The 144179-nt window shown below is 43.8% G+C and overlaps 1 protein-coding gene across 1 annotated transcript; it reads right to left on the reverse strand.

Moving 5' to 3' along the window:
• Positions 1-12399: 12399 nt before the first annotated feature.
• LOC124770386 lies at positions 12400-114872 on the reverse strand. The gene is made up of 7 exons (XM_047249212.1): positions 114708-114872; positions 82728-82965; positions 60196-60368; positions 50062-50189; positions 43919-44094; positions 35321-35571; positions 12400-13998 (listed from the first exon to the last, which is right to left on the reverse strand). Exons 1-7 carry the CDS (start codon positions 114856-114858, stop codon positions 12512-12514), a joined length of 2604 nt encoding a protein of 867 aa, XP_047105168.1. The 5' UTR covers positions 114859-114872; the 3' UTR covers positions 12400-12511.
• Between the last annotated feature and the right edge of the window lie 29307 nt (positions 114873-144179).

Consider the following 144179-nt stretch of genomic DNA (forward strand, 5'->3'; position numbering starts at 1 on the left):
CTTAGAACTACTTAACCCTAACTAACCTAAGGACATCACACACATCCATGCCCGAGGCAGGATTCGAGCCTGCGACCGTAGCGGTCGCGCGGTTCCGGACAGTAGCGCCTAGAACCGCTCAGACACTTCGGGCGGCTGTCGTACTTTGTTACTATCCTGAAACTTTCTATGCTGATAGCGAAAAGCCCACGGCCGGTTATCAGTTTACCGAAATGTCAAATTATATTTGCTTGTACAGATCTTCATCTTATGACTCCCAATCTGTTAGCCATCTAGCATACATTCAGGGTTTTAAAGATATGTATGAAATTACAATTGGTACCAAAGAGCATCAATACCACTGAGAATCTTATTGAATTACAAAAGTTGTGAAAGTATGAATATACGAACTAAGTCTGGTTTATTGATCGGCCGTCGTTCACGCTTTTCAGTTATTTACTTTCTGATAGTGTCCTCTCTGTCGTAAAATTACTGCAGTCTAAAAGCATGTGGTCAATATTTTGGTTGTTTCCTCCATTACAGGCGCACAGTACGTCATCAATTATTTTGCACCATTTACAAGAGAGTTTTAGTTTTCCATTACCCGGTAAGGTGACTGCAAAGTTCGCTGGCACGAAGTCGGTGAACCAAAACATCCCAAAGGTGTTCGGTAGATTCAGGACTCTGTGCAGGCCAGTCAATTCCAGAGATGTTATTGTCGCGTAACCACTAAGCCACAGGCTGCGCATTATGAGCAGATGCTTGATTCAAAATTGTTAAGGCTTTCGTGGCCACTTGTTGACAAACTGCCTATAGGCTTCTGTCTCGGGTTCTTCGGCCGACGTTCATCTAATGATTTTACTGTCGTTTCGCCAGCACGAGTGCCTGTATGCAGTATGCCAGTATGCAGTTCACCACCGGCAATGGGGGGTGACGCTTTGACAATGCCAGCCACTCGTGCTGGCGAAACGACAGTAAAATCATTAGAAGAACGTCGGCCGAAGAACCCGAGGCAGAAGCCAATCAGCAGTTTGTCAGGTGCTTCATTTGTTGAAAGATACAATCGCCATCCCCGAATTTCTCTTCAACAGTGGGAAGCAAGATGGTGCTTAAAACATCAGTGTAGGCCTGTGCTGTGATGGTGCCACGCCAAACAACAAGGGGTGCAAGCCCCCTCCATGAACAACACGACCACACCACAACACGACCGCCTCCGAATTTTACTGTTGGCACTACGCACGCTGGCATATGACGTTCACCAGGTATTCGCGATGTTCACACCCTGCCCTCGGATCGCCACATTGTGTACCGTTATTCGTCACTCCACACAACGTTTTTCCACTAATCTTCTTACACCAAGCGTAAGGTGTTATGTGTGGCTTATCAGCATCCGCTCGACCATGAAACTCAGGTTTTCTCATCTCCCGCCTAATTGTGGATCTGATGCAGTTTGGAATTCTTGTGTGACGGTCTGGATAGATGTCTGCCTATTCTTCATTACGACCCTCTTCAACCGTCGGCGGTCTCTGTCAGTCAACAGACGAGGTCGACCTCTACGCTTTTGTGCTGTACGTGTCCCTTCACGTTACCACTTCACTATCACATCGGAAACAGTGGACCTAGGGACGTTTAGGACTGTGGAGATCTCGCGTACAGATCTATGACACAAGTGATACCCAGTTACCTGACCACGTTCGAAGTCCGTGAGATCCGCGGAGCGCCCTATTCTGCTCTCTGACGATGTCTAATGACTACTGAGGTCGCAGATATGGAGTACGTGGCAGTAGGTGGCAGCAAAATGCACCTAATATGAAAAACGTATGTTTTTGAGGGTGTTCGGACACTTTTTATCACATAGTGTATGTGATGTAACAGACCAAGGAATACTCATTGAACTAAACTATACCACACCAGGCATACCACCAGAGCCAAGTGCGTTTCACGTTTATAAATACTCCGAGTAATAAGTTCGTTTATTCACATGTGCGCGTTGCGCGTTGCGCATACAGCGCAAGCTGTGGCTGCTCTACATCGCTGGCAACGGGTTCTACACAACGCTGGTGACTACTTTCAAGGACACTAACAGGTACAAACATGTAACTCTTTTGCATCCGTTGTGAAAAAATAGTTGCCACTATTTATGTTCCAGCCCTCGTATTTTGCTTTAACATGGTGATGCATGCGGTAACTTCTTACGATTTTTTTGTAATATGGTGATGTATGGAGCAAATTGTAACAATTTTTCCCGGACATGGTGACGTATGAGATGATTTGTTATGGTTTGGCCGTAACATTTCGATGTATGGAGCACTTTTTTTAGAATTTTGCTGTGACATGGCGACGTACATGTAGTCTACACTGCATTATCAGCAGAAGATGAAACATTGTGTACTGCAAGATAATGTCAGTACCCCAAGATATGGTCACCATAAAGTATAGGGGAATATGGCATCAGTTATAGGCATCCTAAGACGAGTTTTTGACCAATAATGCATACAGTTTGGACCTGAGAATAACATTGTTTACTTCGGCACAAAGATAAACCTTTTCCTGTTGACAAGCGTAAGTATAAGTTAGATTAACAATAGTGCTACATGTATTTTGCAGTGGTATAGAACAAATAATTACATATTTTGATGAATAAGACAGACAACTTTGGTTTCTTTAATGTGTGGTATGAAGATCAAACTAGCTCATGGATATGTTCAAGTGCTACTTAAGCATTTATTGAGATTAACAGTGCCACTATCCTTGCCATATGGATTTTTAGTGCTACAGAACAGTAACTTACAGCAGTAGTGAATGTGTAGCATGTGTGTTTTACATTCTAAATCTTTGTATATTTTGATAACTAATTTCTGATAAGTAATCTCATTTTGGTGTAAAGACAGAAGTGTAATTTGTAACAAGAGCTCTGTAATTATACCTACGTACTACAATACACAAACTGTATGTGTTTTGTACTTATCTTTATGTATTTTGATAAATAATTCTATTTTGGTGCAAAGATAACATTTTCAAGATATCCAACGTTCCTATCTGTGAGGAAGCTTGTTCCATTATCGTCTTTGGCCATGTTGTACTGTGTTTACAATCATGTTTCATGTATTATGAAGTTATCCTTGCATATTATGAAACTATGTACTCGAAGTGCCACAATACATTAAACATTTCAACAAAACAGTTCTTTTAGTGTGGGTTATTGTTATAAACAGTTTGAAAATGTGGCATCGGTGTATAGATCACATGTGGTACCTAAGCACTATTGTGTTCAAGATCAGAACGTAATTAAAGAACCTATATTATCTAGTTAGTAGGTTTTTCTAGAGTAAAACATGATATGTTTTCTTCTTCCCCCATAAAATAGTACTTGGTGAGGTGAAACATTACTGAAAAACTTCTAAGAACATCAGGTGACGATAGTTCTATCAATGTACATGCAGTAAAATATAGTCTCAAGTAAGTCAATGATCGAAATGCCAGCACATTTTACATACCGGGTCAAATATTTTAGAGACTAACTCAAGCCTCTCTACAAAAAATGGGAGACCACAGATGTCAGTAACTACTGGCCAGTCTCCTTGCTTACAGCATTTTCCAAAATTGTTCAGAAAGTAATGTACTCAAGAGTGGTTAGCCATTTCAACAGAAATGGGATACTTAGTAAATCACAGTTCAGATTTCAAAAATGCTGTTCTACTGAGACAGAAACATACAATTTCACTGCCCACATAGTAGAGTCTTTAAATAATAAAATGTCACCAATAGCAATTTTCTGTGCCTTATCCAAATATTTTGATTATGCAAACCATGAGATTATGTTACAGAAATTACAATTCTATGGTATAAATGGAACAGCAAATGAGTGTTTTAAGTCATATCCAAAGAGCAGGAACCAAAACGTTTCTTTACATGGCTTAAGTGATTTAAGGAAGTTTCCCACTTCATCTAACTGGAGTGAAATTATATTAGATGTGCCACACAGTTCGATCATGGGTCCCCATCTGTTCTTGATATACGTGAATCACCTCCCTTCTTGTCTGAAACAAGAAACTAAACTGTCATTGTTTGCTGATGATTCATGCATCATTATGAATCCAGTAAAAGAAACTGCAAAAGGAAATGATACAAATAATGTCTTTGGAAAAGTTATTAATTGGTTTTTTGTGAATGGGCTTGGTCTGAACATCGAAAAAGGTAGCACATCCAATTTTCTTCTGCAAGGAGTACAGTTTCTTCAATAAATATATCAACAGAAGTCAGTAGCCAGGGTAGAGCATACTAAGTTTTTTGGTGTACATATAGATGAGAGCCTTGAATGGAAAATTCATATTTTGGGTCTCCTAAAACGACTAGGTTCAGCAACTTTTGCAATCAGAATAATTGCAAATTAGTAAGCTAACATATTTTGCATACTTTCACTCTGTGATGTCATATGGAATAATATTTTGGAGAAACTCAACATGTAGGCAAAAAGTATTGACTGCTCAGTAGAAAATGCTTTGAATAATATATGGGGCTCATAGTTGCACATCTTCTAGGCATCTGTTTAAAAGATTAGGAATTCTTACAATAGTCTCACAATACATTTAATCAGTAATGAAACTCGTTCTGAACAACTTGGACCAGTTTCAAAACAACAGTGACATTCATGATTACAATACCATAAGAAAGAAAGATTTACACTGTCCTCTACTTAATCTACCTTTGACACAGAAAAACGTAAATATATGCTGCTGCAAAACTTTTTGATAAATTACCAAATGAGATAAAGTGTCTGACAGACAGCAGTAACAGTTTCTAAAATAAACTGAAATCTTGTCTATTTCACCACTCCTCCTATACCATAGATGAATTCTTGAACATGAATAAATAAATCTATAGTTATAATATGCTCACTTTGTTCCATTTATGGGAATGAGCTAGGTAATAAATATTTTAAGCTTAAAGGAAAGAAACTTCTTTCTTGTGTGCATTTCTTATGCACTTGACACATTATGCATTGTAACAGCGACTGTGAAATTGATCACTGGAACACTTAACATACTAATATGACAAACAGATTGCAAACTTGCCATAAATACTGTGTGCGTTATTGATGTAGTTTTTAATACATATTTTAGGTATGCCAATACTCTTAGTTTCACTCTAAACATTTTTGATGGACGTTTTAAATGTGAAAATATCATTTTGACTCTTGACATAGGCACAGTGTGTGTTTTTATCTTCTTTACTGCTAAAATTATTCTTGGTCATGTTTATTTTTGTGCATAGTGCCATTTAAGCATAAGACGAAACGTCAGCAGCTTGCTTAGCATCTTATTTAAGTAGAGCACATGTGTTTTGTAGAGTTATACATACATGTACAGGTGGAAATTATGTAAGTTGGAGACTACATGTTTTCAGAGATATTTTAGACATAAAAGTTACACATTGTGTCTATGACATAAATATTGTGTTGCTGATGGATTCTTCACATATGTGTTAGATGTGGAATTACTGTAAGTTACGCCCTTTGTGTATTTTAGATGTGGAAAAAACATTGTGAGACCTGACTGACGCATTCACTGTGTGTGTGTGTGTGTGTGTATGTGTGTGTGTGTGTGTGTGTGTGTGTGTGTGTGTGTTGCTGTCATATATTTTGACATACATTTTAGATGTGGAATGAAAATTGTAACACTTGACATAAAAACTGTGTGCATTTGTGTGTGTGTGTGTGTGTGTGTGTGTGTGTGTGTGTGTGTGTGTGTGCATGCTCGTGTGTGCTTACATATTTTTGATAAATAATAGGTACAATTTGATATGAATATATTTAATTTGAGGGCTCCATAACGCCTTACATCAAGTGTGGTACAACAGATTGAACTAGGTTTGTTGACAGATGGTGAGTAACCTTAAAGTTAGATCACTAGCGCCAAGATGAAGATGTATTGTCAATATCTTTGTATTCTTTCTGGTAATTAATCGAATGCTTTTGATCATGAGACAAAATTCAACTTGTTTGGATACTTCTGAGCATTGCATTAAAGCTGTTCCAATAAATTTTCAGCATGGTCCCATTGTACATAATTCAGATGAAATTTACACATTTTAGATACATAATTTGGATGTCGAAATACTTACTATTAAGTAACACCCTTTACACGTTTTCAGTAAATAAGTCTTATCGTTTGGGCACTTTTGAACAGGGTGCAAAATTCAGATCGTTTGTATACTTTTGAACATGGAATCATAATGACTGGCAGAGAAGTTGTTGTTTTCATCGCCTTAGATTTTCTTGTAATTTCCCACAAGCACAATTGAGCTAGTTCTGCATATTGCAATTTTTTGAAATTCCCGTCTCGCCTTTTTGTGTTTTTTAATTACCTGCCATGCCATATTGCAGTTTTATTGAATTTCCCATAATGCCACTAAGTATTTTTGAATTTCCTACTACTGCTATCTCATATTTTTTGGCGATTTCAGTACCGGCTATTGGTGGTTGCTTGAGCTGTTGAACAACTTTGCCACAGCCATTCAACTGTCAGTGCTTGGTTAAATGGTTAAATGATATGAAGATTGGCTATGAATTATAATGGGTGATTCATGTTAATGAACATCATGGAACCAATGTTTGCTCACACAGATCCCGTGAAGTTCTTATGTTTACTCATCATAATTCAATTCTCCAGGCTGTAGTGGCTAATTACTTGTAAACTGTTTACAAGTGAGCTCTCTGATACTAAGTTTCCCTCCAGGTGACTGCTGTTACAGAGTTATTTTCTTCTTATGGTTGTAGTAGATGAAGTGGGGGACTTGTCAGAGGAAAGGTTGACCAACATTTAAATTTATTCTGATTAGTAAGGCATTCTTCTTATTTCTTTGGTGTTTTGTCCATATGTGACATTTTAATAACGCAGTAGCGCTGTTGACTCGAAATAACTTTCATGTCATGTACCTTATATTAGAGATGACCACTGACGACGGTGCTGTGCGCAAATATGCATAGCATGCGATTTTTGATGCAGCAATGATGACGTATCCGTGCTTGTAACTTAGCCAACTACTGTGTTTGCTTAACACTGCATCTGATGTCGTTGTAGTACGTTCATGTAGCTCTCTTACCTTAGTATGGTGTGTTGTTGTATTTTTAGATGCACTTGACAATGGGCAGTCCCAGAACTAGTGGTTGAAATAACATCCTTCTTCAAATAGTATGGGGTTGTTTGATGTGAGGTAGCATCATGTTACCTGAGGACTTGTTTGTATGGAAGACAATGAAATGAAGTCATTGGCGATGGTCATGAGGATATTGCGATTTTCCAGCTGCTAGAAGAAGAGCACTGAGCCATTAGATGAGTGATTGTGATTTGATGATGGGTGAGAGTAGGCCCATATTTGGTTAATTGAGATCAGTAAAAGGAAAGACACTGATAGCCTAATAATGATAAAACCTAATACTGATCATGATGAAATGTAACCCAGTATGAGTGGAAACATTATTTTACTTTCAAAATGTTAGGAGCTGCACTATGAATTGATTGTTTTGAAGTTGTAAGGCACATGAATTAGTTGAGATGAAGCGAGGCTAGAGAGAATATTAGTGATCAGTATTGTTTTTGAAGACAAGGAAAAGGCAGAAGCTGGAGCACTGAGAAAATGTATAAATTGTAAAGGTTCCTTGCTCTGTCACTTAGATAAATGATCACCCACTGTGAGCCACCACTTAAAAATACCAACATGTAGATAGAAGACAAGTGAAGGTTTTCAATGTTTTAATGACTGCAGTATTGTGGTAAATTGCTCGGACCAAGTTTGCTTCTTCGTTGAATATGAGATAGATTACTGAAATTTCAAGTGTTTAATTAATGATTTGAAATGAAAGGTGATGATAGATATTTTCCAGACCTTGATTATTTTCCTGGTACTTATTTTCACAGTGATCTGAATTTTTATAAAAGCTGTACCAACCAGCAGTCGCACATGTCAAATTGCGTTCCTCCATTTACCAGCTGTATAAGAATTGGGTGTATTGAAATGATAATGCTATAATTTTGTATGTTTATGTGTAAGTAATATTTTTTTTCTTTTTAGCTGTGTAGCTTGATTTCTATGGCTTTCAAAATATAGATGATACATGCATCACCTATGTGTGGTGTTATGATATAAATTATTTTGTTACTAAGAACACATTTTGTTGACATACCCAGCGAGTACTATGGTACTCTTCTATCGCTTGACACTCTCTTACAGGTGGTGACTTTTTTATGTATGCTCTGAGCTCAATGATTGTTTTCTTCCTGACAGATCGAGGAATGACATCTGATTACAGCTATTTTTAGACATAATCACCATTTCTGTCGATGCATTTTTGTAGATGCTGTGGCAGTTTTTGTATGCCCATGTCATACCAGCTCGCCGCCATCCTATTCAGAAAGTTATGAACCTGTTCTTTCACCTTGTCGTCGGAGTTGAATGGCTTTCCGGCCAAATATTCGTTTAACCTAGGGAACAGGTGATAGTCACTGGGCGCCAAGTCAGGACTATAGGGTGGGTGGGTGATTATATTTCACTGAAACTGTTGCAGGAGAGCACCGGTTTGCCAAGTGATGTGTGGGAGGACGTAGTCATGGAGAATGTGTACACCCTTGCTGAACATTCCTCTTCTCTGGTTCTGAATTGCCCGTTTGAGTTTTTTTCAGAGTCTCACAGTACCTTTCAGCATAAGTATGGTCCCAGTGATTCAGCTCCGACGACGAGGTGAAAGAAGAGGTCCATAACTTTCTGAACAGCGTCTACAAGAAAGCATCGACAGAAATGGTGACTATGTCGAAAAATAGCTAAATGTTCAAGCCGTAAACAGATGTAAACCATTGTAGAAATAAACAGGTCTACGTAAAAAATAGGAGACCTTACTTTTGGGATTACTCTCGTAACCTTTAATCGTTGGCTGATGGACTGCCATGCGATTCGGTTTAGCATGGTCTTTGCATGCTACTGACTTATCATCTGCTGCACATCATTCAATGGCCCACCCAACGCCATTCTCCACATCCATAATTGGGGGCATCTTCTGTCATAATAACCCCAACAGTCCCTGTGATGTGTCAGTGTGTACGATCAAGTGTGTGTTGAGTGTGCAAGGTAAGTATCCCTCTCTTTCTTAGAAAAACGTTTTGATGCTAGGATGCTATATATTCGATATACGACTTTAAACTGAATTATAGCAAACAGTTTTTCCATCAAGTTATCGTATCTCAAACACTGACTTAAAATTATCAACGTAGTTTCCGTTTTATTTAAAATTCCAGTTTGTCATTCTTATCTTAAGGTTGTTCCTAGGCTATTTCAAGCACTGCCTTGAAATTAGCAGCAGATTTTTCTTTCTTTAGTATTTCCGACGTATCTTGATTCTTCAAAAGATAAGAATGGCGCTTGCCAAGTTGCTGGAATGTCGTACACAACATAAAAACGTAAAAGGTTTCACACAATTTATTTTTAAATGAGAGAGGAAGGGACGAAGTGCGTCTACTTTTCGAATCGAACCACTAACCAGCTCAAGCAGGTCAGGCTTTTACACCTTCCTCAACACACTACTGACTAATTGTCTCCGCTTCCCTGTACCTCTCATTCTGCAATGATATTAATTTCTCCGGACTCAGCAGTTAAAATGAAAAACATCCACAGGTACAACTTCTTCAGACATGTGTAAAATGCACCTCTTTCAGATTAAAAAAAAAATAAACACTCCGTCTTCAGGCCACGGGTGGCCTACCGGGACCATCCGACCGCCGTGTCATCCGCCAAGGAGGATGCGGATAGGAGGGGCGTGGGGTCAGAACACCGCTCTCCCGGTCGTTATGATGGTATTCTTGACCGAAGCCGCTACTATTCGGTCGAGTAGTTCCTCAATTAGCATCACGAGGCTGAGTGCACCCCGATAAATGGCAACAGCGCATGGTGGCCAGATGGTCACCCATCCAAGTGCCGTCCACGCCCAACAGCGCTTAACTTCGGTGATCTCACGGGAACCAGTGTATCCATTGCGGCAAGGCCATTGCTCCTTTCAGATAACATCAGTAAATTAAGATAAAAAAATACTTACATACACTAAGGTGACAAACGTCATGCGGTAGAAATATGCACATATACATTTGGCTGTAGTATAGCGTTCACGAGGTATAAAAGGACAGTGTACTGGCGGAGCTGTCATTTGTACTCAGGCGATTCGTATGGTTTCCGACGTGATTAGGGGGCGCGACGGTTATTAACAGACTCTGAAAGCCGAATGACTTCACTTAACGACCTAGAGCAGCGGCGATTGTGTAGAGTTGTCACTACTAACACACAACCAGGGCTGCGTGACATAACCTCAGAAATCAATGCGAGATCTACGACGAATGGACCAGTTACGATAGCGTGGCTAAAAGTGTTAATGGGCTATGGCAGCAGGCGGCCGACCCACGTGCCTTTGGTAAAAGCACGCTTCTCCTGGGCTTTTGGGTATATCAGTTGGATCCTAGACGACTAGAAAACTGTAGCCTTGTCAGATGAGTCCCGGTTTCAGTTGGTAAGAGCTGATGGTGGGATTACAGTGTGGCCCAATTCGCACGAACCCATGGACACACGTTGTCAACAAGGCACTAGACAAGGTGGTGGTGCCCCAAAATGGTGTGGGCTATGTTTACAAGGAATGAACTGGGTCCTCTAGTCTAACTGAACTCATCATTAACTGGAAATGGTCATGTTCGGCTACTTGGAGGCCACTTACAACCGTACTTGGCCCTCATGTCCCCAAACAATGATGCACAGTGTCACCGGGCCACAACTGTTCGCGATTGGTTTGAAGAACATTCTGGACAATTCGAGCCTATGATTTGGCCACCTAGATCGCCCGACACGAATCCCATTGAACATTTGTTGGACATAATTGAAAGGTCAGTGCGTACACAAAATCCTGCAGCGGTAATACACTTGCAAATATGGACTGTTATAGAGACAGTTGTTGTTGTTTTGGTCTTCAGTCCAGAAACAAGTATGATTCAGCTCTCCATGCTACTCTATTCTGTGCAACCATCTTCCATCATCCTTATGAATCTGCTTAGCGTTTTCATCTCTTGGTCTCCCTCCACGCTGCCGTCCAATACTAACTGGTGATCCCTTGATGCCTCAGAGCATGTCCTACCTACCGATCCTTTCATCTAGTCAAATTGTGCCACAAATTCCTCTCCCCAATTCCGTTCAGCACTTCCTCATTAATTACGTGATCCACCCCTTTAATCTTCAACATTCTTCTATAGCACCACATTTGGAAAGCTTCTATTCTCTTCTTGTCTAAACTATTTATCATCCATGTCTCATTTTCATGGCTGCACTCCATACAAATACTACCAGAAAAGACTTCCTCACACTTAAAACTGTACTCGATGTTAAGAAACTTCTTTTCTTCAGAAACGCATTCCTTGTCATTGCCAGTCTACATTTTATATTCTCTCAACGTCGACCATCATCAGTGGTTATTTTGCTTCCCAAATAGCAAAACTCATGTACTCGTATAAGTGTCTCATTTCCTAATGTAATTCCCTCATCATCACCTGATTTAATTCAACTACATTCCATTATCCTCGATTTGCTTTTGTTGATGTTCATCTTATATCCTCCTTTCAAGACACTGTTCAGTTCAACTGCTCTTCCAGGTCCTTTGCTCTCTCCAACAGAATTACAATGTCATCGGTAGACCTATGGCGGTATGGCTCAGTATTCCTGCGGGGACTTCAAACGACTTGTTGAGTCCATGCCAGGTCGTGTGGCTGCATTATATCGAGAAAAAGGAGGCCCGATACGGTGTTAGAAGGTATCCCATGATTTTTTTCATATCAGTGCAACCAGGCACGCAAAGAATAATTTCGTTTCAAGTTGGATTTTCATGTCACACAACATTTATAAGAAACTGCCAGAAAAGGGTAATTTCTAGACAGTCGAAGACAGAATCTCAGGTTTCTCCATATACAGTGAGAGAAATCAGATGAGCCATGACCGGGCAATCAGTTATTTACAAAGCCTCAATGAAATTTTAAACGTAAGATAAACATAGGCGTGCGTTAAAAGCTTCGCAAGAATCTGCAGAGAGGACTAAGTTCTTGTAAGTGTATACTAAGAGTAGATTCTGTTGCCTTCACTTTATAGGACGGCACTTAAAGTAATTCGTGGTTAACATTAAGTTCTTGTACTATCTTCGTCTTTGACATAGTCTAATATCAGAAAATTTTTCTTGTTTAATTTGTGGAGTGCACGTTAATAAAGTATATAGTCTTAATCCTTCACCTGTTGGGTAGAAGAAATAGAGACTTACATCTTATTTTCATATAGATTTAATTTTATTTATTAATTATTTAATGTCATTGCAGAAATGAAGATCATATTAGAAAATAGGGAAGCAGTTTTACATGAATCACAGTAATTTTGTCAAACCAGCTAGCTTCTACATTGATAACTTATGACAGGGTTTAGCACAACGAAGACAATCCTTGGAAAAAAAAAACACTCTTGGAGATTACAATGTGGATTCCGCAGCCGCAGCCTGTACATTGACTCTCTTTGCCAGATTTCTCTCGGCAGATGAACACAATTCTTGCCCTGGACCGATGACATCGGGGTTCCACCGTGCTAGTAGTCTCTCCCTGAGCAGAGGGAGAGTTGCACTGTTGCAAACGAATAAAACGAAAAGCAGTGGACCCTGTACCATCGTAGCTATATGGACATAGTACACGTACTGCGCTATGCCTTGTGCCTGGTGGAAGCCAATTCTAATAATCGTGCCTATGCCACTTAAAGTGACAGTCTTAGCTGACATGTAAAGAATTAGTGTCTTTGAGCCAAACGTCTCTTTACTATAAATTTTGAGCTGCCGCATGGAATTACGAGTACGTCGGTACATGTATCCCACCAGTCCAAGACAAACAATATTGTAAGCTACTGACAGAGAAATTGCGACGATGAATATTATACGACTGTGAAACAGGTAATATTCGCTCGTTCTTTCCAAAGCAATGGTTGCCACCAGTACTATGCTCCAGGGTATTAGCGAACACAACAGCTGACGGCGGAATATCTTCCTTACTTCAGCACGTTCTAGGTCGCTAGGAAGCCTAAGGTGACGAACGCATGCGTACATTTGGTAGCAGAATGAGTTGAGCCAGATACAGTTCAGAAGAGTTAGTGCGCTATCAATCTGCACCGTCGTAGATAAGTCAGGGACACCTGCCATACGATACAAGACCTCAGAAAACAAGATCTGGACCATACCTGTTATCTGGAAGGACAAGAATATCTTTCCGGGCAAGTTACGTAAATTGGGAAGGTACACGTACACTGCAGCAGTCAAAAATCGGAAGAGAATATTCACTGCTACAAATGTTATTTCTAAAGGTTCTAAGCCCTCGATTTTAAAATCCTTGTACTTCAAGGTGCCACTGTTTAGACTGTCTTTGTAGCTCAGTATTCTGTTTGTCGGCTTGTCTTTGCCCTGTATATAATATCCACAGTATGGTGAGTACCAACCACGGTGGTCCATGGGGGCGCGACATGCCTCGAGATAACTTGTGGAAGCAAAATCGCGACACTTGAGCAGGAGAATAGCCCTGCAAACAGAGCAGACGGCGTCGGTTTCGTTGAGTTGCGGACAGGGTTGGTCGTCAGGACCACCGAAAACGCAGCGGGCATCGCGCACAGACTGAATCGTACTGAAGGGGACATCCTGACAAATGCTGATCGAGTTGACAGTCATCCAGGCGAAGAGGCAGAGGTTGACGTTGGCCCTCTGCGTGTAGGCCAGGTAGCTGGTGACGGGTATGTGGGGCGACCCCTGCGACAGGTCGTGCCACAGCTGCACACGGCACTGCTTGCGCCGCTTAATGGTTTCCGGAGGCAGGTCTTCCAGTGGGCACATGGGGTGGTCCAGGGCGTTGGCCAACAGCTGCATGCAGCCAGTGTCCACGGACAGCGTAGCGTTGCTTTTGTCCTCCAGCTGCCACTCCTCGCCTGCAAGATCAATGACAGCAGTTGGGTGGTGGTTCTCGTCGTACGCTGAATGTGCCACAAATGCGGACAACTTTCCACCATAAACGGTTATCGTATTATGCATGTCGCTACCAAACAATCCCATGTATGAGTATCTCAACAAAGCACGTCATTCTTACACTGCCTGCTGGTGTGAATTGAATAAGTGTTCTTCAGTATTCTCAGATACTTACGATGATTATATGAAGCTGGTATCTGTTCCCGAAAGAACAGTTACCACTGATGACCGTGCAGCTTCTCTAGAATAAAATGATAATTAAATCGAAACCCTTAGCTGTCGATAGGTGTTGTTGATATACATCAATGGGGACACCTGAAGATATGTGCTCTGACCAGGAGTCAAACCCGGGATGTCCAGCTTACATTGCAGATGCTCTATCCGTTTGAGCCACCGAGGGCACAGAGGATAGTGCGAATGCAGGGACGTATCCCTTGGACGCTTCCCGTGAGACCCATATTCCCAACTGTCCACAACCTACATTCATAGTGTTCCTAATATGAGGGTCACTCCAAATGAAATGCACACTACTTTTTTTAAAATCCATCTTTTATTCTACATGTCTGAAAGTTTCACAGTGTGTAGATACATTCTTTAGGAACAATATTTTCATTTCTCTACATAATTTACATCCCTCTCAACTGTCTTACGTCATCTTGGAACCAGCGCCTATATACCCGCACGGTAAAATTCTGGACCAACCTGTTGGAGCCACTGCTTGACAGCGTGCACAAGGGAGTCATCATCTTCAAACCTTGTTCTACGAAGAGAGTCTTTCAGTTTCCCAAAGAGGTGATAGTCACATGGAGCCAGGTCAGGACTGTAGGGCGGGTGTTTCAGTGTTGTCCATCTGAGGTTTGTGATCGCTTCCATGGTTTTTTGACTGATATGTGGCCGTGCATTGTCGTGTAACAGCAAAACATACTGCTTTTTCAGATGTGGTCGAACACGACTCAGTCGAGCTTGAATTTTCTACTGTGTCGTCACATGCATCAGAATTTATGGTGGTTCCTCTTTGCATGATGTGCACAAGCAAGAGTCCTTCGGAATCGAAAAACACCGTAGCGAAAATTTTCTACAAGAAGGTGTGGTTTTAAATTTATTTTTCTTGGGCGAATTTACATCATGCCACTCCAATGATTGCCTCTTGGTCTCTGGTGAAAAATGAGGGAGCCATTTTTCATCACCTGTCACAATTCTTCCAAGAAATTCATCTCCACCACTCTCGTACTGTTCCAAAAGTTCGCTGCATAGTGTTTTTCTTGTTTCATTGTGAGCCACTGTCAACATCCTGGGAACCCACGTGGCACAAATCTTTTTTAACGGCAACACTCAGTATTGTGCAAACACTTCCTTCCCTTATCCCAACGTAGCGTGACAATTCGTTCACTGTGATGGGTCTGTCAGCAGTCACCAATTCGTTAACTCTCTGCACATTGTCTGGAGTGTGTGCAGTAATAGGCCTGCCGCTGCGAGGACAATCCTCAATGTTGCCGTGCCGGCTTTCATCACCTAACCTGTTTGCCCACCGACTAACTGTACTGCGATCGACAGCAGCATCTCCATACACCTTTTTCAACCTCTTGTGGATGTTTCCCACTGTCTCGTTTTCACAGCACAGGAATTCTATGGCAGTACGTCGCTTCTGACGAACGGCAAATGTAGCAGCCATCTTGAAGACATGCTGTGACGGCGCCACTCACGGGAACAGGTTGAACTAAGTTTGAAAACAAGAGGGAAGGATGTATCTACACACTGTAAAACTTTCACACATGCAGAATGATAACTGTATTTTTACAAAAATAGTGTGCATTTCTTTTGGAGTGACCCTCGTAGATATTTGCCCATTCAGTGGTATCTGTTCTTTCGGGAACAAATACCATCTTCATACAGTTAAAGGCTACCCGGCCATTGACCTCCTTCTGTGCGAATGCGCACACTTTGGCCGAACTCTTTCGGGACTTGTCAGCTTAGGCTGGCGCGAGTAATGAGTGAATGGGCAAATACCTATTAGGAACACTACGAATGTAGGTTGTGGACTGTTGGGACTGTGGGTCTCACAGGAAGCGTGCAAGGGATAAGTCCCTGCAGTCGCACTCTCCCCTGTGCCCTCGGTGGCTCAGATGGACAGAGCGTCTGCCATGTAATCAGGAGGTCACGGGTTCGAATGCTGGTCAGGCCACACATTTTCAGCTGTCCCCATTGATGTATATCAACAACACCTGTCGGCAGCTAAGGGTTTCGATTTAATTGTCAATTCACTTGGGTTGAAGTTGTTGTTTGTTGTATTTTGTTACTATCCTGTAACTTTCTATGCTGACAGTGAAAAGGTGACCATTTTTAAATTAAATTTAATTACAGTGTGGTTATATATATGTAGACTAAAGAATCAACTTGCTTAAAATAATGAAGGGTAATCATTCAATCACTAAAAAGAAGGAAACTAATCGTCCACATACTTTGAGCTATAATTTTGTACCGCCATTTTTGCTCCATTCTTCACAGCTGCAACTGCTAGTTTCAACAATCAATTCTAATTACGCTGCAGTCCTCTTCTAAACTTTACAGCACTTATTAATTCGTACTCTTTCAATATTAATATTTGTTAACATGTCATTTAATGTTTGGAATAAATCATAAATTATTCATGTTTTGTAGTAATAAGCAACATCCTTTGTTTCGTAAATGGCCTCAAAAGCTGTAGCTGGTAAGAAAATTACAAGCACAATTGGTGCACGTTCATATTCAAATACTATCACAGAAAAGCTTGCAGAAACTCTTGAACTGATAAGGGCTGTCGAAATCACGTGTTGTTGTTGTTGTTGTGGTCTTCAGTCAAGAGACTGGTTTGATGCAGCTCTCCATGCTACTCTATCCTGTGCAAGCTTCTTCATCTCCCAGTACCTACTGCAACTTACATCCTTCTGAATCTGTTTAGTATACTCATCTCTTGGTCTCCCTCTACGATTTTTACCCTCCACGCTTCCCTCCAATACTAAATTGGTCATCCCTTGATGTCTCAGATCATGACCTACCAACCGATCCCTTCTTCTAGTCATGTTGTGCCACAATCTCCTCTTCTCTCCAATTCTATTCAGTACCTCCTCATTAGTTATGTGATGTACCCATCGAACCTTCAGCATTCTTCGGTAGCACCACATTTCAAAAGCTTCTATTCTCTTATTGTCTAAACTATTTATCGTCCACGTTTCACTTCCATACATGGCTACACTAAATACAAATATTTTCAGAAAAGACTTCCTGACAAATCTATACTCGGTGTTAACAAATTTCTCTTCTTCAGAAACGCTTTCCTTGCCATTGCCAGTCTACATTTTATATTCTCTCTATTTCGACCACCATCAGTTATTTTGCTTCCCAAATAGCAAAACTCATTTACTCCTTTAAGTGTCTCATTTCCTAATGTAATTCCCTCAGCATCACCCGATTTAATTTGACTACATTCCATTATCCTCGTTTTCCTTTTGTTGATGTTCATCTTATATCCTCCTTTCAAGACACTGTTCAGTTCAACTGCTCTTCCCGCTCCTTTGCTGTCTCTGACAGAATTACAATGTCATCGGCCAACCTCAATGTTTTTATTTCTTCTCCATGGATTTTAATTCCTACTCCGAATTTTTCTTTTGTTTCCTTTTCTGCTTGCTCAATAAACAGATTGAATAAAGTCGGGGATAGGCTACAACCCTCTCTCACTCCCTTCCCAACCACTGCTTCCTTTTCATGCCCCTCGACCCTTTTAACTGCCATCTGATTTCTGTACAAATTGTAAATAGCCTTTCGCTCAATGTATTTGACCCCTGACATATTCAGATTTTGAAAGAGAGTATTCCAGTCAACATTGTCAAAAGCTTTCTCTAAGTCTACAAATGCTAGAAACGTAGGTTTGCCTTTTCTTAATCTATTTTCTAAGATAAGTCGTATGGTCAGTATTGCCTCACGTGTTCCAAAATTTCTACGGAATCCAAACTGATCTTCCCCGAGGTCGACTTCTACCAGTTTTTCCATTCATCTGTAAAGAATTCGTGTTAGTATTTTGCAGCTGTGACTTATTAAACTGATAGTTCGGTAATTTTCACATCTGTCAACACCTGCTTTCTTTGGGATTGGAATTATTATATTCTTCGTGAAGTCTGAGGGTGTTTCGCCTGTCTCATACATCTTCTTCACTAGATGGTAGAGTTCTGTTACTTTAGAAGCCCATAGGGAGTTGTAAATGCCCAGAGTGGTCTAATAGGGCACAGGTTAAATTATAAATTATTCGTAAAAGCGCTGCACACGAAAAAGTATGGTCGCCCTACAGCGTCCTCAGTACAAGATGAGCTTGCGTTTTTACACCACACTGAAGCTGTCAGCCATTTCGCATTTCCTATCGATATATGATTTGAGGTCCATTCTTAAGAACTACGAGGGTTGGAACTTTAATAGAAGCAAATATTTATTTACAACTTACACAAAGCAGACACATGTTTCCAAGTTCTCCTGTCCTTGTGTATAACCCCTTGCCAGCAATGTGGAAGTCGTAGGGCACATGCAGCAGCGCCAGATGTGTTGATACACCGAGTGGAGCTGTCTACTTCCTGACGAATCTCTGTGACAGTTCTGAAACGAATGCCATAAAGAGGTTCCTTCATCTCAGGAATCAAGCCCCATCGATCGACCAAATCAGTCGCAAGCTGTGCCACACGAGACCGGACATTCTCCTGCAAAATGATGGGCGGACCTGTGCAGAAAGTGTAGCCGCTTCTTTGTCTAAGCTGTTCATTTTTGAAACACAGCCTGCAATCCACCACAGTCCCAGCCTTAAGCCCTTGTGATTTCCACTTGATTCCTAACATGAAGGAAGCACTACTTGGCAATCGTTTCAGACCTGTTACAGAGATTCGGGAAGTAGACCGCTCCTCTCGAACTATCAACACAACTGGCGCTGCTAAAACTATCCACCAAATTTCCACATCACTGACAACTGGTTACACACAATTCTGGCGACTACTCTGAAGGACCGTAAAGCTTTGAAACATTTAACAAGTTTGTTTGTGTGTACATCCTCCGCAGCAAGCACATAACCACTTATTTTGTAAATAAAACTGCCTTGTCCTGCTGCTAGTTACTTTATTTATCCCAGACGCGTCTCGCCTTCTCCTGTTCTAAGGCGTCTTCTGTGGGATCTGTGACGACACAGTTTTGTTAGTTTCAGATTATTAAGCAGATAACTTCGTAATTTATTGTAAAAAAAAGTAATTACCTGCGATTTACTGATCTGCATTTCCTCACATCTAGTATGGAGATCGCACTACCACTTTTATCACTGCCGTATAATCACATCTTTGTGTTCTCGCCTTCCACAAACTGTTCACCATGTTTCTCACTCTTTTTCGTGGTGGAATATTGTTCTTTTGCCACTCGATACAACTATTTCGTCGTACACTGTTTTTCACAACGTAAATATTGCGATTCCATTACGTGTTTCATCTTCTTTGGTATGATTACCTATTTGTAGCCAACCTAACGAAGTATGTGTTCGAGACTAACTTCTATTTACGATGTTTATACCGTGTGTGTGTGTATGAGTGAGAGAGACTTTATAACTCACATACAGTCGCTGAGTGCATCCACTTTCCGAATGGAAGGTAATCTGAGAATTGAGGTAATTACTTCTACTGCAAGGGATCGTGGCAGAAAGACAAAACTCTCAATTAAAGCCGGAAAATTTCGACTGAGAAAATAAATGACCATCAAGAGAGACGGCAGAAACAGAAGTAACAAATGAAACTGGCAAAAGAGATCAGAGCGGTTCTAAGCGCTTGTCTGGAACCGCGCTACCGCTACGGTCGCAGGTTCGAATTTTGCCTCGGGCATGAATGTGTGTGGTGTCCTTAGGTTAGTTAGGTTTAAGTAGTTCTAAATTCAAGGGGCCTGATGACCTCAGATGTTAAGTCCCATAGTGCTCGGAGCCATTTATACCATTTCAAAAGAGGTCAGAGCAATTAACAATCCAGAAGTGACATCACCTAGCGATGTCGATATTAAAATAGTACTAGGTGACGAAACCAAAGTCATTATTGTGTCGTCAGGGACTGGAAGTCGATCAGGCTGGCACAGAAACAAAAGTTCATGATCTAAACAAATGTTAATAGAGGTGATTATTTGTCAACTACGATGAATTATACCTTAGCGATTTCGGTTTAAAAATGGTACTCGATGACGAAACCAGGGTCACTATTGTGTCGTCAGCAACTCGCTATCGACCAGGTTGGCTAAAGAAACAAAGGTGTGTGATCTAAAAATTGCTTGTAGGGGGCCGACCGAAGTGGCCGTGCGGTTAAAGGCGCTGCAGTCTGGAACCGCAAGACCGCTACAGTCGCAGGTTCGAATCCTGCCTCGGGCATGGATGTTTGTGATGTCCTTAGGTTAGTTAGGTTTAACTAGTTCTAAGTTCTAGGGGACTAATGACCTCAGCAGTTGAGTCCCATAGTGCTTAGAGCCATTTGAACCATTTTGTTAATAGGGATGATTATTTATCAACTACGGTGAACTATACCTCGGTGCGGTTGCATGTATCGAGAAAAACAGATCGTAAGTTAATGTATTGGGTAAGTGCTATATGAGCTGGAAGTGACCTGATGCAGAAGATGAACTTTGATATGACGTTGGAAGGGATTTCTGAGTCCAAGGATCAACACATGGACTTTGATTCTGTATTACCAAAATAATTTTTAAAAGCCATATAAGGCAACTGCATCAATACATTAAACGATTGCACGTATGAGAAAAAAAAAACACGCACCACGAAGGAATTATCCGAATGGGACAGAAATCGGTAGATGTGATATACATGTAAAGATCAGGAAAATTGGGCTATTTATTCAAGAGCAATAGCTTCACAAATTGAGCAAATCAATAACAATCTTTGCTCCTTATGTAAGCATTTATTCGTCTTGGCACTGCACTGGCTGTTAGAGTTGTTGGACTGCTCCTGAGGGATATCGTGGCAAATTTTGTCTGATTGGCGCGTTAGATCGTCAAAATTCCGAGATGGTTGGAGGGGCCTGTTGTTGTGGCCGTTTTGTTGATGGAGAATTCGTGTTTTGGGTCTTGAACGTAGTAACCCAAGAGTGTTACTTTATTGTGTTAGATCCTAGTGTATATCCACGGAAGATTCGCTTGTTCCTACAGCGATAATACGCCCTAGCGTTTTTTAGATATAGATCACGAACACTGAATGTACCACATAGCTCTCACGTATTGTTGTTCGTCGTGTCGAGTGACCACTCAACCTAGGGACTGTAATGGGACGGCTAATGTCAAAACCTGCAGAACGTGTGAACTTTGAACAAATGTAAAATTGTGTGGTTAAAGTTGATGGTGGCACCTAGCTCCTTTTTTCCTTCTTTTTTGTTTTGTTTTTTAATGCTGTCCGTCAGTGGTATTGTAAATTTTTTGCTTGTACTCGTACGCTACTCCGATTTCGGTTCTACGGCTTATATTTGAAACAAATAGGAAAGGCGTTAAGTATATAGTAGTTGGAAAAAGTCGTCCTAAGGAAGGCAAAGATAGTCAACATTTTCCATATAATTGTAACTGCGATGAAGTTGTCATAAAGAGATTAATGAAGTTACGACTGTCTAGTTGTCAAGAGGAAAACTGTTATTCTTAATTGAAACTAAATGAGAAACATACTTCGGATGTTCTATTCGAATAATTCGTTTATTACAAAAAGTTCTCTTAAACGGGAAGATACACAAAAGTGTAAAAAGTTACTTTTTTTGATCGCAACAGAAAAATAGAAGAAAGCCAGTAAAGGTGGTAAATTACATCGGTGGTCTTAGTTGTAACGTAATCGTGATACAGTATCAAACAGATACAACAGAAGATAGTAGTTTTCGCTGGATCTAACTTTCTTTACGAAACAAGTTTCCTTAAGTAAATTTACTATTGGAACTGACACACGACCGTAGAGCGAAAAGTTTTATTTTCGGTATAGAATCCATTATTAAATTTAAAGGAAATTAGCCTATGTAGACAGCACGACTTATTTATGAAAGTATACGATAGATAATTCACAGTGCAATCAGCTTTAAATGGTTATAAGTTTTGTATATCGGTGCAAATAATTCCATCCAGCTAGAGTTCATGTTACCCACGCGTTTCTCTAACGCGAGCGCTTCGGTATACATTTTCCCATACTTTGAAATTCACGCATACATATGAGAATTACTTAAGAATTAGGGAATCCCTTATGATAGCAATACAGTCAGATGCGTCAGCTTTAACAGTGGTTATACGTATATTATTTCAGTTAGAAGCTACACTGAAGAGCCAAATAAACTGGTGCACCTGCCTAATATTTGGTAGCACACCCACGTGAATGCAGAAGTGCAGCAGCACGACGCGGAATGGACTCGACTAATGTCTGCAGTAGTGCTCGAAGGAACTGACACCATGAATCCTGCAGAGCTGTCCCTAAATCCGTAAGAGTACGAGGGGGTAGAGATCTCTTCTTATCAGCTTCCCAGAAATGCTGAATAATGTTCACGTGTGGGGAATTTGGTGGCCAGCGGAAGTGTTTAAACTCAGAAGTGTTCTTGGAGTCACTGTGTAGCAATTCGGGTTATGTGGGGTGTCGCAGTGCCCTGCTGGAATTGCCCAAGTCTGTCGGAATGCACAATGGACATGAATGGATGCAGGTGATCAGACAGGATGCTTATGTACATGTCACCTGTCACAGTCGAATCTAAACGTATCAGGGGTCCCATATCACTCCAACTGCACACGCCCCACACCATTACAAAGCCTACACCAGCTTGAATTCATGAGGTTGTCTCCATGCCTGTACACGTGCATCCGCTCGATACAATTTGAAACGAGACTCGCCCGACCAGGCAACATGTTTACACTCATCAACAGTCCAATATCGTTTTTGACGGTCCCAGGCTAGGAGTAAAGCTTTGTTTCGTGTATCTATCAAGGGTACACGAGTGGACCTTCGGCTCCTAAAGTCCATATCGATGATGATTCGTTGAATGGTTCACACATTGACACTTGTTGATGGTGCAGCATCGAAATTTGCAGCAATTTGCGAAAGGGTTGCACTTCTGTCACGTTGAACGATTCTCTTCAGTCGTCGTTGGTCCCGTCCTTGGAGGATCTTTTTCCGGCCGCAGCGAAGTCAGAGATTTGATGTTTTACCGGATTCCAGATATTCAAGTTGTTCTGCTGGCAGAAGAGCCAACACCATGTTAGTAGTGGAGGCCGAAATGCACGCGTTTTAGCTCACGCAGGCTGGCGTGAGGAGGGAAGAACTATACTGACGTGAGGTCTGGAACATGACGAGGAATTAGAATTCAGAAAGCGGACGTAATTAGTTTGATACTTAACCTTAATCCGTTAATGATGAACGTCGCTCTTGACGGTACATGAGTCACAATATTATCTGTTCAGAAGACATAGTAACTGAATATGGCGCCTTGCTAGGTCGTAGCAAATGACGTAGCTGAAGGCTATGCTAAACTGTCGTCTCTGCAAATGAGAGCGTCTGTATACAGTGAACCATCGCTAGCAAAGTCGGCTGTACAACTGGGGCGAGTGCTAGGGACTAGGGAGTCTCTCTAGACTGGACCTGCCGTGTGGCGGTGCTCGGTCTGCAATCACTGATAGTGGCGACACGCGGGTCCGTCGTATACTAACGGACCGCGGCCGATTTAAAGGCTACCACCTAGCAAGTGTGGTGTCTGCCGGTGACATCACACAAGTCACACTCGTGAAATGGTCATACTAGAAAATCCACAGTTCGTCGCTACCTCGGAGATGACGTGTGCTGTCGCTCGTGCGCCGACTGTAACACTACGTTCAGACTCACTTAAATTTTGATAACCTACCACCGCTCTAACAACTGCGCCAGACACTTGTTGTCTTTTATAGGCGTTGCCGACCGCAGCACCGTACTCTGCCTGTTTACATATCTCTGTAATTGAATACACATGCCCAGACCAGTACTTTAGCTCTTCTATGTATTTTCAAGTACCTGGTTGCACAGGGCTAAATGTAGTATATCATAAATCGTGACTGATTGCTGAGGCAGCCTAGTACACTGTATTTCGGTGGACAGAGCCCTCTTTCTCAACTCCATGCAGTCACATGAGAGTCGTTGAGAACGATCCGCACTTGTTAACACACATCCACACAGATGTTTCTCAGATTTACTGTAGTTCAGAGTAATGACATTTATATCAAAAATATTGGCAAGTTGTCTTGTGCAATTAGCTGTCTACATCTACATGCTTACTCCGCAAGCCACAGTACGGTGCGATGCGTAAGGACGCTTTACCGCAGCTAGTCAGCTAGTCGTTCTACTCGCAAATAGAACGAGGAAAAAACGACTATGTATGTGCCTCCGTATCAGGCCTAATTTCTCATATCTAGTCTCCGTGGTCCCTACGCGAAATGTATGCTGACGGCAGTGGGATCGTTGCGCAGTCAGTTGCAAGCGTCGGTTCTACAAACTATTCAATTAGGGGCCGAAATGTGAAACATTATTAATTAACTGTTAAATTAGAGATCGAAATTTTATTCATTAAATAATAATGGAATCTATGGGATATATTATATACAGTTCCTGTATGAGATATTTACAAAACAACACTAATTAGAAGAAGCCGTTTGTATATAGGGCACAAAAAAAACTATCTACACAAAATTTTAGTGCGCTTAGAAGAGATAGAAACACTTCCTTGTATGACATAAATGTCACAGGTGGACCATTTGCTTGATAGCTGTCCATGAAGATTTATTCCAGGGGTAGTCAACATTTTCACCTACTGGCCACTTTCGTATCTCTGTTACCAGTAACATTTTCTAGCCACCCACCTGTTCCATAGTAACGATTACATATGAATTAGGAAAATAACTCTACTTCGTAAAATTTATAAAGCATAGTTACAGGAACTTAAAGCATATAAAATAACATTACCAAATACACAATGCGATCAAAAGTATCCGGACACCAGGTAGAAAATGACTTACAAGTTAGTGGTGCCCTCCTTCGGTAATGCTGGAATTCAATATGGTGTTGGCCCACCCTTAGTCTTAATGATAGCTTCCGCTCTCGCAGGCATACGTTCAATCAGGTGATGCAAGGTTTCTCGGGGAATGACAACCATTCTTCACGGAATGCTACACTGAGGAGGGGTATCGATGTCCGTCAGTGAGGCCTGGCAGCAAGTCGGCGCCGGCCGGTGCGGCCGAGCTGTTCTAGGCGCTTCAGTCTGGAACCGCCGGTCGCAGGTTCGAATCCTGCCTCGGGCATAGATATGTGTGATGTCCTTAGGTTAGTTAGGTTTAAGTAGTTCGAAGTTCTAGGGGACTGATGACCTCATATGTTCAGTCCCATAGTGCTCAGAGCCATTTGAACCATTTTGAACGAAGTCGGCGTTCTAAAACATTCCGAAGGTGTTCTATAGCAATCAGGTCAGGACTCTGTGCAGGCCAGTCTATTACAGGGATGTTATTGCCTTGTAACCACTCCGACACAGTTCATGCATTATGAACAGGTATTCGATCGTGTTGAAAGATGTAATCGCCATCCTCGAATTGCTCTTCAACAATGGGAACGAAGAAGATGCTCGAAACATAAGTGTAGGCCTTTGCTGTAATGGTGCCACGCAAAACAAAAAGGGGTGCAAGCCCTTTCATCAAAAACTCGACCACACCATAACACCACCGCTTCCGACTTTTTCTGTTGGCACTACACATGCTGCCAGATGACGTTCACCGGGCGTTCGCCATACCCACACCCTGCCACCGGATCGCTGCATTGTGTACCGTGATTCGTCACTCCACACGCTTTTCCACTGTTCAATCGTCAGTGTTTACGCTCCTTACACCAAGCGAGGCGTCGTTTGGCATTTACCAACGTGATGTGTGGCTTATGAGCAGCCGCCCGACCATGAAATCCAAGTTTTCTCACCTCCCACTCGCTTCCCAGCCCGGGTTCCCGGGTTCGATTCCCGGCGAATCAGAGATTTTCTCTGCCTCGTGATGACTGGGTGTTGTGTGATGTCCTTAGGTTAGTTAGGTTTAAGTAGTTATAAGTTCTAGGGGACTGATGTCCTCAGATGTTTAGTCCTATAGTGCTCAGAGCCGTTTGAACCATTTCACCTCCCACCTAACGGTCATAGTACTTGCAGTGGACCCTGATGCAGTTTGGAATTTGTATGTGATGGTCTGGATAGATGTCTGCCTATTACACGTTACGACCCTCTTCAACTGTCGGCAGTCTCTGTCAGTCAACAGACGAGGTCGGCCTATACGCTTTCCACTTCACTATCATATCGGAAACAGCGGACCTAGGGATGTTTAGGAGTGTGGAAATCTCGCGTACAGACGTATGACACAAGTGACACCCAATCACCTGACCACGTTCAAAGTCCGTGAGTTCCGTGGAGCACACCATTCTGCTCTCTCACGATGTCTAATGATTACAGAAGTCGCTGATATGGAGTACCTGACAGTAGCTGGCAGAACAATGCACCTAATATGATAAACTTATGTTTTTGGGGATGTCCGGATTCTTTTGATCACACAGTGTACTTCATGTCAAAGTTTTATGAAAAGTTAATTTTTTTTTTTCCTTTTTTTTTTTTTAAAGTTGTGTTAAGGTCTTATGGGACCAAACTGCTAAGATCATCGGTCCCTAAGCTTACACATTACTTAATCGAACTTAAACTAACTTATGCTGAGGTCGACACACACACGCATGCCCGAGGGAGGACTCGAACCTCCGACGGGGGGAGCCTCGCGGATCATGACAAGACACCCTAGACCACGCGGCTACCGGTTGCACCAAAAGTTAATTAAAATATTTTTAAAATCCTTCCTGCCTACCGTCCATAATGAAACCTGGAACACTTGGTCGTGGGCAGTGGAGATCAGGTTGACAACCACTGTAACACTAATGATGTTCACAGATGGTGTTCATACTGCTGTGTGATGAAAATAGTTTTATAGATGCTGCCGAACTCCTATGGATTTGTCTTGGTAGGAGTAGATAAAGCATTTGGAATACAAGACTGGAATAAGCATTCCAGAAGAGCTGGTTACTGGTTTGGCTGAGGCTACAACCATTATGCATGGAGCATGTGGTTGTTCTGAGTATGTTAGACAGCCGTTAGTAAAACCTTCATGGACCCCTAGCCGTCAAACGGTGCAACTGCGACATTTTTGTCACATAGAAAAATTTTGTGAGTTGTGAATATGCTCCTATTAATACCTCTGCTTGCAGAACGCCTTTGGGTTTCCTTATACAGTAGGTACTGGGAGATGAAGAAACTTACGCAGGATAGAGTAGCATAGAGAGCTGCATCAAACCAGTCTCTGGACTGAAGACCACAACAACAACAACAACAACAACGACGACACAAAGCTACAATTTTTTTTCCTGGCCTGTCGGTAGGTGACACGCTCAGTTTGCCACGACCGGGGATTTATCTGCGTGTGCAGCTGACGCATGTGTTTTTCTGGGGGTTGTCTGTCTGGGACGCAGAGTCTCTGGATCTGAGCCTGAGCTCGCTATGGTGGAGTCGGCATGAACCGATCCCTGATAGCATCAGTGGGCTGTGTGCGACAACTTTGCTGGCTGGCCTCAGCCAATAACGTAATGCAATTTTGTAAACGTCTCTATGGGAACGCCTCAGCTGTGTAGACGTCTTCTGTTTTCTCAAGCATCCAATGGCGCTTCGCAGCTGAAAGCTGGCAACGGGCGCTAGAGCTGCCAGCTATTCCCTTACACTGTCTCAGCTACAGCTGTGGAGGTCTGCTCGCCACATGTGGATGGCGGATGTTTACTTTGGAAAGCATGTCTGCAGTTACTGGAGAGTCGCCACTTCCCAAACACTATGGAGTTTGGCTAGGCCTGTTTCCTGCTACCTCGGTTGGTGGTCGTGGCAAAAATAAACGGGGCGTTATTTCTTGAGAGCGTTACCAAAGTGTCCACCACGGTTCGTGAAAACCCCTGTGTTTTGCTATCGAGCTGGCCGTTGTGGCCGAGCGGCTCTAGGCGCTTCAGTCTGGAACCGCGCTGCTGCTACGGTCGCAGGTTCGAATCCCGCCTCGGGCATGACGTGTAAGATGTCCTTAGGTTAGTTAGGTTTACGTAGTTCTAAGTCTAGGGGACTGACGACCTCAGATGTTAAGTCCCATAGTGCTTAGAGCCGTTTGAAACATTTCAGTTTTGCTATTGAGTTCCCTTAGCGCTCTTTCCATAAGATAGCCTAGTTTATACTGCTGCTTGCTATTCGTCGAAACCCTTTAAGTTGATCAGCATCGCAGTAATACGAAGTTAGCCAGGCAGTATAGTGGTTGGCACATTGTACTATATATATGGATCTGAGCACTATGGGACTTAACATCTGAGGTCATCAGTCCCCTAGAACTTGGAACTACTTAAACCTAACTAACCTAAGGACATCACACACATCCATGTCCGAGGCAGGATTCGATCCTGCGACCGTAGCGGTCGCGCGGTTCCAGACTGAAGCGCCTAGAACCACTCGCCCTCACCGGTCGGCGCAAATTGTACTCTCATTCAAATCCACATACGAACATCCCGGCTCAGGTTCTCCAAATCACTCCAGGTAACTGCCGGGTTGGCTACCTTGAAAGGGCACGGCCGATATGTCTCCACATCTTGACACTGCCGAACCTCGTACTCTGGTTCTAATGATCTCGATGTCGACGAGGCATTAAAACCTAATTTTCTTTTTTCCAGTAATAAGAACATTGTTGAGTTAGAAATAAAATCAGTAATAATTGGGACAGAATTTTGTGTATTTCCGTTTGTGAGAGATTTGTGTAAATGGTGTGTGTATTTTCTACGTTTGCGCATCTTTAATATTTGTCATTATCAGTTAACACTGAGTGCTAAGGATATGCTTTACACTTAGTTAACAAACAGTCCCGAAATAGTGATATGCAGACATACAGATTTAGTGAATTCAGTGTTCCTGGATACACAGTACCAAAAGTGTGCCAAGAATACCGAATTTCAGACATTGCCCTTCACCACAGACAACGCAGTGGTCGACTACCTTCACTTAACGACCGAGAGCAGCGGCGTTTGCGTAGAGTTGTCAGTGCTAACAGACAAGCAACACACAGAAATCATTGTGGGACTTACGACGAACGGTCCGTTAGAGCAGTGCGGGGAAATGTGGCGGTAATGGGCTATGGCAGCAGACGACCGTCGCGAGTACTTTTTCTAAGGGCAGGACATCGCTTTCAGCTCCTCTCCTGGTCTTTTGATCATATAGGTTCGATCCTGGTCGACTGTAAAATCGTGACCTGGTCAGATGAGTGCCGATTTCGGTAGATAAGAGCTGGAGTTCGAGTCTGGCGCTGACCCAACAATGCCGTGGACACATGTTGCCAATTAACCAAAAAAAACTAAAGTAAACTCCGTCAGAACAGGCCTTGGAAGATCCAACGGTACCGACCGGCTGCCGTGTCGTCCTCAGCTCACAGGCGTCACTGGATGCGGATATGGAGGGGCATCTGGTCAGCACACCGCTCCCCCGGCCGTATGTCAGTTTACGAGACCGGAGCCGCTACTTCTCAATCAAGTAGCACCTCAGTTTGCCTCACAAGGGCTGAGTGCACCCCACTCGCAGACCGGTTGGTCACCCGTCCACGTGGTAGCCCAGCCCGACAGCGCTTAACTTTGGTGATCTGACGGGAACCGGTGTTGCCGCTGCGGCAATCCGATATGTTACTTACAAAGCTACCGGTGTGGGATCCGTACCAGATAGCGTTGATAGAAGAGATAGAGAAGATCCAACGGAGAGCAGCGCGCTTTGTTACAGGATCATTTAGAAATCGCGAAAGTGTTACGGAGATGATAGATAAACTCCAGTGGAAGAGTCTTCAGGAGAGACGCTCAGTAGCTCGGTACGGGCTTTTGTTGAAGTTTCGAGAACATACCTTCACCGAGGAGTCAAGCAGTATATTGCTCCCTCCTACGTATATCTCGCGAAGAGACCATGAGGATAAAATCGGAGAGATTACAGCCCACACAGAGGCATACCGACAATCCTTCTTTCCACGAACAATACAAGACTGGAATAGAAGGGAGAACCGATAGAGGTACTCAGGGTACCCTCCGCTACACACCGTCAGGTGGCTTGCGGAGTATGGATGTAGATGTAGATGAAATAGATGAAAGCACTGTGAAATCTGGTGGTGGCTACATAATTGTATGGGCTGTGTTTACATGGAATGCACTGGGTCCTGGTTATGCTCAGCTAGTTGGAGACCATTTGCAGCTACGTATGGACATCATGTTCCCAAACAAAGTTGCAGTTTTTATGGAGACAATGTGCCATGTCGCCAGACTACAACTGTTGGCCCTTGGTTTAAAGAACTCTCAAGACAATTCGAGTGCATATATGGGCACCCAGATTACCCAGCATGAATCACATCGCACATTTGTGGGGCGTAACCTTGAGATCAGTTCTTTCACAAAATTCTGCAAATTCTGCACATAATTTAGCAATTATGGACGGCTACAGAGGCATAATGGCTCAATATTTCTGCAGGGGACTCCCAACGAATAGTTGTGTTCATGGCGCATCGAGTTGCTGCACTAAGAGATTAGGAGGCACCCCATGACTTTCATCGCCTCAGTGCGTATAGAGAGACTTTTGACGCTTCAAGTGCTATTCTTATTGTAATACCGATTTCTGGGTAGACAAAACTACTGTCGACTCCAGTAAGTGCCTCTGGGGTGATTTATAATGCTTATAGAGTTCAAAGAATTCGTTTGGTTTTAATTAAAAGACAAATGGAATTTTGTGTCCTGTTACAGAATCTGTAATTTAAATTTTTGCTAATTTATTTGATGCACAGGGTGTCCTACTCAAACCTCCCTGACTTCAAGGCCCCAGGGGAGATAAACCACAGTAGATACGACAGTGAAAAATGCACCACATTGTACAGCATCTCAAAGAATTTTTATTCCCGCGTCAGAAGTGCAAAGTATCGTCGCCAGAGTGAAGCATGGTCGCATGAAGTGAAAATGACGACGCCACAGCAGCGCGCGGAAGCAGTAGTGTGGTTTGCAGAAACAAAGTCGCCGATTACTGTGTAAAGAAATTATCGTCGTGCGTATGAATGTGATACACCTGATGTGAAAACAGTTAAGGAATGGTATAGGAAGTTTCTGGAAACAGGAGGTATTTGGAAACATCCTGGCGGTGCACGTTACGGAGTTTCAGGACATCAGACAAACGTTTCTCAGAAGCCCACATAAGTCAATTCGTCAAGCATCTAGGCAACTTGATGTACCTCGATCAACATTGCATCGTGTAGTTCACCAGCGTCTTCGTATGTGTGCTTACTGAGTGCAAATTCTGCAACATCTGACCCCGAACGACAAATCATGCCGATAACAATTTGCTGTGGATATACTGCAGCTTATTGATATGGATGCCAGCTTCCTGGAAAAATGTTTATTCTCAGATGAGGCAACCTTTCATCTATCAAGAAGGGTTAATAGGCATAATGTTCGGATTTGGGGTTTGCAAATTCGCACATTGTCATTGAACATGTTCGTGATAGCCCTAAACTAAACGTCTGGTGCTGGCCAATGCACCACAGCATTGTTGGACCGTTGTTCTTTGCGGAACAAACACTGAATGAGTCACTGTATATGGACATGCTAGAGCAGTTTGTGTACCCTCTGATACAAGACTTGCAACACAACATCATTTTTCAACAAGATGGAGCTCTGCCGCATTGGTCAACGGATGTCCACAACTTCCTGGATAATAAATTTCCCAATCGTTGGATCGGACATGGAGGACCCATTGCCTGGCCACCACGTCCACCCGACATTACGCCACTTGGTTTGTTCATGTGAGGGTTCGTGAAGGTCCGAGTGTATGCGACCAAAGCGGACGACATTCCTGCGTTGCGACATCGTATCACTAATGCGATTGCAACAGTAACAGAGGAAATGTTACAAAGAACTCGGCAAGAAATTGAATGTAGACTCGAGATTCTTCGTGCTGCAAGTAGTTCACATGTTGAGGTGTATTCATGATAAACAAATAAATTATTTGAGATGCTCTACAATGTGGTGCATTTTTCATTGTATCTAATGTGTCTTCTCTTCCTGGGTCTTTGAAATCAGAGAGATTTGAGTGGGACACCCTGTATTTCTACATCTACGTGATTACTCTGCTATTCACAATAAAGTGCCTGGCAGAGGGTTCAATGAAACACCTTCAAGCTGTCTCTCTACCGTTCCACTCTCCAACGGCACGCGGGAAAAACGAGCATTAAATTTTTTCTGTGCGAGCCCTCATTTCTCTTATTTTACCGTGATGACCATTTCTCCCTATATAGGTGGGTGCAAACACAATGTTTTCGCAATCGGAGGAGAAAACTGGTGATTGAAATTTCATGAGAAGATCCCGTCGCAACGAGAAGCGCCTTTGTTTTAATGATTGCCACTCCCATTCACGTATCATGTCTGTTGCACTATCTCCCCTATTCCACGATAATACAAAACGAGCTGCCCTTCTTTGTACTTTTTCGGTGTCATCCGTCAGTCCCACCTGATGCAAATCCCACACCGCACAGCAGTACTCCAGAATAGAGCGGACAAGCCTAGTGTAAGCAGGCTCTTTAGTAGACCTGTTGCACCTTCTAAGTGTTCTGCCAATGAATCGCAGTCTTTGGTTTGTTCTACCACAATATTATCTATGTGATCGTTCCAATTTAGGTTATTTGTAATTATAATCCCTAAGTATTTAGCTGAATTTACAGCCCTCAGATTTGTGTGACTTATCGCGTTATCGAAATTTAGCTGATTTCTTTTAGTACTCGTGTGAATAACTTCGCACTTTTCTTTAGTCAGGGTCAATTGCCACTTTTCGCACCATACAGATATCTTATCTAAATCATTTTGCAAGTCGTTTTGATCATAAGATGACTTTACAAGACGGCAAATGACAGCATCATCTGCAAACAATCTAAGACGGCTACTCAGATTGTCTCCTATGTCGTCAATAGAGATCAGGAACAATAGATGGCCTGTAACACTTCCTTGGGGAACGCCGGATATTACTTCTGTTTTACTCCATGACTTTCCGTCCATTACTACGAACTGTGACCTTTCTGATAGGAAATCACGAATCCAGTCGCACAACTGGGGTGATACTCCATAGGCACGCAGTTTGATTAGAAGACGCTTGTGAGAAACGGTGTCGAAAGCCTTCTGGAAATCTAAAAATATGGAATCAATTTGACATCCCCTGTCGATAGCACTTATTACTTCATGAGTACAAAGAGCTAGTTGTGTTTCACAAGAACGATATTTTCTGAATCCGTGTTGACTATATGTCAATAAATCGTTTTCTTCGAGGTACTTCATAATGTTCGTATACAGTATATGTTCCAAAACCCTGCTGAAAATCGACGTTAGTGATATAGGCCTGTAATTGAGCGGATTCCTCCTACTTCCCTTTTTGGGTATTGGTGTGACTTGAGCAATTTTCCCGTCTCTAGGTACGGATCTTTCTGTGAGCGAGTGGTTGCACATAATTGTTAAATATGGAGCTATTTTATCAGCATACTCTGAGAAGAACCTGACTGGTATACAATCTGGACCGGAGGCCTTGCCTTTATTGAGTGATTTAAGCTGCTTTGTTACACCGAGGATATCTACTTCTATGTTTCTCATCTTGGCAGTTGTTCTTGATTGGAATTCAGGAATATTTACTTCGCCTTCTTTGGTGATAGAGTTTCGGAAAACCGTGTTTAATAACTCTGCTTTGGTGGCACTGTCATCAATGACTTCACCGTTGTTATCGAGCAGTGAAGGTATTGATTGTGTCTTGCCACTGGTGTGCTTTACATATGACCAGAATCTCTTTGGGTTTTCTGCAAGATTTCGAGACAGAATTTCGTTGTGGAAATTATTAAAAGCATCTCGCATTGAAATACGCGATGTATTTCGAACTTCTGTAGAACTTGGCCAATCTTGGGGATTTTGCGTTCTTTTAAATTTGGCATGCTTTATTCGTTGCTACTGCAACAACGATCTGACCCGTTTTGTGTACCGTGAGGGGTCGGTACCATCACTTATTAATTTATGTGGTATATATCTCTCAAATGCTGTCGATACTATCTCTTTGAAAACATTCCACAACTTTTTTACACTTACATGATATTTTGCGAAAGAATAATGGATTTCTACTGCTAATGTTAAACCTCTGGTTTAGTCAGTTAATCCAGGACCCATCTCCTTAAATTCCCACCTTTTTGCAGTTTCTTCAGTTTTAATCTACAGTTCATAACCAATAGATTGTGATCAAAGTCCACATCTGCCACTGGAAATGTCTTACAGTTGAAAACCTGGTTCCTAAATCTCTGTCTTACCATTATATAATCTATCTGATACCTTATAGTATCTCTAGGATTGTTCCATGTATACAACCCTCTTTTATGATTCTTGAACCAAGTGTTAACTATGATTAAGTTATGCTCTGTGCAAAATTCTACCAGGCGGCTTCCTCTTTCATTTCTTACCCCCAATCCATATTCACCTACTATGTTTCCTTCTCTCCCTTTTCCTACTCTCGAATTACAGTCACCCATGACTATTAAATTTTCGTCTCCCTTCACTACCTGAATAATTTCTTTTATCTCATCATACATTTCATCAATTTCTTCATCATCTGCAGAGCTACTTGGCATATAAACTTGTACTACTGCAGTAGGCGTGAGCTTCGTGTCTATCTTGGCCACAATAATGCGTTCACTGTGCTGTTTGTAGTAGCTTACCCGCACTCCTATTTTTTTTAATTCATTATTAAACCTGCTCCTGCATTACCCCTATTTCATTCTGTATTTATAAACCTGTATTCACCTGACCAAAAGTCTTGTTCCTCCTGCCACCGAACTTCACTAATTCCCACTATATCCAACTTTAACCTATCCATTTCCCTTTTTAAATTTTCTAACCTACGTCACGTCGAAATGAAGTGTAAGCTAGAGACAAATAGAGATGGAGAGCTGCCAGTCAGTCGAAAGATCGAAGATGGAAAGTACACGAGCAACTATCGCAATTATCTTACGTGGTGTAGAAAATCACGGAAGATCTAAAAGTGAATATCTACAGGTGTTTTTTGTACCTGATTCCTCGAATGACAGTAGAGTCAACAGCCTTCGGTGCGTAAACGTGAAGCGCGTGTATCCCAGAATCAAACTTACCTTTGATGTAGATAGGACGTTCGTCTGGTACTCCAGGCCTGGCGGTCATACGGTAATGAACTTCGTAAAGCGGCAGGAAACTTCGAGCTTCGTTGAACCAGACGTGGTAGTAGAAGCCGTAGAGCACGTCGGCGAGAGCGAACATTGACGACGCCTCTGGCTGTTGCTTCTCACACTGCGCGCTGAAGTCGTCGCGAAAGGCGAGGTGCTGCCCGTGGTACGACAGCAGGCGATCATTCAACAGCGGCAGCCTGTTGACGCACGAGCGGCGAGGTTGAACGTTAAAAGCAAATAAAACAAACACGCCAAATCATGTACAGTGCAAGCAAGAACGTAAAAATGTGCATGATGGAATTTCCGCTCTGCAGCGGAATGTGTACGCTTATTTCAAACTCCCTGGCAGATTAAAACTGCTTACTGGACTGCGATTAGAACCGTCGTGTATTTTTTTTTAAGTAAAGGTATTTCCTTGTGATGAGCTACAGTGATAAACATAGTGGTCCATTCATCGTGACCGGACCGAATATCTCACAAAATAAGCGTCAAACGAAAAAAACTACAAAGAACGAAATTTGTCTAGATTGAAGGGGGAAACTAGATGGCGCTATGGTTGGCCCGCTAGATCGCGCTGCCATAGGTCAAACGGGTATCAACTGCGTTTTTTAAAGTAGCAATCCCCACTTTTTATTACATATTCGCGTAGTACGTAAAGAAATATGAATGTTTTAGATGGACCACTCTTTTCGATTTGTGATAGATGGCGCTGTAATAGTCACAAGCATATGGCTCACAATTTTAGACGAACAGTTGGTAACAGTCCGGTTTTTTAAATTAAAATACAGAACGTAGGTACGTTTGAACATTTTATTTCGGTTGTTCCAATGTGATACATGTACGTTTGTGAACTTATCATTTCTGAGAACGCATGCTGTTACAACGTGATTACCTGTAAATACCACATTAATGCAATCAATGCTCAAAATTATGTCCGTCAACCTCAATGCATTTGGCAATACGTGTAACGACATTCCTCTCAACAACGAGTAGTTCGCCTTCCGTAATGTTCGCACATGCATTGTCAATGCGCTGAGGCATGTTGTCAGGCGTTGTCGGTGGATCACGATAGCAAATATCCTTCAACTTTCCCCACACAAAGAAATCCGGGGACGTCCGATCCGGTGAACGTGCGGGCCATGCTATGGTGCTTCGACGACCAATCCACCTGTTATGAAATATGCTATTCAATACCACTTCAACCGCACGCGAGCTATGTGCCGGACATCCATCATGTTGGAAGTACATCGGGATTCTGTCATGAAGTGAAACATTCTGTAGCAACATCGGTAGAACATTACGTAGGAAATCAGCATACATTGCACCATTTAGATTGCCATCGATTAAATGGGGGCCAATTATCCTTGCTCTAATAATGCTGCACCATACATTAACCCACCAAGGTCCCTGATATTTCACTTGTCGGGGCCATCGTGGATTTTCCGGTTGCCCAATAGTGCATATTATGCCTGTTTATGTTACCGCTGTTGGTGAATGATGCTTCGTCGCTAAATAGAACGCGTGCAAAAAATCTGTAATGGTCCCGTAATTTCTCTTGTTCCCAGTGGCAGAATTGTACGCGACGTTCAAAGTCGTCGCCATGCAAATCCTGGTGCATAGAAATATGGTACGGGTGCAATCGAAGCTGATGTTGCATTCTCAACATCGACGTTTTGATTCCCGATTCGCGCGCAATTTGACTGCTACTGATGTGCGGATTAGCCGCGACTGCAGCTTTAACACCTACTTGGGCATCATCATTTGTTACAGGTCGTGGTTGACGTTTCACATGTGACTGAACGCTTCCTGTTTCCTTAAATAACGTAACTATACGGACACTTAGATGATGTCGTCCAGGGTACCGAGCAGCATACATAGCACACGCCCGTTGGGCATTTTGATTACAATAGCCATACATCAACACGGTATCGACCTTTTCCGCAGTTGGTAAACGGTCCATTTTAACACGGGTAATGTATCACGAAGCAAATGCCTTCCGCACTGGCGGAATGTTACGTGATACCACGTACTTATACGTTTGTGACTATTACAGCGCCATCTATCACAAAGCGAAAAAAGTGGTCCAACTAAAACATTCATATTTCTTTACATACTACACGAATATGTAATAATAAATGGGGGTTCCTGTTTTAAGAAATGCAGTTGATATCCGATGGACCTATGGCAGCGCCATCTAGCGGGCCAACCATAGCGCCATCTGGTTTCCCCCTTCAAAAAAAATGGTTCAAATGGCTCTGAGCACTATGGGACTTAACTTCTCAGGTCATCAGTCCCCTAGAACTTAGAAATAGTTAAACCTAACTAACCTAAAGACATCACACACATCCACGCTCGAGGCAGGATTCGAACCTGCGACCGTAGAGGTCGCGCGGTTCCAGACTATAGCGCCTAGAACCGCTCACCCACTCTGGCCGGCTTTCCCCCTTCATGCGACGAGTTTCGTTCTTTGTAGTTTTTTCGTTTGACGCTTATTTCGTGAGATATTTGGCCCAGTCATTATCAATGGGGCACCCTGTGTAACGTTAAACAAATGTTGATGTAATTTTTTATCTTTGCCAACAGGTTCTGCTATTTATCTACATAAAGCACGGAACTTTAACGAACGCCAATAGCAGCATACATTTTTCATCCACAGAAGACGTACACGAATGTCTATGTTCTGTGTTATTCCCCCCATCTCCGGACAATCCAAGCCAAGGCACGCTCCCGACTCCGTCTCCTCAAGCTCCTTTCCGGCAGTACGTGGGGTCTGGACCCCTCCACCATACTCCACGCCTATAAATCCCTCATCCACCCTATCCTCTGTTACGCCCATCCGGCCTGGATCTCCGCCCCCCCTACCTTCAGATCTTTGAACGCCATACCCTCTGCCTCGCCTATCGCATTCGTCTCCCCTCCACCACGCGGATCCTGTACGACCTAATTCCGTTCCCCCACCTCCTACTTTTCCTCGAACAGATACGGATCCTCTACACCTCCCGTAAACTCGATCCTCCTCACCTGCTTGTCTCACCTATTCTCTCCCACCCCTGTCCGTTGCCGCGCCTGTATTCCCACGTCCCACCTGCTCTCCATCTCTCCACCCTCCTTACCCTCTCCCAAGGTGGCTTCCACCAGCTCCTCCTCCTACCAAATTTGATCCTCCCCCCTCTTCGTGTGTTTGTTCCTTTGGGCACCCTCCTTCCCTTCTCCTTCCCTCCCTCCTCCCTTTCTCCCCACTCCTCCCCCAGGCATCCCCTACCCCCATCCCTCTACTCCTCGTCCCATCTCCTCTGCCATTGGCATCCTTCCTCTCCCATCTCCCTCCTCCTCACCCTTCTCACCCTCTTGGCAGGTCCCTGGACTCGCACACGTTACGTGAACATTCGCGCGCCTGAGATCGTCGCCATCCGTTTCTCGTGTGTGCCGTCGTGTTTTGTGTTTAGTGTTCACCGTAACACTCCATCGTTCACATGTGCCATCGACATCATCAGTGTTAGTGCGTCGTGACAACAGTTTGTAGTGTGGATTATCGTCGAGTGTGAACGGCTCCATGGTTTTGTATTTATGTGGCTACTGTTTTATTACCTGCCATTATGTAAATTACGTCTATTCCTTCTGTGTTATTGCACAGGGTGGTCAGAAATAGTCTGAAAAGTTTGTGATGGTGCTGCAAGGTATATTGTCGTGAGAAATAATTCTTAAAAAAAAATTCGATACCTAGCGCTGTTTCCGAGATAATAGCACTGAATTTAAACAGTCAGTTACATGATGAAATTTCAAGCTCGCCGCCAGATACAATTATCGTCAGTTGGTGTCAGCGTCGATGGTAGCACACGAAACTGCTCAACCTTTGAGTCGGTTCGATGCTTACCACCATCACATGTCCCATTTTTATATAATTTTTTTGGTTTTCGGGAAAGCAAACCAAGAAAACGATCGCCAACCCCGTTTCTTGAAGCTGCACACTCAGTAACTTGACTGGATAACTTCAGTGTTAATTAACTCAGAAACAGCGCAATGAGTCTAATTTTCTTTGTGACATTTATTTCTGAGTGTAACCTGCCCTGTAACACCCTTAGACGCTTTTCAGACTTTTCCTGACCACCCTGTGTACAGGGTGAGTCACTAAGTGCTGCCAGCTAGAATAAAACCGAATGTATGATAGTAGCTGAAAAGTTTGTGGGACATATGTTGCATGGGAAAACAGGGGTCACAATACGACGTTGGTTTTTTGTTGCTCGGTGGGGTCGCTTTAGAGATATGAAGCTCACCTTCGTTTTTTAAATGGGATGCTATAGTTTGGCACTTGTTTTGACGGCGGCTATCGAGACGAATCCAGTGATGTGTAAACGTAAGGTCTTTGAAGGTCAACGAAGATCAAAAATGTGGTTGTTGTTGTTGTGGTCTTCAGTCCTGAGACTGGATTGATGCAGCTCTCCATGCTACTCTATCTTGCGCAAGCTTCTTCATCTCCCAGTACCTACATAATTCTGAATCTGCTTAGTGTATTCATCTCTTGGTCTCCCTCTAAGACTTTTACCCTCCGCGCTGCCCTCCAGTACTAAATTGGTGATCCCTTGATGCCTTAGAACATGTCCTACCAACCGGTCCCTTCTTCTTGTCACGTTGTGCCACAAACTCCTCTTCTCCCCAATTCTATTCAATACCTCCTCATTAGTTATGTGATCTACCCATCTAATCTTCAGCATTCTTCTGTAGCACCACATTTCGAAAGCTTCTATTCTCTGCATGCCTTAACTATTTATCGTCCATGTTTCACCTCCATACATGGCAACACTCCAAACAAATACTTTCAGAAACGACTTCCTGACACTTAAATCTACACTCGATGTTAACAAATTTCTCTTCTTCAGAAACGCTTTCCTTGCCATTGTTATCTACATTTTATATTCTCTCTACTTCGACCATCATCAGTTATTTTCCTCCCCAAATAGCAAAATTCCTTTCCTAATCTAATTACGTCAGCATCACCCGATTTAATTCGACTACATTCCATGATCCTCGTTTTGCTTTTGTTGATGTTCATCTTATATCCTCCTTTCAAGACACTGTCCATTCCGTTCAACTGCTCTTCCAAGTCCTTTGCTGTCTCTGGCAGAATTACAATGTCATCGGCGAACCTCAAAGTTTTTTTTTTCTTCTCCATGGATTTTAATACCTACTCCGAACTTTTCTTTTGTTTCCTTTACTGCCTGCTCAGTATACAGATTGAATAACATCGGAGAGAGGCTACAACCCTGTCTTACTCCCTTCTCAAACACTGCTTCCCTTTCATGTCCCTCGACTGTTACAACTGCTTTCTGGTTTCTGTACAAATTGTAAATAGCCTTTCCCTCCCTGTATTTTAACCCTGCCACGTTCACAATTTGAAAGAGAGTGTTCCAGTCAACATTGTCAAAAGATTTCTCTGTGTCTAAAAATGCTAGAAACGTAGGTTTGCCTTTCCTTAATCTTTCTTCTAAGATAAGTCGTAGGGTCAGTATTGCCGCACGTGTTGTGGTATGAGCGATCATTTACAGAAGATGTTCGAAGTGATGACCATTGGTAACTATGCAGTGCTGCAATCTTCTTATCATGTATTGAGCGATATTCCTTATCACTTCGGCACTTATCGAAGCACATGCTCTGACAATTCTCTCTCGTATATCATGCAAATAGTAAATATTCGCCGAATACGGCCTATCCATCCTACGTGCCATCGATATGTAAACACCATTCGACGGTTTAACAATACATCACTAATGGGAACGACATGACTAGTATCGTCGAATCAAGCGAATGTGAAAGACGTATTCCTTCGAAGAATACGTCGATATGCTTCTCATTTACAGAGACTGCCAACTAAATTCAGTGAGATCTAGAGAGTTATTCGCTGAAAGATATCCCCAACGTACTCACCCTACACGTGTGTATGATGAATTGAGAACAACTGGATCAAAAATGGATCTGAGCACTATGGGACTTAACATCTAGGGACGTCAGTCCCCTAGAACTTACAACTACTTAAACCTAACTAACCTAAGGACATCACACACATCCATGCCCGAGTCAGGATTCGAACCTGCGACCATAGCTGTGGCGCGGTTCCAGACTGAAGCGCCTAGAACCGCTCGGCCACATGCAACTGGTTCTTCAACGCATCAGGAACATATGTGGCAAAGGGTAGTTACTAACGAGGGAACGGAAATTGGTACTCTTGCAACTGTGGTTTCGAGATCCTTGTGTTCGCGTCAAATCGCAAGGGAATCTGGCATGAGCCAGAGTAGTGTTGTTCATGTTCTGCATCGCCATAAATATCAACCTTACCATATCAGTCTCCACCAAGAATTAACTGCTACAGATTGTATGCATCACATTGAATTCTGCCGATGGACTCAACTTCAGATTCAGAGGGATGACACATTTATTAAACTGCTTTTATTTACTCGCGAGGCTACAATCACGAACCTTAGAAATGATAATTTGCATAACATGCCTTATTGGGAAACTGAAAATCCATGTTGGCTGCGACAAGCTGCACACCGAAAACCATGGTCGGTGAATGCATGACGTGGGATTCGGGACGACAGACTTATTTCAACGAAGGTAATCTTAATGGTAGGAAGTACACCACATTCCTGCTAGAAGAGTTACGTCTGTTATTGGAAGAAATACCTTTAATAACAGAAAGTTGTATCAAGACGATGGGTATCCGGCACATTTTCGCTGATGGCTGTAAATGGTTTGCAGAGAGAATTCCGAAACTTTTGGATTGCACGCGGAGGAGATGTGTCGTGGCCAGCTCGTTCGCCATACATGACGCCTCTGAATTTTTTCTTGTGGGGAATCGTAAAACACATTGTTTATAAATACGTTCCAACTACAGATGAAGATGTGCGAGAGAGTATTGTCAGAGCATGTGCTTCGGTAAGTCCCGATGTGATAAGGAATACCACCCAATCCATGAAAAGAAGATTGCAGCACTGCACTGATACCAATGGTCATCACTTCGAACACCTTCTGTAAATGGAGGATCATGCCCCCTTTGTGACCTTCGTTGACTTTCAAGACCCTTACTGTTACACATCACTGGATTCGTCTCGATAGCCGCTGTCAGAAAATAAGTACCTGACTATGGCATCCCATTAAAAAAGAAAAAAAAACACAGTGGATCTTCATACCTCCATAGCAGCCGCACCTAGCAACGAAAAACTAATGTCATAGTATGGCCTCCGTTGTCCCATGCAACATTTGTCCCACAAAGTTTCCAGTTCGTATCATACTTTCGGAGTTATTCTTGGTGGCAACAGTTAGTGACTCACTGTATAGTCTGAACTGATTTTAAATGTATACAGAGTAGTCCAGAAAAATGTAGACACTCGTCGATAGTCAGTATTAACAAAACAAAATGACATTCCGTTACAATTTTTGCACGAGTGGAGGGTTATTTTACGTGTTTAAAATGACCCCCATTAGCAGCCAAGCAACGTCGATTCCTCTCTACTGTTGACCTAACTACGACTGCCAGTGTAGCCAGAGGTTTGCCCAAGATATCATTGTTTAGATGAATTATAAAAACATAGGTAGTACACGAAAGCTACAGTACTCCCTCTAGTAAAAGTAGTAACACCGTTCATTATAATAGTTTGCTCTGCTCATCTGTTGCGTATCATGTGACCCATTTGAAGACAAAATACAATATCAAAAATTGAAGACCAAACGGAATCCCGTAATGACCAGTTGCTGTAACCATCTCCTTCAGTATCGTCCATTACTAACGTTTGTTTGCTCTATCCTGAATTAAATAATCTCAGCAGTTTGTGTAACAGTTAAGCAAAAATTGATTCAAGAGTCATAATGAGTATGATAAAATAGTTTAGATAGTTTGATAAAATAGTTTAGATAAGTAGTTTAGACGTGAAGAGAATAGAAGCATTCGAAATATGGCGCTAAGGAAGAATGCTGAAGATCAGATGGGTAGATCACGTAATTAATGAGGAGGTACTGAATAGAATTGTGGCACAACTTGACTGGAAGGGATCGGTTGGTAGGACACGTTCTGAGTCATCAAGGGATCTCCAATTTAGTACTGCAGGGAAGTGCGGAGGGTAAAATTCATAGAGGGAGACCAAGGGATGAATACACTAAGCAGATTCAAAGGGATATAGGTTGCATTAGTTATTCGGAGATGAAGATGCTTGCACAGGATTGAGTAGCTTGGAGAGGTGCATCAAACCAGTCTCTGGACTGTAGACGACACCACAAAAAAAAAAAAAAAAAAAAAAAAAAAAAAAAAAAAAAAAGTGGTTCTCAGCACTATGAGACTTAACTTCTGAGGTAATAAGTCCCCTAGAACTTAGAACTACTTAAACCTAACTAACCTAAGGACAACACACACAACCATGCCCGAGGCAGGATTCGAACCTGCGACCGTAGCGGTCGCGCGGTTCCAGACTGTAGCGCCTAGAACCTCTCGGCCACCCCCGCTGGCACAACACAACATTGAGTCTAACATAGGTTTCAATGTACACTGCTTTATACCTTATTATATACTTCCCAGGCGACTTCTTGTCTTCTTCCACCTTGTAATTCGCTGTCTGCTTGCTGACGTATTGCATATCCTGTATCCAACCCCTTAATTTCGTGTGTAGCATGTCCCTCATATGCTCCACGTGATTAATCCAGGTACTGAGTAGCTCGTCATTCGGGTGAGTATCCTGAGAAACACAGAGAATAATTCAAATTACTGGCATAATATTCGCAACCAGCAGTCAGTCTTAACTTACACTTATAGGTAGCGCTATTACGTAACATTGAAATTGTGGCCGGCATATGGACTAACACTCAGTTTTCTACAGCCATTGCAACATGAATCCAAAATAAGTGTCTAGTGATTTCTTATTAAATACAGACAATTTTCAACCTATAACAACATACAAGAGAGTTCCAATTATTTCTAGGTAGCAACAGTATGAAGATAACACGATCTAAATTTTTTTCCTTTTTGCTGTGCTTTCTTTTTCCTTGTTTTCCACTTTACTTTCTTTATAAATCGAAAAAGTCATTTCAGGATGAGTACTGTAAATTTATTTTTTCCTACAGCTATGTTCCTGTTTGCCTCATGTCATCACCATCACAAATCGTTGTGCTGCTTGCTGAGCATCGTGACCCGACTACCCTTATGTCTCCACCCTGGCCAGTAACCAGCTTCTCTCAGAACCTTCTGGGGAGGCAGACCAGAGATGTCCTTGATTTGATCTCTCCACCTGGTCGTTGCTCCCCCCTCCAGTCTTGTGCCCTAGACCTTTCATGATTATTTTCTCGAGACTTTCTCCATCTCTTCTCACAATGGCCATAGAACTAAAGAATTTTTTGGTTGACACGAGAAAAAGACGCCTGGAGATACTGAGCTGGTCTATAATGTACTCATTTGTTCTTCTTTCGGTCTGTTTTATGTGCAGCATCATGCGCCAACACCAAAGCTCAAACGCTTCGATGCGCTATTAGTCTCTCGCTTTAAGAGTGCGTTTCTCGCAACTAGGAGTGTTGATATTTTCAAAAATATCGGAAAGCCGATATATTGATATTAAAAACATATCGTTACAGGCCACCGACTTATCGAAAAATGTGTCGATACATCGACGTAAAACGTGGATACGTAATAGCCTATAAATATATCGGGTGCATATTGTAAAAATACTGCCAGTTTTAGATCTCTATATTTAAGTATTGATTTATAATTTGATACTCTGTACATCAACAAGCTAGCTACCAGCTTATCACCCTTATAGCGAGAATTAAAAAGAAAACGCTGCACGTTCACGCTTGGTGATAACCACTTTGCTAACTGAATGTAAGAGGCACAATAAAAGGTGACCGATGGGTCCGTCGTTGGGTTTCGTCGCATATCGGATTTGCCCAGAACACTCCTTGTCGACTTCCCTGTTTTTTCCCATTTCTGCAAACGCCAGCGCCCTAGCAGCTGTAGTCTCAAATTTGCGTGATGAAGTTAAACGTTGCAGTTTCTGTTGGTAGCGCCGAGCGCCGATTACCTCAGCATACCCCTCCCCCCCCCCCCCCACCAGCCCACACACACACGTCTCCGCCCAATCGCGTCATTTACATTGTGGTCGTCTATTTCAAACTGTTTTTAATAATGACAATGTGAAGAAATAGCACACAGCTGCTGTGATATCTCTCAACATCGGAAATCTTGTTGTTTAATTGACCCAACCATCACCTAGTGTATTCGGACTTCCTCTTTGTGCCACCTATACTTCGGTGAAGGGAGTCAAAGAGAAATACTGCAGGTGATGGGAGCTCGAAAAGTAGTAAGACTCCTTCACACAGTGAAAGTAAAATTATGTTTTACTACAATTTGGAGACAACAGCTTCATACAGTACTGGCCATTAAAATTGCTACACCACGAAGATGACGTGCTACGCACGCGAAATTTAACCGACAGGAAGAAGATGCTGTGATATGCAAATTATTAGCTTTTCAGACCATTCGCACAAGGTTGGCAGCGGTGGCGACACCTACAACGTGCTGACATGAGGAAAGTTTTCAGCCGATTTCTCATACACAAACAGCAGATGACCGGCGTTGCCTGGTGAAATGTTGTTGTGATGTCTCGTGTAAGGAGGAGAAATGCGTACCATCACGTTTCCGACTGTGATAAAGGTCGGATTGTAGCCTATCGCGATTGCAGTTTATCGTACCGCGACATTGCTGCTCGCGCTGGTCGAGATCCAATATGGGATTGGTAGGTTCTGGAGGGTAATACGGAATGCCGTGCTGCATCCCAACGGCCTAGTATCACTAGCAGTCGAGATGACAGGCATCTTATCCGCATGGCTGTAACGGATCGTGCAGCCACGTCTCGACCCCTCAGTCAACAGATGGGGACGTTTGCAAGACAACAACCATCTGCACGAACAGTTCGACGACGTTTTCAGCAGCATAGACTATCAGCTTGGAGACCATGGCTGCGATTACCCTTGACGCTGTATAACAGACAGGAGCGCCTGTGATGGTGTACTCAGCGACGAACCTGGGTGCACGAATGGTAAAACGTCATTTTTTCGGATGAATCCAGGTTCTGTTTACAGCATCACGATGGTCGAATCCGTGTTTGGCGACATTGCGGTGAACGTACATTGGAAGCGTGTATTCGTCATCACCCGGGGTGATGGTATGGAGTTCCATTGGTTACACGTGTCGGTGACCTCTTGTTCGTATTGACGGCACTTTGAACAGTGTGCGTTACATTTCAGATAATGTTACGACCCGTGGCTCTACCCTTCATTCGATCCCTGCGAAACCCTACATTTCAGCAGGATAATGCATGACCGCAAGTTGTAGGTCCTGTACGAGTCTTTCTGGATACAGAAAACGTTCGACTGCTGCCCTGGCCAGCGCATTCTCCTGATGTCTCACCAATTGAAAACGTCTGGTCAATGTTGGCCGAGCAACTGTGTCGTCATAATACGCCAGTCACTACTCTTGATGAACTGTGGTATCGTGTTGAAGCTGCATGGGCACCTGTACCTGTACACGCCATCCAAGCTCTGTTTGACTCAATGCCCAGGCGTATCAAGGCCGTTATTACGGCCGGAGGTGGTTGTTTTGGGTACCGATTTCTCAGGATCTATGCACCCAAACTGCGTGAAAATGTAAGTATCACATATTTGTCCAATGAATACCCGTTTATCATCTGCATTTCTTCTTGGTGTAGCCATTTTAATGGCCAGTAGTGTATAGATATAAATATCACCACTCCATATTGTCATAGCGATATCGATACAGCTGGGACAGATATGTCACCGATATATATCGAAAAATTTTGGGAGGTGTATCGATATTTGGGCTTATCAATATTCTGCCAACAACCCTACTCGCAACATAAAACTGAAGGGAAAACACGAGTGTTCCAACGTTATTAACACGTTATTAAAAAATTTTCCCCTGAACAGAATAATGTAAGGTTGCAATTTTGTGTTACAATATAAATCGATGTATTCGTAAAGTTTTGAAAGTGTAATTTTAAGCGAGATATGTTGAGCTGTAGAAACATACCGATAGATCGACAGAGAAAAAACATCAACAAAGAGTCTGGACTGAGAACGAGAGTGTGTTTGTCGTGCCACGGGAATGAGGGTGTACTGCGTGCCGTGGTCGGTGTGAAACAATTGTTTCCCTCAGTATTACGTGCACCGCGGAAGAGCAAGTAATTAGCATATGGTTCGCGTTGCTTCTTACATGGGAAACTCCTCATCGCATCCCCCTCAGATTTAGTGGTAAGGGGGCCCAGTGTACAGACTGTCAAAAGCTGAACATAGATCAAGCACGAAAACAGAAAGAAGGTGTACTGTACAGTGAAATAAAAAGCAAAATAGAAACTGCGAACGGTCCAAGCTCGAGAAGTAGTGAGGTAGCGGACGAGTTGTGGCGCCCTCGAGTGCCAAAGATGGCGGACTTTGTGAAACCTTAATGGCAGACATTTCACAGTTCGTACAGAAATTAATAGTAGCCAGATGAACTATGATTTCTCAAAAAGAAACATGTAGATTACCATTATTTGCGCTAAGATTCTGAAGTTGTAATCAGTTTTTCAATATCTTTGTTAGTTTAAAGTTTAGTATCTGACGCTCAATTATACAAGTAACACCCAGCAACGAATTTCCAAAGTATAAAAGCTTCATCCGATTTTCTCGATCGCCATGTCTTTAGAAAGCTATTAGTGTAAACCTAAATTGGTACGAATTACAGGCATGTAACGTAAATAGTACATGAGTTATTGGAGTCAAAGTGACTGACTACTATCGATGGCGTCAGACCATAAGTACTCCATAGTTACACGAAAAAACGGTTGCAGCGCGCTTATAAGCATATTTATTCATCTATGTCTTTGTTAATATCCGACATATGCTATTCATAAAGAAACTGGTGAATTATTTACTGTGTTTTAGAAAGAACAGAGACATTAGACTTCGTGCCTACCTAATGCTTCTTTTTTTTTATATATGTGTGTGTGGTCTTCAGTCCAGAGCCTGGTTTGATGCAGCTCTCCATGCTACTCTATCCTGTCCAAGTTTCTTCATCTCCCAGTTCCTACTGCAGCCTACATCCTTCTGAATCTGTTTAGTGTATTCATCTCTTGGTCTCCCTCTACGATTTTTACCCTCCCCACACTGCCCTCCAATACTAAATTGGTGATCCCTTGTTGCCTCAGAATATGCCCTACCAACCGATCCCTTCTTCTAGTCAAGTTGTGCCACAAATTTCTCTCCAAATCTATTCAATACCTCGTCGTCAGTTATGGGATCTACCCATGTAATCTTCAGCATTCTTCTGTAGCACCACATTTCGAAAGCTTCTCTTCTCTTCTTGTGCGAACTATTTATCGTCCACGTTTCACTTCCATGCAAGGCTACACTCCATACAAATACTTTCAGAAATGACTTCCTGACACTTAAATCTATACTCGATGTTAACAAATTTCTCTTCTTCAGTAACGCTTTCCTTGCCATTGCCAGTCTACATTTTATATCCTCTCTACTTCGACCATCATCAGTTATTTTACTCCCTAAATAGCGAAACTCCTTTACTACTTTAAGTGTCTCATTTCCTAATCTAATTCCCTCAGGATCACCCGATTTAATTTGACTACATTCCATTATCCTAGTTTTGCTTTTGTTGATGTTCATCTCATATCCTCCTTTCAAGACACACTCCATTCCGTTCAGCCGCTCCTCCGAGTCCTTTGCTGTGTCTGACAGAATTACAATGTCGTCGGCGAACCTCAAAGTTTTTACTTCTTTTCCATGGATTTTAATTCCTACTCTGAATTTTTCTTTTGTTTCCTTTTCTGCTTGCTCAATAAACAGATTGAATAACATCGGGGATAGGCTACAGCCCTGTTTCACTCCCTTCCCAACCCCTGCTTCCCTTTAATGCCCCTCGACTCTTATAACTGTCATCTGCCTTCTGTACAAATTGTAAATAGCCTTTCGCTCCCTGTATTTTACCCCTGCCACGTTCACAATTTGAAAGAGAGTATTCCAGTCAACACTGTCAAAAGCCTTCTCTAAGTCTACAAATGCTAGAAACGTAGGTTTGCCTTTGCTTAATCTATTTTCTAAGATAAGTCGTAGGGTGAGTATAGCCTCACGTGTTCCAACATTTCTATGGAATCCAAACTGATCTTCCCCGAGGTCGGCTTCTACCAGTTTTTCCGTTCGCCTGTAATAAATTCGTGTTATGATTTTGCAGCCGTGGCTTATTAAACTGATAGTTCGGTAATTTTCACATCTATCAACACCTGATTTCTTTGGGATTGGAATTATTATATTCTTCGTGAAGTCTGCACTAGTAATTCAATTTCTGACTCAGCAGACTGCTAACACATTACGAGGAAGACGAAAGGGTCGAATTTTTTCACCGTCCTTATCCGTTTTCAGCTGGCATTCTCTCTCTCTAACAACGCTACAAGTATCGTAGACGTACGGGAGAGTCAGAACTCTTACAGATGATTAACGTCACAATCGGACACGCAAAGATAACGACAGTGTGAATCAGACATAGGAAGCAGACTCTCAGAACTGGCCACTTACGCGGCTGTGTGTGTCATTTTCTCACCCATCTTACGTGTAACAAACTGAGTTATGGAAATGTCACTTACCATGATGTCGAATGCGAACGGAACCAAAGCTGCTGATATATGCCTCACACCATGTGAGAGCAACTGGGCAACATTCCGTGAGTAGCTGGAGACGTGTTCCAGGTAGACGGGCACCTCGGCCTCCAGTTCTGGACAAGACAGACGACATTGTAATGAACTACACAACTGACCAGATTTCTGTCAGAAACACAGCTTTCACTTCCTGGCTCCATCTGTTAATATGCTACATGTAGGCAAAACTGCAGTGGTACTTGTCAGCAAAGCAAAATCCCGGAAATATACACCAAATTTATTAAAAAAAACTTAGAATACAATAGCTCCATATTTAGCAATTATATACAACCACTCGCTCACAGAAAGATCCGTACCTAAAGACTGAAAAATTTCTCAAGTCACACCAATACCCAAAAAGGGATTTAGGAGTAATCGGCTGAATTACAGGCCCATATCACTAATGTCGATTTGCAGTATGGTTTTGGAACGTACACTGTATTCGAACATTATGAAGTACCTCGAAGAAAACGATTTATTGACACATAGAACGGATTCAGAAAATATCGTTCTTGTGAAACACAACTAGCTCTTTATACCCATGAAGTAATGAGTGCTATCGACAGGGGATGTCAGACTGATTCCATATTTTTAGATTTCCAGAAGGCTTTCGATACCGATCCTCACAAGCGTCTTCTAACCAAACTGCGTGCCGACGGAGTATCGCCTCAGTTGTGCGACTGGACTCGTGATTTCCTGTCAGAAAGGTCACAGTTCGTAGTTCTAGAAGGAAAGTCATCGAGAAAAACAGAAGTAATATCCAGCGTTCCACAAGGAAGTGTTATAGGCCCTCTATTGTCCGTGATCTAGATCAACGATATAGGAGACAATCTGAGCAGCCGTCTTAGACTGTTTGCAGGGGATGCTGTCATTTAGCGTCTTGTAAAGTCATCAGAAGACCAAAACAAATTGTAAAATTATTTAGATAAGATGGCTACATGGTGCGAAAAGTGGCAATTGAACCTGAAGTTATTCACATGAGTACTAAAAGAAATCAGCTAAATTTCGATTACGCGTTGTCACACAAATCTGAGGGCTGTAAATTTGACTAAATACTTAGGGGTTACAATTAACAATAAAATTACAAGAGAAATCAGGGCTCGCACAGAAAAACTGAAGTGCTCGTTTTTCCCGCGTGCCGTTGGAGAGTGGAACGGTAGAGAGACAGTTTGAAGGTGGTTCACTCAACCCTCTTCCAGGCACTTTATTGTGAGTAGCAGTGTAATCACGCAGGTGTAGATGTAGATGTCCACATTGTAACGTTCCTTAAAAAGTGGTATAATAGACTTGACGATTAAATTGAATGAATGTCTGATCTGTGGAATGACTACTGAACTCGAGTTGTCGTGTGGCGTGTTGTAAGTGCAAGTAGTGTTCTTAGTCTGTGTAATTGTTAGCAAAACTTAACACGAATCGGTTGGGTAATGCAACTCTCAATACCAATAAAGAAACAGCCACTGCAAAATACGTTCACCCCCTTTACCACTGAATGCTAAAGCCCTGTTAAAAAACCAATAAGTTTGGTGCCTGTACACGTAACAATTAAATTAAATGGTCTTACGTCTAAAGCAGCAACGGTGGAACGCGTATATTCTGGTCTCTCATAAAAAAGTGTAAATATACTAACTACAGGCTCAGCAGTGTGCAATGCTGGCCATAATACTTGAAATGCACATGAAATTCATTTGGCTGATAAACTAGAACATTTAAGATATTCCAAATTCTTTGAAAAATATATGACCTGGACCGGGAGGCGTTGCTGATAATGATGGATTGATAGTACTCACTGTATACAGCAAAATTGTATTGCAAATTAAGTTTGTCTTTTCAAAAACATCTGGCAATTGAAGTCACATTACTCACAATTGATTCACAAACAATGAGATTTAAACAGCAAGTATTATCTCACTTCATTAATCCAACGTAAATGCAAATCATCAAATTACACATAGCTCTGTTAACAAATCTTAAAAGCATTACAAAAATGAAATACCTAACTAGACGTTTACGTACATCGTGGGGTTACTCAACAATAACAAATTGTCAGCCAACTCACCTATGCTAACGCCCTGGCAAAAACAGAAATCGTAATTATTGAGAATCTTTACCTCGTATACATGAAGACTTCTGCTTCCATGTTCAACAATATCGACATACCTGCATTAATCTAACTCTTGGTGACTTCACACAGCACACCACAGAAGCTGCCCACCCCATCGCCTTTCCCTCACACACAGCTACCTACAAGTGTGCGCCCAGCTCTCTCCAGCACTACATTCTCAGACCAGAAACAGTATCTCTGGCTCTACGGTCGCGCACAGTCAGCAATCCACATTATCGAGCCTATCAGAGACATTCGTCGTTTATAGTATACTAGTTTCATTTTAATTTATTAATATTCTTATCTTATTCTGGTGCCACATACAAGTTAGCCCCAATATACTCCTTTCAGCATTGTGTTCAACGTAAAAGACCAGATATTCATCATTTTGATTTACAGCTCCATGTATTGGCCGTGTTAGCAGCTAAAATTGTTGGAAGTGAGGTTCTTCAGTTATGCAAAACACCATTTTCTCTCAGTACCCGCCGGCCAGAGTAGCCTAGCGGTTCTAGGCGCTACAGTCTGGAACCGCGCGACCGCTACAATCGCAGGTTCGAATCCTGCCTCGGGCATGGATGTGTGTGATGTCCTTAGGTTAGTTGGGTTTAAGTAGTTCTAAGTTCTAGGGGACTAACCTCAGAAGGTAAGTCCCATAGTGCTGAGACCCATTTGAACCATCTCAGTACCCAAACATGTTACGGGACCACTGTGCCACCATCAGTGGGCTTTCGTTTTTTTAATTCTTCAATGTGAACATTTTTGATAAATGATTATAAAATTATGTGAATCTTTAGTTCAAACAACAGATCGTTTCTTTTTGTAAATACTCACACGCGCACACACGCACACACACGCACACAGGCACACATCTACGCACGCACACACACGCGCGCTCGCGCGCTAAAAAATGATACACTAAAATCTGCAAAGACGCACCATTTACACACAAAATGAATACCATATAAAAGAGAACACACACAGCTAAGAAGCGCACAGAAAACACACACACACACGCACACGCACACACACAAAGATAAAATGAAAACAAAATTCAAATTTGGCGCCGAACTCTCTGGTGAACAAATGAACAGTGACTGCGCTGGGACACACAACAAACCACAATCACACTGTGTTTTGCTGAAGTGAAGAGTGTTTTACTACGTTATTTGTGGAAAATACTTGTTATAGTTACGTGTGCATCACAACACCTCAGCATGATGCGGAGAATGGAAGTGCTTGGCACACGAAAACGTAAGTAAAAGCGAATATAGGCGCGGAAACATTGCGACAAACTAAATTACGTTCTAGAAGATAGGTTAACTTCCAGCAGAAAACTTTCTCATTAACATCGTTTGGTTGCAGATTGCAAGCTACCTCTAGTAATTAATACACAATTGATCCAGAAAATTCATGCACACCAAACGTAAAGGTATTTACAAAAAGAAACGATATGTTGTTTGAAGTAAAGATGCACATAATTTTATAATCATTTAACAAAAATGCTCACATTGCAGAATAAATAAAAACGAAAAGCCACTGATGATGGCACAGTGGTGCAGCAACGTGTTTGGATACTGAGAAAAAACGGTGTTTTGCATAACTGACGGACCTCACATCCAAGAATTAAAGACGAGATTCAATCTTTAGAAAAAAGTGGAATGTATACTGCTTCATGTTACTTTCTTTGTGACAATGTATATGAAGACCAATCAGAAAAGGATAGAACTGCTAGACTGACTTAACACGAAAACATATGGAGACTGAAAAAGAGAGATTCCAACTTTGGTGAACATACTCTGAATGAATATCGTTCTGTGATATTGAAAGTCGTAGTATCATTGCCACATATACTACTACAACGCCGCGCCAACGCAAGGTTGGCAGCCCCTCGTCTGCCGAGCACAGCGCACTCTAGCGGGCTGTGCAGCTCGGCGGAACTGGAGTGTGCCTCGTTCACTTCTTAGCTAGACTTCAGCCTAGGCACACGCACTTTCATAATCGGCCCTCAGCCAATTCTGTAATGTTTCCATTGATTCTCTGAGGAGGGCCTATCAGGCTTAGTCCCTGGGAATATGTTGTATTGATGATGAAGAGTCCCATACTTCTTTACAGAGCGTAGGGGAGCGACGCGGGAGACCAGCGCCGTCTTACTAGGCAAGGTCCTTGTGGAGGTGGTTTGCCATTGCCTTCCTCCGACCGTAATGGGGATGAATGATGATGATGAGGACGACACAACAACACCCAGTCATCTCGAGGCAGGAAAAATCCATGACCCCGCCGGGAATCGAACCCGGGACCCCGTGCTCGGGAAGCGAGAACACTACCGCGAGTCCACGAGCCGCGGACATATGTTGTATTAGTTCATGGTATTCCATGTTATAAGACTGTCAGATCGTAGCCGCAGCTGCAGTCCTACAAACTAATGAAGATAAGTAATTTCATTGTACTACGTGTTTCCTGAATAGTAATCCTTCTCTCTAACAGTGTGCCGAACCGCATAGTATTGCAACCTGGACTCCTTCAGCTCCTATCAACTCGGCCTCCTACTTATTTGCATTTAGTAACGAGCTGAAAACACCCGCGCATTTTGTGCCTCTAAACAGTGAGACACAATAAAAGTGATCTCCTCTATAGAGCGAGTAAAGGTATAAAACTAACGTTACTTGAACTCTGTCTGTCAAAAACACCACTCACAGGATCCTTAACGATAAATTACAGTTCCTCTACTCAAACTTGCTAACGTAGCAGTGACCAGTTAATACTGTCCTCACCATAAGATATAAGGGGGGGAGGGGGGGAGGGGGGGGGAGACAGTCGGACGGCCGTACTGTTGAGAATCGGTATGCTAGTCAGAAAAAATCGCCGTGAGCAATGATGCTGTCATTCCACCGACGCCACTTGAGCTGGCGTAACTTCTGCGCTACGACATTCGCGATATGGGAACGCGCGCTGTCATGAAGCAGTAGGATTCTCTGTTGATGTTTCCCCCGCCGTTTCGCCTTAACCGCACACATTCTTCATTCTCCAATGGATGCCTCCCGGTATTCGTCCTTCGGCATCCAAGAGAAGAATAACAGCACGTTCGTACTGCTCGGACACAGTTGGTAATAACGTCTCCATAGTACACGCACGGAGGGAAGACGCGAATGCCATACTAATCCCTTGCCTACATGTCGGTGCTTATATACCTGCATAGGAGTCTCGCTACGTTGCGTTCACGCTGCAGCAACGCCGTCGCCCATATCCGAATGCGTGCCGGAAGCATGCGCTATCTGATATATTACAAAACGTCGCATATAAAAACGAGATCCTTCCGGGGCTTATACCTCAGGTTCTATTGCTGATAGAAATGTAGGGTCAAGTGTTTTGGACAGTCCTTGGGCTGGGGACCATTTGTATACCCCACAGAAGGCTCTTCTTAGTGTCGCTATCCAACAGTATGGGGCCAAAGTATCAATGTTACAAATTTCCTCCTGCTTAGGCAATCGGAGCGACTCAGTTGTCTTTTTGCATTTGATGCCTACGGTGAGTCTTAAGTGCCTTTTGGAAACACAATTACTTCATGGGCGTTCCCTTAGGAACCACCTCCCATCCCCCGAAATAAACCTTTTACTATCCCATTCCTTCGTACCAAAACCGAGCCGCGGATTCCAAGTAAATGGCTGAAATTCTTACGATGTATTCCCGATCTCCAAAAATTTTACTGATTTCTTTATCCGTTTACGAGATACTGAGGTTCATAGTTACCTCTCGTGTACGTGTCAAATATGCACTTAAAATCCCGTTAGAGGTGAAAATGTAGTTTATAAAGTGACGAACCACAGAGAAATAAGCTGTAAAGTATCCATAGAACCGAAAAAAAGACGTAAAATATCTTGAACTAACATTTGATTCCATCGTGATGACAAGCTATTACAGAACCAATAATGAAAGAAAGAAAAGGTTTAGGACTTTTAAAATTGATAAAAAAAAGTTATGGAGCAACAGCCCCACATCTACTTTATGTCTACCGCAGTTTTATAATACCAACCCTGGAACATGCTGCACCAATATGGATGATATGAAACGTTCAAATCGGCCGCTGTGGCCGAGCGGTTCTAGGCGCCTCAATCTGGAACCGCGCTGCTGCTGCTGTCGCAGGTTCGAATGCTGCCTCGGGCATGGATCTGTGTGACGTCCTTAGGTTAGTTAGGTTTAAGTAGTTCTAAGTTCTAGGGGACTGATGACCTCAGATGTTAAGTCCCATAGTGCTTGGAGCCCTTTTTTTTTTCAAACATTCACACACCAAAAATATTTAACATAATGATACGAACAGCGATAAATACTAGTCCAAGAGCCAATAGAAGATATCTATACCATGTAGCACATGTACAGCTACTAGAGCAGAGACTGATATAAGTGACAGCAAAATACGGAGAACCTAGATTAACAACAGAATCAAAAACAACGCACTCGTTAAAACAACCACCGATGCAGCTTAATTTTCCAAAACATAAATACTCGTTCCCACCAAGTGCTACTGAACAACTACGACAGAACCCAGCAAGTATAAGTTATGCCGCAGGAATTACAGGATCAATATTTGCAAGAGGATTAATATAGATTAGTTTAACATGCAAATAACCCTACTGAAGTTTTTAGGGAGGTTTTTTCCTCAGTATGGACCCAAATTCCACCTCTCAGCCAAAAGAACGGGAACTAAAATTAATATAAGGTAAAAAGCTCAAACCCTAACAAAAATAAAGAACGCAAAGAACGCAACCGCAGTATAAGACAGGAATTACCCTTGGTTCAAACGAATTCATCGCCTGTTCGAAAATGGGTCCGCCATTCCTTTCAATAATATACACTACTGACCATTAAAATTGCTACACCACGAAGATGACGTGCTACAGACGCGAAATTTAACCGACAGGAAGAATACGCTGTGATATGCAAATGATTAGCTACTCAGAGTATTCACACAAGTTTGGCGTCGGTGGCGACACTTACAACGTACTGACATGAGGAAAGTTTCCAACCGATTTCTCAGACAAAAACAGCAGTTGACCGGCAGTCACTACTCTTGATGAACTGTGGTATCGTGTTGAAGCTGCATGGGCAGCTGTACCTGTCTGTACAGGCCAGAGGTGGTTGTTCTGGGTACTGACTTCTCAGGATCTATGCACCCAAATTGCGTGAAAATGTAATCACATGTCAGTTCTTGTATAATATATTTGTCCAATGAATACCCGTTTATCATCTGCATTTTTTCTTGGTATAGCAATTTTAATGGCCAGTAGTGTATCAGTGACACCTGACGAGGAATGACTGCTAGTTAGACACACGCTTGGTGCATGTAGTATCAGTGAGCCTGCAGTCTGTGTGTTGAATGGGGAAGGTGCCCGACCTATTTCAGTTTGACCGAGGCCACGTGGTGATGTGCAGGAGTCTCTGTAGGAGCATTTCGTAAATTGCACGACTTGTATGCTTTTCGAGCAGTTCTGTGGGGAGTGTCTTCAATACGTGTCGAAACCAAGATGAAACCACGTCCAGACGTTGTCGGGTTGGGCTGCCACCCCTCATTACAGATGTCGGCTGTCGTAGGCTGGGCGGACTGGTAAAACAGAACAGTCGGCGAACTGTGACGGAACTAACATCAGACTTTCATGCTGGGCAGAGTACAGGGCAGCGACCACTTCCATCGATGGCCGTCCGCAGACGGCGACCCATGCATGTGCCAATGTTAACAACACAACGTAGACAACTACGACTGAAATGGGCTCGTGACCATCGGCACTGTTCGTTAGCACAGTGGCAGAGCTTTGCATGGCCTGATGAACCCCGATACCTCCTTCAAATGGTTCAAGGAGCACTATGTGACTTAACTTCTGAGGTCATCAGTCACCTAGAACTTAGAACTAATTAAACCTAACTAACCTAAGGACATCACATACATCCATGCCCGAGGCAGGATTCGAACCTGCGACCGTAGCGGTCGCTCGATTCCAGACTGTACCGCCTAGAACCGCACGGCCACTGCGGCCGGCATACCTCCTTCATCATGTCGACAGGAGGGCGCGAATTCGCTCCCTGACGCCTGTACTGCTGGGCAGAGACAAGTTGGTGGCCATTCCATTATGCTCTCGGGAACATTGACATGGGCATCCATGATTCCAATGGTGCTATTGCAAGGCACCATGGTGGCCAAGAAGTATCGTAGACTGGTTCAATACTGTACTGTCTGCCATCGGGTTCCCCTATATGACAGGCAGCACCGCATAACAGCCATGCTATGAGGGAAACAAACCAATAGCCAAACAGGCGAAGACATCAGGATACACGCCGAAGATTCCAGTCGATTAATAGGAACCTTTAGTTGCAGAGGTCGCCGCGACATATCCGGCCACGGATTTATAAACTGGGTTTCTACTGGCTCCAGCTCACTATATAGGCCCGGCCGGTCGAAGGCAGACCAGTCTTCGTCCGCTGCTAATGGCAACCGCTATAGCGGAGTCTCCGAGAAGATATCACCGAAGCCGCTGTACTGCACCGCCGATCGAAGTACCAGCCGACCGAGAGGAACCACATCTCCGGCTAGATCGACGGACGCCTACATCTATTGTACAGCCAGCTATTGTATTGTAGAAGAAGTTACGTTCAATAAACTGTTGGAGAATACAACAAATACCATGTACACCCCTTCATGACGCCAGTGACATTTTTCAACAAGACAGTGCGCCATGTCACAAGACGAGGAGTGTGATGGAGAGGTTTGAGGAATACAGTGGCGAGTTATAATTGATGTGCTGTCCCCCAGCTCACCAGATCTCAACTCAATGGAACACATCTGGAATATGACTGATTGTGGCGTCAGATTTCATATCGCACCCCCCCCCCCCCCCCATTTTCCCGAAAATTACGGGAATTAGGTGACTTGAGTGTGCAGATGTGTGTCAACTCCCTCCAGAGACCTACCAAGGCATCATTGCTTCCATGTCACGACGCGTTGCGGCTTTTATCCGTGCTAATGTGGACACACTGGCTATTAAGTATATGGTCATAATGTTCTGCCTGATCAGTGTACAAGCGTACAGTTACACATAGTTTTTTATAATATGTATGGATACCATTGTATGTATTGTGTTGTATGTTAACCGGGGACCTATAAATGACGGAGAGGCTTCGTCCCCGCCACAACCGCAGTGGTCCACAGCCCCACGACGACTACCGCAGACCACTTCCCCCCTCCGCCACCCCACACCGAACCCCTGAGTTATGGTGCGATTCGGCCCCTGGTGGATCCCCCAGGGAACGTCTCACACCAGACGAGTGTAACCCCTATGTTTCCGTGGTAGAGTAATGGTGGTGTAAGCGTACGCGGAGAACTTGTTTGCGCAGCAATCGCGGAATAAGGGGAACCAGCCCGCATTCTCCGAGGCAGATGGAAAACCGCCTAAAAACTATCCACAGACTGGCCGGTTCACCGGACTTCAACACCAATCCTCCGGGTGGATTCGTGCCGGGACCAGGCGCTACTTCCTGCCCAGAAAGTCGTGCGTTGTACCGCACGGCCAACCGGGCGGGCCATGGATACCATATTAGATGAAATTTTCGCACATTGCGAATTTCTAACTCGTCATCTTCCAGCGAAGGCGCCGCGATTCGGTTGATACCTCGAAAGGTTTCGCCGCTGAAATTCACCGAGAAAACCTGCATTCCCAAAGAACTTACTTACAAATAAAGACTCACCTGTTTTGCTGATGAATTCTCCTCGTGTTTTCAGCCGAGTGGTGGCGTCGTCTTGTGGCAACGTTTCAATGAGTTTCGTGCCCATCATCTTCTGGCGAAGTGTGTCAACTCCCTCCCATCTTTGCCAGAAGATGATGGGTACGAAACTCATTGAAACGTTGCCACAAGACGACGCCAACACTCGGCTGATAACCCGAGAATAATTCATCAGTGGAATACGCCAAGAAAGACTGCAATCGCATGTATCTCACCTGTTTTGTTCAAGTGCCGCTGGAGAAAATTCCATTTTTGGCGCCCGGCGCATTTTCTGCCTAGGCGTATGGCTTTTGTGATGTGCCGAAGGGTGCGCAGTAATTTGGAGAGGACAGGACGCCTCTGATCGTCCGAGGTCAGCGTTTCCACGTTCCACTCCGTGATGTTAGACCTTTAAAAACAAAACGCAATCAGCTGGTGTAACAAATGAAATCCTGAAATTTGATTGTAAGAGGGGATGTGATACGCCGGAGCCAGTTGCTTTCTCCGTTCGATTCACCCGTATCGATTGTTTCCCTCTGGCGTTGCTTATCTTTGCCATTTTGGCCGGTGGTGGTGCTGGTGGGGTGGCGGGCAGACTGGGTTTTGCCTTCGGAACGGCCGGTAAGTGTCGCTGCTCAGAGAGTGAAACTAGTGTTTGCGTGGAGTTAGCTGGATTTGACCGGTGTATGTGGCTCGGAATGCGGAAGCGGACCTGTTATTGCAAGTTCTTGAGGCGTGACTGGGTCATGGTCTTCTACACAGGACGCTGAGCAATGTGTTATTCTTTTTGGCTATTGGGGTTGAATTATGTACCATGCAGCTGTCTATTGAAGAAGTAGACATTCAAGCTTTCTAGTTTTACAATCAGACTTACCCGTGTTTTCACTAGCTTCTTTCTTATGAGAGTCAATATTGTATTGGAACTGCGACGTACTGGTGTAATAATATTATGCTTTGTCTCATCGTTGCCCTTTTAAAACTAGCCTGTTTGTGCTGGGGCAGTTTTACGTATTTTGAAATTTGAAGTCTACGGATAATACTCTTAACCATTTTTAATTTGCCTTTGTCTTGATGTGATCTCTCTTTGCAGAATTTTATCTTAATATATTCTGGGGGCTGTTAACATTGTTTCTTTTCACTGTGGCTGTGTGTTTGTGCTATTCTGTTTCAGCACTGCAGCGGCCACCTAGTCCATGTCTAAATCGATGCCTGGAGTACGACGCCTTGGCCGATCAATACCAGAGGGAACGGGAGGTTCTTTTGGCCGCGGGGAAAATGGCCACTCAGTTCTTCGGGTTGCAGTGAGTGGGGATCTTGCATTCAGTTGTTTCATCTGCATTGGGACGCCAAGGCGCCTGTTCCGTTTGCTATACTCCTTATATACACTACTGGCCATTAAAATTGCTACACCACGAAGATGACGTGCTACGCACGCGAAATTTAACCGGCAGGAGAAGATGCTGTGATATGCAAATGATTAGCTTTTCAGAGTATTCACACAAGGTTGGTGCCGGTGGCGACACCTATAACGTGCTGCCATGAGAAAAGTTTCCAACCGACTTCTCATACACAAACAGCAGTTGACCGGCGTTGCCTGGTGAAACGTTGTTGTGATGTCTCGTGTAAGGAGGAGAAATGCGTACCATCACGTTTCCGACTGTAACAAAGGTCGGATTGTAGACTATCGCGATTGCGGTTTATCGTACCGCGACATTGCTGCTCGCGTTCGTCAAGATCCAATATGGAATTGGTAGGTTCAGGAGGGTAATACGGAACGCCGTGCTGCATCCCAACGGCCTAGTATCACTAGCAGTCGAGATGACAGGCATCTTATCCGTATGGCTGTAACGGATCGTGCAGCCACGTCTCGATCCCTGAGTCAACAGATGGGGACGTTGGCAAGAAAACAACCATCTTCACGAAAGTTCGACGATGTTTGCAGCAGCCTGGACTATCAGCTCGGAGACCATTGCTGCGACTACCCTGGACGCTGCATCACAGACAGGAGCGCCTGCGATGGTGTACTTAACGACGAACCTGGGTGCACGAATGGCAAAACGTCATTTTTTCGAAAGAATCCAGGTTCTGTTTACGGAATCATGATGGTCGCATCCGTGTTTGGCGACATCGCGGTGAACGCACATTGGAAGCGTGTATTCGTCATCGCCATACTGGCGTATCACCCGGCGTGATGGTATAGGGTGCCATTGGTTACACGTCTCGCTCACCTCTTGTTCGCATTGACGGCACTTTGAACAGTGGACGTTACATTTCAGATGTGTTACGACCCGTGGCTCTACCCCTCATTCGATCCTGTGAAACCCTACATTTCAGCAGGATAATGCACGACCGCATGTTGCATGTCCTGTAAGGGCCCTTCTGGATACAGAAAATGTTCGACTGCTGCCCTGGCCAGCACATTCTCCAGATCTCTCACCAATTGAAAACGGTTGGTCAATGGAGGCCTAGCAACTGGCTCGTCAGAAAACGTCAGTCACTACTCTTGATGAACTGTGGTACCGTGTTGAAACTGCATGGGCAGCTGTACCTGTACACGCCATCCAAACTCTGTTTGACTCAATGTCCAGACGTATCAAGGCCGTTATTACGGTCAGAGGTGGTTGTTCTGGGTACTGATTTCTCAGGATCTATGCAACCAAATTGCGTGAAAAAGTAATCACATGTCAGTTTTAATATAATATATTGGTCCTATGTATGCCCGTTTATCATCTGCATTTCTTCTTGGTGTAGCAATTTTAATGGCCAGTAGTGTATTTACCTTCAAAACCATAAAGGAAGGAGACTAGTTTTCTGAATTATACCTTATGTGCAGCGGGAGTTGAACCTATGTACATGTTAAAGATAAATACTTGATGGGAATCGTAAATCGGAAATTATGTGAATTGTCCTATTGCTATTGCCCAGGTGACCTATTTAAAAGTAACTTACTTCACCTTTATTATTCAAGTGCCCTTTGTCAAATGAAACTGATTTTACCTTTTATTATTGAAGTTGTTACAGTTAGTATAGAAGTTATGAGATGTTCTTGTTTGCAAGTAATTCAATCAGAATGGTTTTGCGTAATATATTTTTTTTCTTGTGTATCCTGTTCAAAAGAAACTTATTTCACCTTTATTTTTCAAGTGTCCTCGTTAAATGAAACTGATTTTACCTTTTATTATTGAAGAGCTTACAGTTAGTAGAGAAGTTATAAGAAATTCCTGTTTGCACCTAATTCAATTAGAAAGGTATTGTGTAATGTATTTTCTGACCTGTGAATATGATACACTTGTACAAAATTTTTGTGTAAATACTGTGCCCTTTGGGTTAAACTGTTGATCAGTAATATCTTGCAAACCCTCTGTACTTATTATTTCACTTGTCACCGGTTTGCACGTAAACACGACGTTGCAGCACGCTTAAAAGTGATGCCTCCGGATTGTTAGTGTGAAACTCTCAACGCTTTGAAAATAAAACATTCTTCATCTTTACGCTTCACGTCCACATATTTGCAGCCCTCTGACGCTAGAGGCCTCACAACTGTAGGGTGTGAGACGGCGGTGTGTGACGTAACTTTATCAGTGCGTGAGAAACAGAGTGCTGTAATCGTGTTTCGAATTCTAAGAGATCGCCCAGACACAGGGCAACCTCTCCTGACAGACCACACATGAACGCTGAAGCGATCCAGCGCCTCGAGTTCGCTCTCGTCGATCATCCTCCATATAGTCCGGACTTTGCGCCATCCTACGAGCCGTGTTTTTTATGTAAATACAGTTTTGAAATTAAAAAAAGACGTGCTAAGATATCTCAATAATTTTATTTCTACATGAAAGCCTGTACCTTAATCTACCTTTCTACATAATTTCCGTCAATATTGAGGGACTTCTCATAACGTTGTACCAGTTTTTGAATACCCTCCTCATAGAAGTCTCCCCCCGACTTGTTAAGCACTGCATCACCACTGTTTTGACTTCGTCATCGTCGTGAAGAAGCTGACCGCCCAGGTGTTTCTTCAAGTGCTGGAACAGATGGTAGTCACTGGGCGCAAGATCGGGGCTGTACGGAGGATGATCTAGAGTTTCCCATCGAAAAGATGTGATCTTTGGTCTGAATCGCCAGGTGCGGACGGGCATTGTCTTGCAGCAAAACGATGCCCTTGCTCAACTTCCATGGACTGTTGCTTTGTTTCTGGTGTGACGTAGGCCACCCACGTTCCATCGCCCGTAGCAATTTGGCTTAAGAAATCATCACCGTCGTTGTGGTACCGCTCAAGGAAAGTCAATGCACTGTCTAAACGTTTGGTTTTGTGCACATCCGTCAACATTTTCGGTACGCAACTTGCGTACAATTTTCGGCAATTGAAGTGCTCGGTCACAGTGCTATACGAAACACTACGAGAAACATTAGGAAAGTCATTCCGCAACGACGAAATCGTAGGCCTAAAGCGCCTGTTTTCTCTCACCTTATCGTCCACTTCCTGCACTAAACTTTCATTAACGACCGAAGGACGCCCACTCCGTTGTTCATCATGCACATTTGTGCGGCCATCTTTAAATGCTCTCACCCACTTTCTTACCATTCCATCACTCGTAATGTTTTCTCCGTAAACTGCACAGATATCACGATGAATATCGATCGCTTTTAGCACTAAGAAATCTTATAACAGCCCGTACTTCACAGTCGGCGGGACTCACGATTATCGGGGGCATCTTAAACACTCAGTGCACAACGTAAACAAGGAAGAATCAGACTGTAATGGCGTCAGTGCGTAGATGAAGGTACAGGCTTTGACGTAAAAATAAAATTATTGAGATATCTTAGAACGTCTTTTTTTTAATTTCAAAACGGTACTCACTTAAAAAACACGCCTCGTATATTCATCTGTTTCAAAAAGTTGAAGAACACTTTCGCGGACTTCACTTTGTGGTGATTAAGGCGCGACGGTAACACCAAACTGGTCTCTCGTGGAGAGAAATGTGCTCGTTCCCAAGGCGAGTACGTAATAAAAAAAGCACTCCGTCTTCAGGCCACGAGTGGCCTACAGGGACCATCCGACCGCCATGTCATCCTCAGTGAAAGATGTGGATAGGAGGGATGTGGGGTCAGCACACTGCTCTCCCGGTCATTAGGGTGGTATTCTTGACCGAAGCCGCTACTATTCGGTCGAGTAGCTCCTCAGTTGGCATCAGGAGGCTGAGTGCACCCCGAAAAATGGCAACAGCGCATGGCGGCCTGGATGGTCACCCATCCAAGAGCCGACCACGCCCGACACCGCTTAACTTCGGGAATCTCACGGGAACCGGTGTATACACTGCGGCAAGGCCATTGCCAAGGCGAGTACGTAGAGAAAGAAATATACAGACATGAAGAATAAAGATGTAGAATGTTACTAAATTTTCTTTTATTCAAAAACCTACAAGAATTTTCACATAAAAAATTTGGAGACACTGTTTTTCAGCACATCCCAGTATTTTGTGGAACAGAATTGTTAAAGCTAAACCCAACTTATCCTTTCACAAATTTAAATGTTTTCCTTTTACAGGTGCCCAGGTCATAAGAGATGACTGAGAGTGAGCTCCTCCAGCGTAGCCGGCCAGAGTGGCCGAGCGGTTCTAGGCGCTACAGTCTGGAACCGCGCGACCGCTACGGTCGCAGGTTCGAATCCTGCCTCGGGCATGGATGTTTGTGATGTCCTTAGGTTAGTTAGGTTTAAGTAGTCCTAAGTTCTAGGGGACTGATGACGAGAGCAATTAAGTCCCATAGTGCTCAGAGCCATCTGAACCATCATCCTCCAGCGTAAATTAAGGGTGGTATGCGGGTCTGCTGACACATTTCCGAAAACTGACTGGTCTCTGTTGAAATACAGGGTGTCCGAAAAGTCTTTCCCTGATTACATAAATTCAGGCTAGAAGTAAGAAACAAATATGAAACTTGTGTCGAATTGTTTACAACTATCAAAGTTTTTTTCTATTTTAGGATCGCAGCACGTAGGTAGTGGATGAGGGGAAGTGCCAAAGAAGCCATGTTAACCAATCAGGAGAAGGCAAAGTGCACAAAGCACTGGTCCGTAACAGGCCCGTCACAGGAGAAGCGGGTGCAGTTGGTGTGTTAGCTGCTGTTGCCATGAACCCACACATGAGTACACGGGACATTGCGAGAGCCGGTGGACTGAGTCAAAGTAGTGTCATGCGCATACTGCATCGTCACCGCTTTCACCCGTTTCATGTGTCGCTACATCAGCAATTACATGGTGATGACTTTAATCATCGAGTGAAATTCTGTCAATGGGCATTAACAGAGAATGCGTTGCAGTTCTACCTGTTTAACGATGAAGCGGGTTTCACAAACCACTGGGCAGTGAATCTACGGAACATGCATCACTGGTCCGTGGACAATCCTCGCTGGCTCAGACAGGTAGAGCGACAGCGACCGTGAACTGTAAATGTATGGTGCGGAATCATCGGCGACCACCTCATTGGTCCTCACTTCATTGCAGGGGCCTAAACAGCTGCAACATACATTGCGTTTCTACAGAATGATCTGCCAACGTTGCTCGAAAATGTCCCACTGGAAACGCGTCGACGTATGTGATATCAGCATGATGGTGCATCTGAACATTCCGCAATTAACACTAGGCTGACCCTTGACAAGATGTTCGACGGGCGTTTCATAGGACGTGGAGGACGCATAAATTGGCCAGCCCGTTCTCCTGATCTTACACCTCTGGACTTCTTTCTGTGGGGTACGTTAAAGGAGAATGCGTACCGTGATGTGCCTACAACCCCAGAGGATATGAAACAACGTACTGTGGCAGCCTGCGGCGACATTACACCAGATGTACTGCGGCGTGTACGACATTCATTACGCCAGAGATTGCAATTGTGTGCAGCAAATGATGGCCACCACATTGAACATCTATTGGCCTGACATGTCGAGACACACTCTATTCCACTCTGTAATTGAAAACGGAAACCCCGTGTGTACGTGTACCTCACCTCTCATGGCAATGTACATGTGCGTCAGTGAAAAAGACCAATAAGAAGGTGTTAGCATGTGCACGTAATGTGCTGTTCCAGTCTCTTCTGTACCTAAGGTCCATCACCGTTCCCTTTGGATCCCTACGTAATCCGGTGCTCTCCGATACCCGCGATCGAACAACGGAGGAGTGGTACTCAAGCGTTAACTTTAGGTTACAATATCTCCGGATGTTATTAACATTTTACAATGCAACAAACGGCACTGATTACGTATTTGTTTATATGTTCAGATGTGCTAACAAAACTAACGCAGTTCCATTTAAAAAAACGTAGGTTTGTGTTAAAAAACATACTTCCGTGCATTTTTTTATGGTTTGTATTAACCAATTACACTAGCCCCTCTCCTCACGTTCGGTCTGTGGAATCGATTCGTCAGTATTTGATGTGGTTTACGAAATATATCCAGCGGTAATGTTAGGTGACTCACCCTGTATATATATACCTCGTTCAAACTCAGCGAGGTGTTGATAACGGTGCCTTTGTCACCCTAAAGGCAGGATTCACTAACGTCAACTCACCATATATATATATATATATATATATATATATATATATATATATATATATATATATATATATATATATATGGCACAACTGTGACGCTGGAGGCAGTAGAGTTAGTTAAGATCTTAGAAATTAAATACCAATACTTGTAAGAATTAGCTGCCCATTGTAATTAGAGTATATCTGTAGCTCACAATCAACTAAATTGTAATCAGCTGCAGCTAATATCTAACAAACTCACAAATTAGGACCCACTAATCATATAAGGAAGTGAGTGATGCTGTATAGTTATCTTTGATGATTAACAGTCGTTAACGGGCGACCTCCAGGGAACCTGCCGCGTTTCATTTGTATAAGACTTGCACAGGAAAGTGGGGCTCTGTCTGAGTTGACACCACTTAAGCCGCAAATGACGGTATTTTTGGGGTCAGTGGAATTTACGATACGGAGCGCCTGGCTCTGAGCTGCCCTTGAAGTAACTAATCTGTAAGTGTTCGTTGTGTCACTGTCATGACAAAGGCTACTGAGATTGTCGCCCCGGATGCAGTACGTTGCGCCAGAGCCATACACCGAACACGATGGTCTTCCCTCTCGGTAGTGCCACGTCACCTTCTCGAGTCCGGTCCTCTTGCAACCGTACATTCTCGTGATCACAGCTGCCAGCAGCCATGTACAGTGGCTACGTTCCTGCCAAGTCTTTCTGCAAAATCCTGAAGGAACATCCAGCTTCTCATATCCCTATTAAACAACCTCGTTCAAACTCAGTGAGGTGTTGATAACAGGCCTTAGTCACCCTAAAGGCAGGCTTCACTAACGTCAAGTCACCATGATGTGTCTCAGATGTAACTAACGCTTCTAGTGTGATAAAAGAAAAAAAATAAGTTAAATATATTTCAATTTTTTTCAATTTTAGTCTGATAATTATGTATATATTGTGTTTCATACTAGAATGTCGTGTTCCCAGTTTGGCACAGCTTTGACACAGGAAACACGAAAGCTGACGAAGACGTCTGTCATCTGGTCGGCTCCTGATCGTTGTCAGAAGGAGTCTAGTTTTCGATTACGCAAAGGCTTCTATTATTCGGAAAAGAACAAGCCGGATATACTTACGTAATCAGCGTGGTGTCACCGCCAGACACCACACTTGCTAGGTGGTAGCCTTTAAATCGGCCGCGGTCCGTTAGTATACGTCGGACACGCCTGTCGCCACTATCAGTGATTGCAGACCGAGCGCCGCCACACGGCAGGTCTAGTGTAGAGAGACTCCCTAGCACTCACCCCAGTTGTACAGCCGACTTTGCTAGCGATGGTTCACTGTTTACATCCGCTCTCATTTACAGAGACGACAGTTTAGCATAGCCTTCAGCTACGTCATTTGTTACGACCTAGCAAGGCGCCATATTCAGTTATTATAATCTGAACAGATAATATTGTGAATCATGTACCGTCAAGAGCGACGTTCATCATTAATGGAGTAAAGTTAAGTATGAAACTAATTACGTCCGCTTTCTGAATTCTCATTCCTTGTCATGTTCCAGACCTCCCGTCAGTATGGTTCTTCCCTCCTCACGCCCGCCTGCGTGAGTTAAATCGGCGTGCATTTCGGCCTCTAGTAACACGGTGTTGGCTCTCCTGCCAACCCAACAATCAGTATGAATTTTATAATTACCTAAGGGACCTTTAACAATGAATAATAAAAAAATTTGCATTTGCAAATGATATCATTAATAAATGGGGCAGCTATGAGTTGTATAGAAGACAAGGAGCGGCCTTCTGTCTACGACCAGGATGCCACAGTATTCCCTGCTGTAGTAAAGGCTGTTTTACATTTATAAAAATAACATGACGTGGAGGTAGAAAAAAAATAAAGGAAAAGAATAGAATAAGAAATCTGGTAAACACTAAATATATTCAAATAACCCTCACACGCAATTAGGGCTTATTTATAAACAGTATAACTTACATAAGTAATTTTCTAACTGTATGGTGCGATCAGATTTCAGCCTGTCCTGCGTTAGCTTCTTGGTTCACGTTTTTTGTCACAAATTACAGTCATTACCTTTCTCCTTCCTTCGAGACAATTCTTGCACCAATCAACACCTTCATAACAATAACGTGCCGGTTTACAGTATCGAACATAAATTACTTGAATTTTATTAATTAATAATGTTGTCTGCATGCTGGCAAGACCGCTCACTTTTATGGCTTAAAGACGACCTTCTTTACGCTTTCACATTACAAGCAGAAGTACGATAAAATCTGAAGCTCTATAAATGTTTTTACAGCCATCTTTTATTTAGATCAAAGCGGAACGTTCAGCTTCTGTTAAATGTTTATTTGACTGCGCAAACGATTTATTAGTGTCCGCGCTAGATGCGCATCTTTACAGTTACGTAAACTATATAAAACGTCTTTCAAAGAATAGGTATCGTCTCATAAGTTGATAATTTAATATACAGATAGGTGAATGCCTTTCCAAGGGTACTCACAGCTTTCACACGACGGAAATCCCAATAATATTACTCGCTGACGACAGTGTGTATCTAAAGTAAACTGATGTGCATCCTCAAAATGGCGCTAGTGGGACCACTCTTACGCGACTGGCGCGGAATTTGGATTGACGTGGTTTTTCAGATGTACAAACACGTCTACCATCTTTCGTGTACAACGCACCGCTCTTCTGGCTTTTGCGTTTATTCCGTCACTGTACTTGCATAACATTTACATAATACAGATCCATATAAAATGTGGTATGACCATAGCACGGAAGTACATTCAGCTGGCTAGATTACACTCTGCTCACCGCGCGGAGTGGCCGCGCGGTTTGAGGCGCCATGTCACGGACTGAGCGACCCGTCCCGCCGGAGGTTCGAGTCCTCCCTCGGGCATGGGTGTGTGTGTTGTTCTTACCATAAGTTAGTTTAAGTAGTGTGTTAGTCTAGTGACCGATGACGTCAGCAGTTTGGTCCCTTAGGAATTCACATAGATTTGAACACTCTGCTGAATGTACAAGTTCTGTATTATGATTGTATGCCTTTTTCATACGCATCCTTATTGCGTTGATGTCAAGTAAGAATATTAGTGGAATTATGCTGTAAAGAACACCTCAAATGCCGGCAGTGGTTTGAGAATCAACGTTAAAGTTCGAAATTAGTCACTACCAAGAAATAGCACGCAATGGTAACAAACCCCTGAATAAATAATAATCTTTTGTATTTTCAAAGAAACTAATGTCCACTAAGGTACAAAAACTAATATTGAAAAATGCATAACGCCCTGCTGTCTGTAATAATGTTTCATTTTTCTACCGGTTTCGGTTTTGAGCCATCATCAAAGGCAAGGCAGCTGGACAGCATACAAAAGTGGACAATGTGAGAATGCCAAACGGAAGACGAAGAAAAGAAAAAACCTAAAATCGATCAAAATACCCACGAAAATTGTCACAAATGTATTAGATGTCATACATGGTTTAACAGAAGTTACCACAGAAACCATAATTTCCAAGATAATATAAAATCAAAAATTGTAACAAGACAAAAATATGATGGCACATTGACACAAGTACAGCAATACAAATCAAAGAAATTCTAGGTCAAAGATGACAGTCTTGATAAAACCTAACACGTTGCCATTAAATAATTATGTGACAATAGGCTAATAAAACTTGATTGAGATTACATAAAAACGCCAATAAAATAAAATGTAAATTAACAGATGAATGTAAGATTATAAAATGTCTTACAATTCATTCAGAAAAGGTAAACATGTAAAATGCAGACTACAGATTCATACAAGAAGTAAGATTAACAAAAACTAGCGAAAAACAGGCAGGGTGCACGACACAACGCATCAGAGTAACATGCAGTAAGAGAAGAAATATTATCAAAGATTACAGTACGATTAAGAGCCATTAGTAATAGGCTATAACAGAATATAATTTAATACCATACGAAATATTATTAGAGAAGTTTATACTATCAACTATGGGAGTAGGACATACAAATCTCAGAGCAAGATCAAAGCACGTTGGGATATAATGATGACAGGCTCTGGGAAGCAAGTAGTTCACTGATGTGGTACGATGAAGACGTTGTTAATATGTAAAAGCTTAAATAATAAACTACTGTACGTGGTAGATAAATTTAATCTCTTGCACAACGTCAACTATTCAGATTTCTCATAATACCAGGCGCGTCTGAAAAGTTCGGTGAGGGGTCTCAAAAAACAAAGGAAACAAGAGTTACAAATAAAATATGTTTACAGTCTTCATAGTAAGCAACACTGGTTACATCACACTCCTGACAACGCCTGTAGAGCTGTTGAAAACTGTCAGCAAACACTTCTTGTGGACTCGATCGAAGCACAGTGGTCCCGTCTTGTTGGATATCCGCAGGCTCAACTTTCTCGCTCAACGCAATGTGACCGTTCTTCAATACGTACTTATTCTCCAGATTTGGCGACATTTGACTTCTTCCTAGCAGTACTGGACACCGGAAGATCCTGAGAAAGATCCCAGCAGAAGGGTCGAAACATTGATCCTTTTAAAAGTATGACGCGGCCTAATAACCCAGAACATTATAACTTCAGTGACAACGTCCACGAAAGCCTGCAGACTTACATTATGCCTGCTGACTTACATATGACTTCTTTTGTTTCCTCGTTTTAACTTAATGCTGAATGGCTTACGCTTCACAGGCATTTCGGGTATACAACAAGGCGTGAGCACGCTACTTCGGGAGATTCCATAAGAAGCGTTTACTGACAATTTTCAACAGCTTCACAAACGATGTCAGAGGTGTGTTGCACCTACTGATGACTACTCTGAAGCTATTCTGTTCGTAACTAACGTTTCATTAATTTTCGGAGACCATGCACCGACCTTTTCAGACGCATCTTGTACTATTACTTGAAGGGAGTAACAGAACATAAAGATGATGGGTGCAAATACTAGAGAAACTGAAGTAATAATTTCGTTGCGCGAGAATAACGGTGCATATCTTTGAGGCCACTTATGAAACTTTTAATAACATCTAAATCTACTTGTTCGTCCATACTCTGCAAACCACTGATAAGTACATGGCACAGGGTACTTGCTCCACTACCACATATTGGGCTGTTCTCATGTTTCAGTCTCGTCTATGCGAGCTGTCACTAGTCTAACCTCGCCTCTGCTATTGTTACGAGAGCCTTATCTAGGGGTCCTATTATACTGTCAGCATCTTCATCGCCAATAGTTTAAGGTCAATGAGTGATGCGATACTTTTCAGGATTTACTCCCATCTAAGCACAGTCCTGAAAATATTCAAACCTCATATCGCGCACATGCATTCTTTCACCAATGACGCACCGATTGTCGTCCATTGCACACACGAGAATCTATCTCAGTTCTGTCACGCGTAAAATAAGACCGAGCAGTTCGTAGTTTACTCAGTATTAATCACAGCCTTTCTGCGGTTCACACGATACGAAGAGCATAGTGACCGAACCGTGGGTAGTGTCACCCACGCCATCACAACAATCAGCGTTCTTCTCTCTTCGTCACTCCCTACCACTCGACTGTTGAATGTGGTGTGGTCGAAAGAGACTCTGTTACGGTATAACAAAGGTATGTACAATGAAATATTTTTGTTCTTGATGCTTATACAGGGTGGACCATTGATAGTGACCGGGCCAAATATCTCACGAAGTAAGCGTCAAACAAAAAACTACAAAGAACGAAACTCGTCTAGCTTGAAGGGGGAAACTGGATGGCGCTATGACTGGCCCGATAGATGTCGCTGCCATAGGTCAAACGGATATCAGCTGTGTTTCTTTTAAAAATAGGAACTCCCAGTTTTAATTACATATTTTTGTAGTACGTAAAGAAATAGGAATGTTTTAGTTGGACCACTTTTTTCGCTTTGTGATAGACGGCGCTGTAATAGTCACAAATCCATAAGTATGTGGTATCACGTAACATTCCAACACAACGGACGGTATTTGCTTCGTGATACATTAGCCGTGTTAAAATCGACCGTTTACCTATTGCGGAAAAGGTCGATATCGTGTTGATGTATGGCTATTGTCATCAAAATGCCTAACGGGCGTGTGCTATGTATGCTGCTCGGTATCCTGGACGACATCATCCAAGTGTCCGGACCGTTCGCCGGATAGTTAAGCTATTTAAAGAAAAAGGAAGTGTTCAGCATCATGTGAAACGTCAGCCACGACCTGCAACAAATGATGATGCCCAAGCAGGTGTTTTAGCTGGTGTCGCGGCCAATCCACACATCAGTAGAAGAGAAATTGCGCGAAAATCGGGAATCTCAAAAATGTCGGTGTTGAGAATGCTACATCAACATCGATTGCACCCGTACCATATTTCTATTCACCAGGAATTGCATGGCGACGACTTTTAACGTCGTGTACAGTTCTGCCACTGGGCACAAGAAAAATTACAGGACGATGACAGATTTTTTGCACGTGTTCTATTTAGCGACGAAGCGTCATTCAGCAACAGCGGTAACGTAAACCGGCATAATTTGCACTATTGGTCAACCGGAAAGTTCACGATGGCTGCGATAAGTGGAACATCACCGACCTTGGCGGGTTAATGTATGGTGCGGCATTATTGGAGGAAGGATAATTGGCCCCCATTTTATCGATTTATTTATTTATTTATTTATTTATTTATTATTCCGTGGGACCACATTTAGGAGAAGTCTCCATGGTCATGGAACGAGTCAATACATGAAATTATAACACGATTGTAGAAACAGATAAAATGAAATATAAGAAACATATTCAGGCGACAAGTCGTTAGTTTAAATAAAGAAAATCAAGAATGTAACACTGGAATTTGCTTAATTTTTTAGCTCTTCCAGGAGCTCCTCGACTGAATAGAAGGAGTGAGCCATGAGGAAACTCTTCAGTTTAGACTTAAAAGTGTTTGGGCTACTGCTAAGATTTTTGAGTTCTTGTGGTAGCTTATTGAAAATGGATGTAGCAGAATACTGCACTCCCTTCTGCACAAGAGTCAAGGAAGTGCATTCCACATGTAGATTTGATTTCTGCCTAGTATTAACTGAGTGAAAGCTGCTAACTCTTGGGAATAAGCTAATATTGCTAACAACAAACGACATTAAAGAAAATACATACTGTGAGGGCAATGTCAAAATTCGCAGACTATTGAATAGGGGTCGACAAGAGGTCTTCGAACTTACACCATACATGGCTCGAACAGCCCGTTTTTGAGCCAAAAATAACCTTTTTGAATCAGAAGAATTATTCCAAAAAATTATACCATATGACATAAGCGTATGAAAATATGCGAAGTATACTACTTTTCGTGTTGAAATGTCACTTATTTCAGATACTGTTCTAATGGTAAATAAAGCGGCATTTAGTTTCTGAACAAGATCCTGAACATGGGCTTTCCACAACAGCTTACTATCTATCCGTACGCCTAGGAACTTGAACTGTTCCGTCTCGCTTATAACATGCCCATTCTGTCTGATTAAAATGTCAGTTCTTGTTGAATTGTGGGTTAGAAACTGTAAAAACTGAGTCTTACTGTGATTTAGCATCAAATTATTTTCCACAAGCCACGAACTTATATCATGAACTACATTATTTGATAATGTTTCAATATTACACACAAGATCCTTCACTACCAAGGTGGTGTCATCAGCAAACATAAATATTTTTGAATCACCTGTAATACTAGGAGGCATATCATTTACATAAATAAGAAACAGCAGTGGCCCCTGCACCGACCCTTGGGGAACGCCCCATTTAACAGTGCCCCATTGGGACTGAACATCATTACCACTCTCAATATTGCGGAGGATTACCTTCTGTTTTCTGTTCTTAAAGTAGGAGGCGAACCAATTGTAAGCTACTCCCCTTACTCCATAATGTTCCAACTTCTGCAGTAATATTTTGTGGTCAACACAGTCAAAAGCCTTCGCTAAATCAAAGAAAACACCTAACGTTCGCAACCTTTTATTTAATCCGTCCAAAACCTCACAGAGAAAAGAGACTATAGCATTTTCAGTTGTTAAGCCATTTCTAAAATCAAACTGTACATTTGACAGCAAATTATGTGAATTTAAATTCTGCAGTAACCTTGTATATACAACCCTCTCGATAACTTTAGCAACCACCGATGGCATAGAAATAGGTCTATAATTGTCAACATTATCCCTGTCTCCCTTTTTATAAAGTGGCTTCACTACCGAGTACTTTAATCGGTCAGGAAACCGACCACTCCTAAAGGAAAAGTTACAGATATGGCTAAGTACTGAGCTAACATACGTGGAACAATACTTCAGTATTCTGCTAGATACCCCGTCATATCCATGAGAGTTCTTGGTCTTTAGTGATTTGATTATTAACTCAATCTCCCTCTTGTCAGTATCATGGAGGAGCATTTCAGGTAACAGTCTCGGAACACTTTTTTCTAAGAGCGCTATATGATTCCCTGTTGGGACTAGGTTTCTATTTAGTTCACCTGCTATATTCAGAAAGTGATTATTAAGTACTGTACATATATGCGACTTATCAGTAACACGGACATCCCCACTACGCACTGATCCTATATTCTCGACCTGTCTCTGCAGACCAGCCACTTCCTTTACGACTGACCACATGGTTTTAATTTTATCCTGAGACTTAGCTATTCTATCTGCATACCACATACTTTTTGCCTTCCTAATAACTTTTTTAAGCACCTTACAATACTGTTTGTAATGGGCTGCAATGTATGCTTATTTCTACGTAATGTTCTATTGATGTTACTACAAGATGTTTCACCGCATGACAGAATGGCGATGTACTTCCAACATGATGGATGTCCGGAACATAGCTCGAGTGCGGTTGAAGCGGTATTGAATAGCATATTTCATGACAGGTGGATTGGACGTCGAAGCACCATACCATGGCCTGCACGTTCAACGGATCTGACGCCCCCGGATTTCTGTCCGTGGGATAAGTTGAAGGATATTTGCTATCGTGATCCACCGACAACGCCTGACAACATGCGTCAGCGCATTGTCAATGCATGTCGTTACACGTTTTGCCAAATGCATTGAGGTTGACGGACATCATTTTGAGCATTTATTGCATTAATGTGGTATTTACAGGTAATCACGCTGTAACAGCATGCGTTCTCAGAAATGATAAGTTCACAAAGGTACATGTATCACATGGGAATAACCGAAATAAAATGTTCAAACGTACCTACGCTCTGTATTTTACTTTAAAAACCTACCTGTTAGCAACTGTTCGTCTAAAATTGTGACCGATATATTTGTGTCTATTACAACGCCATCTATCACAATGCGAGAAAAGTGGTCCAACTAAAACATTCATATTTCTTTACGTAGTACACAAATATATAATGAAAAATAGGGGTTCCGTTTGACCTATGGCAGCGCCATGTAGCGGGCCAACCATAACGCCATCTGGTTTCCTCCTTCCAGCTAGACGAGTTTCGTTCTTTGTAGCTTTTTCGGTTGTCGCTTATTTCGTGAGATATTTGGCGCCGTCATGATCAATGGACCACCCTGTATACTGATGCAGTCTGAAGCGACCAATGGAAACTTGTACTAAGTCAGGGATTCAAACCGGGGTCTCCTGCTGACTAGGCAGATGCGCTGGCCACTACGCCACCCTGGCATAACGACTTTGGAACCTTAGCGCATCTGCCTCCTTCCCATTCACGCCTCAGCCCACTTGGTATTCACTCTAAACTCAAACAGCATTGCAGAGGCTCTCGAACTCTATTAGAGTAACACCTCCACATCAAACGATTCGGGGATTCGGATTGAAGAGCAATGGATGTGAAAGGGTCGTGGTCCCCTTTCATTATCATTTTATTTGCTTTCCAGTGATACAGAACTCTCCGGCATGCGCGCGAGTGATTGAATGTGGGTGTGTTTCATTTTGCTATACGGTAATTTAGTCTGCTGCAGAGAATCAAAGGTAGTCGTACAGAATGGTAAACCTTGTACACTATTGGCCATTAAAAATTGCTACACCACGAAGATGACGTGCTACAGACGCGAAATTCAACCAACAGGATGAAGATGCTGTGCTATGCAAATGATTATCTTTTCAGAGCATTCACACAAAGTTGGCGCCGGTGGCGACGCCTACATCGTGCTGACATGAGTGAAGTTTACAACCGATTTCTCATACACAAACAGCAGTTGACCGGCGTTGCCTGGTGAAACGTTGTTGTGATGCCTCGTGTAAGGAGGAGAAATGCGTACTATCACGTTTCCGACTTTGATAAAGGTCGGATTGTAGCCTATCGCGATTGCGGTTTATCGTATCTAGACACTGCTGCTCGCGCTGGTCGAGATCCAATGACTGTTAGAGGAATATAGAATCGGTGGGTTCAGGAGGGTAATACGGAACGCCGTGCTAGATCCCAACGGCCTCGCATCACTAGCAGTCGAGATGACAGCCATCTTATCGGCGTGGCTGTAACGGATCGTGCAGCCACGTCTCGATCCCTGAGTGAAGAGATGGGGACGTTTGCAAGACAACAACCATCTGCACGAACAGTTCGACGACGTATGTAGCAGCATGGACTATCAGCTCGGAGACCGTGCCTGCGGTTACCCTTGACACTGCATCACCGACAGGAGCGCTTGCGATGATGTACTTAACGACGAACCTAGGTGCACGAATGGCAAAACGTCATTTTTTCGGATGAATCCAGGTTCTGTTTACAGCATCGTGATGGTCGCATCCGTGTTTGGTGACATCGCGGTGAACGAACATTGGAAGCGTGTATTCGTCATCGCCATACTGGCGTGATGGTATTGGGTGCATTGGTTACACGTCTCGGTCACCTCTTGTTCGCATTGACAGTACTTTGAACAGTGGACGTTACATTTCAACTGTGCTACGACCCGTGGCTCTACCCTTCATTCGATCCCTACGAAACTCTACATTTCAGCAGGATAATGCACGACCGCCTGTTGCGGGTCCTGTACGGGCCTTTCGACTGCTGCCCTGGCCAGCACATTCTCCAGATCTCTCACCAATTGAAAACGGTTGGTCAATGGTGACCGAGCAACTGGCTCCTCACAATACGCCAGTCACTACTCTTGATGAACTGTGGTACCGTGTTGAATCTGCATGGACAGCTGTACCTGTACACAGCATCCAAGCTCTGTCTGTCTCAATGCCCAGGCGTATCAAGGCCGTTATTACGGCCAGAGGTGGTTGTTCTGGATACTGATTTCTCAGGATCTATACACGCAAATTGCGTGAAAATGTAATCACATGTCAGTTCTAGTATATTTGTCCAATGAATACCTGTTTATCATCTGCATTTCTTCTTGGTGTAGCAATTTATTGCCCAGTAGTGTAGTTTTCAGGTAGGCAAAGAGGTTTGCCCCTTTGTGTGAATGTTACCGGTGTTAGGTTGGTGGCGGAAGCCTCATCTCTGGGTTTTCCTGGCCACGGGGTCGCGTGGGAGACGTTAGAGTGTGTGGACAGTCAGTCTGCTTCCAGCTCGCCGAGGGTCTGCAGCTGAAGTCTCTTCGAAGAAGGGTGAGCTGACTTAACCGCGTGGCCCTTTGTCTCATAGCAAGAGGGGAGACTTTAGATTTTGGTCTCGCGTTTCATCTTATAAAGATTGATTTGCTGGGTCCCAGCAAGGAATGCAAGTCTTTTGCAGACTTTCAGTTTGATTCCTAGACTTGACTTTGATCCGTAAGAAGAACATAGCACAAAGGTGTTGCATACGTTGAAGCCCCCACGGTTCAGTGTGAATGTTTGTGTGCCTGCAACTGCGTGTGTATGCATTCTAATCTTTTCAGAATCTTGGAAATTTTTGCTTCTTTGTGAATTTTCTTTGTCTAATTACTTTATGCCCGGTGGAAACCATCCACATGGGTTACTATTGGAGTTTGTTGGTCCTCTGCCATTATTCTTTGTCTGTTCAAATGTGTCCTGTGTAAGATGTTAATTGTTCGCGACTGCATGGTTTGATGTTACTAAAATATGGCGACTGTACGTAGAAATTGTGTCTCCACGAACCACGTGGGCACACGAGTCTGTTGTGAAACGCATAGCGTTTCACAAGCATTTGTACTTAGTTACCAGGCAGCAGCAGTCTATAGAAGCATTACATCAATGTTTTAGGGAATAAATAATTTTGCCTCCAATCTTATCCAGTGTACCGATGCTACGTCTCAGTTAACTACGCCATTTACCGTGTTGTTTTCCTTGTTAGCCCATCTATAGTGTTGCCATGTGCACAGGTCCAATAATTAGTGTCCTTTTCTTATTTAAAACAAATGCTTTGGAATAGATCTTGTTTTCAGCAATGTTGCTGCAAGGTGCACATATGCACAGTGTTCGTGCTCTCTTTACATTATTCAATACTTGATTGACCAGAACACTGCGTGGATCATATTAACAATTACATTCAATTCTTATCACTTACTTCACAATGAATGTACTTTTGTGAGTTTTCTTATAAATAAATTAAGTAATTATCCAACTCAGCGCAACCTCTTATATGTTGTGTGGCTAGCGTTGGTGGCGACCAAATCTTTTACACTGATTTCAATGTCTGATAGCATTTTCTTATTAAAAGTGCGCGTGGCTCTTTCAGCCATTGGGATACATTCAAAGTGCGCTTCACGCTACTTACACATTCTACGGAAGGCGTTCTATCTCCTACATGTTAATGACGAATATGCTGCCATGTACCCTACGGTCGCCTAAAGAGATCGATAACCCCTTAGACACTGAAGCATTACGGGGTTGCATACGTGCAAGGCGTAGCCTCCCCGGCCAGCGTCGAACAAGGACGACAGGCGGCAAAAAAATCGTCGCCAGAGGTCCTCCGAGCCAGGGACCTATTTTCTCGGGAATGTCACGTGCGCGGAACTTGATCTTCTGTGTCCCAGGTATATAGCCCGGCGCAAGCCAACAAGTCGGCAGTCGGCTGCACCGGAGCTCTGGGCCAGTTACTGCGCCGGTTCTTAGCAGCCCATCAGTCAGAGCCCGGTCGGAAGCCGTCACAGTGGGACCAACGACTTTCCATCGACACCGCAAGACGTACCTGTCGGCCAACAATGCCGAACGCTCAGCTCTGTCTTTAGCGACTATCAGTGACACAGTCTTCATGTCTCTCTACGTTTATGCAATGTTCCAGGCCTGTATCAGAAGTTGTAATAGTTTTTTGTTGAAGAGAATTTTTCCTTGGTTATTACATTTCTCTACTGTGGTCCGAATAAACACCTGTTCTTGATTACCTCCGTTTTATTATTGAGCCCTTTCTTTGGGGCGACGTCGTTGTTTTCCCGGGTAGTGTGAGTGGGCGAGTTTGGTACTCAGGAGGAGCCAGGTCCGTGCAGTGTCAGAACACGCTGGGGCCGCTGGCGGAACGCATGGACATTTCACAATATATATAAATGACCTAGTAGATAGTGTCGAAAGTTCCATGCGGCTTTTTGCGGATGATGCTGTAGTATACAGACAAGTTGCAGCATTAGAAAATTGCAGTGAAATGCAGCAAGATCTGCAGCGGATAGGTACTTGGTGCAGGGAGTGGCAACTGACCCTTAACATAGACAAATGTAATGTATTGCGAATACATAGAAAGAAGGATCCTTTATTTTATGATTATATGATAGCGGAACAAACACTGGTAGCCGTTACTTCTGTAAAATATCTGGGAGTATGCGTGCGGAACGATTTGAAGTGGAATGATCATATAAAATTAATTGTTTGTAAGGCGGGTGCCAGGTTTAGATTCATTGGGAGAGTCCTTTGAAAATGAAGTCCATCAACAAAGGAGGTGGCTTACAAAACATTCGTTCGACCTATACTTGAGTATTGCTCATCAGTGTGGGATCCATACCAGGTCGGGTTGACAGAGGAGATAGACAAGATCCAAAGAAGAGCGGCGCGTTTCGTCACAGGGTTATTTGGTGAGCGTGATAGCGTTACGGAGATGTTTAGCAAACTCAAGTGGCAGACTCTTCAAGAGTGGCGCTCTGCATCGCGGTGTAGCTTGCTGTCCAGGTTTCGAGAGGGTGCGTTTCTGGATGAAGTATCGAATATATTGCTTCCCCCTACTTATACCTCCCGAGGAGACCACGAATGTAAAATTAGAGAGATTCGAGCGCGCACGGAGGCTTTCCGGCAGTCGTTCTTCTTCAGAAACGCTTTCCTTGCCATTGCCAGGCTACGTTTTATATCCTCTCTACTTCGACCAGTATCAGTTATTTTGCTCCCCAAATAGCAAAACTCCTTTACTACTTTAAGTGTCTCATTTCCTAATCTAATTCCCTCAGCATCACCCGACTTAATTCGACTACATTCCGTTATCCTCGTTTTGCTTTTGTTGATGTTCATTTTATATCCCCCTTTCAAGACACTGTCCATTCCGTTCAACTGCTCTTCCAAGTCCTTTGCTGTCTCTGACAGAATTACAATGTCATCGGCGAACCTCAAAGTTTTTATTTCTTCTCCGTGGATTTTAATGCCTACTCCGAACTTTTCTTTTGTTTCCTTTACTGCTTGCTCAATATACAGATTGAATAACATCGGGGAATGGCTAATACCCTGTCTCACTCCCTTCCCAACCACTGCTTCCCTTTCATGCCCCCGACTCATAACTGCGACCTGGTTTCTGTACAAATTGTAAATAGCCTTTCGCTCCCTGTATTTTACCCCTGCCACCTTTAGAATTTGAATGAGAGTATTCCAGTCAACATTGTCAAAAGCTTTCTCTAAGACTACAAATGCTAGAAACGTAGGTTTGTCTTTCCTTAATCTTTCTTCTAAGATAAGTCGTGAGGTCAGTATTGCTTCACGTGTTCCAACATTTCTGCGGAATCCAAACTGATCTTCCCCGAGGTCGACTTCTACCAGTTTTTCCATTCGTCTATAAAGAATTCACGTTAGCATTTTGCAGCTGTGACTTATTAAACTGATAGTTCGGTAATTTTCGCATCTGTCAACACCTGCTTTCTTTGGGATTGATATTATTATATTCTTCTGGATGTTTGAGGGTACTTCGCCTGTCTCATACATCCTGCTCACCAGATGGTAGAGTTTTGTCATGACTGGCTCTCCCAAGGCCGTCAGTAGTTCTAATGGAATGTTGTCTTGAGGTATAGGAAAAGTGAATGGCAGTGTAAGGACAAATGTAAGAAGAGTACAAGAGTAGTAGATGTAAGATTGGTGGTTGGGGCTTTCAGTGGCGTACGTACCCCGACGCAGAGCAGGAGTCTATGCAGTCGGCAGCGACGAAGCACGCGAGGTCCATAGCGAGCTGGTTGTTGGCCGTGGTGTCAGTGAGGCCGGCGAGAGCAGCCAGGCCGTCGTCACATCCCTCGTACCCGAGGCTCTGGCGTCCCAGCATCCAGCTCGTTATCAGGCGAAGCATGGCACGCTCCCCGATGGACCGATACTGGAGGGTCTTGTAGGCTATCAACACATCAGTGCGGCCTGCAAAACGTTGTAACGTATTACTATCTTTACGACGTTTCTCGTCGAGCCATATGCGTTACTTGCATTTCTAGCTGCTTTTTTCACACAAATAATGATAAAAATTCAGAAATTCAGGGTCGCCACCAGCCCAAGCCCTTCCTAACCATTTACAAAATAAAACGGAGCTGGAAAATATTAGTGTAATTACTTTAATAATTTAATTACAAGTACGCAAATTTCTTCAAGCAGCCAGATAAATATCACTCCGTGTCGTGCAAGATGCAAATTCCAAAATGAGATTTTCACTCTGCAGCGGAGTGTGCGCTGATATGAAACTTCCTGGCAGCTTAAAACTGTGTGCCCGACCGAGACTCGAACTCACAGTTTTAACGTGCCAGGAAATTTCATATCGGCGCACACTCCGCTGCAGAGTGAAAATCTCATTCTGGAAACATCCCCCAGGCTGTGGCTAAGCCATGTCTCCGCAGTATCCTTTCTTTCAGGAGTGCTGGTTCTGCAAGATTCGCAGGAGAGCTGCTGTAAAGTTTGGAAGGTAGGAGACGAGGTACTGGCAGAAGTAAAGCTGTGAGGACCAGGCGTGAGTCGTGCTTCGGTAGCTCAGATGGATAGTCTGCCGCCGGCAGTGCTGCGAGACGGTCACACGCCAGAGCGGGCGAGGCGCGCACGGTGTGTTTGTGTTTACTTCGGCCGCTGTCAGTGCCGTTTTCCCTTCTAGACCACCATGGCACACAACTATCGGAAGAAGACATTACGTTTCAACTTTTGTTCCGACTTCGCCCGACCCAAGGCCCTGGAGGTAGAACGATTTATTCGCGATGAAGTTAAAATATCACCAACGGATCTAATTGGTATCCACTTGTCCATAGTTAGCAGTACCGTCTACGTCAAAATGATCAACGATGCGGCGTGCGACAAGGTGCTTCAAGAGGCAAAACGTGGACTGCGCTTCTGTCATTCCGACGGCAATGTCGGACCCGTTACCGTCGATCACGCAGGTCTCGGCACACGGACGATAAGGATCTTCGAACTGCCGTTCGAACTACCTGCAGACGTCGTCATCGAGGCGCTCCGTCCCTATGGCAACGTTCTGGAACATGTTGCCGAACGATGGGTACAATTTCAAACCTATCCAGTTTTAAACGGTGGTCGACAGGTCCGCATCGAGTTGCAGAAACACGTGCCTTCCTATCTACGTATCGGAGGCTGCCGTGCCATTATAATGTACGACGGCCAACCTCGGACCTGTTCCGGTTGCGGGAAAGAAGGTCATCTACGGTCTGAATGCATTCAACGACGTGTCGCGCAGCTCCCGTTGTCGGAAGCGTCCGTCACACCCACGATGACCGCCCTGCCGGTCACTTACGGAGCGGCTCTCGCCACGTCTACAGTTTCGTCCAGTCCGTCGCCCGGTCCTTCCAAACGGCACGTCCCACCGTCCCAGTGCAGACGTCCCACCTGACAACCTTGCCGCCGAACGGGCTCCCGCACCGAACGCTGAGGAGAACAGTACTTTTTCACAACACCTGTTTGACCATTTCATTGTACCCACCGACGCCTTCGAACCAGGTCGACGCTCCTCCTTGCCGTCGTCCGACACTGAGGAACACGTGCGCAAACAACGCTCGCCACGCAGGCGCAAACGCCGTCGCCGTTCACCCACGGGCTCTCAAAGCGTCGCCACCCGCGACGACGAAGACGACACCCAGCCAGCCGACATTTCCACGCAGAGGTCGGCGGACAACTTTCAAGATAAACAAGACGTTTCGCAGGACGGGACCACCATGGAGGTCGCCACGCACAATGTAACGATCGGTGCGCCGGTTGAGACGCCTGTCTCCCCGCCGGCAACTCCAGATCTCTCTCACCACGACGCAATTCCCATGGACATTGGACAGACCCACGGCACAGGAGGATGACATTGACGAAGATACGCCCCCTCCTCCGGATGAGTTGCCTCCGCCGGACAAGGCTGCCTGTTAACATCAAAAGCGAGGCACTGCAGCTGATGGGACGGGACTTCCTGTCGGTGCCCTCCTCTTACTTCCCTTGGTGATGGTAGATGCGCGTCCACCACCACTGAAACAAACGTACCGGTTTACCACACTGAACATCAACATGATCGGCACTGCACCCAAGCTGCAACTCCTATGTGACATGCTTCGGGCCTCTGACGACGACGTCGCCCTTCTTCAGGAAGTACGCGTTGCCACACTACCACTAGTCTACGTCTACGACTCATACACGTCCACATGTGATCAATCAGGGCGTGGAGTGGCTTTCTACATACGCGAAGGAATCCCACTCAAGGACACGACAATCCTTCCCTGTGGAAGAGGCATGACTGTTACCATCTTCGTCACGCGCGTCATCAATATCTACGCTCCGTCTGGCTCCACGAACCGTCGGCAGCGGTCCACTTTCTTCGGACATGACGTGGCGCCCCTGTTTTCTGGACGTTATGATCGCCTTATCATGGGAGGCGATTTCAACTGTCCTCCATCCGCAGGACCAAATGCCTGGTTATTCGCCATGCCCGGCGCTGCTCACCTTAATCGAAGATTTTCATCTAGTGGACGTTTGGGAGAAAATTCATGGCAATACCCCCGGTTTTACCCATTATACAGCACATTCTGCGAGCAGACTGGACCGGTTTTATATCTCTGCCCACCTTGGCAATGAAGTCGCCCAAGCTGAACGATGGCCCCTTGCATTTTCGGACCACTGCGCCGTCATTTGTTCCCTGGCTCTGCCACCTCAGTCAGTGTGCCGCAGCAGAGGTTACTGGAAGCTTAATACCTCCCTCCTTAATGATCCACACTGCCGACAATGTATTGCCACTACATGGGAGTCTTGCGAAAGACGCCTTCCGCAGTACACATCCACGTTCCATTGGTGGCTCACATGTGCCAAACCTGCAATCAGAAAGGCCTTCATACAATGTAGCAAGGAAGCAGCAGCATGGCATCGAGAAACCACAAATTTTCACTACGCCGTCCTCCGTGAGCTCGATGCAGTCCCTCCATCACCTGACACTCATAGGGAACGACAACGTACTAAAGCTCGTCTCCTCTCTCTTCAACGTGCACGACTGCATGGTGTCGTAGTGCGTTCCCGACGACAAGACCTCCTCCACGACGAAACCCCATCCACAATCCATGCCGCATCCGACCATAGTCGTCGACGTCGGCTTTTCGTCCCCAACATCACGACCTCCGATGGTGTTCACCACACAACACAGGCGGCAGTGATGTCTGCCTTTGCTGAACATTATCGCCAATTTTATGATGATGAACCGGTGGCGACGCCCATTTCTGGTGATCTCCGTCCTTCCCCTGATCGGACCCTCACCGTAGCGGAGTCAACGTCCATGATGTCTGCAATCACCGCAGAAGAGGTGGTAGATGCGATCAACAAGGGGGCCAAGAACAAATCACCCGGACCAGATGGTCTCCCGGTGGAGTTTTACCGAGCGTTCACCACGTTAATGCTTCCTCGCTGGACGGAAATGATTCAGGAACTCTTTACTCCGTCCTTCCCAATTCCACCTGAATTCGTCACTGGCATTCTTCTACCTGTGCCTAAACCGAAGGGAGGGTCTCATGTCTCTGCACATCGCCCCCTTACACTACTGAATGCAGACTATAAAATCTATGCACGCCTCTTAGCAGCGCGCACACGCACCGTCTTACCTACGGTCCTTTCACCTGAGCAGACTGCACGTGGTTGTGGAGCCACCTTACAAACAGCCCTAGGAGAATGCCGTGACCTCATTGCACTGGCGTCGGTTTGTCGCCTTCGTGCAGCACTGGTATTCGTAGATTTCACGACTGCCTTTCATCGCGTTCGACACCCATTCCTCCTCATGGTGGCGACACGTATGAGGTTCCCTTTACTTTTTGTCGATGCCATTCGCCGGTTACAACTTCCCGCGGTCTCGAAGGTACAAGTCAATGGGAGGCTTGTAGGACCGATTCCTATACGCCGCTCTGTGCGTCAAGGATGCCCTATGTCTACTTTACTATATGCCATTGCACTTGAGCCCCTCATCACTGGACTTACCTCTAGACTGCAGGGCCTCACTTTGCGAGCCTACACATTTCACTGTAGGGCTTATGCGGACGATCTCCTCTTTCTCACCTGGTCCTCCACGGAACTCAATGACGCCATCCAATGGATCCACCAGTATGGACGTCTTTCTGGTAGCATTCTTAATGTCCGTAAATCGACTAAGATGCACATTGGGCGCGGCCTCCCGGCTATTGTGCCGACCCCACTCCCAGTCAGTGCCACCCTTCGTTACTTGGGTATCGAATTTACGAGCTCCACACACCGCACAGTGGCCCTGGATTACCGGCGGCTTTTGCAGTCGTTTCGGCCCCATGTCCGCGGTCAAGTGCACCGTAACTTAAACCAACTCCAACGTGTGTTCAATGTCAACATGTATGTCGCCCCTAAACTGGTACACGTCACCCAGATCCTACCAATGCCGTTACTCCTTGGCCGCCACATCCAATCAGCCTTTGGATATTTCGTGTCAGCAGGGGCACTTTTCAAAGTCCGCTACAACACTCTAACACTGTCTCCTGCAAAAGGTGGCCTCGGACTCGTCAACGTGCGGGCACGATCTTCTGCACTCTTTGTCCACACTCTGTTGCGACACTGGCAGGGGCCGGTCCCGTCCTTAACACGCAGTCTCTTATGAGGTGTCACCGCCAGACACCACACTTGCTAGGTGGTAGCCTTTAAATCGGCCGCGGTCCATTAGTATAAGTCGGTCCCGCGTGTCGCCACTGTCAGTGATTGCAGACCGAGCGCCGCCACACGGCAGGTCTAGAGAGACTTACTAGCACTCGCCCCAGTTGTACAGCAGACTTTGCTAGCGATGCTACACTGACACATACGCTCTCATTAACCGAGACTATAGTTAGCTTAGCCTTCAGCTACGTCATTTGCTACGACCTAGCAAGGCACCATAGCATTTGATATATTTCTTGTGAAGCATGTACAAACAAGAGCGATGTTCTCTAATTGTGGATTAAAGTTAAGTATTCCAAGAACTACGTTCTTTTCTTTATAGGATAATTACTTTACCTTGTTCCAGACCTCACGCCAGTCTGCGGGAGCTTAAGCGCGTGCCTTTCGGCTTCCTCTCATAGTGACTTGGCTGTCTTCCCAAGTCACAACATTTTGGCGACGAGTCGCAAAAGGGTCTTCTTCTTTATACTCGCTTAAATTACTTGTGTCATGGCTTCGCCACAATCTCCAGAAGTACTGTACGAATTTTATCGCTTACAGAATCAGCAGACGCAGGCCTTATTGGATGCCCTTGGACAGCTCGGCCAGGGTCAACGTGCAATGCAAAACGATACGGCCGCCGCTTCACCGCTACCGCAGCCACAACACGCAGTTGCACCACCTTTTCGTCCTTTTGATGTGGCACTGGAAAGCTGGACGGAGTGGTCACGCCAATTTGGATTCCAGCTCGCCGCCTACAGAATTCAAGGCATTGAGCGGCAGCCTTTTTTGCTTTCTTGTGTAGGCGTCCAGACGTACCGAGTGATAGTGAAATTATTTCACCGACGCGACGTAGCAACTCTGTCATACGACGAAATTTTGTCGGCATTAAATGCATATTTCAAATAATCAGTCAATGTCGTTGCAAAAAGGTATATGTTCTTTCATACAAAACGTGCGGCTGGTCAAACTAATCGGGAGTGGATTGCAACTTTGCAAGCCCTTACTAGGGATTGTGCTTTTGAGTTTGAATGTGGCCTCCCTTATTCAGATACTATGGTACATGATGCAATTGCACAGAACGTTTCTGATGTTCGTATCAGGGAACAGATTTTGCGACTAGTCAATCCCTCCCTTCAACAAGTGATGGACATATTGGATAGGCAAGACACACTTGACTTTGCTCAGGAATCATTTGCAACTTCGCCAGCTGTGTGTGACATTAACCGGCCCGCCGGGCGCGCTGCACAGAACAGTAAACAGCCCTCGCGCCCGTCCGCGCAGCTGCCGCCAAGCACTCCGCTAAGTGTGCCGTGCAAGCAAGCAAATGCAGTGATAAAATCATGTCCGCGGTGTGCTACTAGACATTCGCGTGAGAATTGCCCGTCACGCCAAGTTATTTGCTTTTTCTGTAATAAAAAGGGACATGTTCAGAGCGTTTGCCAGAAAAAGCTCAGATCGGACACTCCCAACCATTCCAGGCAATTTGCTTCACGCCGGAAATGGAATCGAACCAAGAATACCCAGGCTCGTGAACCGTCGCCCATGGAAATTCATGCAGTTCATTCCACTCCGCCCAGTGCCACTTTCTCTATCAGTGACTGTGTTCGTCCCACAAATAGTGTGCGTCGCCGTCGACGGAAATCCCGTCAAGACGCAAGTGCTTCTGTACCAGAGCCTGTTCACGTTGCACGAGACAGTCGCTCTTGTCGTCGGCAGGACAATAAACTTTTTGTAGACTTGGACATTAATGGCAACGTGGTCCCATTCCAGCTCGATACCAGAGCTGCAGTTTCATTGATCAATAAAGACACGTACAAACAAATGGGCACACCTCTCTTGCATGCCGCAAATGTTAAGCTAACTACATATTCCGGTCACACGATCCCTGTGTTAGGACAGTGCAGCCTTCTTGCAACATACAAGGGACAAACAAAACTTGTGTCTGTTTACGCCCTTCGTCCTTCTTCTGCAGTGGACTTGTTTGGTTTAGATTTATTCCAGTTGTTTAACTTGTCTATAGTAAATCAGGTACTATCAGTGAATCATACTGTGCCTTCAGATAGTGTTTCTCGTCTATGTGAAGAGTTTGCAGACATTTTTGCACCGGGCCTTGGTTGCGCTATGAACTATAAAGCACATTTGGAACTGAAAGTCAACGCGCAACCGAAATTTTTCAGAGCGCGCAATGTTCCCCACGCATTGCGTGATGAAGTTGCAAGAACATTACACGATTTGAAATCACAACGTGTGATTGAACGTGTGCAGGCTTCTCTCTGGGCTTCACCCTTAGTAATATTGCCAAAACCTTCAGGAAAATTGAGACTTTGTGTGGACTTCAAAACTACAGTGAATCCGCAACTAGTGATTGCAACTTTTCCTTTACCCCGCCTGGAAGATCTTTTTGACAAACTGTACCCGGGTAAATATTTTTCGAAGTTGGACCTAGCGGATGCGTACTTGCAAATTACGGTGGACGAAGAATCCCAGCGTGTCTTGGTGGTTAACACGCATCTTGGTTTGTACCAATTCAAAAGACTACCATTCGCGTGTGCATCCACCCCTGCATTGTTTCAGCAATATCTGCAAACTGTTTGTGCCTCGGTCCCTACTGCAGCAAACTATCTGGACGATATTGTGATCTCCAGAAAGACGGAAGAAGAACATTTAGCCAATCTCAGAACATTAATTCAGGTCTTGCGACAAAATTGTCTTCGCTTGCGGAAGGACAAATGTGTGTTTTTTGCTCGTGACCTACCCTATCTGGGCCATGTACTCAATGCCCAAGGCATACATCCCAGTCCAGAGCACCTCCGCGCCACACAAGACTTGCATTCGCCGCAGAATTTGAAGCAGCTACAGAGTGTGCTGGGAAAAATTAATTATTACCACAGATATGTGCCACATGCCTCTTCCATTTCAGCTCCGCTTCATCGGTTACGCCGTAAAGGTGTTCAGTTTGTCTGGACGACGGAATGCGAACGCGCCTTTCGCCAGTTGAAATCGGCGGTGCTTACCCATACTTGCCTTACGGCATTCGATCCCCAGAAACCCCTTTTGTTGATGGTGGATGCATCGGATTTCGGGATCGGTGCTATGCTTGCGCACAAAGATGGATCGCATGATCGCCCTATTGCCTTTGCGTCCAAATTGCTCTCGTCTGCGCAAAGAAATTATTCACAGATAGAGAAAGAAGCTTTGGCTCTCGTCTTTGGTGTTACTATGTTTAATGATTTCTTGTATGGTCGTCACTTTACCATCATCACAGACCACAAACCTTTGACGTCGCTTTTTCATCCGAACAAGCCTGTACCTCCACGTACAGCGCAGATATTCATTCGCTGGTCTCTTTTCCTCTCGCAGTACCGCTACGATATCTTGTATCGGTCCACTGCTAAGCACGGAAACGCCGATGCGTTGTCCCGTTTGCCTGTTGCTGAGGACAGAGCATTCGATTCTTCCGAACTTGCTTGCCTGCTCATTGACGCGGAAACCGATGAAGTGGTCGAATCGTTTCCGATTGATTTTCGTCGTGTGGCTACGGCCACAGCTGCTGACCCTGTCCTTGCTACCGTTTTGCGTTTTGTTGCTACGCAATGGCCCTTGTCACAGTGACGGATCGAGGATCCGTTGGTTCGCCGATTTTTTGCTCACAAGGAGAGACTTTTTGTTCGCCGTGGTGTTTTGCTGTTGCGTTCTGATAATGATCAGTCCAGGGTCGTAGTCCCACGTTCGTTACAGTCCTCTTACGGCTTCTCCACCAAGGACATTGGGGTATGGTGAGAACGAAACAACTTGCTCGTCAACACTGTACTTGGTTCGGAATCGATGCTGCGATTACGAATATGTGCTCTTCTTGCATGGCGTGTGCCGAACAACACTCTGCACCACCGCGGAAATTCTTTGCATGGCCGAAAGCCACTTCCCCTTGGCAACGCTTGCACATCGATTTTGCTGGTCCATTCTGGAATGCTCGATGTTGGTTCTGGTCGATTCCTTCAGTAATTTTCCTTTTGTTGTCCGGATGTCTTCCATGACGTCATCTGCCACCATCCAAGCGTTATCCGCTATCTTTTGCATTGAAGGTCTTCCACGGACTATTGTTTCCGACAATGGCCCACAATTCATGTCCGCAGAATTTCAGTCATTCTGCAAGGCCAATGGTATTCAACATCTGACATCCGCGCCGTTTTCGCCTCACTCAAACGGTGCCGCTGAACGATTGGTTCGGTCTTTCAAGTCACAGATGTTGAAGTTGAAAGAGTCGCATTCTCGGGAGGACGCGTTATTGCTCTTCTTGTCCTCGTATCGCTCTCAGCCCCGAGATGGTCGCTCGCCGGCTGAGTTGCTCCACGGTTGTCCTCATCGAACCTTGATGTCTTTGCTGCATCCGCCGCATCAGGTTCCTGTGCAGCGGCAGCCACCTGTTTTTGCTCCAGGCGACGTTGTATACTATCGCAACTATCGCGGTTCACGGCGTTGGCTCGCAGGGCGCATTCTTCGCTGCCTCGGCCGCGCTATGTATCTGGATTTGGGGGCTTCTGGTGAGGTGCGTCGGCATCTCGATCAGCTGCGCCCCTGTCGTGCACGGGTTCTGCCGCTCCCCGTCTGCTTTCATCGACGGTGCCGTCCGGTCAGCGCCCTGGGGACCCATCTACTGGCTCGCCTCAGCCCCAGGTGTTACCGACGATGCCTTCCATTTCCCCATGGCGACGCGCCGCCGCCGCCGCCGGTCCTCCCGCCGGCGCCGCCCGCAGTGGACGCTTCGCTGCAGCCGCCAAGCGCCTCCCTGGGTCACGCGCCGCCGATCGCTTCCCGTGACCAGCTGTCCTCCGCCATGGAACTCTTGCCCGCTCCGGACCAGATGTCGTCTTCGCCCGTCGGGTGCCCCAACGCGACGGAGGTCGACCCTTCGGCCCCTCCTGTCTCTCTCCGGGCGCATACACCGCATGTTGGCGTGCACCCTGGACTAGGTTTTCAGGCGTTTCCTAGCTCCCCTCGGATCGAATGGCCGGGTGTGGGTGGCACAGCCTCGCCTGTTGTTAGGCTCCCCACCTCGTCGCATACGTCAACATGGGGTCCTCCCCACGGCGGGTGGAAGCCTTATAACACAACTGTACGCCGATTTGCGGGGGAGGAATGTGGTGTCACCGCCAGACACCACACTTGCTAGGTGGTAACCTTTAAATCGGCCGCGGTCCATTAGTATACGTCGGTCCCGCGTGTCGCCACTATCAGTGATTGCAGACCGAGCGCCGCCACACGGCAGGTCTAGAGAGACTTCCTAGCACTCGCCCCAGTTGTACAGCAGACTTTGCTAGCGATGCTACACTGACACATACGCTCTCATTTGCCGAGACGATAGTTAGCTTAGCCTTCAGCTACATTTGCTACGACCTAGCAAGGCGCCATAGCATTTGATATATTTCTTGAGAAGCATGTACAAACAAGAGCGATGTTCTCCAATTGTGGATTAAAGTTAAGTATTCCAAGAACTACGTTCTTTTCTTTATAGGATTATTACTTTACCTTGTTCCAGACCTCACGCCAGTCTGCGTGAGCTTAAAAGCGTGCATTTCGGCCTCCTTCAGCAACACGGTGTTGGCACTTCTGCCAACACTTCATCTTAGATATCCTCCGACCAGCTTCTCTTGACCCACCGATCAATGTGGCACCTATTTCTCCATTATTGTACCACGTCGCCAATTGTTTCACAGAACTCAGCTACGTTCGGGCCAATCTTCCAGTCACCCGTCCTCCCCGTACAAGAGATTATTATCGTTTGTTTATGCTGTCCAACCCTTGCGATCCCATGGTGCTACAGATTCCTGACATTAACTGGCACACGGTTTGGGGGTGTGTGCATGCACCCTTTTTACCGTCGTTTGTGTCTGCACTCTGGTATATTTTAGTCTATGGAAAAAAAAATGGTTCAGATGGCTCTGAGCACTATGGGACTCAACTGCTGCGGTCATTAGTCCCCTAGAACTTAGAACTAGTTAAACCTAACTAACCTAAGGACATCACAAACATCCATGCCCGAGGCAGGATTCGAACCTGCGACCGTAGCGGTCTTGCGGTTCCAGACTGCAGCGCCTTTAACCGCACAGCCACTTCGGCCGGCCAGTCTATGGAAAATTCCCGACTAATAGTCGACTTTATCGTATAGGACTGGCCACCTCCCCACTCTGTCCTGACGTCAGCTCTAAGACACCGACGAGCACCGTCTTATGTGCCCCCTGAAACAAAACGTATGGCTCCTCATCTAACGAATCGTGGGCTTTTACCTCCGTGCCCCGCCAACGACGGTAACCCCGGATTTCCTGTTGTTGTCCCAGACATTTCACTACCCTCTTGCTAAGCACCATGCCCTCATCTGATTTCGGGGACAGGCTTTAGAATACCTCTTTCAGAGTGGTCCACATACAGTCCTTGACTTCTGGTATAAAGTTGTGACCGCGCATAGCACCCTCACCCGAAAACCATCTTACCGACAAACTTTTGCCGGTTATCTCCGCAGCGTCTTCCTTGACCCCCCTCAAAGTTGGGGTGTACCAAGCCTACCTGTCACATGATACAACACCCTTATCCACGTTCTCATGCATCGACCAAAAAAAAAAGGCAGGGGACAGAATATGTTATATTTTGTTGTATTTAATGTTTTTCTTTTTAATATTTTTTTTGTTTAACTAACAGTCGTTTGTATTTTTTAAATGATACCTTGAAGAACTCTAGCATAGTGAATATATATGTACTTTTAGTTTGTTCAATACAAATTATTAAAAAAAAAACAAAGAAAACAGGATGTGTTATATTTTGTTGTGTTTAATGAGCCGGCCGGGATGGCCGAGCGGTTCTAGGCGCTACAGTCTGGAACCGCGCGACCGCTACGGTCACAGATTCGAATCCTGCCTTGGGCATGGATGTGTGTGATGTCCTTAGGTTAGTTAGGTTTAAGTAGTTCTAAGTCTAGGGGACTGATGACCACTGCAGTTGAGTCCCATAGTGCTCAGAGCCATTTGAACCATTTTTTTGGTATTTAATGTTATTCTAATAATTTGTTCACTTAACACTAATTTGTATATGTTTAACTGGTACCTTGAAGAACTGTTGCTTGGTGTATATATATATGTACTCTCCGTTTGTTCAATAAAAAAAAAAAGATGGTAGAGCGCTTGCCCGCGAAAGGCAAAGGTCCCGAGTTCGAGTCTCGGTCGGGCACACAGTTTTAATCTGCCAGGAAGTTTCATGAAGCAACTTGATTAATACAGGATTGGAAATCAGAGTAAGGGGGTAAGATCGACGCCAAAGAATTTATCGTAGATTATTTATTGTAACTAAATATTTGGTTGCACATCCTAACTACACATAACTGGTGCCTGATTCGAAATATTTAAGTAAGAAATACGTGACAATGAAACAGAGCATAATTTAACTACAGCAAGAAGAAACACAGCAGATGGGGGTGGGAGACAATTATACTATCATCTCCTTTTCATTAATACCATAAAAATATCTAAGTGAGATTTGCATTACGATTATACGCATGCTCTATTCTGGACACAGGTTTAACCAATGCACAAGACTGTGCGATCATTATTTAACATATTAACTGCGTCTGCTGCTTGCAAACGGCCGAACTAGAGCACGTGGTGCATTCTGACTCAAACTGTTGTGCTGCTTTGTAGAAAGCGCACGATAGAACAGATATTCTTTCAGGAATTGTAGCTCATTAAACAAGCAAACTGTTAAAACAAAGCCTATTGTGGTGTCGTGGTGAACCAGAAGGGTCACTGATTACCAAACACGTGGCACAAAATCGGCACACGCAGACAAAAGCAATTTCCACAATATATAATACTAAAAATCATTTTAAAAAATAACTCGCTTCACACGCTTCAGTTTAGCTAAAGTTCTTAAGTATTTCCCCAGTTAAACATAACGAAGTCCTAACTCAACCTGATTCCTATCACTTGAAACCCCCCTTAACAGCTACGATCCGTGCTCACCAAGCGTTCACCGAAGAGTGCCCCTTTCTCTTACCTAGCTCCTCGTGCAGCGGAAGCTAGCAGAGGGGTAGCCCTCCAACCTCACACACAAATACAGCTTTCGACACAGCCGTCGACTAAGAAGGGGAAACCTCTCTGTTCAGGAATTGGAGACCTAAGTTGGTCATCCTGTGCTCTACTTTGAACGAGAAACAACATCGTCTGCTCCCAGCAGACGATGACCAACTCAGCGATTCCCACAAAACAAAACCGAAACCCACATTAAAACACACATATAATAATCAATAGGCCTTGTTTGAGTGCTCAGTCTTTCTGGAAGAGTTCATGAATTGAGCTAAAATCAGGTAGTAAAATGAATAGGTTGCACAGAATTCGACAAGCGACTTATGAAACGACTTCACAGAGATGTTTCAATGTTTTCACTCATCTTCATGCATGTACACAATTCAGGCAAGATTTTATTAGCTAGTACTACACAGAGGTGATGGCGATATGCATATACAGGGTGGTCCATCGACAGTGACCGGGCTAAATATCTCACGAAATAAGCGTCAAACGAAAAAACTACAAAGAACGAAACTTCTCTAGCTTGAAGGGGGAAACCAGATGGCGCTATGTTTGGCCCGCTAGATGGCGCTGCCATAGCTCAAACGGATATCAACTGCGTTTTTTTAAAATAGGAACCCCCATTTTATTACATATTCGTGTAGTATGTAAACAAATATGAATGTTCTAGTTGGACCACTTTTTCCGCTTTGTGATAGATGGCGCTGTAATACTCACAAACACGTGGCTCACAATTTTAGACGAACAGTTGGTAACAGGTAGGTTTCTTAAATTACAATACAGAACGTAGGTACGTTTGAACATTTTATTTCACTTGCTCCAATGTGACACATGTACCTTTTTGAACTTATCATTTCTGAGCACGCAAGCTATTACAGCGTGATTACTTGTAAATACCACGTTAATGCAATAAATGCTCAAAATGATGTCCGTCAACCTCAATGCATTTGGCAGTATATGTAACGACATTCCTCTCAACAGCGAGTACTTCGCCTTCCGTAATGTTCGCACATGCATTGACAATGCGCTGACGCATGTTGTCAAGCGTTGTCGGTGGATCACGATAGCAAATATCAACTTTCTCCACAGAAAGAAATCCGGGGTCGTCAGATTCGGTGAACGTGCGGGTCATGGTATGGTGCTTTGACGACCAATCCACCTGTCATGAAATTTGGTATTCAATACCGCTTCAACCGCACGCGACCTGTATGCCGGACATCCATCATGTTGGAAGTACATCGCCATTCTGTCATGCAGTGAAACTTCTTATATTAACATCAGTAGAACAGTACGTAGGAAATCAGCATACATTGCACCATTTAGTTTGCCATCGATAAAATGGGGGAAATAATCCTTGCTCCCATAATGCCGCACCATACATTAACCCGCCAAGGTCGGTGATGTTGCACTTATCGCAGCCATCGTGAATTTTCCGGTTGCCCAATAGTTCAAATTATGCCGGTTTACGTTACCGTTGTTGGTGAATGACGCTTCGTCGCTAAATAGAACGCGTGCAAAAAATCTGTCATCGTCCCGTAATTTCTCTTGTGCCCAGTGGCGGAACTGTACGCGACGTTCAAAGTCATCGTCAAGCTATTCCTGGTGCATAGAAATATGGTACGGGTGCAATCGATGTTGATGTAGCATTCTCAACACCGACGTTTCTGAGATTCCCGATTCTCGCGCAATTTGTCTGCTACTGACGCGCGGGTTAGCCGTGAAAGCAGCTAAAACACCTACTTGGGGATCGTCATTTGTTGCACGTAGTGGTTGACGCTTCACATGTGGCTGCACACTTCCTGTTTCCTTAAATAACGTTACTATCCGGCGAACGGTCCGGATACTTGGATGATGTCGTCCAGGATACCGAGCAGCAAACATAGCACACGCCTGTCGGGCATTTTGATCACAGTAGCCATACATCAACACGATATCGACCTTTTCCGCAATTGATAAACTGTCCATTTTAACATGGGTAATGTATCACGAAGCAAATACCGTCCGCACTGGTGGAATGTTACGTGATATCACGTACTTATGGTTTGTGACTATTACAGTGCCATCAATCACAAAGCGAAAAAGTGGTCCAACTAAAACATTCATATGTAATAAAAATTCATATGTAATAAATTCATATGTAATAAAAAATAGGGGTTCCTATTTTTAAAAAAACGCAGTTGATATCCTTTTGACCTATGGCAGCGCGGGCCAGCCATAGCGCCATCTGGTTTTTCCCTTCAAGCTAGACGAGTTTCGTTCTTTGTAGCTTTTTCGTTTGATGCTTATTTCGTAAGATATTAGGCCTGGTCACTATCAGTGGACCACCCTGTATACGTTTGGGGCCTGAAGATGACTTTTGGATCTAAATACAGCCCCCAGTTTTGTTATCAATATTATTCAAGCACCACAGTTGTCAACAAGGTACTGGGCAAGCTAGTGGGTCGCTCCATAATGGTGTGAGCTGTGTTTGTATGGAGTGATTGGCTCCTTTGAGCCAACTGAACCTGTCATTGACTGGAAATGGTTACGTTAGTGTATTTGGAGACCACTGCCAGCCATTCATGAACTCCATGTTTAGAAACAACAGAGTCATGCCAGGGAGCCACAGCTGATTGCGACTGGTTTGCAGAATATCCCGGACAGATCAACAGAATGATTTGGCCAGCCAGATCGCCCGACATTGATCCCATTGAACATTTATCAGACAGACGCCAGAGGTCAGCTCGTGCACAAAATCCTTGCACCGGCAACACCTTCGCAATTGTGGACGGCTACGGAAGCACCATGGCTCAATAATTCCGACACCATACTAGGTGGTATCATATGGCTTTTATCACCTCAGTGTGTCTACGTCAGCAGTAGTCACTGAGACGGCAGTTAGTGCACGTCAACATGGCTTGAGGTGTGCTGCGTCCTTCGCCACAGAAGTAATTAGCGTATCAGCTGACGGTCAGTACGAGGACCTTAGTGGTGGCTTCCATTGGTCCGGAAGCAGAGAGAGATGCGGCGACAGTGGTCGTGCACGACGACAACACTCTACACAGGAGTTTCAGCAGATCGATTTTTCAGACGAGTCCTTGTTCTGATAAGAGCATCGTGATGCTCATGTGTGGAGACTCCGAAGAGTATGAACGTGACTAGGTTACATTCGTCGCTCTCCTCGTACATGCCCATTACCTGGGGTTACTGACTGCGTTTGCCAGTTGGTACACAACACATAATCGGAACTGCTACGAGGGGCGTTCAATAAATAATGCGACACATTTTTTTCCTTTTAACCCTTTCGGGACGGAGCGCGTTTCCTCAAAGCGGAGCGATTCGGCGGCGCTGTACGGGTTCCAAAATGGTTCAAATGGCTCTGAGCACTATGGGACTCAACTGCTGAGGTCATTAGTCCCCTAGAACCTAACTAACCTAAGGACATCACAAACATCCATGCCCGAGGCAGGATTCGAACCTGCGCGCGTAGCGGCCTTGCGGTTCCAGACTGCAGCGCCTTTAACCGCACGGCCACTTCGGCTGTACGGGTTCCATATCCCTTGGTTTCTTTCATCGCTTATGTTTGACTTACGGGTGTAATTTATTTCTTTTTTTTTTGTAAATGAAGCTTAAAACACGCTGTCTACCGGTATACTGTTTTCATTATTCCATATAACGCAATTTTTGACTTGGCGGTGGTGTTAAAACAGAAAAAATGAAAATTTTGATTTTTTGTTACTTTTTTTAGTTGTGAGGTGAAGCATTGAATTATACCTATTGAAATTAGTTGTATCTTAGTCTTTAAAGTTTTAGCTTTAAAACGACATACGTGCGTGGGAAGAAAAATAAAAAGTCCATTTTGAGCGAAGAAAAATTTAATTTACGTCAATAAACAACAAAATTTCATAAAATTTGCTTAAAACAAACTTTACAACTTTTGCATATCGAGTTTTCGATAGGCAACCATATTTTACAAGTCCTCTCGGTACTTTGCTACTTTGTGATGCCTGTTGAAGAACTCAGGCAGATGAAGAGAAGGGTTGGACAGACAAGTTTCGCAGAAGAAAAAAGGGAACCGTTTTCACCCTCCTGGCTTGGAGCGATCACTGCAAACGACACAGTCACACTGTTTTCCGGTGTCTATTCTTGCGATAGCTTAGTACAGGCTGTCCATCCTGTGTAGGTCACCATGCTCAGAGCGTGGCCTCTTCCTCGAGCCCTGACCTCGCCCACAAGCTCCTTGACGAGACTCTTCCGAAACTGCAAATGACTCTTTGGTGTCTCTCCTCTTTTCTTTGCTACGATGACATGCAGTAAGTAAGCGCTGACGATCGCCAACTGATATTAGCCAGAACGGTTACCCTTTTGTCAGGATGCGCCCCGTCCCGTGTCGATACTCAAAGTCAGTTCCTAGATACAGCACTGGGTGTGTGACGTGACAATCGGTCCACGTATAGGGGCCTCGCGTCCCATAGCGACTGTCACGTCGGGCCATGTTTACGGGCCTTGCGTCCCGAAAGCGTTAAAAGTAGGTCGAATTTATTCAGGATTCCAATACACTATATTATTCCCTACACTTTTAGCTACAAAACCCTATTTTTCAACGTAATCTCAGTTCAATGCGACGACCATATGCCACTGTAATGGGAAGGCCTGTGTGATCGCTTGGTACCACTCTAATGGTCGTAACCAAAGTCTTGCTGCATCTGTAACCTCCCAATTATAAACGTAATGTATGCCGCGAAGTGCATCCTTCATTCAACCAAACAGATGGAACTTGGAATGTGCAGACGCGCCGAGGAACCCAGCGAGTGCACACCTTTTGAGAAACGCAACTGGCCAGCACTACCAGAGAGACATCGAGTTCAGCTGTGGCATGATACCACCTTACTGGGTGCACCCCTAAGTTCATATGGTTCCAGTCTACTGGTCGACGTTGGAGCCAACGTCTTGTCGTATCAGTATCCTCCCCATCATGCGTGTACTGCTTCCTGCTCACTGCATCCTTCATTGGACCAGACAGATGGAAGTAGGTAGTAGCGAGATCCGGGCTGTGGGGTGGATAAGGGAGAAGAGTCCAGTGAGTTTTTATAAGCTCCTCTCGGGTGTGCAGCCTTGTGTGAGACCTTGCACTGTTGTGGAGATAGAGAAGTTCGTTTGCATTTCAATTTACTGAGGGTAGCGCATCACACTTCAGAGTTGATCGTTACACTATATGAGGTAACGGGGAAGACGTGGCGCCATGAAAATATTCTAAGTTCCGAGTTGGCGTGGCCGCACGGGCCGCGGGTCGGCAAGCCGGAGCTGCTCAGCAACTGCGTGGTGCCGGACGTCAGTCGGAGCAAGAGGGGCAGCCCCAGTGCGAGATCCAGGCCAACCGTGTGGCTGGGAATTCCGTGTTGACGCTGTGTCGATGAAGGAGATTTGTAGGCCGGGAATGCCAAACATGGCGGACTTCGTGAAACCATAATGGCAGACATTTCACAGTTCGTGTAGAAATGAATAATAGCTGGAGGAATCATGATACCTCAAAAAGATACATATGCATTACCATTATTTGCGCAACGATTCTGGTGGTTTAATTAGATTTTCAATATCTTTATTAGGTTAAAGTTGAGTATCTCATTGTAAATTATATAAGTAACACCCAGCAGCGAATTTCCAAAACCTAAACGGGTCATCCGATTTTGACGATCGACGTGTCTTTAGAAAGCTAATAGTGTAAACCTAAATTGGTATGAATTACAGGCATGTATCTTTAATAGTAGATGACTTATTGGAGGTCATTATTGATGGTATCAGGCGATAAGTACTCCACAATTACAGGAAAAAAGCACCATGCTTATAAATGTAGCTATTCGTGTACGTCTTGGTCTATATCCAGTATGTGCTATTCATGAAGAAATTGGTCAAATATTTACTGTGTTTTAGGAAGCTCTAAGTCATTAGGCTACTGGCCTACTTTTGTTTCTATTCCTTTGATATATGTTTATTTAATTTGTTTATGTATTAAATATGTGTGTTAGAGCGCGTTTATGGTCCAGCCGTAGGAATATTTATTTAATTTCAAGTCATTTAAATGTAAATCCAGTATTTCGTATGTGTTTCAATATGTTTGTGAGTGTGCGTTGGCTTGGAGACATGGCGGGAGCGCTCTAGCCAATCACAGCGCTCTTTACTACAGTAGGCGACTACCGAAGCCAATGGAGAGATTGGATGGAAGTGGGGGAGGAGATTCGGGTCGCACAGGACACAGGGGAGTGCTGGACGGGAAGGCGCGACGGGCAGTCGCAGGAAATGCTTGGAGAGTATTGAGCAGTTTGTGCGTGGTCGCGGGAGATAGAAATATTTCGTAGTGCCGGCTTGTGCACTTGTGCGACTTCCATGGCTTCTGCAGTGAAGACGTAGTATGCATCTAGAAGTGAATATCTCACGCGGTTATGCTGTTGTTCATAACTAATTACGTGAAGTAGGAATCTATTGTCTCCCTGTTATTCAACTTATATTTTATTTAATTGCTGAACCAACGATAACCAATAAGTGTTTTGCAGTAATAAGCGGCATTCTTAAAGGTACTTCTGCTTTCGTACTCATCATTTAAAGTAGTTAAAAATAGTATCTGCAGATTTTATTTAACTGCAATCTTTCATTTATAAATTTCTATGTTACATTCAAAATTCACAATTGCCGAGTGATAGGAACCTTCGACCATTCGATTCGTGTGTATATTGATATTGTATACTGTAGACTCAGCAGTATTTGGCTTGTAATGCGGCAACTACGTATCCCAGCCCCTAGACAAAGAAACCAGCCAAAACTTTTAATATTTCTATATATATACTAAGATGTTGTCTGTTCTTTCGGAACATGTACGAAAGAACAGATACCATCTTAGTATATATATGGTTAAGGCTCACCGGCTACTTGACCATCTTCTTCTTCTGGACAAACAGTGCCCGAACTCTTACGGGAATCGGCAACGCGCCGCGAGTAATGAGTATAATGGGCGGGGGCACTACGAATGTAGCGCGGGAGAATACGTTGAGAATGTGGGTTTCGCGGCAGGCGTGCCAGAGATAAATCCCTGCAGTCGCGCTATCCTCTGTGTCCTCGGTGGCTCAGCAGTCTGGCTTTAGCTGTCGCAGCGGTCGCACGCTCCTCAAGTTTGCTCCGTGAACGTTCAGTGTTTACACCAGGGTTTTCGTGTTTCGTGATCGTTTATTGACTTTTTGCACGTGAATTAAGCGTTATCAATTGAGCATTTGGTCTTCGTTCGTGTCGTCTTTCTACGTAGTGCCGTTGGGATTTCGGCGTTGTCCGAGATTTCTTCGCTGCAGAACAATATGGCAAACTCCGTGAGAAGAAACCCCGTGATTTTCACCTTCGACAAGTGCACCCGTCGAGTACAGCCCTCTGCACTTAAAATACACGACTGGATTACCGAGGTAATTGGCCTTCATTCTGAATCCGTTCATACCATGCAGCTAGACTCTGATGAATACTGCATTTTTGTAAAGTTTAACGATTGCGATGGTGTAGACTGCTTTCTGGCAAAATTTGGTTAGGAAATGGAATTTATACACCGTGATGGTACTAAATGTACTGTCAAACTCCGGAATTCCGAGTCTGTAATTTGGAGTGTTAGGGTTTTGAATATTCCCATAGAAGTAGACAACTCGAAAATTAAAGATATCCTTTCAAAGTATGGGGTTGTCGGGAAAATAGTCAACGAAAGGTGGGCTTCGCATTTCAAGCTGCAGTGCTATAACGGCATTCGCTCCGTGGAGATGGAAGTGAAGGCAAACATTCCCTCCCACATCTTTGTTGACGGGCACAAGGCGCATGTTATGTACTCAGGGCAAACCCCTACATGTCATGTATGTAACGAGTCTGGTCACCTCCGTCAGGACTGCCCACGCCGTGTATTTGTGCTAACGAATAACCTTACGCAACGCCGGAAATTAACAGTCAACGATTTGTTGCCAGCCAGTAATACAAGAGAGCCGGCGGCTGTCGTGGATCCTGTTACTGCCTCTGAAAATGTTGCACTTAATGTTAATGACTTTCCGTCTTTAAAACCTGCATTAACTGCTGAAATTCCGTCCCGTGACAGCGAGATTCCCGCTAAAAAGCGTCCTCTAGAGGACACTGAAAAAAATGTTGATGAGGACTCTTCCTGTGAAACACCCGTTGCCAGGAAGCCGAAGCCCAGTCCTGAAGATCTGTTGCAAGTGGAAAAAGGAGATGGAATGCGGGTCGATGTGGCTCCCACTTCCGCACAAGGACTTATACCGCCACGAACAGATAGTGACGCAGCTGGTAGTGACCTTTCACGGAAATGTGACCCTGAGCCTGAGGTCACAGCTGCAACAACCGCATCAAGTGCACAGCCCATACAGTGCGAACAGTACGAGGAAGTACCAAGTAAACAACCTGCTGACTCCGAAGCGCAACGCCGCACCGAAGGAGGAAATAAACAAGCATCACCGCCTCGCCAGCAAGACAACACAACAGACACCACGCCGGAACCAAATATCGACGACTGGCAAGCCTCGGCCGTTGCGCCAGACGGCCACCGCCGGCGGCTGCGACCGACACCGGGTCTTGCTGTCACGCGTCATCAAGCGAAAGCCACACCAGAGAAGAAAGACATCAAGAAAAAGAACATTAAATATGAAGTCATGAGGGCCTACACTGAAGAGGAGAAAGAGAAGGGCCACAGTGACTTATAGCAATGCATTGTCAGGATTTCGGGATACTTTTCTTCGCAAGCTCTTTGTTTAAAAGCAGTGCGAATTTTTCTAGGAAGTTAGTACATGTAATTGGCACACAGCTTGTAAAGATCGTGCCTTGTAGGGAAGCACGTTGCTGCTATAATCATACCGATCCTCATCCCAAATAGCTTCTTCTGGTATGTCTGTGATGCAAGCTTATAGCATTACTACTATTAACATTAATACAGTCACCCTTGAAATTGGCAGCACTAAAAGAATTCTTTACCAATCCGGGACAGATATCGCGCTGCTACAAGAAGTTGTGGTAACGGAATTTCGGATCCCAGGCTTTTTTGAAATTGTTAATGTTTCTACGGAAGCCAATATCGGTACAGCCATTCTTATAAGGGAAGGCATTCCGGTGACTGAAATCGAACGATTAGAATCAGGAAGAGCCATAGGCATAAAAACTTTTGGTGTGACAGTGCTTTACGCCCCATCAGGAAATTCCCACAAATTGGATCGTGCGAAGTTTTTTCAAGATGAACTGATTTATTTATTGAGGAAAAATCCGTGTTCTCTTATACTAGGTGGAGATTTTAACTGTGTTTTAAACCAGAAAGATCAACAACCCAACTTCAACTACTCGCCACAGTTAAAAAAAGTTAGTAAGTGATCTACACCTTAAGGATGTGTGGGAACTTCAGCACCCGACGTCAGTCGGGTCCACGTATATAATCAGCCACTCCCGCAGCAGACTAGATAGAATTTACGTGTCACCAAATTTTCAAAATTATTTATTAAACGTTGAAACTATTCCCGTGTATTTTAGCGATCACAGTACACTTTTAACTTGCTTTAATTTAAGCGTACAGCCAACCCGTCGATTCAGAGGCCAATGGAATTTAAATATCTCTGTTTTAGCTGACGAAGAACTGGAACAGGAAATAAGAGTAGCGTGGACTATGTGTCTCCGCACAGTAGACAAGCACCCAATAGTCATTGACTGGTGGACTAGGAGGGCTAAGCCAAGGCTGCGGAAAGTTGTCATGCAGTATAGTGCAGCGAGGCCAGGGAGTTGAGGAATACAAAATGGAGTTTTTATTATAAAGTTTTAAGAGACTTATATCAACAGGCCCATGATGACGTAATTCGTCTGAATGATATCAAAAAATAAAAGCCAAGTTATTAAGCATTAAACGGCAACAGATGGAGGGACTCAAAATTAAATCGAAAGCCACATCAGTCGTAGCAGATGAAACAGCTTCTCTGTATCACTTGGTGCGGCATGCTAAAAACAGACGTCTAACTTTAATTGATGAAGTAAAGAGGCATACTGGTACGAGGCTCACATGCCAGAAAGAAATACTGGACGAAGTCCACAGGTACTATGAAACCTTATATGCCCCTACCACAGTGGAAGATGCAGCAGGTCCACAATTGTCGGGAACAGACAACGCTGACATCCTGTCACCTATTACTAAAGATGAAGTGCATGAGGCAGTGCGTAACTCACCTCTCAAAAAATCTCCGGGACTTGATGGCCTCCCTGTGGAGTTTCATGCCCGCTACTGGTCTATAATTGGGGACAACATCACTTCCATGGGAAATGAGGTCCTGAACGGAAAACCGGTCCCTGCAGAGTTTAAGGAAAGTAAAATAGTACTGATTCCTAAGAGTAAAGGCAAAACCAACTTAAACAATTTTCGGCCTCTTTCGCTACTAAATTCTGATTACAAAATAATTTCGCGTATTATCAAGAAAAGACTCTCTGCCTTTTCCAACAAAATATTGAGTCATCACCAATCTTGTTCTCCGACCAGAACGATATTAGAAAGTCTATCTGCATACAGAGACGTCATTGCAATTACCTCAGTGACAAGTATAAAATGTGCTTTAATCTTTATAGATTTGTGGCGCTGTTAAGAATGACTTTCCATCCCCAGATTGTGAACATGCTATGGAATATTGCAACAGGTATAAATGCGAAAATAGCAATCAATGGGCAAACATCTAAACCCATACAGATAAGGCGAGGAGTTCCACAGGGCAGTCCCTTATCTATGTTTTTATTTTCCGTATCTTTAAGGCCCTTCCTCCGCACTGCCCACGGAAGATTAACGGGTATAACATTGAGTGGTGAGAAAACTGTTATACGAGCTTATGCTGATGACGTGGGCGTTGTAATAAGGAATAAGGAGGAGACAGTTACACTGGAAAGAGAAATCCAAAGGTATTGTCTAGCGTCGGGAGCGACAGCAAATGAAAACAAAAGTCAAATATTGAATCTACGGGGCCTAGATCACCTTCGACTGGCATGGGCAAAACAAGACAACAAACATGAAGCTTTGGGAATAACCTTAATGGCATGTCCGATGAGGATGGCTGCTTTTAACTGGACGGAAACTAGGAGGAAAGTTCATGGTGCTGTAATGGAGAACATCCATCGAACTATGGACCTGGTGCAAAAAGTCAGATTCATCAACTCCTGCGTTTTGTCTAAAGCGTATTTCACTGCACAGGTATTTCCAATCCCTAAACTAGTAGCGAAAGGGATCATGTCCACTGTTACCAATTATTTATGGCGAGGAGACATATTCAGGGTTGGTGCGACTACCGTTATACTGGATGTCAGAAACGGGGACCTCGGTTTGGTGGATATTCGCAATAAAGCGTCTGCTCTGTTCCTCGAACGGACTTTCCATATACTCAGAGAACTTCCACAATGTATAACCGCAAAGCTCTTTGAGGCTGTGACATCCCATAGCCTGCAAGCACCGATTGATGTGCTAAGGATTAATGCCCGTCTGCAGTATGTGAGGAACTTTTTCCTCGAAGCAAGTTATCTTAGTGACGAAATCAGAAGCAACACACGTATCACAGCGCGTGACATCATACTTGAAAGGAAGTTAAATGAAGGTAGAAACAAAATTGAAACGAAATTCCCAAATTGTGACTGGAAATCTGTATGGCGGAACATCAACTATGCCAGGCTACGTACAGACGCTATTTCCGCATGGTACAAAACAGTTAATCATGTCATCAGCACCAACGAGAGACTATGTGGGATCGGTTTAAAACAGACACCCCTTTGTGGAAAATGCAATCAGGTGGATACACTCAGCCACAGATTCACCTGTGGTGGCAATGTGCATAACTGGAATTGGATCAGGCAAAAAATTGCCTTTCTCACCAGATCATCTACGGAATATAAAACGCCATCGCTCCTCCTGAGACCAGGTTACTGGGAAAATATGTTAGTTATGTCATCCACAAACTTGGGTCGGACAACGAGATAGAATTCCGCGTTTACATGAAGTGTGAATATGCAAAAATCAGCACGTATCGCAACAACAAGAAGCACTACGGCAACATGCTGAAGATCGTTTTTGAAAGAATGGGTGTTGGTTAAATATGTGGAACCACTACAACACCTTGAACGAGAACGAACAGAAGAAAATTAAAAGTCACTTGGTTTCTTATTTTTATTTACTATTACTTTGCTTCCGGAACATTTTTTTTCTTTTTTCAAAACATTTTTTTCAAAATTACTCGTGTTCGACTTCCAACGTATTTGTGTGATTCGAGAAGAATTGTTAAGTTTTTATCAGTGTTCAGTTTCTACTCAGAGAAGAGGTTTCTTCGTCTTTCTTACATCGGAGAATGGGAATATTGTGTTAGGATTTATGCACAGTGCTATGTCCCAACAGGGAACATGAAAATGGTGTGGAAGGGGTTTGGGCCTCGACGCACTGGCAGTGCCGTGAAGAGACCCCACTGCTAGTGCGGCGTGTACCACGCCCTGACCATCCTAAAAATACAAAAAAATATAAAAATAAATATAAAATAAAAAGAAAATAAAAGTGGTTAATAAAAATTGGATTGCTGGAAAAAAGGATGGATATAAAAAAAGTGGATAGAGAAAAAAACAAAAAAATGGAAAAAAGTGGTTAAATAAAAGTGGTTAAAGACAAAAAAAGATGGATAGAGCATCTGCCATGTAAGCAGGAGATCCCGGGTTCGAGTCCCGGTCGGACTACACATTTTCATCTGTCCCTGTTGACGGTTGTCAACGCTCAGGGTGTTCATTTCATTGTAATTTTAATATTTCAACTCTAAGCTGAAGGCCACCATTAATTTCTTTGAAAGCCCGCAACCATGAGGGAGAGTATCAAAGAGAATAACTCCTTAAGAGGCCCAGAAGACCATGATTCTATCGTCTGTGGCTGCGGTTTTAAGCTTTTTGTACGGAGGAGATGTGATATGACGCCGCACCATGGCTTGCAGTTCCGTTTCCGGTGCGAAGTGATGAACCTACATTTTATCGCCCGTGACGATGTTCGATAAGAAATGGTACTATCAGCCCTGTAGCAAGGAAACAGTTCCACACAGATGGTCCTTCGTTGATCTTTATGGTCTTCTCTTAAGTGGAGATGATCCCAGTGGGCACACACATCTGTGTACCCCTACGGGTAGATGAGTGTGCCAGCACTAACAAAAGAAAAGGACAGTTGAGCAGCGAGGTGCGTGTGACGCGTTGATCACTTCGAATGAGAGTGTTCGCACGTTCCAGCATTGCGGGCGGGCCGCACACGGGGGATCGGACAGATTTGCACGACATCTTTACGATGGTGACAGACACCTAGGAATTTTTAACGTGTTTCAGCCCAGTCAGCAACTGTGATAAATTAATATTTCAAGAATCCGCCTCAGTTGCGAAATGTTACTGGTCTTTACCCAGGTTTCAGTTAACCTAGCCTTCATCAGAAGCATAAAATAAACTAATACATGCCAGAATAAGACACGGTCGAACATAAAAAGCTTAAGTACCGTGATACCAGGTCAACCTACGTTACTTAGCTGAGGAACAGCCCCTTCGTGGAAAGCAGTCGATTAACCGTGGACGCTACGTTGGAACTGACTGTGGCACGCGGATATGTGCCGAGCAAGATGGCGGATCACGGAAAGTCAAAGGTGCCTGCCATTGGCTGTCTTTATGTTATGTACTGAGAAATTACCTATAACCTTAAACCATAAACCACACCAGTGGCAAGACGCAATCAATACCTTCACTGCACGATAACAACGGCGAAGTCACTGATAACAGTGCCACTAAAGCAGAGTTATTAAAAACGGTTTCCCGAAACTCCTTCACCGAAGAAGACGAACTAAATATTCCTGAATTCCAATCAAGAACAACTGCCAAGATGAGAAGCATAGAAGTAGATATCCTCGGTGTAACAAAGCAGCTTAAATCACTTAATAAAGAAAAGGCCTTCGGTCCAGATTGTATACCAGTCAGGTTCCTCTCAGAGTATGCTCATATAATAGCTCCGTATTTAGCAATTATATACAGCCGCTCGCTCACAGAAAGGTCCGTACCTAAAGACTGAAAAGTTGCTCAAGTCACACCAATACCCAAAAAGGGAAGGAGGAGTAATAAACTGAATTACAGGCCCATATCAGTAATGTCGATTTGCAGTAGCGTTTTGGAATGTATACTGTATTTGAACATCATAAAGTACATCGAAGAAAACGATTTATGGACACATAGTCGGCACTGATTCAGAAAATACCATTCTTGCGAAACACAACTAGCTCTTTATAATCACGAACTGATGGGTGCTATCGACACGGGCTATCAAATTGATTCCACATTGTTAGATTTCCAGAAGGTTTTCGACACTGTTCCTCACAAGCGTCTTGTAACGTAACTATCTATGGAATATCGCCTCAGTTGTGCGAGTGGATTCGTGATTTCCTGTCAGAAAGGTCACAGTTCGTAGTCATAGAAGGAAAGTCATCAAGTAAAACAGAAATGATATCCGGCGTTGCCCAAGGGAAGTGTTACAGGCCATCTATTGTTCCTGATCTCTATTAACGACATAGGAGACAATCTGAGTAGCCGTCTCAGACTGTTTCCCGATGATGCTTTCATTTACCGTCTTGTAAAGTCATCAGATGATCAAAATAACTTGCAAAATGATTTAGATAAAATATTTGTATGGTGCGAAAAGTGGCAATTGACCCTGAATAAAGAAAAGTGTGAAGTTATTCACATGAGTACTAGAACAAATCAGCTAAATTTCGATTACGGGATAAGTCACACAAATCTGAAAGCTGTAAATTCAGCTAAATACTTTGGGATTACAATTACAAATACCTAAATTGGAACGATCACATAGATAATATTATGGGTAGAGCAAACCAAAGACTGCGATTCATTGGCAGAACACTTAGAAGGTGCAACAGGTCTACTAAAGAGACTGCTTACACCACCCTTGTCCGCCCTATTCTGGAGTACTGCTGTGCGGTGTGGGATCTGCATCAGGTGGGACTGACTGATGACATTGAAAAAGTACAAAGTAGGGCAGCTCGTTTTGTATTATCGTGAAATAGGGGAGATAGTGCCATAGACATAATACGTGATTTGGAGTGGCAATCATTAAAACTAGGGTGTTTTTCGTTGCGACGGGATCTTCTCATGAAATTTGAATCACCAGTTTTCTCCTCCCATTGCGAAAACATCCTGTTGCCACCCACCTGCATAGGGAGAAATGATCATCACGATAAAATACGAGAAATAAGGGCTCGCACAGAAAAATTTAAGTGCTCGTTTTTCCTGCGTACCGTTCGAAAGTGGAACGGTAGAGAGACAGCTTGAAGGTGGTTCACTGAACCCTCTGCCAGGCACTTTATTGTCATAGCACAGTAATCACGTAGAAATAGATGTATATGTAGAAATTTGTGAGGGAACAAGGCACTAAGTAGATAGAATCCCGATGAGCGTTAAATGTAAACCTAGACCTTATTAACTGAAACGAAATTTACTTAGACGTTACGTTCAGCTTGTTAGATTAAAAACCACATATGACCACCTCTATGTTGGTATGGTTCCGCACGATCTCAAGCGGGGGATGAACAAGGTTATATGTCAGTAACGCGAGAACTTCTCAGGGTTAGGAGAAGGTGCAAATAAAATAATTTCCATTATACATGGAGTAATACGTCACTTTGTTAACGCGAAATTTGACTAAGGTTGTTATATTATGGCACTACATTACCACGCATTTATGGCTGACTGGGTGTGTAAAGCTTAGGGCATCATTTATGGCTTTATACACAGGTGGTCAACGTTGTGTTTAGGAAATCTGTAATAACTTAAACAAACATACACTAACTATAAATATAATATGTACGATCGTCCACTGTATGTAGTCACAAGGGTGACGTGGAACAAAACTCTTAAGGGAAAAGATTGATTATTAGTTAGCAGTGGGTTCAAGACCCTATGTATTCAAATATGTTATGCCACGCTAATTGTCGAAATACACACTCTAGTGTATCAGATATTACCTATTTAGGATGTTGCCTACAAGGCTATTAACTATTTAGGATGAAGATTATTGTGAGCGTCTTGGAATTCTCACATAGACTACCTAGAAATAAGGACCTAATATTTAAAGTAGGGTGTGTCAGAATGAGCTTTTCACTCTGCAGCGCAGTGTGCGCTGGTATGAAACTTCCTGGCAGATTAAAACTGTGCGCCGGACCGAGACTCGAACCCGGGACCTTTGCTTTTCGGGGGCAAGTGCTCTACCAACTGAGCTACCCAAGCTCGCCTCACGCACCCTCTTCACAGCTTCACTTCTGCCAGTACCTCGTCTCCTACCTTCCAAACTTTACAGAAGCTCTCCTGCGCAGGAGACCACTTGTCCGCGAAAGGCAAAGGTCCCGAGTTCGAGTCTCGGTCCGGCACACAGTTTTAATCTGCCAGGAAGTTTCATAGGGTGTGTCAGAACGTACAACGCAACTGCCAACACACTTATGTACTATTGACCGATAAAGGTCAAGCTAATAATATGAACATAAGCTGTATTCTTCCCTATTGAACGGGAACATAAATTACGGATATGGTCTAATAGCGAGCAAAGAGTAAATGTCTCACGTATGTTAATAGCATAAATCAGAACCTAGTATTTAAAGTAGGGTGTGACTGGGCCCACAACGGCCCCATCATCACGCTTACGTGCTGTTGACCGACATAGATCAAGCACTTACAGGATATTGTCAGCAAACTAACCTTTGATAGGAATAATATCTCAAAGGCTACACTGTATACAGCGTGACTAAGCGGGCAGTGCTATAGTTCTCATAAAAAATATTCTTTAGAGCAACAAGGTCAACATTATCTGCCTAGGGAAGAATACTTTAAACTGTATTCCATAAATATTAAAGTTAGCTTAAATTGTCGCCAAGATCTCATGAAATAGGATCGGCCAGCTTGAATTAAAGGCGGGCATAAGTTTCAATGCCTATGGGTAGAAAGAAAAGGCAATGTGTGCCAGCACCGTTGGTATATTTGTCTACCATATTGTCAGTTATGTTGGAACGAGAACTATATATACCGTAAGGATTATTAATTAAACCATAGTATTGAACGTCACTAAATGTCGTGGTGAATTTCTAAGTCTTAGGCGTCGAAGTATCAGGAATGGATATGCAGTGACAAGGCACGAAAGTTAGTGTGATACTTTAGCTACGTGCCTTTCTTAACAGTTACTCGTAAACTAATCATTCACTGAATGGGATAACGTTGACCATCTGTATTGCAAAAGTCATCTATATTGAAGTTGCGTACAGTGATTTGGAAACTTAACTTCCATGTAACAGGACTAAGTATGACGGTACACTACTGGCCATTAAAATTGCTACACCAAGAAGAAATGCAGTTGATAAACGGGTATTCATTGGACAAATATATTATACTAGAACTGACATGTCATTACATTTTCACGAAATTTGGGTGCATAGATTCTGAGAAATCAGTACCCATAATAACCACCTCTGGCCGTAATAACGGCCTTGATACGACTAGGCATTGAGTCAAGCAGAGATTGGATGCCGAGCACAGGTACAGCTACCCATGCAGCTTCAACACGATACCACAGTTCATCAAGAGTAGTGACTGGCGTATTGTGACGAGCCAGTTGCACGGCCACCATTGACCAACCGTTTTCAATTGGTGAGAGATCTGGAGAATGTGCTGGCCAGGGCAGCAGTCAAACGTTTTCTGTATCCAGAAAGGCCCGTACAGGACCGGCAACATGCGGTCGTGCATTGTCCCGCTGAAATGTAGGGTTTCGCAGGGATCGAATGAAGGGTAGAGCCACGGGTCGTAACACATCTGAAATGTAACGTCCACTGTCCAAAGTGTCGTCAATGCGTACAAGAGGTGACCGAGACGTGTAACCAATGGCACCCCATACCATCACGCCGGATGATACGCCAGTATGGCGATGACGAATACACGCTTCCAATGAGCGTTCACCGCGATGTCGCCAAACACGGGTGCGACCATTCTGATGCTGTAAACAGAACCTGGATTCATCCGAAAAAAATGACGTTTTGTCATTCGTGCACCTAGGTTCGTCGTTGAGTACACCATCGCAGGCGCTCCTGCCTGTGATGCAGCGTCAAGGATAACCGCAGCCATGGTCTCCGAGCTGATAGTCCATGCTGCTTCAAACGTCGTCGAACTGTTCGTGCAGATGGTTGTTGTCTTGCAAACGACCCCGTCTGTTGACTCAGGGATTGAGACGTGACTGCACGGTCCGTTACAGGCATGCGGATAAGATGCCTGTCATCTCGACTGTTAGTGATACTAGGCCGTTGGGATCCAGCACGGCGTTCCGTATTAGCGTCCTGAACCACCGATTCCATTTTCTGTTAACAGTCATTAGATCTCGACCAACGCGAGCAGCAATGTCGTGATATAATAAGCCGCAATCGCGATAGGTTACAATCCGACCTTTATCAAAGTCGGTAACGTGATGGTACACATTTCTCCTCCTTACACGAGGCATCACAACAACGTTTCACCAGGCAACGCCGATCAACTGCTGTTTGTGTATGAGAAATCGGTTGGAAACTTTCCTCATGTCTTTCCATGAGTCTTGCCGACTCAGCGGAGAAGCGCCTCTGAGGAAGTCCAGCGCAATCCTGGACGAAACGTAAGGAGCAGAAAAGCAACAGCTATGATTATTTTCAGCCTTCCAAACCGCACTTCGTACCATCTGGTCACACGCGAAAGGCTGGACAAAGTCGATTGATGTGTGGTGAGTGTCACAGTCATTTGCTGTCAGACTGTGAATGTGTTATCTTGTTTGATAACGATATATGTCATTGGACGGTGATTGAAGTAGTGTGAATCAGTGCTATACGAGAAAGTACTCACTGGATCCTGCACAGTAGGCGTTATATATCCAGTCTGCACCGTAGCCCTGGAAGTTGGAGGTGTAGATCTTAAGGCAGACACAGTCGAGCACCGTAGTGCCGTTCGCCGCCAGCAAAACCAGCAACGGAGCAGCTACCCCCAATGGATGCATTGTCAGTTGTTGTTGAGGCCGAGAGGGAATCACACGCAGTGAGCATCGCAGGCACCGCGGGCCCACTATAAGGATTCTCGTAGCGGAAGTCTTTCCGCAGGATGGGAAAACCACAGGAAGAACGACGACCAGAAGTGAAGGTTTAGTTTCCGACATAAGAATTGCGAGGCTTGACCTTCTTTAACACTGATTCCCCAACTGAGAGAGGTTGTAGGCGATTCCGCTCATTGTAACAATAAATTTGTTCATCCCTGTGATTGACGCTATACCTGTTATCTTATACAGGGAGACAATATTATTAAAATACGTGCAATAAAATCGTCATTACGGTTTGTGTTAGGATGTTCAAACTGCTGGCCACGCGGCACTCTGGGAAATAGTATGCGCTGGCATAGTTTGGTTTAGCGACGAAGCCCACCTTCATTTGGAGGGTTCGTCAACAAGCAAAACTGGTGCATTTGGGGGACTGAAAATTTGCATTTCGCGACCGAGAAGTCTCTTCACGCTCGACGGGTGACTGTCTGGTTTGCAATATCCAATCACGGAATAATCGGTGCAATATTTACCTTGATGTCACGGTAACTACCGAACGGTACATGAAGGTTGTGGAAAATGGTTTCATCCCCATTTTCCAAAGTCATCCTGATTTTGACAATATGTGCTTCATGAAAGGCGGAACTCGACCGCCGTAGAAGCAGGAGAGTGTTTGATGCCCTGGAGGAGCAGTTTGAGGACCGCATTCGTGTTCTGGGGCACCCAGAGGCCACTGGCATGGGTTTCGATTGGCCGCCATATCTGGATCTGAACACATGCGACTAATCTTTGTGAGGCTATATTAAAACAATGTGTACAGCAATAACCCCAAAACCAATGCTGAGCTGAAAACAGGCATTCAGGAGGTCATCGACTGCGTCGATGTTCCGACACTTCACCGGCTAGTGTAGAATTTCGCTATTCGTCTGCGTCACATAATCGCCAATGATGGCACGCATATCGAACATGTCACAGCCTACATCCGAAATGGGGTAGTGACGTTTACATGTTGAATAAAGTGTATGTACGCCGTAGTTAGTAACTAATTTAGGTTTTTTTTCACATAGTTCAATAATTGTCACTCTATATCTTACATATATTATAAAAATGAAAGTTTTTGTGCGTTGTAGTATGTCTGTTACCCCTTCACGCTGAAACGGCTGCAAGTGTATAGATAAAATTTGCAATGAGGGTTGCTTGTACCTTGAATTAAAACAGGTTATCTTATATATTTCTAAAAACCAAAGAGTTTCGGGTGCGGGAGAAAAGAAGTGTACCTCATGACGCGGAAGTAGCCATACTTCATTCATCCAGCATCTGTGAATGAGAGCACTAGTGACTTTTTGCAGACTTTACACGTGATTTCAAACCTTTACGAAACTTTTCCTCGCTGACATCCCCCACAAAAAGATGAAAGATGTTCGTCGCTTACTTAATTTTCGTTGTTCATTCAGGGAAACTGGCGCCTAAACCATAATACTTTATTTTATTACTTCTTCACTACTATCTGTGTTCGCGGCACATTTTGAATGCAATATTTACATATATCACTGATTTTTTGTTTGTTTTTTTGTCATCAGTCTTCTCACTCATTTGATGCGACCCACCACGAACTCATCTCTTGTGCCAACCTCTTCATCTCACAAGGGGAGGCCACGACGTTTGCAACGCGGATTTACTGCAAACTTCTCACACTCGTAGTACTCCTTTAGGACAACAAAATTTGTAAGCAGTAGCGCATACTTCTCAAACGTTATTGAGAAAATAGCAAGATAATTTCGGTCGTCAAGTATATATCTGTGCGTGACCGTTTTCACCATGAAGCGGCGGCAGCCGAGTGGGTAGCGTTCAAGCCCCTGATCGCTGGATCGAGTCCCGTTCGTCAGTTTTTTTTTATTTCTACTATTTACATGTAATCGGATGAACTTTTATTAAATTTACAATGTTATTTGGCAGTGTACAAATTTTTATTATCACAAATAATATAATATTCATAACTATCGACTAGTAAACGACCAAACGCATAAAGTGATACTGAAAATGTGTGCTTGTCCGTGTCTTCAAAACTGTTCGTATTTAATCGAAAATTGCCTCTTGAAGACGCTATTAAAATACACTCAATACTGCATAATCAATTATCAGCGCCGATATTTGAGGAAATGCTACGTTATGCATGGGTTTCTTCCAATTCTTGGCTGAAAGAGAGGTTTTTGAAAATTTTAACGAGGTTTGTTTTTCCACGTAAAATCTCAAAAGACCTTGCGTATGCGGAACCAGCATTTATTCAATGCAGCTGGTGCCGTTTAACTTTATGTTTTCCATGTTTTTACGAAAAATACCATTCTGCCATTGCACTCGTAATGTCGAAAGCGACGATTAATTGTACATCTTTCGAAAGCTGTCTGTGCTGGTCAAATCTTGGAGGTAACAAGTAGTTTCGGGCTCCTCCCAGTTATAAGTGATTTCTCAAATCACGGACAAGCAGACATTTTCAGTATCACTTTATGCGTTTGGTCGTTTACTAGTCGATAGTTATGAATATGATATTATTTGTGACAATAAAAATTTGTAGACTGCCAAATAACATTGTAAATTTAATAAAAATTCATCCGATTACACGTATTTTTCCCATTATATCAATTGTAACTAGTAAAGAAAATTGTGTTAGAAATAAAAAGAGTGACGTACGGGACTCGATCCAGCGATCCAGTGATTACGGGCCTTGAACGCCACCCACTCGGCTGCCGCCGCTTCATGGTAAAAACGGCCACACACAGGTATATACTTGACGACCGAAATTATCTTGCGATTTTCTCAGTAACGCTTGAAAAGTACACGCTACTGGTTACACATTTTGTTGTCGTAATGGAGTACTCCGAGCGTGCGAAGTTTGAAGTAAATCCGCGTTCCAAACGTCGTGGCCTGCCCATGTCAGAGCAGCACTTGGAACCTACGTCCGCAATTATTTTCAGGATTTACTGCAATCTCTGTCTACAGTTTTTGTCCTCTACAGCTCCCTCTACTACAGTGGAAGTCATTCCTGATGTCTTAACAGATGTCCTATTGTCCTGTCCCTTCTTCTTGTCAGTGTTTCCATAAATTCCTTCTTGTCAGTGTTTCCATAAATTCCTTTCCCATTTTGCGCAGAACCTCCTCATTCCTTACGTTATCAGTCCACCTAATTTTCAAAATTCGTCTGTAGCACCACATCTCAAATGCTTCGAATCTCTTCTGTTCCGGTTTTCCCACTGTCCATGTTTCACTACTGGACAACGCTGTGCTCCAAACGCACAGTCTCAGAAATTTCTTTCTCAAATTAAGGCCTATGTTTGATACTAGTGAACTTCTTTTGGCCAGGAGTGCCCTATTTGTCAGTGCTAGTCTGCTTTCGATGTTCTTGCTCCGTTATTTTGCTGGCCATCAATCCTGATGTCATGTTTCCCACTTTTCTCATTTCTGCCACTTCTGCTTCGATTTACTCTCAATCCATATTCTGTACTCATTAGACTGTTCATTCCATTCAGCAGATCCTGTAATTCTTCTTCAGTTTCACTCAGGGTATCAACGTCGTCAGCGAGTCGTATCGTTGGTATCCTTTAAATTTGAATTTTTATTTCACTCCTCAACCTTTCTTTTATTTCCATCATTGCTTCCTCGATGTAGAGATTGAAGAGCAGGGGGTAAAGGCTACGTCCCTGCCTTATTCTTAATCCGATCACTTCATCCTTGGTCGTCCACTGTTATTAGTCCCTCTTGGCTCTTGTACAAGTTGTGTATTACCCGCCTCTCCCATTAGCTTACCCCTATTTTTCCCAGCATTTCGAACACCTTGCACCATTTTAAACAGTCGAAAGTTTTTTCCACGTCGACATATCCTATAAACGTGTCTTGATTTTTCTTTAGTCTTGCTACCACTGACAACCGCAACGTCGGAATTGCCTCTCAGGTGTCTTTATGTTTCCTAAAGCCAAACTGATCGTCATGCAACACATCCTCAATTTTCTTTCCCTATCTTCTGTATATTATTATCATCGGCAGCTTGGACGCACGAGCTGTTAAGCTGATTGTACGATAATGTTCGCACTTGTGCGGTCTTGTAGTCTTCGGAATTGTGTGGATGATATTTTTCCGAAAGTCAGATGGTATGTCGCAGACTCATACATTCTACACACCAATTTGAATACTCGTTTTGTTGACACTTTCCCCAATGATTTTAGAAATTCTAATGGAATGTTATCGATAGCTCCTGCCTTATTTGATCTTAAAGGGTTCCAAAGCTGTTTTAAAACTTGATTCTTGTACTGGATCTCCTATCTGTTCAAAATCGACTCCTGTTTCTTCTTTTATCACATCAGACAAATCTTCCCCCTCATGGAGGCCTTCAATGTGCTCTTTCTATCCATCCGCTCACTCCTCTGCGTTTAACAGTCGAATTCTCGTTGCACTATCTTACCACCCTTGCTTTTACTTTCACCTAAGGTAATTTGACTTTTCTATGTGCTGAGTCAGTCCTTCCGACAGTCATTTCTTTTTTAATTTCCTCACATTTTTCATTCAGCCATTTCCTCTTAGCTTCCCTGTACATACTATTAATTTCATTCTTCAGCGACTTGTATTTCTGTATTCCTGAATTTCCCTTAACATTTTTGTACTTCTTTCTTTCATCGATCAACTGAAGTATTTCTTCTGTTAGCCTTGGTTTCTTCACAGTTACCTTTTTTCTATCTATGTTTTTCTTTCCAACTTCCGTGATTGCCCTTTTTAGAGACGTCCATCCGACTTCGATTGTACTGTATCTATAGCATTACCTTAGCGAACTTCAAGCATATCTCGTCATTCCTTAATACTTCCGTATCCCACTTCTTTGCGTATTGATTCTTCCTGTCTAATGTCTTAAATTTCAGTCTACTCTTCATCCCTAATACTGTGATCTGAGTCTGTACCTGCTCCTGGGTACGCCTTACAATCCAGCATCTGTTGTTGGAATCTCTGTCTGCCCATGATGTAATGTAACTGAAATTTTCCCGAATCGCCCGGCCTTTTTCAAGCATTGCTCCTCTCCTTGTGATTCTTGAACAGAGTACTCGCTATAACTAGCTGAAATTTATTGCAAAACACAGTTAGTCTTTCTCCTCTCTCATTCCTTGTCCCAAGCCCATATTTTCCTATAACCCTTTCTTCTACTACTTCCCCTACAACTGCATCCCAGTTCCCATGACTATTAGATTTTACCTCCCTTTACGTACTATGTTACCCTTTCAATATCCTCATATACTTCCTCTACATCTTCGTCTTCATCGTCGGCATGTATCCCTGAACTATCGTTGTCGGTGTTGGTTTACTGTCGATTCGGATAACAATATCCCTATCACTGAACTGTTGACCGGAACACTTTCTGCCCTACCATCCCATTCATAACGACTCCTACTCCCGTTATAGCATTTTCTGCTGCTGTTGATATTACCCTATACTCATCAGACCAGAAGTCATTGTCTTCTTTCCACTTCACTTTACTGATCACTACTATATGTAGACTGAAACTTTGCGTTTCCCTTTTCAGATTTTCTGTCTTCCCTGCCACGTTCAAGCTTCATCAGTAAGAGACTTTTGCTACATCTACATCTACATGGTTACTCTGCAATTCACACTTAAGTGCCTGTCAGAGGGTTCATCGAACCATTTTCATACTACTTCTCTATCATTACACTCTCGAATGGCGCATGGGAAAAAGGAACACCTAAATCTTTCCATTCGAGCTCTGATTTCTCTTATTTTATTATGATGATTGTTTCTCCCTTCGTAGAAGGGTGTCAACAAAATATTTTTGCATTCAGAAGAGAAACTTGGTGATTGAAATTTCGTAAATAGATCACGCCGCAAAGAAGACCGCCTTTGTTTCAGTGACTACCACCCCAGCTCGCGTATCATATCAGTGACACTCTCACCCGTATTGCTCGATAACACGAAACGAGCTACCCTTCTTTGCACACAACTGTTCAGGCACGTACTTACATTCACCTACTTCGTCTTCAACGGCCAATGCTGTGAGCAAACCTACGGTGTGTCTATGGGGAGCCCTCCCTCACCAGTGGCAGCCTTCTTATTTATGGAGAGTTTCGAAGAGGAGACACCTCAAGCGGACGAACGGAAACCCGTGTGTTAATGCATTGTGCATTACAATAAAATCACGATTGACTGAAGGAGTTTTTTCTGTTTTTAATGAGTGTATAATTTACTCATCCATTCACAGAGCCAGTAGAATTGTAACGGTAGAATAGGGAGAGTCGGAAGGAAGTGCCTCTACGCTAGAGAGGCAAAAGCGCGCCAAAGGCGACGTAGAAGGCACAAAGAGATCGCGCCAGCTGAGGCAGACCGTACACATCCATGTGTGGACGGCGTATTACATTTAAAACCGCACGAAAGATGAGAAAATGGACTTCGTATTTTTTTAAAATCCTAAATAATTTTAACAAATGCCAGTTACTGTAAAAGAATACAACTTTCAAAAGGTTTTCTTTTAAAATTTTGCTAGTTTTCGAGTTAAAATTCGCTAAAATGTGCATAATTTTCCGAACGCGACGATTTGTCTGCCTTGTAAGTCAAGACAGTTATATCGGCTTTCAGCGAACTACGATTCATTTTGAACCTAATTTTGTCTTGTTGATGGGGATATACAACAATAACATAACAATTACTAATTCAATTTAAAAAAAACCTTTATTCATCCATTAAGCATGAACAAAAATTTCATAAACATTAATAGCCTTACATGGGCTTGAACCTCTTTTTATTACAAATTGATTCCAGATTTAAGTTTTATGGAGATCCTTGTCTGTATTATGGAAACAAATTATAAATATTTAAGCTCGTGCTATACTTAGGTTGTGATGGGCTGCCTTGAAACATTGACAGCAAAAAAAAAAAAAAAAAAAAAAAAAAAAAAAAAAAAAAAAAAAAATCCCAGTCGTTTCCTTGCTGAAAATTGTTCAAATGGCTCTGAGCACTATGGGACTCAACTTCTGAGGTCATTAGTCCCCTAGAACTTGAACTATTTAAACCAAACTAACCTAAGGACATCACACACATCCATGCCCGAGGCAGGATTCGAACCTGCGGCTGTTTTAATTTACTTTTTTTTATTTTCTAGCGCTCTTCGTTAAAACTGTCACAAAAATGTTACCTAATATTGTTTATAAAGCAACTGCTGGACAATATAGTGTAATTTTTATTCTATTTAAAATATGGTTTTGCAGGAAAAATATGAAACATGATGAAAATTACATTAAATTTAAGTTCTAAGATATCGAGTGAATATTACCTACGACTATAGAATAATACTTCACTCTGAAACTTTTATTTCATACTTTTACTTTGTAACGTTTCTGAGCTACGAGTATCATAATCGCGTGGCCCTTAAAAAACTCGAACTTACTTGTTGGTCACAGCTACGAGAATGCAAAAGATATTAACTTAACATATACTTTAGACGACAGAAGATTCACCCCCTAAAGAAAATGCAAGGTTTCCTGCTGTCTGGAATGGCTCTGAGCACTATGCGACTTAACTTCTGAGGTCATCAGTTGCCTAGAACTTAGAACTTATTAAACCTAAGTAGCCTAAGGACATAACACACATCCATGCTCGAGGCAGGATTCGAACCTGCGACCGTAGCGCCTGCTGTCTGAAGTGAAGTGGAACAGCTCGCATTCTAGGCTAACGTATCTTCACTTGCAAAGAATTAGAACTTCTAGTGAATGTTGAGTCTGTATTTAAACACATGCGGTGCAAGTAGTAATGGTTCAAATGGCTCTGAGCACTATGGGACTTAACTTCTGAGGTCATCAGTCGCCTAGAACTTAGAACTAATTAAACCTAACTAACCTAAGGACATCACACACATCCATGCCCGAGGCAGGATTCGAGCCTGCGACCGTAGCGGTCGCGTGGTTCCAGACTGTAGCGTCTAGAACCACTCGGCCACCCCGGCCGGAGCAAGTATTATGCTCTATGACAATTGTTAAGTGGAAGGAGGGAAATTTGTGAGCGGTGCATGGACGAAAGCTATTTTCACGCAGTACTTGCCTACACCGACACAGCACTTCCCGTCGTAACCTCCAGTAAACTGTTTTCACTAGAACTGTAAAAGGGCGTGGCCAAGTGTCGATTTTATGCAAGGTTTTTTGTGAAATATTGACACAACTTACGTGTGATCCACACTATCGCTGATACAAGTAACGTTACGTCTTATAGCATCCTAGCCCGAAACCTAAAATCTACGTCAGTCTTATAACCGTTATTAAAGGAAGTGTAATTTATTCTAGCATAGATTTTCACAGATGAGTGAAGTTTGTTCATTTGCTTCAGAAATAAATTACGGATTGAACGTAGCAAAAATGTTTAAATTTTATTTATCATTCCACTGTGTCATGTGGGTTTCCGAACCATCCAGATAGTTTTGAGAATCCTTAGTGTGAGAAGATATAAAAACTTTAAGGTTCGCCGATGACGTTGTGATTCTGTCAGAGACAGCAAAGGACTTGGAAGAGCAGTTGAACGGAATGGACAATGTCTTAAAGGGAGGATATAAGATGAACATCAACAAAAGGAAAACGAGGATAATGGAATGTAGTCGAATTATGTCGAATGATGCTGAGGGAATTAGATTAGGAAATAAGACACTTAAAGTAGTAAAGGAGTTTTGCGATTTGGGGAGCAAAATAGCGGATGATGGTCGAAGTAGAGAGGATATAAAACGCAGACTGGCAATGGCAAGTAAAGCGTTTCTGAAGAAGAGAAATTTGTTAACATCGAGTATAGATTTAAGTGTCTGGAAGTCGTTTCTGAAAGTATTTGTATGGGGTGTATCCATGTATGGAAGTGAAACATGGACGATAAATAGTTTGGACAAGAAGAGAATAGAAGCTTTCGAAATGTGGTGCTACAGAAGAATGCTGAAGATTAGAGGGTTAGATCTCATAACTAATGAGGAGGTATTGAACAGGGTTGGGGAGGATTTTGTGGCACAACTTGACTAGAAGAAGGGATCGGTTGGTAGGACATGTTCTGAGGCATCAAGGGATCACCAATTTAGTATTGGAGGGCAACGTGGAGGGTAAAAATCGTAGAGGGAGGCCAAGAGATGAATACACTAAGCAGATTCAGAAGGTTGTAGGCTGCAGTACGAAGTGGGAGATGAAGAAGCTTGCAGGAGACAGAGTAGCATGGAGAGCTGCATCAAACCAGTCTCAGGACTGAAGACCACAACAACAACAACAGTGTGAGGATGTGATTTTCCTGTCAGTTAGTATTCCATAGCCGGCCCCTGTGGCCAAGCGGTTCTGGGAGCTTCAGTCCGGAACCACGCGGCTGCTACGGTCGCAGGTTCGAATCCTGCCTCGGGCATGGATGTGTGTGATGTCCTTAGGTTAGTTAGGTTTAATTAGTTCTAAGTCTAGGGGACTGATGACCTCAGATGTTAAGTCCCATAGTGCTTAGAGCCATTTGAACCATTTGAGGTATTCCATAATAAATATCAAAGTTAATACTGAAGGTAAAAGTCTAAAACCTTCTAAGTTTTTCGACATCTCTGCTGGGATCATCTCGATTACCTGGTGTCCCCTGTCAGCGTTCACTTATAAAAACGGATTTTCTCGTCGCTCTTGCCGAAGAAGTGGTTTTATTGGGTAAAATTCTTCCGGTTACAATTATTCGGTTAACGTCATTAGGTAGAGAGCGTAAAAGGTGAACAGACAGAGTGGAAGTGTTGACCGAAATATTATTGTCGTGCTGCAGAGGTGACTTCCTGCTCGTTCTTTGTGTTCCTCGCGCACCGTGGCTGGTTGTTTACTTCCCTGATGGCGGGAAACCACGAAGCCGGAAGCCAGTATCCGTCTTCTCTATTGAAGTTACATTCCTTTTTGGAAATCTGAATCTCTTCTCGGACTTTCCTTCTGTAAATGTTGCATACTTTGTCAGCACACCCACGTTGTCGATATCACTGTCTTGCCCGCAGTTCTGCTGGTCCGCTAATGCAGATTTCACACTTTGTCTTCACCGCGTGTGACGTTCGTGCTGTTTAATTCGATCTTCTACAGTCCTTCCCTTCTATAAATGTTTTGCCGCAGCCATACGTCACCTCATAAACTCCTGCAGTGTGAGACTAATCACGTGCGTCCATTTTGGGACAGGAAAAGGCTTTTATTTTTTTATGACTGAAATATGTGGTCTGTATATAGCTTTTCAGTAGATATCTCCTGACGCGGTCCGTAACTCTAGATTCAAACAGTAACCTATCAGAGTGAGAAGACGGTTGTTCGTCCTTCTCATGAACATGACAATATTGGGTCCTAAATTCTTGGGCCGGCCAGTGTGGCCGAGTGGTTCTGGGCGCTACAGTCTGGAACCGCGCGACCGCTACGGTCGCAGGTTCGAATGCTGCCTCGGGCATGGATGTTTGTAATGTCCTTAGGTTAGTTAGGTTTAAGTAGTTCTAAGTTCTAGGTGACTGATGACCTCAGAAGTTAAGCCCCCAAGTGGCTCGTCACAATACGGCAGTCACTACTCTTGATGAACTGTGGTATCGTGTTGAAGCTGCATGGGCAGCTGCACGGGCAGCTGTACCTGTACACGCCATTCAAGCTCTGTTTGACTCAATGCCCAGACGTATCAAGGCCGTTATTTCGGCCAGAGGTGGTTGTTCTTGGTACTGATTCCACAGGATCTATGCACCCAAATTGCGTGAAAATGTCAGTTCTAGTATAATATATTTGTCCAATGAATACCCGTTTATCACGTGCATTTCTTCTTGGTGTAGCAATCTTAATGGCCAGTAGTGTAGTACCACAGTACTCGTACCGATAAGCGCCGCTGCTGTCACTCATGGGCAGGCAAGCCAGCAACTTAGTGACGCCAGTAAATCGAATAAGAAACGAGATGCCTTGACCGCAATGACAAGATGCGAAGCAGCAAACGGCATGAACACGAGCCGCACACGGCTGATATGCGATCAGCTGCACTCGAGCTGCTTGTATGTGAGCGGTGAGCAGTAACGGTCGATGAGACATTTATGTTTCAAGGGGACGTTGTATGTGAAAATGGGAAATGTAAGGGCATGACAGAGTGACAAAAATGAGGAATTTTGTTTTGCCTTGGCGAAGGGAATACGGTGGTTAAATCTCTGGATTTTTTGGTGTTTCGGGCGTGCTGTTGAGCCAGTCTAGTGGCAGTAATGTAACAGACCTGGCCATGAAACGCAAAGTCAGAATTGAGGTAGGAAAAAGATCCTAGCTAAGACGGGGACGTTTGTAAGACAACAACCATCTGCAAGAACAGTTCAAAATGGTTCAAATGGCTCTGAGCACTATGGGACTTAACTGCTGAGGTCATCAGTCCCCTAAAACTTAGAACTGCTTTAACCTAACTAACCTAAGGACATCACACACATCCATGCCCGAGGCAGGATTCGAACCTGCGACCGCAGCGGTCGCGCGGTTCCAGACCGAAGCACCTAGAACCGCTCGGCCACTCTGGCCGGCAAGAACAGTTCGGTGACGTTTACAGCAGCATGAACTATCAGCTCGGAGACCGTGGCTTTGGTTACCCTTGACGCTGCACCACGGACAGGAGCGCCTGCGATGGTGTACTCGACGACGAACCTGGGGCAAAACGTCAATTTTTCGGATGAATCCAGGTTCTGTTTACAGCATCATGATGGTCGCATCCGTGTTTGGCGACATCGCGGTGAACGCACATTAGAAGCGTGTATTCGTCATTGCCATACTGGCGTACCACCTGACGTGAGGGTATGGGGTGCCATTGGTTACACGTCTCGGTCACCTCTTGTTCACATTCATGGCACTTTGAACAGTGGACGTTACATTTCAGATGTGTTACGACCCATGGCTCTACCCTTCATTCGATCCCTGCGAAACCCTACATTTCAGCAGGATAATGCACGATCGCATGTTGCAGGTCCTGTACGGGCCTTTATGGATACAGAAAATATTCGACTGCTGCTCTGGCCAGCACATTCTCCAGATCTCTCACCAATTGAAAACGTCTGGTCAATGGTGGCCGAGCAACTGGCTCGTCACAATACGCCAGCCACTACTCTTGATGAACTGTGGTATCGTGTTGAAGCTGCATGGGCATTCAAGCTCTGTTTGACTCAATGCCCAGGCGCATCAAGGCCGTTATTACGGCCAGAGGTGGTTGTTCTGGGTACTGATTTCTCAGGATCTATGCACCCAAATTGCCTGAAAATGTAATCACATATCAGTTCTAGTATAATATATTTGTCCAATGAATACCCGTTTATCATCTGCATTTCTTGGTGTAGCAATTTTAATGGCTAGTAGTGTAAGTTGGGAACATGAATTATGAAACATCCGCAAAAACAAATTTCCCTCGTCATGCGCTAGAAAAACAGTCGAGGAAAGTAGATCTTCCCGGCATGTATTAAAAGGATAGCCTTGAAATAAACGGAATTAATTAAAGGAAAGAAAAAACTGCAACTGGCTAATGTGGTCCAGTGAATACAACGCGGGATCAGTCCTGTACAAACAGTCGATTAGTAAAAGTGCCGGAACATTCGTTCTACATCCTGCTACCATATACACACTACTGATCGGGAGCTATATGAGGTCTGTGGTGAGTGTGTGTTGACTACAGCACGTGGTGTTAGTTCACTGTGAGTCATGAAGTGGTATTTTTAAGAACATTATTTAGAAACTAACCTCGCAATGTTGAAACAAAGAGTCCGGAAGTCGGACGTTATTCACAGTAAGAGTTTTCTTTATAAAAATTTGTTAAAACTTCAATACATTAAGTTTGTTTTTATTTTACTTTTGTTCAAAAATAACTCTTCATAACTTACTGACCTAACACCATCTGCCGTGGTCAACGCGCGCTTGCCGCCGGCGTGGTGTGCTTCGGTGTTCAGTAGTGTGTGTGTGGTCGCAGGATGCAGCATGGCCGGCCGTTGTGGCCGAGAGGTTCTAGGCTCTTCAGTCCGGAACCGCACTGCTGCTGCGGTCGGAGGTTCGAATCTTGCCTCGGCCATGGATGTGTGTGATGTTCTTAAGTTAGTTAGGTTCAAGGTGGGACTTTGATGAAAAACACACACTATTTCAAAAATGCACCAAATCCACAGTTTTGGAGATATGGTAATGAGATTTTGTACCATGCTTTAGATAAATGTAACACATTTACATACAAAATGCTTTGATTATATGTATTCAACTTTTTTTTGGAATGAAATTTGACTTTTCATTTTCAAAAAATAATGTATGTTCCTTTTTCTCAGAAAGTATTCAAGAGACGTCTACAAATTTTTTTTTATTTCATCTCTTTATATGTTGTAAGCTTCTCTCTTGAAATTTCTGAAATACGTCAAATATTAGAATTATCAAAAATTTTTAATTTATTCCACAAGTACAAGTTAAAATTCATGCAAAATTCCAAGCACTTCACCCCATATCTCAGCTTGCAATCAGAACTTCAAAATTTGCTCTTGAGGCAGTGTTTATTGGGTTCACAGAAACATGTGTACAAAATTTCATAATTCTAGCATTCACAGAATCCGAGGAAAAGGTATATAAACTTTAAAAAACAAACTTTTCAGGAAACGCAATTTAAAGTTCAACCTAACCTTTTTCCTTATGTCACTTCTTCAAAAGGCACCACATTTGCACTCTAGGTCGTCTTTCCCTTCAAGGCTTCTCTTCTGGTTTCTTGTTGTCTGCCTTCTTTCCTTTACCAGATCTTCAACTGATTTTTATGCTGCAGAGACGCGCTGTAAATCTATTTTCCTCAGGATGTCTTGAGTAAAATTTCCTATGTTGAAGCGCATTCTTTCTAATACTTTCATCCTCCCGACGTTCCCATCATTAATTTCAATAACTGCATCATAAGTTGCAAAAAATTGCTACACCACGACGATGACGTGCTACAGAGGCAAAATTTAACCAACAGAAAGAAGATGCTGTTATATGCAAAAGCTTAGCTTCTCAGAGCATTCACACAAGGTTGGCGCCGGTGGCGACACCTACAACGTGCTGACATGAGGAATGTTTCCAACTGATTTCTCATACACAAACAGCAGTTGACGGGCGGTGCCTGGTGAAACGTTGTTGTGATGCCTCGTGTAAGAAGGGCAAAAGCGTACCATCACGTTTCCGACTTGATAAAGGTCGGATTGTAGCCTATCGCCATCGCGGTTTATCATATCGCGACATTGCTGCTCGCGATGGTCGAGATCCAATGGCTGTTAGCAGAATATGGAATCGGTGGGTTCAGGAGGGTAATACGCAACGCCGCGCTGGATCCCAACGGCCTCGTATCACTAGCAGTCGAGATGACAGGCATCTTATCCGCATGGCTGTAACGGATCGTGCACCCATATATCGATCCCTGAGTCAACAGATGGGGACGTTTGCAAGACGACAACCATCTGCACGAACAATTCGACGACCTCTGCAGCTCAGCTTCGGCTACCCCTGACGCTGCATCACAGACAGGAGCGCCTGCGATGGTGTACTCAACGACGAACGTGGGTGCACGAATGGCAAAATATCATTTTTCAGATGAATGCAAGTTCTGTTTACAGCATCATGATAGTCGCATCCGTGTTTGGCGACATTGTGGTGAACGCACATTGGAAGCGTGTATTCGTCATCGCCATACTGGCGTATCACCCGGTGTGATGGTATGGGGTGCCAATGGTTACACGTCTCGGTCACCTCTTGATCCCATTGGCGGCACTTTGAACAGTGGACGTTACATTTCAGATGTGTTGCGACCCGTGGCTCTACCCTTCATTCGATCCCTGCGAAACCCTACATTTCAGCAGAATAATGCACTACCGCATGTTGCCGGTCCTGTACGGGCCTTTCTGGATACAGAAAATGTTCGACTGCTGCGCTGGCCATCACATTCTCCAGATCTCACACCAATTGAAAACGTCTGGTCAATGGTGACCGTGCAAGTGTCTTGCAAACGTCCCCATCTGTTGACTGAGGTATCGAGACGTCGCTGCACGATCCGTTACAGCCATGCGGATAAGATGCCCGTCATCTCGACTGCTAGTGATACAAGGCCGTTTGGATCCAGCACGGCGTTCCGTATTACCCTCCTGAACCCGCCGATTCTATATTCTGCTAACAGTCAGTGGATCTCGACCAACGCGAGCAGCAATGTTGCGATACGATAAACCGCAATCGCGATAGGCTACAATTCGACCCTTATCAAGTCGGAAACGTGATGGTACGCTTTTCTCCTCCTTACACGAGGCATCACAACAACGTTTCACCAGGCACCGCCCGTCAACTGCTGTTTGTGTATGAGAAATCGGTTGGAAACTTTCCTCATCTCAGCACTGTTGTAGGTGTCGCCACTGGCGCCAACCTTGTGTGAATGTTCTGAAAAGCTAAACATTTGCATATCACAGCAACTTCTTCCTGTCGGTTAAATTTTGCGCCTGTAGCACGTCATCTTCGCGGTGTAGCAAATTTAATGGCCAGTACTGTAGTTCAATAACTGTCATCCTGTGTATTTCGTGTGTTATAGGTCCCTCTAACGTGAATACGACTGTTTCACATAGAGCTTGTAACTCTATACGTACGTGCAGTAATCGCCAATGGATATCTGATGATGGATAAATTTCGAAAAGCGTCATATGAGCGATAAAGCCATTCCTTGCCTTGTTTGACTTTTGCCGTAGCGGCTCAGTCAGCCTCATCGAAAAACTACTGATTCTTATCATAATGGTAGCCAGTTTGCTGCCTGCATGACTTAGTATCACATTTATATTATTGAAATAAAAAAATTCTCGAAAATCTTGGAATCCGTGGGACTGATATATAGCCAATAACTGGTTCTATAACAGGCAGAAACTGCCGATAGTTTCGAGTCCTGGAATGGATTAATTGCCTATACACGTAATTTGTACAGAGCCCTCATTGAGAGAGACCTACTCGCATCTGGGCTTTTTTTTTTTTTTTTTACCCTAAGGAACTTTCGCCACAAGGAGAAAAAACAACCGATATCTAACGTAAACAACAACAAATATAATTTAAACATGAGCAGTTGCCTGAAGTTGAACCTGTCTGTTCAAAACCGGTAACGCTTATATTTTTGTAAATAAACCGCGATATTAACAGTGGATGGTTGTTGTTTTCATCCTTGCAAGAAACGACTTGTACCTTCCATGGCTCTCTAGATTTTGCGTTTTCTTCTATACGTGCAGTGTCTCCTCTGTCGTTATTGCGAATGGCTGCGCATGGGGAATTGTACAGTGCCCTTGAGACTGGCCGACTCAATGTTCACCGGCGGTGCGGCTCGTTTCCTTTGGCAACAGAACATAAACAAACGTGAGCCAACACTTCCGAGTACTGACTCCCCGTGTTTGGACAGCGAGGCATGAGTTACCACCAGCGCGTTCCACTGCCCGTAAATCATCCCCGCAAACACGCAAACAAATAAGGCCTAGCCCAGCACACGGCGTGAGGGTATTGTGCGCAAAACTGGTAACTACGTAGTAATAATGTCTCCTAACTACTCGTTCACTGTGTGATGCCAGACTAGGGAGTTCATTAATTCATGAAACTTTATTTATGAGTCTGTGACGTTTGCTCGCTGAATAATAGGGAGCGATGGCAAAAATCCGAGAGTGTCTGTTTAAAGTAACATATTTGAGCTGCCGTTTCCCTCAATTACGACATGGCCACATAAAACCTTCCTTATTTCCAAACGAAATATGAAAAGGAAACTGTGAGACGTAGATACTTGCCATTTGCGCATCATACATGGCAACTCAAAAGTCTTGTGCAAAAATTTAGTGCACATCTCCATGGAGTCCTTCCGTAACCAGAAAAATGTCTAAACACATGATGTGCGCACGTGCATGCCTGGAGTACAGGACGATATGGTAGACACAGAGGTCGTCAAGATACCGTAAATGCGATGCGTTACAATGCGTCGTTACATAACCCACAGGAAGAAATCCACAAGGATTACGTCCAGAGATCGTTGGGGGCTACTTGGTTAGTCCATCACCTTCTATCAGGGTTGTTCAAAAGGTAAGGTACGAAGCAGCACTGTGGGTGTAACTGAAGTCTTCCTTTTTTTTCGAAAGAAATCACCAGACCCCTGAGCACAGCCATCCCGCTATTTCAGGAGCCGAAGTATTCCCTTTTCCCAAAATTCCTTCAGTTAGACGTCCGGCCTGAAGCGCTTTCCTTTGAAATGCTTTTACGCCGACCAGACACACGAAATATATGAAGATGGTATCTGTTCTTTAGGACATGTCCGAAAGAACAGATATCATTTTCATATAGTTAAGACTAACCGGCCATTGACCTTCTTCTTGTGTGCGGATCCACACGCATTGCCCGAACTCTTTCGGGACCCGGTATGATTGTCTGCCGCGAGTAATGAGTGTAGCGGGCAGGGGCACTACGAATGTGGTGTGTGGACATTAAGTTGCGAATGTGGGTCTCACGGGGAACGTACCGGCGATAAGTCCCAGCAGTCGCACTATCGTCTGTGCCCTCGGTGGCTCAGATGGAGAGAGCGTCTGCCCTGTAAGCAAGAGATCCCGGGTTCGACTCCCAGCCGGGGCACACATTTGCAAGTGTCCCTGTTGATGTATATTAACGCCTGTCGACAGCTTAGAGTATTGATTTAATTATCATTTCATTAAAGACATGAAAGTCGTAGGGCGACATGGTTCAAATGGCTCTGAGCACTATGGGACTTAACATCTCAGGTCATCAGTCCCCTAGAACTTAGAACTACTTAAACCTAACTAACCTAAGGACATCACACACATCCATTCCCGAGGCAGGATTCGAACCTGCGACCGTAGCAGTCGCGCTGCTCCGGACTGAGCGCCTAGAACCGCGAGACCACCGCGGCCGGCTAGGGCGACATGTCCGGGCTTTAGGGCTGCTCCTACTTTAACTTACGCATTACACTTTGTGTGACACCTAGCAAGGTGGTGCAGTGGCTAGCACACTGAACTCGCATTCGGGAGGACGACGGTTCAAGGTCGCGTCCAGTCATCCTGATTTAAGTCTTCCGTGATTTCCCTAAGTCGCTTCATGAAAATGCCGAGGTAGTTCCTTTGAAAGTGCACAGCCGACTTCCTTCCCCCATCCTTCCATAACCCGATGGAACCGATGACCTCGGTGTTTGGTCGCCTCTCCCACATTAACCGGTCAAATTTGTGTGACCTTGGAGTCATGTGGACGTGTATTATCGTGAAGCAGAATCACTCTCTCCGCGAGCAGTAGGTTTTCCCGTGATCACGGAATTCGATGACTATCGAACCTCGGACGTCGAAACAGACGGTGAGCATCACCTTGCGTGGTGAGGGCTCGGCTTTGAATTTTTTAGGGGGAGGTAAGGGCACTACATTTGCGTCCCTCAATGTCTCACTACATTACCCCAAAGCAGCATATGCAAACGTCAACGGGTTTTTGATGTTGCGACGTTTCGTACCTTTTCATCTGGACACTCTGTAATATCCACGCAAACATTTTACCACATACATTTACTACATCATCGTGTGTGGAATCTGAATGAACATTCTCGTGATATTAAAAAACAGGACTTCAGCGTTACTAAAATAATAAATAATTATTGTCAATGACATAATTAAATATTATGTAAAAACCTGTATGTCACATAATACCTATGGAAAAAGATAATGATAATCTACACCTTTCGTTATCTATGATTCTTCTAGAATAATCCTTCTTCTTGTTCGAACTGTTGTACTGATCGGATGTGACTGATGTCTCGTATCACAGAGGTCTGTAAAAAAAGTGGTTCAAATGGCTCTGAGCACTATGGGACTCAACATCTTAGGTCATAAGTCCCCTAGAACTTAGAACTACTTAAACCTAACTAACCTAAGGACATCACACACACCCATGCCCGAGGCAGGATTCGAACCTGCGACCGTAGCAGTCCCGCGGTTCCGGACTGCAGCGCCAGAACCGCACGGCCACCGCGGCCGGCGAGGTCTGTAAAAAACTGTATTATATTGTTAAGTAATATTTCAAAAATAGAGTTTCTGTGTCACTGAAATCAACCCTTTCGTTTGAACTTTTGTTTCAACATGACTCTCGTCCTAAATGAATGTTACGTGTTCTTATCAGCTACAATTGAGGGCAGCAATTAGCACTATTGATCTATGGTGCGGTTTATAGGTAAATGCTGAATAACAAGTGATTAACATTGAGAATTACTTTTAAATGTTAATTCACACAGTAAAGGTGCAGAAAAGATTTAATAATGTCACGTAGAAGGTGTAATTAGCTGAATGACGGACACTAACTTGACATCACGAGGGTTTATTCAGCACTTGCACATACAAGAGCGCCAGAACACATACAGTATATATACAGCTACAGAACATACCCGTACAATGATTCTTCACATTTATGGATACTTCTAGAATGCACTCGAACCAAATATAGAAATTAAAATCGTACAGTTAAGGTGAGTTTTGAACTCACGACCCTCCGTGCAATAGTTTAGTATCATAACCACAACACCACGGTGTTACTCAGCCTAAGTTGCGACAGTATGTACACGGTGAGTCATCTAACATTACCGCTGGATATATTTCGTAAACCACATCAAATACTGACTAATCGATTCCACAGACCGAACGTGAGGAGAGGGGCTAGTGTAATTGTTTAATACAAACCATACAAAAATGCACGGAAGTATGTTTTTTGACAAAAACCTACGTTTTTTTAAATGGAACCCCGTTAGTTTTGTTAGTACATCTTAACATATAAACAAATACGTAATCAGTGCTGTTTGTTGCATTGTAAAATGTTAATTACATCCGGAGATGTTGTAACCTAAAGTTGACGCTTGAAACCTCCGACGTTCAGTTGCGTGTTGTAACAACCACGGGCCACGGTCGCCGAGCAGCATCTGCAGGGACATGTTTACGATGACGAGCGTGTTTAGGAGTGTGGGTGTAGTGCATTGTTGTGGTTTGGTCTAGCTGTCGCAGTGTCCGCATGTAGCGCTTGCTGCTATTGTTATTCTGCATTCGTCTCCGCACGCAGACCAACTGTAGTACACCGTGTTACCAGACGTCTGTGATAGTGTAGTGTTGTAGGAACTGTGACCATGGTGTATTCGAACTCTGACAAGGCGGAGATGATACTCATCTATGGCGAGTGTCGACGAAATGCAGCTGAAGCCTGCAGGGTGTATGCAGAACGGTACCCGGACAGAGAGCATCCAACGTGCCACACATTGCAAAACATCTACCGCCAACTGTATGCAACAGGTATGTCGTAGCACGCAAACGGGTCCGTAACAGGCCCGTCACAGGAGAAGCGTGTGCAGTTGGTGTGTTAGCTGCTGTTGCCATGAACCCACACATGAGTACACGGGACATTGCGAGAGCCGGTGGACTGAGTCAAAGTAGTGTCATGCGCATACTGCATCGTCACCGCTTTCACCCGTTTCATTTGTCGCTACATCAGCAATTACATGGTGATGACTTTAATCATCGAGTGCAATTCTGTCAATGGGCATTAACAGAGAATGCGTTGCAGTTCTACCTGTTTACCGATGAAGCGGGTTTCACAAACCACGGGGCAGTGAATCTACGGAACATGCATTACTGGTCCGTGGACAATCCTCGCTGGCTCAGACAGGTAGAGCGACAGCGACCGTGGACTGTAAATGTACGGTGCGGAATCATTGGCGACCACCTCATTGGTCCTCACTTCATTGCAGGGGCCCAAACAGCTGCAACATACATCGCGTTTCTACAGAATGATCTGCCAACGTTGCTCGAAAATGTCCCACTGGAAACGCGTCGACGTATGTGGTATCAGAATGATGGTGTACCTACACATTCCGCATTTAACACTAGACTGACCCTTGACAGGATGTTCGACGGGCGTTTCATAGGACGTGGAGGATTCATAAATTGGCCAGCCCGTTCTCCTGATCTTACACGTCTGGACTTCTTTCTGTGGGGTACGTTAAAGGAGAATGTGTACCGTGATATGCCTAGAACCCCAGAGGATATAAAACAACGTATTGTGGCAGCCTGCGGCGACATTACACCAGATGTACTGCGGCGTGCACGACATTCATTACGCCAGAGACTGCAATTGTGTGCAGCAAATGATGGCGACCACATTGAACATCTATTGGCCTGACATGTCGGGACATACTCTATTCCACTCCGTAATTGAAAACGGAAACCACGTGTGTACGTGTACCTCACCGCTCATGGTAATGTACACGTGCGTCAGTGAAAAAGACCAATAAAAAGGTGTTACCATGTGGACGTAATGTGCTGTTCCAGTCTCTTCTGTAGCTAAGGTCCATCACCGTTCCCTTTGGATCCCTACGTAATTCCGTGCTCTCCGATACACACGATCAAACAGCGGAGGAGTGGTACTCAAGCGTCAACTTTAGGCTACAATATCTCCGGATGTAATTAACATTTTACAATCCAACAAACGGCACTGATTACGTATTTGTTTATATGTTCAGATGTGCTAACAAAACTAACGGGGTTCCATTAAAAAAACGTAGGTTTGTGTTAAAAAACATACTTCCGTGCATTTTTGTATGGTTTCTATTAAACAATTACACTAGCCCTTCTCCTCACGTTCGGTCTGTGGAATCGGTTCGTCAGTATTTGATGTGGTTTACGAAATATGGGTGACTCACCCTGTGTATATATATATATATATATATATATATATATATATATATATATATATATATATATAATATGTTAGTAATAAAACTGCCTGAAGATAGATTCTATAAGTGATTGTCTTATGTTAGCCACCATCTTAGTGGAATATTTCAGCGGCAGTTTTAAACTGAATTTTTAAACAGACATCATTGATCGACGTTATTGCGATAATAATTCTGTATTGGTGGTCCAGAATCCACTCAGAGGTAATAAATTCCACTTAGATTGTGAATAATGTGTAACTATAGTGCAAACAGCATCTTACGTGATAAAAATTGTTCTATGCTTATGTATGAAGCCAGGTTATTTCGTAACAACTTTCATGAAATGCTTTTATGAGGAAATAATACGTTAGTGTTGTGCGCATGTGGTATTGTGTGTCAAAACTGTTCATTCCGCTTAAAGAAAAGGGTTGCCACCTCGAATAAGAGTAGCGGTAAATTGGACAGACGAGCTGCAACTAGTAACGAGACTGTTACGCAACGTGTGAGGTAGCGGGGGAGTCGTGGCGACCTGGAAATATTCAGAGTTCAGAGTGGGCGGCCACCCCTCTGGCCGATCGGCAGGGACGAGGTCGCTAGCATCCACGTGGTGGCTCTCAACGGCCGGACCACGTGGTCCATCCAGCACGTGGCTGGGAGTTCCTCGGTGACGCTGTGCGCCGGGAGGGCCAAAGATGGCGGACTTTGTGATACCTTAATGGCAGACGTTTCACAGTTCGTATGGAAATTAATAGTAACCAGATGAATTATGATACATCAAAAAGAAACAGGTGCATTGCTATTATTTGCACGACGATTCTGATGGTGTAATCAGATTTTCCACTCATTTATTAGTTTTAAGTTTAGTATCTGGCGGTAAATTATACAAGTAACACAGAGCAACGAATTTCCAAAATATAAACGCTTCATCCGATTTTGTCAATCACTACGCCTGTAGGAAGCTATTAGTGTAAACCAGTGTATAGATTTAGGTGTCAGGAAGTCGTTTCTGAAAGTACTTGTGTTGAGTGTAGCCATGTATAGAAGTGAAACATGGACGATAAACAGTTTGGACAGGAAGAGAATAGAAGCTTTCGAAATGTGGTGCTACAGAAGAATGCTGAAGATTAGATGGGTAGATCACATAACTAATGAGGAGGTATTGAATAGAATTGGGGAGAAGAGGAGTTTGTGGCACAACTTGACAAGAAGAAGGGACCGGTTGGTAGGACATGTTCTGAGGCATCAAGGGATCACAAATTTAGTATTGGAGGTCAGCGTGGAGGGTAAAAAACGTAAAGGGAGACCAAGAGATGAATACACTAAGCAGATTCAGTAGGATATGGTTGCAGTAGGTACTGGGAGATGAAGAAGCTTGCACAGGATAGAGTAGCATGGAGAGCTGCATCAAACCAGTCTCAGGACTGAAGACCACAACAACAAGTCGGTATGACTTACAGGCAGGTAGCTTAAATAGTATTTCAGTTATTGAAGGTCAAAGTGGCCGATTACTGTCGATCGCGTCAGGCCATAAGTACTCCACAGTTACACGAAAAAAGCGGTAGCAGCATGCTTGTAAATATATTTATTCATCTATGTCTTTCTTTATACCCGATATATACTAGTCATGAAGAAATAGATTAAATATTTACTGTGTTTAGAAAGCACAGAGACATTATGCTACTGGCCTACCTTTTGTTCCATTCCTTTGATACATGTTTATTTAATTTGTTTATGTATATAATAACGTGTTTTAGAGCATGTTTTTGGTTCAGCCGTAGGAATATCTATTTAATTTAAAGTTATTTAAATATAACTTCAGTATTTCGAATATTTTTCATTATGTTTGTGAGTGTACGTTGGCTTCGACACATGGAGGGAGCGCTCTAGCCAATCACAGCGCTCGTTACTAAGAGAGGCGGATGTAGGCTGGGAAGGAGCATCGTTTCCGGAGAGGACACGGGGGAGTTCCGAACAGTACGTGTGACGGTACATCACGTAAATATTGACATTTTTAGCGGTTGTAAATCGCAGTTTACGTATTTTATGAATATAGTTAGGGTAAAAGATATAGTTAATGTTCTTGAAACATCTGATATGCAGAGATAATTTAATGTCTATGAAAATGAAAAAGGATCGAAAGAGACGCGATTGTACGGCCGAGGAGGAAGGACGCATTTTATGAGACACACAGTGTTTCGTTTCGCTATACGGAAGGCAGCCATTGAGCGGCTACACATATTTTATGTTAGTTATTCGTATTTCTGCTTAAATAAACTTGTTATTATTATTAAAAAATGAATTTCTTTGTAATAGTTGTCACCTCTAATGTTCGCAGTGGCTAATTATTTTTAATAAGCATTTTTCAGTAATTTGTGCTGCAAGAAGCTCATCTTCCGATGCAGCCTCTGGGCGGCCATTACGCCCCGAACTATTAATTTATTTATCAAAGTGTTAACAGTGAATGTAAATGCGAGAGATTTCGTTGTACGAACCTTTTAAAATTGCAACAGATAATTAATTTACGTCAAAGTTCGTGTTTTTAAACTATACAGATTCCATGAGTTCAGTAAGTTTTATCTTGGCCGCTCCACGGCAACAACAGAAATTCTCTCAAGTCTTCCTTTGCAATCAATAAATAGAAATTAACAAAATTACATTCAATTCAGTTAACGGCTACTATATTTTAGTCATCACGTTCAAAATCTACAGTTGGTACGCGAATAACTGAGGCCCTTCAAGAACCAGTTTCATATTTACTTATGCACGTAAGTAAAAGTGATAAGAAAAGACAATATCCCTGAGAGAAAGAATCATGCAGATAAGTTATATATATATATATATATATATATATATATATATATATATATATATATATATGTGTGTGTGTGTGTGTGTGTGTGTGTGTGTGTGTGTGTGTGTGTGTAATTTACCTTTGTATATAACGAATAACGAATCCACACCGACGTCACAAACGGACGTCACATACGGCAGAGGACACGAAAAGTGCTGGGCGCGATGGCGTGGCAGACGTACGGTCGCGAGAGAGACTTGGAGAGAGTGGAGCGGTTTGCGCGTAGTAGCGGCAGATAGAAATACTCTGGAGTGCCGGCTTGTGCACTTGTGAGATTTCCAGGGCTTCTACAGTGAAGAAGTAGTGTGCGTTTAGAAGTGAATATCTCACGAGCTGTGTTGTTGTTCATAATTAATTACTTGCTGTAGGTATCTATTGTTTCCCTGTTATTCAACTTATATTTTATTCAATTGCTGGACCATCGACACCTATAAGTGTTTTGCAGAAATGTACCGCATTCTCAAAAGTACTTCTACTATCGTACTCATCATTTAAAGTCGTTAAGATAGTACCTGCAGATTTTACACTCCTGGAAATGGAAAAAAGAACACATTGACACCGGTGTGTCAGACCCACCATACTTGCTCCGGACACTGCGAGAGGGCTGTACAAGCAATGACCACACGCACGGCTCAGCGGACACACCACGAACTGCGGTGTTGGCCGTCGAATGGCGCTAGCTGCGCAGCATTTGTGCACCGCCGCCGTCAGTGTCAGCCAGTTTGCCGTGGCATACGGAGCTCCATCGCAGTCTTTAACACTGGTAGCATGCCGCGACAGCGTGGACGTGAACCGTATGTGCAGTTGACGGACTTTGAGCGAGGGCGTATAGTGGGCATGCGGGAGGCTGGGTGGACGTACCGCCGAATTGCTCAACACGTGGGGCGTGAGGTCTCCACAGTACATCGATGTTGTCGCCAGTGGTCGGCGGAAGGTGCACGTGCCCGTCGACCTGGGACCGGACCGCAGCGACGCACGGATGCACGCCAAGACCGTAGGATCCTACGCAGTGCCGTAGGGGACCGCACCGCCACTTCCCAGCAAATTAGGGACACTGTTGCTCCTGGGGTATCGGCGAGGACCATTCGCAACCGTCTCCATGAAGCTGGGCTACGGTCCCGCACACCGTTAGGCCGTCTTCCGCTCACGCCCCAACATCGTGCAGCCCGCCTCCAGTGGTGTCGCGACAGGCGTGAATGGAGGGACGAATGGAGACGTGTCGTCTTCAGCGATGAGAGTCGCTTCTGCCTTGGTGCCAATGATGGTCGTATGCGTGTTTGGCGCCGTGCAGGTGAGCGCCACAATCAGGACTGCATACGACCGAGGCACACAGGGCCAACACCCGGCATCATGGTGTGGGGAGCGATCTCCTACACTGGCCGTACACCACTGGTGATCGTCGAGGGGACACTGAATAGTGCACGGTACATCCAAACCGTCATCGAACCCATCGTTCTACCATTCCTAGACCGGCAAGGGAACTTGCTGTTCCAACAGGACAATGCACGTCCGCATGTATCCCGTGCCACCCAACGTGCTCTAGAAGGTGTAAGTCAACTACCCTGGCCAGCAAGATCTCCGGATCTGTGCCCCATTGAGCATATTTGGGACTGGATCAAGCGTCGTCTCACGCGGTCTGCACGTCCAGCACGAACGCTGGTCCAACTGAGGCGCCAGGTGGAAATGGCATGGCAAGCCGTTCCACAGGACTACATCCAGCATCTCTACGATCGTCTCCATGGGAGAATAGCAGCCTGCATTGCTGCGAAAGGTGGATATACACTGTACTAGTGCCGACATTGTGCATGCTCTGTTGCCTGTGTCTATGTGCCTGTGGTTCTGTCAGTGTGATCATGTGATGTATCTGACCCCAGGAATGTGTCAATAAAGTTTCCCCTTCCTGGGACAATGAATTCACGGTGTTCTTATTTCAATTTCCAGGAGTGTATTTAACTGCAATCTTTCATTTGTAAATTTATATGTTACATTCATAATTCGCAATTGCCGAGTGATAGAAACCTTCGACCATTCGATTCATGTGTGTGTTCTTACCTTGCGCTGTAGACTCAGCAGTATTTGGCCTGTAATGCGGCAGCTAGGTATCGCAGCCCCTGGACAACGAAACCAGCCAAAACTTTTAGTATTTCAACATTGAGTTGGAGGGTACGTAGTTAGGGGCCACACCATCATTCATTTTCTTATTGTTTGAAAGCACGCAAACAGCACCAAAGATTGCTAAAAATCCTTACTCTTGTATTGTTGAGATTATTTAATGTGCATGTAGCTTGTTTGCTGGTCCTATAAGATCACTTTTGGCGTGAACTTAGTGCCATGTACACTGCCTGACTGACAACATTCCTACACGATCCCAGGTCGAGATTTCTTTAACAAAATAAAGATTATTAGCCGGGAGAAGCAGCGATTAAATTGAACCTCATGTTACGCTAATGATAAGTAACTGGTTTTTTTGTAGTCTTGCCCAAAATTGTACAATACCAATCTACCACGACACACCACAACTCCTTACATCCATCAGAGTGCAAATGTTCGGTTCTGGAAGTCACGACCATATAAATTACATTACGGTGGTGGACTGTCCTACCGAAAGATGACGTTCGGCTGAAGGGGAAGAAACTGAGTGACAGCAAAGTGCTCGAGCTTGTCCAGATAAACGATTACTGTTCCTGTTTGCTTGATGGATAAAAATGGTCCAGCAGTGCTGTATTTCTTCAGCACACACCCCACACTCATCTCTTCACTGTCTCTGACATGTACCCGAAAACAGCCGCGGTTTTAGGAGCCGGAGATGCGAATAACGTGCCGATTAACCTTCGCACTTCGTCAGAGAAGACGAAGTTTTCTAGATAGCTACGGTTTTGGCCGATCCAGTCCAACAAATCAGTAGCAAATTCGTGGCGAAGCTGCAGTTTGTTTCGCTTCAATGTATGTACAATTTTAACTTTGTATGTTTGCATGTGAAATTGTGCATGCAGCACCGTGAGAACTGTTGTGCGAGGGATATTAGAACTCGTGATGCTCCTGAATTGACGTTGCTGGGCTTCTTTGGGAGGTCTCTCTGATCTCCTCTACCATTTCATTAGATGTGCGTTTTCTGTCGAACCTGATGGTTTACACTGTCATATCGAGGCCTAATCGTCTTAACGGGCTCCGGAAAGGCTCAAAATCATGAAAAGTTCAGTTTTTACTTTTTTGCGTTTTCTGAATCTGCAGACTATTACCTTTTAATAGATATATAATTTATTCAATTCCGAAGACTACAACTATTTTTAAAATGTCTTCTACATGGGCGTGACCCACTGCGGCGCTGTTAAACTGCTGTCAAATGGTGTTATTATTAACGTCCGTGTTCATCAGGTACATTTTAGTGATGTGAGATATAGTATGTGTTGTGGCTAGCCTGTGATGGTTCAATATATATCGCTGGTGTGATTGTCGATTGTTTCATGTTTATTTACTCTGTCGTTATCTCGAAAATATTCGTAATTAATTCTGTTTCTTGAGTCTCTGTTTTGTTGAAGTATAATAATGAGTAAAAGTAAAGTTATTAGAAATCCTCTGAAGGCTTTTAAGAAAAGGAGAAATGTTGGAAAGCCAAAGGTATGTGTTATTACTGTAAACAATAAAGACGATAACCAAGTGAGTGAACCTAACCTCCCAAGTACACCTGCCCATAGCAGTCAAAGTGGGAAAGAAAATACTTCACAGAAGAAGCTTGGTTCAATAAGTGAAAACTATGAATGTTTTATGGGCGAATCTGATGTGAATGAAATATTTGATATGTCGGTTCTCAAAGGAATTTTTTCAAACTGTGTAAGATGTATTCATTGTAGTGAAGTTGGTCTGGAACTCTCCATAATAAAGCACGTAGGACTTGCTAGTGAAATACAACTGAAATGTGACAAGTGTTCATACATGACCACCTTTTGGAACGGTGTTGCAGTAACTGCAACTGAAGAAAATGGTAGCAAAATCTACGAACACAACAACGAGCGATGCTTGCTTTAGACAAGGAACACCTTCGGGCTGCAGACAGGACTGTAAAGAGTCTACAAATACAAGCAAGAGTAAACAGGAGGAGGAACAAGAGGAAGCTGGAGGAGGAGTTTGCAGAGGATGAAGATAATCCATCCTATGGACCTGGAATGCACTAAAAAGTTAATCCAATCTTTGTCGCTCGATTCCCAAAACTTTTATTTTCTCATACTAATTACATGTTTTCTAAGGATCTTCCAAACATATTTGTTTCAAACTTTCAGTAAATGTTACACAGTACCTTCTGCATAATTTAACACAGCCCTTTTCCAAAAAACTGTATATTTTTGAATATATAAATAAAAAATTGCAAAAAAATGTTGTGAATTTTCATTACAATTGAAAAAAATCATCTTTAATAACTGAACTAAAATTTTGTAAAATCCCTGTGTTAAGTTGTAGTCCATATTCCAATAAATAATCTGTAAAAAGTTCAACTTCCTACCTCAAATATTTTGTGAGGAAAGATGTAATTTATAAGCGTTATTTTAACATTGCAAGTATAGGGCGTTCCGGAGCCCCTTAACGTCGTGTGGCTCCCTTTGAAATTTACGTAGGAAATTTCTTTGGGCAGCAGTGGGTGATTTCGTGTCCGCTTACTGCGCGACGCATTTGGCTTTCTACTGAGGTGTAGTCAGTTCTTGCTTAT

The sequence above is a fragment of the Schistocerca piceifrons genome, unplaced genomic scaffold, assembly GCF_021461385.2.
Source record: "Schistocerca piceifrons isolate TAMUIC-IGC-003096 unplaced genomic scaffold, iqSchPice1.1 HiC_scaffold_822, whole genome shotgun sequence".
Taxonomy (NCBI): domain Eukaryota; kingdom Metazoa; phylum Arthropoda; class Insecta; order Orthoptera; family Acrididae; genus Schistocerca; species Schistocerca piceifrons.

Bases quoted from the DNA above. Each gene is read 5' to 3' on its own strand.
- LOC124770386 (XM_047249212.1), bottom strand. From the start codon at position 114,858: ATGCATCCATTGGGGGTAGCTGCTCCGTTGCTGGTTTTGCTGGCGGCG. The intron at 50,190-60,195 runs GTGAGATACATG...TGTCTTGTCCAG, and splicing joins GCGGCACTTGAACAAAACAG to AACTGGAGGCCGAGGTGCCC. The intron at 13,999-35,320 runs GTAAGTTTGATT...TTGATCTTGCAG, and splicing joins ACGTCCTATCTACATCAAAG to GCGAGGAGTGGCAGCTGGAG.